This window comes from Lampris incognitus, chromosome 14 (assembly GCF_029633865.1).
Source record: "Lampris incognitus isolate fLamInc1 chromosome 14, fLamInc1.hap2, whole genome shotgun sequence".
NCBI lineage: Eukaryota > Metazoa > Chordata > Actinopteri > Lampriformes > Lampridae > Lampris > Lampris incognitus.
The window spans coordinates 45197923-45342101 of record NC_079224.1 but is presented as its reverse complement, the minus strand read 5'-3'; the positions used below and the strand labels follow the sequence as shown (position 1 = coordinate 45342101).

The 144179-nt window shown below is 46.0% G+C and overlaps 3 protein-coding genes across 4 annotated transcripts; 2 read left to right on the top strand and 1 right to left on the bottom strand.

Moving 5' to 3' along the window:
• Positions 1-34190: 34190 nt before the first annotated feature.
• On the bottom strand, positions 34191-106721 carry dnaaf11 (dynein axonemal assembly factor 11). The gene is made up of 12 exons (XM_056293931.1): positions 106712-106721; positions 106149-106316; positions 105927-106004; positions 102044-102216; positions 101322-101575; positions 99543-99722; positions 81054-81131; positions 70354-70419; positions 69731-69800; positions 63312-63407; positions 52438-52526; positions 34191-34389 (listed from the first exon to the last, which is right to left on the bottom strand). Exons 1-12 carry the CDS (start codon positions 106719-106721, stop codon positions 34191-34193), a joined length of 1461 nt encoding a protein of 486 aa, XP_056149906.1.
• Positions 106722-108501: 1780 nt separating this feature from the next.
• Positions 108502-120410, top strand: LOC130123417 (zinc finger protein with KRAB and SCAN domains 1-like). 2 transcript variants are annotated; one of them, XM_056292568.1, is made up of 4 exons: positions 108502-108927; positions 110959-111071; positions 112942-113062; positions 119031-120410. In XM_056292568.1, the coding sequence occupies exons 1-4, from the start codon at positions 108669-108671 to the stop codon at positions 119849-119851; spliced, it is 1314 nt and encodes a 437-aa protein (XP_056148543.1). In that variant the 5' UTR covers positions 108502-108668; the 3' UTR covers positions 119852-120410. The 2 variants fall into 2 exon arrangements, with proteins under 2 accessions (XP_056148543.1, XP_056148544.1); XM_056292569.1 differs by having other exon boundaries at positions 108833-108986.
• A 9731-nt stretch (positions 120411-130141) lies between these two features.
• Positions 130142-143991, top strand: LOC130123415 (zinc finger protein 236-like). Its single transcript, XM_056292567.1, has 3 exons — positions 130142-130686; positions 140582-140642; positions 142674-143991. The coding sequence occupies exons 1-3, from the start codon at positions 130312-130314 to the stop codon at positions 143621-143623; spliced, it is 1386 nt and encodes a 461-aa protein (XP_056148542.1). The 5' UTR covers positions 130142-130311; the 3' UTR covers positions 143624-143991.
• Positions 143992-144179: the final 188 nt, after the last annotated feature.

Below are 144179 nucleotides of genomic sequence, written 5' to 3'. Positions count from 1 at the left end.
GATGCCAGCAGTGAAAAGAGGAGAGGGAGAACACCCCCCCCAGCCCCGCCGCCCCCCCCGCCTGTAAACCGTCACGTAAACGAGCTCCACTAACACGCGAAGAAGAGCAACAATTAGCCTCTTCTTCGCGGGTTGGAGACAAAGACGCCACCTCCTTCCATTCTGACACCCAAACCCAGCACCTAGAACACGCGCGCGCGCACACGCGCACACAGACACACACACACAGACACACACCCCTATGAGAGGCAAGACGCCGTCACGTCGCGCTGAATAGACGGAAGCTGCAGGAAAACAGCTGCGCTCCTACCAGCAGCGTTGCTCCGCCGACACGCGCTCCGTCCACCTGCCGCTCCCCATCCGAGCAACCCCACGCGGCGAAGGGCGGACACGCGGCAGACACGACGGAGGAGAGATGATGGAGGAGGAGGAGGAGGAGGAGGAGGAGGAGAGGAAGAAGAGCGGAGGACGGAGAGAAGAGTCCTGCCGTTTGGAGCAGCCGGAGCTGAAGGTGTTGTTGCGGGAGGGAGGGAGGGAGGGTGGGGGGGCGGCGGGGGGGGGGAGTCTCTTTCTCTCTCCGCTGTTTTAACGCAGCCGCGAAGTGCACGTCACAGCGCACGCGCGTGCACGCAACGCCGCGGGAGCGCGCGGTCAAACAGACGGGTGATTGGCGGACGGCGGCTCTTAATTGACGGTTAACCACTTAAGGATGATGACTCGCGTTTCTTCCGTGTCTTAAAGATTCAGACCTTTTAGCGAACACTTCCTGAAAGACAGCCCTCCCGTCTTCTTCTCTGCTCAGTGTCGCCTCGGTAATGGATCTTAATGCCTCCATCTACCTGATGGAGTCACCTCACATGACCCCGAGCCCGCGCACACCGCCTTGTGAGGCGAGATTCCGTCCTGTGATATGTTACCCGGGGGGTCGCGGTGTTGGTGTGTTTACTCTGGGGTCGAAGAGAAGCCAATGAAATTTTTTTTTTTATCTGAGGATCTGAGACCAGTAAAAGCTATCGTGGAGCATTTGTGGTCACGTGACCTGCTGTCAAAGCCCCGCCCACAGAACGCCCCGCCCACAGAATGCCCCATTTCTCGTCCGACCCCCGCAGCTTTCCTCCAACATCTGTGGATTTCCGGTCTTTCCATGGCAGAGCTGCTGTCACCAGCTCACGCTACCAGTGGCGGCTGGCCAGTACAGGACGCCGGGGCGCCGCCCCCCCCCAACATCAAGAGATGAAAATCTACTTAAACATGTTAAATATAATTTAGTTGCATCATGCAAATAATTATAAAATAAAGGTGTTTTCAGTCTGTCAGCAGCATTACATATTGGTTCAAATGGTGTTTGGGTGATTTCTGTCTGAATACATATACTTCCTGTCTGAATACATATACTTCCTGTCTGAATACATATACTTCCTGGGCGAGGGGCGCCGGCCAAACCATACCTCATGTAAGCCCTCGAACTTGTGGCGAGCAGGTGACCTGAGGCCGCTGTCTAACTGGTTTCTTCAGATTTTCCAGGGGGCGCAGTTCTGCGCGCCCCAGACACGCCCACTTATTGGCAGCGAGTTGGTTTCGTTTTAATGGTTTTTGATCTACTGTGATTGGACAATTCTCGTGGCTGTCAATCATGTTCACACCCACCACGACGCCTCGTGTCGACTGGCAATCATCCACCGTCTACCAACCCTGATAGAACCTATAGGCTAGCCTATAGGGTGTGCTGCGCCAGGGTACATTGCGCCCCCCCCCAAATAAATGTTTAGCACCAGCCGCCACTGCTTAGCGTGTGAAGACCGGTTCAGACTTAAGGTCGTAAAAATCAAATGTTTGATATAATTGTAAGAGCATATTACACCTCCACTCGTTATAACATAACACACCAGCTGTCCGTGGTGAGTGTCCATCTTGAAAGTCAGACATCAAGACCAGGGATGTAAGGGGCCTACGCGTTGTGTTGTGTTCTCGACTACTCCAAATTTGCACGTTTTTCTTCTTTGATTTGATTTGATTTTTTTGCTTTACTAGACGGGCGGGTGGGGGGGGGTATTTCTTTAAGTTGGCCGTCTCTATTCACCCTTTGCAGACGCGTCACAATTATCACGTGACGAGGGAGACTGCGCCATGACGGACGGCAGGAATTGATAGACCGGGAAATTCAAAAGCGAACAACAAAAACAAACAAAATATTGTGACGGGTGAGTAGCTATTATAGTTTAAATTTAAGTGATGGCTACCAATAGTCAGAGTAATGTTGTGGAGTTGTCCTGTGAAGTGAGTCACCTTCTGGACGGCACAAAGAGCGATATGTGGAGAAGCTAGCGATAGCAGGGTTAGCTAGCGATAGCAGGGTTAGCTAGCGACCCGTACCTTCTTCCTACCCATGTGTTCACGGATCCAGCAAAACCGTCCAGTCTGCCCGTGTTCAATCCACACGATCTGTACCACTTTGTTACCAACGGAGTGTCCCCACACACACGTGCTGACCTAAAAGCATACAAAAGTCTGGATGCTGACCAGTTCTTTGTAGCTGGTTGGGTTACAGAATCGCGGTGCTACGCTCACAGCAGGGGGATGTACCTCATAATGGCAAAGGTAAGACATATAGCTAGCCAGCTGTGTATGTTTTTAACCTGTTTCCCCTAGGATGCCAGCAAAACTCAAATCGACTGTAACCAAAAGCAGCTCATACTTTCCTTGCCATTTCATAGTAGGCTACACAGTCTGGCCATCTAGCTAGCATTTGGGTCATTCCATAGAAAGTGTTAAGTTTGAGTCCACAACATTCAAAGGCGACAAGGAGGCATAATAAAACTGTCAGTAATGTTTTCAGTGTCTGAAGCCACTGATTCAAGTGTACTGGTTAGCATGAAGCCAAATACAATTAAATAATAAATATACAATTTGTATATTTTTAGCTGTTTTTGTTAAATTACAATCATTTTCTCATGTCCACTCTGACCATTTCTCGCATTCATGTAAGGTAACACTTAAAAATATCACATAAATCTCAGACTTTTATTGTTCTTATGAGCAAAAATACTTCCCTCTTCATATGAAATGTGTTAATTAAATTAAAAATGCATAATTTTTGGTTAAATGAGAAAATCATTGTAATTTAACAAAAACAGCTAAAAATATACAAATTGTATATTTATTATTTAATTGTATTTTGCTTCATGCTAACCAGTACACTTGAATCAGCGGCTTCAGACACTGAAAACATTACTGATAGTGTTATTATGCCTCCTTGTCCCCTTTGAATATTGTGGACTCAAACTTAACACTTTCTATGGAATGAGCCAAATGCTAGCTAGATGGCAAGACTGTGTAACCTACTATGAAATGGCGAGGAAAGTATGAGCTGCGTTTGGTTACAGTCGATTTGAGTTTTGCTGGCATCCTAGGGGAAACAGGTTGAAAACATACACAGCTGGCTAGCTAGCTATGTCTTACCTTTGCCATTATGAGGTACATCCCCCTGCTGTGAGCGTAGCACCGCGATTCTGTAACCCCACCAGCTACAAAGAACTGGTAAGCACCCAGACTTTTGTATGCTTTTAGGTCAGCACCTGTGTATGGGGACACTCCGTTGGTAACATAGTGGTACAGATCGTGTGGATTGAACTCGGGCGGACTGGACGACTTTGCTAGATCCGTGAACACATGGGTAGGAAGAAGGTACAGGTCGGTAGCTAACCCTGCTATCGCTAGCTAACCCTGCTATCGCTAGCTAACCCTGCTATCGCTAGCTTCTCCACATATCGCTCTTTGTGCCGTCCTACAAGGTGACTCACTTCACAGGACAACTCTACAACATTACTCTGACTATTGGTAGCCATCACTTAAATTTAAACTATAATAGCTACTCACCCGTCGCAATATTTTGTTTGTTTTTGTTGTTCGCTTTTGAATTTCCCGGTCTATCACTTACTGCCGTCCGTCATGGCGTTCATATTCCCCGCGATTGGGACGTGACGTCACGTGCAAAGGGTCAATATGTGCCCCTTCTAGTGTGAACAGAGAATAAAGTCCAGACCACCGCAGCGGGTCGTGGTGGGTTTTACAGAGAACTATTCACTGGATGAAGATCTGCCCACAGCCAAGTCCATAAAACCCACGTGACAAATGAGAACCTTCACACACACCTATTTTCATATATATATATGCACAAAAGTATTGGGACAGCTGGCCATTACACCTACAGGGGCTTTTATGACATCTCATTCTAAATCCATAGGCATTAATATGGAGTTGGTCCCCCCTTTGCAGCTATAACAGCTTCCACTCTTCTGGGAAGGTTTTCCAAAAGATTTTGGAGTGTGTCTGTAGGAATGTTTGCCCAGACTCGTCCATCAGACTTCCAGACAGAGAAGCGTGATTCGTCACTCCACAGAACACGTTTCCACTGCTCCAGAGTCCAGTGGCAGCGTGCTTTACACCACTCCATCCTACGCTTGGCATTGTGCTTGGTGATGTAAGGCTTGCATGCAGCTGCTCGGCCATGGAGACCCATTCCATGAAGCTCCCGGCGCACAGTTTTTGTGCTGATGTTAATGCCAGAGGAAGTTTGGAACGCTGCAGTTATTGAGTCACCAGAGCGTTGGCGACCTTTACGCACTCCGCGCCTCAGCACTCGTTGACCCCGCTGTGTGACTTTACGTGGTCTGCCACTTCCTGGCTGAATTGCTGTTGTTCCTGAACGCTTCCACTTTTCAATAATACCACTTACAGTTAACCGTGGAATATCTTGCAGGGAAAAATGTTCACCATATGACATATTGCAAAGGTGGCATCCTATGACAGTAGCACGCTTGAATCCACTGAGCTCTTCAGAACGACCCATTCTTTCACACGTTTGTAACTGCAGACTGCATGGCTAGCTGCTGGATTTGATACACCTGTGGCAATGGATTTGAATGAAACACCTGAATTCAATGATTAAGAGGTGTGTCCCAATACTTTGGTACATATAGTGTACACATACACACACACACACACACACACAGGGAGAGAGTCTAAGGGTGCTGCGAGCAGGATTTAGCAGGAGTAACGGTGAATAATGTAAAAACAGATTGATGGCAGCAGTAGGATGGCCTTTAGTATTTCTAAATAATCGTTAGCAGTGGGCGGATCTGGCTAATTATCCGGCTGAGGGACAGCAGGACAAGCCTGTAATTGAAAAAGCGATAAGTGGACTTGGTGTGCGTGCTGCTGGGATCGGGCTGTGCTGTGCCAAAGTGAGGCGGCCAAATGGGAATTGGCATCCCTGTTCCCAGTTCAGGCTTTGTGTAATGGACCTTCCCTTTCCGACCCGTAACGCCATTAAAACCTTCCCATGATGACGTCCTGAAGAAAAAAGAGGAAAAAATGTTGATCAGAGGGAGAAAAAAAAGGAGCTCGTACTTAATGGTAGCGGCCAACTCCTGTCAATGTCAGGTTTCCTGTTAAAAACTGCTTCTTTAAGTCCTCTTTTTTGCTTATTTTAAATCTGAAATCATTTTTTCCCCATTTTGCTTCTGCAGTCTGTAAAGCACTACAGGTGAAGACCAAAACACAATACGGTATTTTATAATCTGGACCATCAACTTAGTTCTCATAACAGCTAATATCTCCATCATAGTCAAAATACCCATGAACAAGACATCAAATCCAGAGCTTCCTGTTGACCTCTGACATGCGGGGGTGGCACTAAAATTCACTCATGAGCCACCGTGGTGACGGACAGGGTTGTAAACATAATGTCATAGTAATATTTTGCACCACATTCGTGTGTGTCTGGATTATAATGCTCCATGTTAACTCTGCAACAGGCCGCACTGGAGCTGTTTGACAAAACTTAGAATCCATCAAACCGTGAACGGTGTTCATACCGGAAGCCTCGGTCACGCTGAATGTGCTGTTCAAGATGTTAGTCGCCTACTTTACACACACAGTAGATAACCTTCTGACACACAGGCTACAGTTTGAAACCGCTTAGCACAGATGATGTGTGTAGAAAGTCATGAACATAGACTTCATAGGATATAGACTTCATAGAACACAGACTGAACATAGGACATAGACTAAACATAGACTGACCATAGAACATAGACTTCACAGAACACAGACTTAACATAGGACTGGACTAAACATAGAACATAGACCGAACATAGAACATAGACTTCATAGAACACAGACTGAACATAGAACATACTTAACACAACATAGACTGAACACAGACTTCATAGAACATAAAATTAACATAGAACATAGACTTAACATAGAACATAGACTGAACATAGGGCAGGCTAAACATAGAACATAGCCTGAACATAGAACATAGATGTCAGAGAACACAGACTTAACATAGGACATAGAGTAACCTTACATAACATAGATCACAGACTGAACATAGACTTCATAGAACATAGATTTCATAGAGCAGACTGAACATACAACATAGACTTCATAGGACATAGACTGAACATAGACTGAACATAGAACATAGACTTCAGAGAACGGACTGAACATAAAACATAGACTTAACATGGAACATTGGCTGAACATAGAACATAGACTTCAGAGGACATAGACTGAACATAGAACACAGACTTAACATGGAATATTGGCTGAACATAGAACATAGAATGCAGACTTCATAGAACATAGACTGAACATAGAACACAGACTTCATAGAACATAGACTGAACAAAAAACATAGACTTCAGAGAACAGACTGAACATAGAACATAGACTTAACATGGAACATTGACTGAACATAGAACATAGAATGCAGACTTCTGAGGACATAGACTGAACATAGAACATAAACTTCATGGAACATAGACTGAACATAGAACATAGACTGAACATAGAACATAAACCGAACATAAAACATAAACCGAACATAGAACATAGACTGAACATAGAACATAGACTGAACATAGAACATAAACCAACATAAAACATAAACCAAACATAGAACATAGACTGAACATAGAACATAGACTGAACATAGAACATAAACCGAACATAAAACATAAACCGAACATAGAACATAGACTTGGCCATTGTGATGTCACTCTGATCCAGTGTGTCGTCGCTTTAACTGACAGGAAAATAATTTTCTCAAAAAAACAACAAAGCCAATTCGTTATGTTGATTTTGTCAAAATTATGGCTGGCATTTGAAATCATCCATCAATACTTTTAGAATTTGGTAAACGGCATAAATATGTTAATCATGAAACCCCGGCTGACACCTGTGTTGACAAGAGGACGTGTGATACATGTACATGGAGCAATATGGCAGCAAACAACTCCTATAATTACATAGTGTAAAATAAACCACAATGGACTGTGTGTAAATGCCTCAATGCATAAGTTATGAGATTAAAATAAAAAATATGAATATATCATAGTTGGAAAAACTGGGGGTATTGAGAATGAACGAACGAACGAACGAACGAATGAATATGCCACTTTGTGGACCAACGGTAACAGTTATTTGTCCAGCGATCTTAAGCATCTCGCCACCAGTCTGTGGATGTCCATGTTGGAGGTGAAGATGTGACATGAGGCCTGGTTGTGATGGACCGACCCGGGCAGAACCCCTCAGTGCCGTTTGTGTCAATACATCTTAGCAAACTCATGGCTCATTCAGGTGGCAGGGATCAATATTTGTGTCCAGGCATGCAACAGAATAGATCACCCATGTTGTTCCTGTCACCAAGAGGAACACACTGTTCCTGGGCAGGGCTCCTTTGGCCTTCCGGTAGGAAAGTGAGATGTGTTCTTCCTGCCATCAGAACAAGTCCAACTTCATAGACAAGACATTGGTATACAACTTATGTGCAGTTCCCAAAATATGCTGGCTGTCAATGCTCTGTCACATGCATACATGTCAAAATATCAGTGAAGGAGGAGGTAACTGAGGACATCTGCTCAGATCTACATTCAACTCTGCTTTACACTGAATGTGAATTAAAACGCTTAAAGATCAGCCTCCCAGATCCTTACCCTGACCTTATCCAAACCCACAGCTAAACCTAACCATCTCTGATCCAACACCTAAACATTTCCATTTCTAACCTTGTCCTCAACGTCTTGTCCTCAACCTCTTGATTGATCAATACATTCATATGCATTAGTGTTGGGCGATCATTTCTATTTTCATATCGTCCAATCGTGGCTACTTGAGATCGCCGATAGGCGATCTGATCGCCAGGGGGGGTCACATCACACCACGCCAGTGAAGCACGCCAGCAGCAGTAGTACTTGTTTTTATTAAATAATTCATTCTGTTTAGCATTTTTTAAATTATTGATGTTAGGATTTAATTTGGATTAAAGATTTGAATAATCATCTTGAACATGGCTCAGTGTCTGACGGAGCTTTGAAATAAATCGATGAGCAGGCATACGGAGAACAGAGATGCGGGGTGTAAGAGCCATGGAAAAAAAAGACAGTAAACTAGTTTGTAATGGGGGATTTAAAATTCACTCGTGCTGATTAATGGGGCTCAGCAGGTGGCCATGCCGCTCCACCAGAAACATCTAAATGAGCAGTAGGGTGCAGATTCTAGAGATTGTATAACATTTTATAGTTCTGATAACAACTTAGTTAAAATCGCCTTAATATCAGTGTAGGAAAAACCAATCGTTGATCACCCCTTTGATCGTTGATATACGATCCGATCGCCAATCGGCACAAGCCTAGTATGCATGTGACCAAATGTTGACATGTAGTCTCATCAGGCAATACGTAGTGTATACTAGACAGTAAATATATGAGTACTATGTGTATTCCCGTCATGAACTAGCATATTCACATCTGGCCTTGCAAGACTTAATTGATGTGCATTTGTATGTATGTGACAGAATATTGGTTCTCAAATGTATTTGTGGAACTGCAAATAAGTTGTGTATGAATGTTTTGTCTGAGTATGGGTTGGTCAGGTCACATAGAGGAGATGGGCAGGAAGTCTCATCCCATACCAGGTCTGGTAGGAACACATCGGACAGTCTTTTCAAAAAAAATTCTAAACTAAATTGGAAGGTCATCTGTAATCCAGCCTGCACCTCAAAGCCTGTACCTCCACGAATTCAGTGATTTTAAGAGGTCTTTGTAAATACAGGTGAACACCGAGTTTTTCTTCAAATCTGTTCTTGCAAACAGTCAACAGTAAACTAAAAAGTCTGGACAGAACAGAGACTCTGATGCAGAGAAAGACTCAGGACAACGTAAAGTTCAAAAAGGCAATGTCTTTACTGGAAAGCCAGGAAGTCATAGATGGGTAACCAGTCCAAATCAATGCAAATCCAGGCAGGGAGTAGGCAAAAATCTGAAAACAAGTGAAGTTAAAAAAAAACATGGAGATTTACACTAGGAAGGAATGTGGGAAAGTGATGAATACATGAGGATGACCAAAGACAATCTAGAGGGGGAACAGCGAAACCAGAGGACTATACACTGATCAGCCAAAACATTAAAATTATGCCTAACATTTTATAGGTCCCCCTCGTGCCACCAAAACAGCTCTGACCTGTCGAGGCATGGACTCAAGACCTCAGGGGGTGTCCTCTGGTATCTGGCACCAAAACATGAACAGCAGATCCTTTAACTTCACTGAGTTGTGAGGTGGAGCCTCCATAGATTGAATCTGTTTTTCCAGCACATCCCACAGATGCTCCATCGGATTGAGAGCTTCGGAATTTGAAGGCCAAGGCAACACCTTGAACTCTTTGTCATGTTCCTCAAACCATTTCTGATCAATGTTTGCAGTTTAGCAGGGCATGTTATCCTGCTGAAAGAGGCCACTGCCATCAGGGAATACCGTTGCCATGAAGGGGTGTACCTGGTTTGCAATGACGTTTAGGTAGGTGGTACGTGTCAAAGTTAACATCCACATGAATGCCAGGACCTAAGGTTCCCCAGCAGAACATTGCCCAGAGCATCATACTGCCTCCACTGGCTTGCCTTCTTCCTATAGTGCATCGTGGTGCCATCTCTTCCCCAGGTAAACGACACATATGCACCCAGCTCTCCACATGATGTAAAAGAAAACGCAATTCATCAGATCAGACCACCCTTCTTCCAATGCTCCATGATCCAGTTCTGACGCTAACATGTCGATTGTAGGCACTTTCGACAGTGGACAGAGGTCATCATGGGCACTCTGACTGGTCTGCAGCCCAACAGGAAGCAAGCTGTGTGTTCTGACACCTGTCTATCATAGCCAGCATTAACTTTTTCAGCAATTTGAGCTACAGTAGCTCTTCTGTGGGATTGGACCAGATGGGGTAGCCTTCGCTCCTCACACACATGAATGAGTCTTGGGTGTCCATGACCCTGTTGCTGGGTCACCAGTTGTCCTTCCTTGGACCACTTTTGGTAGCTACTGACCACCGCACACTGAGAAAATTCCACAAGCCCTGCTGTTTTGGAGATGCTCTGACCCAGTCATCTAGCCATCACAAATTGGCCCTTGTCTAAGTTGCTGAGATCCTTACACTTGCCAATTTTTCCTGCTTCCAATACATCAACTTTAAGAACTGACTTTTCACTTGCTTCCCACTATATCCCACCCCCTTGACAGGTGTCATTGTAATGAGACAGTCAATGTTATTAACTTACCTGTCAGTGGTTTTAATGTATTGGCTGATCAGTGTATATGTGCTAGGGAGCTAATGAAGAAATGGAGAACAGGTGCACAGTTGAGTGGGGAAAACGGGAAGGAGGAGGAGACACACGATGGCAGGAACTGAAAAAAAAAAATCAGGGAACAAAAGAAGAGATCAAATGAGTGCAAGTCAGATCGAGAGGAATGAGAAGAGGAAATGGTTTGCCTCATCAGTAACCCGCTGTTCATTGATGAGCCCGGCTTTTTTACTGGATACCCCACCAGGAAGTCTCTAGCTGCCCACAGTATATGCAACTCTCTCCTTCAGTCGGCGCTGACGCTTCTCTGGAGATTATGCAGGTGCGGCCCAGCTGCATTGGCTCCTCCCTTTCCCCACAGAACACTGTAGTCCCAGCGATTGCCGCAGATAAGACTGTTGCAGTGGGGATGACTGCCTCCAGTGGATGGGTCTCCACACAGAATGGGCTCCTTCATTTCTCTTCTCGTGGAGCTGTCAGTCTTAATAGTCAGGGCGACTAGGGAATCGAAGACAGCTGGTAAGTCAAATGGCGCAAGCTGATCCTTGATATTGGCAGAAAGGCTGTGCTGGAAGGTGTCAAACAGGGAGTTTTCGTTCCATTCACTGTCAGCCACCAAGGTGTGGAAGCGAATAGCATGGTCGGCCATCCAGCTCCTTCCTTACTGGAGCGCCAACAGTCCTCGGGCTGCCTCTTGGCCTGGAGTGTTGGGATCAAAAACTCTTCTTAGAGCCCATGAAAAGTCTTATAGAAAGGCAAAAGGAGGATTGTTTCTCCCACTCGGCTACGGCCCACTCACGTGCTCTCCCTTTGTAATTTGTAATCATAAAGGCCACACGATATTGCTCAATGGGGTAGGGCAGGGGCTGAAGCTCGAAGGTCAGTGTGCACAGAGTCAGAAAAGAGCGGCAGGTGGCAGGGTCGTCGTTATACTTCTCGATCTGGGGCGCTCGTGGTTCAAGCCAAGGAGCTGGCTGGCTCACAGGTGTAGCAGGTGGCAGTTGCATGGGTGGGACGGACCCCGAGGGAGGCCCAGTGTTGCCTGGTGAGCACCTGCTGTGTCTGGGTGGTGAGGTCGTTGAGCTGGTTCATCATTCAGCTTTGGAAGGCCTTGTGCCTGCCGTTAAGCTCCTAGATCCCGCTGATCAGAGTGATCAACAGCTGCTTGTGGTCGTGAAGTCTCCTATCCTGAGACCAGAGAGCGGAGGGGAGAACGCTATTCTCTGCCGAGTCTGTCATGACCAGATTGCACTGTCACAATTCTGGGTAGAACAGAGACTCAGATGCAGAGCAAGACTCAGGGCACGAGGTCAAGTTCAAAAAGGCAATGTCTTTACGGGAAAGCCAGGCAGCCATACATCAGTCCGAATTAAAACAAACAAATCTAGGCAGGGAGTAGGCAAAAAAAAAAAAAAAACACAAACAAAACAAAGAACAAGCAAAGTCAAAATCCATAGACTTACACTAGGAAGAAATGTGGGAAACCGATGAACAGACTTCTGGCAGAGGAACAGTGAAACCAGGGACGTGTATGCCAGGGAGCTAATGAGGGAATTGGGAACAGGTACGTAGGTGGCTGGAGAAAAAAGGAAGAAGCGTGAGACACACAAGGGCAAGAACGGAAACAAGACAGGTGTCTTCATGCATGCTAAATAATCCAGGTAAGAAAATCACAGAAAGCGTGATCCTCTCACGCGCTACGTCCCCCTGGAGAAACTCCTCACTGTCAGGTGAAAAGAAGCGGCTGGTGACTCCACATGTATGGGAGGAGGCATGTGGTAGTCTGCAGCCCTCCCTGGATCAGCAGAGGGGGTGGAGCAGAGACCGGGACAGGATACAATTGGGGAAAAGGGGGGAGAAATTAAAAAAAAGTAGGATTTGCATCTGGGGCGGCTGAAACGGAACATTTTAAAGGCAAGCTCACATGATGTGTCAGGGTGCACCTTTTACAACGACACATTTGTGTGGAAAAGAGGGCCGGTCAGATGTGCAAAGTGTGGTGAGGTTATTTTCTCTTGTGTTGAACAGGATTCTTTAAAAATGTTTATATTCGAAACCAAAATAATGAAAATTGATCAGAGCGTCTTTACTTGGCTCTGTGTAATCCATCATCATGTGGTCTATTATCCGTGGTCTGTTCCTTTCTTCATTATCAAACCACTAATCCCGTCATCAGGGCCCATTAGAAGGCGTTTATCCATGTAGGGGGATACGTTAACATGTCAGTCTCATCACAGCCTTTTTACATATCACAGAAATGTTGTTCCGCTTCATTTACTCGGGGCCTGGTTTGGAAAAAATAAATGCTCATTTCTGTTTACAGTCACACACACAGACCCCGGATTCAGGCGCTCTTTGGGTGGGCTTCACTGGCTTGTTGAGGACGAATGAAATACATATTCAATGATTAAGATTAATCATGGAGGAGCAAATATCTTTCAGTTGGTGAAGCAGTCGGCCATCCTATCACCACAATCATCCGCTTATGATTCATGAACCCGTTTTGATCTCAGTTCTCCTGAACTGCAGAACGTTCCAGAGGAACCGCCTCCTTCACAAACACGCCTTTAACCGTCACGGCTAAACTTATTGCAGGTCAGACACTTTCTTCAATCTTGTGTTGCGTTTTTCCCGTTTTGCCTTTTGGTCGATTATATGAAAGTAGTGTAACGGCCATGGAAGACCAGACTCGCTAGCGCTTGGGTAGCGGGTCTGACCCTTTAGTCGACGGGTTAACGTAGTCGCCCGTGTTGCTGGAGACCCGGGTTCGCGTCCAGGCTCCAGTATGATCAGATCGTGTGTTTAGTGGTGGTTATGATGTGAATGTGACACTACAAGAGGGTCACAGAGGAGCAGCAAGGACCGGCTCCAGTCCTTGTTTAAAAATCAAATATCAAGGACTGAAGCTTTAAGTATCATGTTCCGGGCCGGTTATGAAGTCTTAGTTCTGGAATAAACTGACTTTTGTACAGAAATCTCCATTCGAAATGCAGTTTAATCCAGGACAAGTCCAGGAAACCAGCCGATGATATTTTACTAAAGTAAAACTCGGCTGGAATTTGGTTTGTTTCCAGAGCAGTGGGCTTACTCAGTCCCGACAGAGGAGAGCTTTCTGTCCATTATATGTAGATCATACACAGAGGGGGGAGAGGCATTGGTTTTTTAGCGGTGTTGCGCTTCAAAAAATGAAATTCTGGATTTACTTAAAAATGTTTCATAAAGCGGTTCCACACAACTTTAAGTAACTTCTAAGAAACCTGATTTATAAACATTCCCAAGGAAGAATAATTAATAATAATAATAATAAGAAGAAGAACTCACCTTGATATATAAATGTTTGCTGTCAAATAACGTATCAGGTCAACAGCCGGGACTGAAGGTGTTGTCAAGTCGCCTGCAGAAGAACGCGTATGGAGAAAACTGGAAAACTCCGCATGTAAAGTTGTTCTGAGATCTACGCACACTGGGTACGCCACCGGTACGTACGGCCATTAATGCCTGCTTTTATAATGAGTGCAGTTTCAACTAATGGCTCATATTAGGCATCATTCACTGGTGGCCCAGGTTCACACATTTTCTCTCAGGCTAAACAGGCCGAGGAGTGGTCAGTGTCTTAACTGACAGATATTCAGTCAACTCCCATTGTAGACCAATTACACTGTCACTTGTTATGCACGGCAGCATGGCGGCGCAGTGGTTAGAGTGGTCGCCTCACAGCAAGACGGTCTTGGGTTCGAGCCCCCGGGTAGTCCAACCTTGGGGGTCGTCCCAGGTCGTCCTCTGTGTGGAGTTTGCATGTTCTCCCCGTGTCTGCGTGGGTTTCCTCCGGGGGCTCCGGTTTCCTCCCACAGTCCAAAGACATGTAGGTTTGGTGAACCGGCCGTACTAAACTGTCCCTAAGTGTGAATGTGTGTGACGGCCTGGCGGCCTGTCCAGGGTGTCTCCCCGCCTGCCGCCCAGTGACTGCTGGGATAGGCTCCAGCATCCCCGCCACCCTGAGAGCAGCATAAGCAGTTTGGGTAACGGATGGATGGATGGATGGATGGATGGATGGATGGATGGATGGATGGATGGATGGATGGATGGATGGATGGATGGAATAAGAAGATACTCAATACAGTTACATACAGTTACCATTTTTGATTAAAGCCAACAGTTCCTTTTTTTTAGTATTACAGACGAACAGGCAGACGGGATAGAACGAGAGAGAGAGAGAGAGAGAGAGAGAGAGAGAGAGAGAGAGAGAGAGAACACACACACACACACACACACACAGTTATCACGTGACAGGCTTTTAACATTCTTCATATGAGCTTATCTGCAGTAATTACATGACAGAAGACTAGACCTCCCTGCCTTCATTATCAGTGTCACCCACAACAAGACCGGTCTGTTATGGATTATGTAAAACACGGACCTGCACACTGTGCTTAACCAAATCCATATTTTACTTTATATCTGATGTACTATTACTCTCAATACTTCACACGGTCACATGAGTACTGAGGTGGCCTGTGTGGTGAACTAGGAGTTCTGTGAGCAGTCTGAAGCAGCCGGCTCGTTGTTGTAACGTGTAGTGGAGGTGAAGGCGGTCTGTCTCTGGTCCTTGGTTTTGGACCCAGGATGAAAATCCTGTTCGGTGCCACCCGGCAGGAGACAGTGCTGCTCCACCAAGGCCACCTGATTAAAAACGTGTTGTTTTTCTGGCACAAAGGAACATTTTCAGTTGATTTGTTTCACACACCCCCCCCCTTTTCTCCCCAATTGTACCCGGCCTATTACCCCACTCCTCCGAGCCGCCCCGCTCTGCTCCACCCCCTCTGCTGATCCGGGGAGGGCTGCAGACTACCACATGCCTCCTCCCGTACATGTGGAGTCACCAGCCGCTTCTGATCACCTGACAGTGAGGAGTTTCACCAGGGGGGTGTAGCGCGTGGGAGGATCACGCTGTTCCCCCCCAGTTCCCCCTCCCCCTTAAACAGGCGCCCCGACCGACCAGAGGAGGCGCTAGTGCAGCGACCAGGACACATACCCACATCCGGCTTCCCACCCGCAGACACGGCCAATTGTTTCTGTAGGGACGAAGTACTTTGCAGCCACATGAGACCTTTACACACTAACACTGGGAGATGACCAGTACAACCAGTCTTCTACTGGTAGACACTGAGTACACAGTTTGAGTGACAGTTGGCTGAATGCCTTGCTGAAGGGCACCTTGGCTTTATAACACCATTCTGTGCTGTCATTTGTGTGAGCGAGCATTAAATGTTCTGTGCCGGTCATGAAAGATGTCCCTGCCGTCCAAACTTCACTGTCAGGTGAAAAGGAGCGGCTGGTGACGCCAGATGTACGGCATGAGGCATGTGGTCGTCTGCAGCCCTCCCCGGATCGGCAGAGGGGGTGGAGCAGCGACCGGGACGGCTCGGAAAACTTCCTAAATCCCCAAAGTTTTGAAAAGTTTCCCGTAATACACGTATCCGTCTGCTGTGTGAGGAGACACGGTTAAAAACTGTGGTCTGATGTTTGGAGTATTTCAGGACTTGCAGAATAAATCCGGGCCGTACACAGGATGACCCGTCTGCAGGGCGTTTAATCCATCACAGGTGCCTTTATGGCGCATGCACGTTTTAACGCTGGCCGTGCACGGCGTTGGCAGGACGAGACGGTGAAACCCAGTTCGAGGCCCGGTTAGCCCGTGGAGCAGGAGAGTCCTCGTCTTCCCTCCCAGCCGGTCAATAAATAATTCATGAGTTTCAATCCGAAACCAGATCTCCTCCATCTGAGAGAGTAAGACATTGTTCTCCTCTTATTAAGCGATCGCTGAGCTAAACGGGGGCCACGCCAAAGCGGCGAGATAGCTGACAACCTGAAAACCCCACAAGCTAATGTGGGGTTTGAACGGGTGAGATTCTCTGAAATACTAAAACACACACGGGTGTTTCGGGCGACATAGTTGAGGCCGCGGTTTTGAATAAATAACCTCCTGAAATCTCAACGTAACATTTGAAATATCGGAGTGCTTCCTGTGGCATTGGCGTCCGAAGCGGAGGGCAGAGAGAGATGTGGATGGCTTGGTTAGGGGTGGACTGGAGCAGGTCTATGTCAGAGTTCCACATGCTGAATAATTGACGCCTTTGCAGGCGTTGTTATATCCGCTTGACGTGGCTTCGTCTTTAGTGGCCATGGCCGATGTTTTATTCATCCGCCTCACCCGAGTTCCAGAGCACAAGTTTAGAGGACGCAAAGAGCGAAGCCACGGTCTTACAGCAGTCACAGGGGATGCGAGGGACTGGAAATCAACAGTTTAGGAAAACAGAGCAGTTGACTGTGATTTGATATGGACAAGTTGTTTTTCCAAAGAAAATCTTCATTTAGCCAAGGCTGGCTTAGTAAACGTGCATGCACTATTCTAAGGAACCACCCTGCTTCACATTCACTCACAATTACACACATTCTCGCCTGGCAGCTGACCAGTACAACCACAGTCTTCTACCGCTGGTTACTGGGAGATAACCACTACAACCACAGTCTTCTACTGCTGGTTACTGGGAGATGAGCACTACAACCAGTCTTATGCTGTTGGTTACTGGGAGATGACCAGTACAACCAGTCTTCTACTGTTGGTTACTGGGAGATGAGCACTACAACCAGTCTTCTATGATGGTTACTGGCAGCTGACCAGTACAACCACAGTCTTCTGCTGTTGGTTACTGGGAGATGAGCACTACAACCAGTCTTCTACTGTTGGTTACTGGGAGATGAGCACTACAACCAGTCTTCTACTGTTGGTTCCTGGGAGATAACCACTACAACCACAGTCTTCTACTGTTGGTTACTGGGAAATGAGCACTACAACCAGTCTTCTATGATGGTTACTGGGAGATGACCAGTACAACCACAGTCTTCTACTGTTGGTTACTGGGAGATGACCAGTACAACCACAGTCTTCTACTGTTGATTACTGGGAGATGACCAGTACAACCACAGTCTTCTACTGTTGGTCACTGGGAGATCACCAGTACAACCACAGTCTTCTACTATTGGTCACTGGGAGATCACCAGTACAACCACAGTCTTCTACTGTTGGTTACTGGCAGCTGACCAGTACAACCACAGTCTTCTACTGTTGGTTACTGGCAGCTGACCAGTACAACCACAGTCTTCTACTGTTGGTCACTGGGAGATCACCAGTACAACCACAGTCTTCTACTGTTGGTTACAGGGAGTTGACCAGTAACCACTGGGATTGAGTGTCTTCTTTCAGCCCCAGTCTCTCTTAACCCAGATTTTCTCCTTTGGTTCAGGATTCAAGTCAGTGTTAGCCCTCGCGGCCTCTCCACATATCTTCACAAAGATTTAAACCAGGTTGGTTCAGAGCCAACGGAAATATCATACATGGGTTTACACAAAAAAAAGAAAAAAATCCTGCTCTTCTTCCACCACCAAGAAAGAGATTTAGTCTCAACAAAATGGTGAGACATGAAGAAGAATTCTTCTTCTTGGTGTTTCGTTTTACGTATTTGTTCGGAGACGTATTTGTTCATCTCTGTTTCATCTCTGTACGACCCCTCAGAGCAACCATACAAACTCCACCTGGCAGTTTTCTTCTGATTAATGCTGATGCCTGAAGGCCTCGGCGTCAGACATGGTATACTGTCCAGCCTCACATCGCCTTCAAACCAAGGATGAGGATTGGCCATCAACCTCGCCGGGTTCAAGTTGTGTTGCCGTATTAATGTCGTCTGGAATAATGGAGGGCTCAGCATCACGAAGCCCAACGTACATTTGTCATCATGACTTCCATTGATTTTTGTCTTTCTTTTTTTTTAAATTAGTTGCCCTGTCTGGTGTTTCTTCCTTCTATCAGGTTTCCTCTATGTTTGGGACCTTTATTGGTTCACCGAAGTGTTTAATTTATTTCAATCTGTTTGTTTTCCTTGGTTGATCAGCACTCGATGACTTTATTTTGAGGATGTTTTAAGAAATATTTATTATCAATAATAATAATAATGATGATGATTATTATTATTACAAGTAGTAGTAGTAGTAGTAGTGGTGAATGCCTTTATCTATTTATTTATTATTATCGGATGTTGATTTGGCTTCCTTTGAGGGAACAACAAAGGTGGTTCCATACCACAGAGGGTGTAGACCACATAGAAACAATGACTCAAAGAAAACCAATTTCCCTTCTTTCCTTTACTTTGGGAAGGGAATCGAGGTTTATATTCTGATTTTGATGGGGTGACTTGGTTTTCAGCTGACTTTTGATGACTTGTCATGCCATAATCTTAGTTGAATAATTCCATGAAAACGTCAAGCTGCTGGAGTTTATGAAAGTATTTTAAAGTCTGTCGTATGTTTTCATATTTTCAGGGCTGTCACCGGTCTGGAAATGCGGACTGTTCTGACCGGGCCAGCGGGGAATAAGACCCGGGCCCACGACAGAGTCAGTGACCGCCATGTTCATTCCTCCAGACACCATCCAACTCATCTGGCCACCTCATCCAGGTAAACGTCTCTTTTGCCGAGAGCGCCTCCATACATCTTACTATGAGACACCGGCCTCTGACGCTATGTGGTCAGGTAAAAGGTGAAGACGTTCGATTTTTTCCCTTTTTTATGGGAACCGTTTTGAAATGAGTGCACCGGCCCGTGGGGGCGCCCGATGTCTTCAGGGTGTCATGAATCAAGTTGTTCATGTTGGATCGTCTCTTCGGTCACATGAATAACGACTCCTGTCCTCCGCTCCTGAAGGATTAAGGTGCTGATGAATTGACACACAGTGTTGGTGAGGGCTGGCGATTCAGCATATATGCTAAAATAATAAAATAACCGCCAATCACACAGATCAGCTCACAGCACCGTGTGAGCTCACAGAGCGGCTGTAGGCCCACAACATGACACAACATCTGGGGGACATCCATCCATCCATCCATCCATCCATCCATCCATCCATCCATTATCCAAACCGCTTATCCTGCTCTCAGGGTCGTGGGGATGCTGGAGCCTATCCCAGCAGTCATTGGGCAGCAGGCAGGGACACCCTGATGGACAGGCCGCCAGACCATCACAGGGCTGACACACACACACACACACACACACACACACACACACACACACACACACACACACACACACACACACACACACACACACACACACACACACACACACCTAGGGACAATTTAGTACGGCCGATTCACCTGACCTACACGCGTTTGGACTGTGGGAGGAAACCGGAGCACCCGGAGGAAACCCACGCAGACACGGGGAGAACATGCAAATTCCACACAGAGGACGACCCGGGATGACCCCCAAGGTTGGACTACCCCGGGGCTCGAACCCAGGACCTTCTTGCTGCGAGGCGACCATGCTAACCACTGTGCCACCGCGCCCCCCGTGAGTCAATTTCATGAAAATGAACTCAGTGACCCAATGCTAACCTCAACAGTGTTGGTGCCATGTTTGACCCATTAAGCTAAAGCTGCTTTTTACATGTGAAGCTCCCCAGTTGGGTTCTAACTTCCTTATTCACAAACTGACATTTAGTGTCATGTTTGCAGCTGCCATCTGTGTAGATCCAGGAGGTTTGCAACGGAGTCAGCCCTGTGGGTTCGCTATCGAATAGGTTAGCCATCGGTTAAGGTTAGCTATCGAATAGGTTAGCCATTGGTTAAGGTTAGCTATCAAATAGGTTAGCCATCGGTTAAGGTTAGCTATCGAATAGGTTAGCCATCGGTTAAGGTTAAGTTAAGGTAAGCGTTGGGTTAAGGTTAGGATTAGTTAAGTTCAATGAAATAGGGTTGAGGGAACATAGAAACGCCCCCGTTTGTGACACCTCCAAAGCTGATTGTTGGTGTCTCTAAAAATACTATATGCTGATGCCACTGTAGCCCATGACGTCAAAGGTTTTTTTTAATTCACATTGTAATTGACATTGATAAGAAAATTGGCCTGGCGGCCTGTCCAGGGTGTCTCCCCGCCTGCTGCCCAAAGACTGCTGGGATAGGCTCCAGCACCCTGCGAACCAACTGGGATAAGCAGCTTGGATAATGAATGGAATGGAAGAAAATTGGCAAAAATAATTTTTCTGTCGCCCGACCACTATTCTGGGTGGGGGGCGGCTTGCTTTTCTGGGTTGTTTGTTAGCTAAAAAAACATGATTCAGACAAGCTAACTTTAGCTCCGTTGAACTGTTGCAAAAGCATCTATTTTACAATGTCAATGTGAAGCGTCCATTCTGGATATTATGTAAATATCATGTAACATTAGAGCTACTCAACTAAAAATGTGCTAGACCCAATCTCAGTTACAATACTAGACCCACTTCCAGTTACAATACTAGACCCACTTCCGGTTACAATACTAGACCCACTCCCAGTTACAATACTAGACCCACTTCCAGTTACAAATTTAAGACAACGATCCCGTCTTATTCTGTTCACAACAAAGTCACTCAACAGTTGTGATTCACATCTACTGCAATATGTGTTAGTGGACATTTCATTTAAACTCATTTACAACAAGAGTCAGATTATTCCTATTATTCCAAGTGGTCTGAAATTTACATTTACAATTTGTGTATGCTATTTCATCATAAAATTCTCTTTTTGAGATGAGAAATTCACCATCGTCTTCAGGTAAGAATCACTTTTTGATTTAACTGAGACTGAAATCATTTGCAGATACAGGTTGCCAGGTCGTACAAGTCTTGCTATACTTGATGACATCAAGGATGACACTGAACCTGCGTACTGTGTTCCTGGAGCAAAGCCACCATTTATACTTTGGCACATGGATAATTGCAATCAGACACAAAACAAGGGCAAGTTGCACTCCACAGCAAAACTTTATGGGCGTGTTTGTGCTGTAATATCACTAGCACAATATCTTTTGTGAATCGGACCATGAGACGGGGCAGCGCTACACTTTACACTTACACTTTAGTTTAAACTAAGTTTAGTTTAATTTGTTTAGTTTAATTAGTTTAGTTTAGTGTAAACTTTTACACATTAGTGTGAGTTTAAAGTGGCACTAAAGTCTTATGGCGACAGGGATGGGCGCAAGTCCATGAATACTGGGATGGCATCCAGCGCTTTACCTGTGCCCCCATCCATAGGGTTAGTGGTTGTGTCAGGAAGGCCACCCGACATAAAATTTTGCCAACTCATTATGTGGATTGACAAGACCGCCATCGGTGCTGTGCCCTTACAGGGTACCGATGGAAACGATCAAATCCGCTGTGGCGCCCCCTGGGGAACAGGGAACAAGCCAAAAGAAGAAGAAGAATACCTTGAGACGGGCAGATGGTGGTTGTAAGTGATGTGCAATTCATGGTGCTATCAGCGGCCCCAATCCATTCTTTGTGAATCTGCCCGTCAACACAGTCTCAGAACAACGAGAGACATCTGCAGACAGAAACAGATAAAGGAGGAGGGGGAGTTCATCAGGAATCAGGGACATTTAGTTTAACAGATAATTAGAAAAGTTATAATAACAATTCAATTAAGTTCTCATTCAAACATCCCAAGAAACGAGTGGAAAGTATTGTTCTTGCAACTGCATTTATAGCCTTTTGTTTTTTACTCGAACGCAGCTTAACCGTGTCATGTGATGTGCTACTTCAGTACACTTTACCAACAAGTATTACTGGGACCACTACAGAAAATTGCAGATAAACATTTAATATCCAGAAATTCACATTACAGACACCACCACTGACTATCCCTCTAACAAGCTGGCCACAATCTCCAACACTGACCATACACAGTCCAGACATGCACGAGGTTTTGACCTGGTCTTGTTGAGTAGTTAGTTGTCTAGCAACATCATGGGCACCTTAATGCACGGGTTTACCGGGGCTTAATCCTGGTAAATCCGGGTCCAACTCAGGGGGCATGTTTTCCCAGGCGGGATGTTGGAGTATTTTAACAAGCTTTGTGATGCACTTTCACAGGTAAAAAAAGAGAATTGCACTGGACGTGTTTACAAGGCGGGATGTCTGAGCATGTTAACGTGCTGTGTGATGCTCTTTTCACACCTACAACACAAACAGACCCGTGTTCGTTAACAAGTCAGGATATCGCAGCATGTTAACGCGCTTGCTGATGCGCTTTTACGCATACAAATGAACCGAACCAGGATGTTTTTGGGGTTTTTTTGACGAGGCGGGATGTTGGTACATGTTACCCGCTTAGTGATGTGCTTTCCGTATAAAAAAATGAATCGAGGGCGTCCGGGTGGCGTGGCGGTCTATTCCGTTGCCTACCAACCTGGGGATCGCCGGTTTGAATCCCCGTGTTGCCTCCGGCTTGGTCGGACGTCCCTACAGACACAATTGGCCGTGCCTGCGGGTGGGAAGCCGGATGTGGGTATGTGTCCCGGTCGCTGCACTAGTGCCTCCTCTGGTCAGTCGGGGTGCCTGGTCAGGGGGGGAGGGGGAACTGGGGGGAATAGCGTGATCCTCCCACGCGCTACGTCCCCCTGGTGAAACTCCTCACTGTCAGGTGAAAAGAAGCGGCTGGTGACTCCACATGTATGGGAGGAGGCATGTGGTAGTCTGCAACCCTCCCCGGATTGGCAGAGGGGGTGGAGCAGCAATGACCAGGATGGCTCGGAAGAGTGGGGTAATTGGCCGGATACAATCGGGGAGAAAAAGAGGGGGGGGACGAAATCAACCTCCTGAAAATGGTCTCTGTGCAGACAGAAGGCACTAAAACAGTTAGAACAAATCAAATGAGAATTCTGAATCTGAAACTCCTAACATTAATATTACACAATAAAACCCGACGGACTGGAGTAAAATTACTGGGCAGGATCTTTAACTCTGAAAAGCTCCAGCAAAGTGACTTAGCAACAATGCTTAGTTGGCTTTGGTTGCATTGGGCAGCGCTCAGGTTTACATGTGTGTAATTGTAGGGATGCGAGGCAAGATCCCAATCTACTGATAAGGGCCAGTCAGTACATTAGAGGCCTTTATTACAGACCTCCTGTCAACCCTTCGTAGCTCAAACAGAAAACACCGTTTATCTTCATGCAATTTCATGAAGAATATTTATATGAAATATTGACCCTCGCTGTGTGTTGGCCGTTTCTCTCTGAGGTTTCCATCGTGAGGAGGGTGCTAAAAGCTCTTCCTCCTTACAGAGCGTCTTCCTCATCGTCGCAGTGCTGACTGCCCATCGCCTCCTTATGTCTGTCCTTGGCCCGAGCACAGGCCGCTTCACCCAGCGCAGAGATGGAGAGACTGAAAGCCGGTTACTTTGAGAGGAATGTTTAAATAATTCATCCAAGCAGAGAGACGGGGGGGGGGGGGATCCAGAGGGAGGAGAGACCATTCAGAAAACAACATGCCTCTTGCTCTAACACCCTTTCTTTTTCAGTGTTTTGCTGGTACCCTTGAAGTGTCCCTCTGTCTGTATTCAGTGACTCAACGGTGACAATCAAACATTCAATTTCCATTTGCGGCTAAAGATCCCCGGCAGGATTTAATTTTCCTCAGATAATTTCTGCCGTCTGCCTGTGGCCCGCCGAGTCCTTGGAGGATGTGACCCCACCGAGCATCAGATACGCCGTTAATTAAGCTGTGGCGGTGTCATCTCAGGATTCTCAGCTCAAACCGCCATTCAGTTGCTTTTCAGTGCACAGCACACGTAGCTAGATACCAACCCAGCAAGGCTTCATAACCACATCAGCCTCCGAGGAAATAACAGCGTCGCTCCTGTTTACCAGTCTACTGCTCGGTTCTGTGTTCTTCTGTGGAGTTTTACAGCAACACAGTGAGGTTTTGTAGGAATGTCCAGCTCATCTCAAGTTTCTATCTATTTATTCACGAACTCTTGGTTAAAATGGCTTCTGGTGGATTTCAAGTCTAAAGTAGCGAGAGTATTCATAACATCACATGTTCAAATCCAGTTCACAGGTTTTTGCACCTGTCAGCATCTCTCTCTCTCTCTCTCTCTCTCTCTCTCTCTCTCTCTCTCTCTCTCTGTCTACCTCTCCTGTCGGACCTATAAATCTCCCCTGTACCCAGATTAATAAAACACGAATCTCTTAAAAAATTATCAAATGCGGCACACTTTGGTCAAAATAGAACTAGGGATTCTATTCAAGCCGTAGCCGGCAGCCATGCCAACATGTGCCCTGGTTCTGCTGAATGACAGAAGCTAAGCAGGTGTGGGACTGGCTACTACTTTTGACTGCACCAATTGGAGTGTATCCGAAGCTGCAACCGGCAACCTGGACGAACTGACTGACACTGTGACATCTTACATCAGCTTTTGTGAAGACGTATGTGTGCCTACCAAGACCTTCTCCGTATACAACAATAACAAGCCATGGTTGACAGTCAAACTAACAAAACTTCGGCAGGCCAAGCAGGATGCCTACAGCAGTGGGGATAGAGCCCACAAACAGGTCAGTGGATGATGGAGTCAACATGGGACTGCACTACATCCTGCAACACACTGACTGCCCAGCAACATATGAAAGGATCCTGTTTGTGGACTTCAGCTCAGCATTCACCATCATTCCAGAAATCCCCTCCTCCAAACTTTCCCAGCTCACTGTATCCCCTGCCATCTGTCAGTGGATCACCAGCTTCCTGACAGGCAGGAAACAGCATGTGAGCCTGGGGGAAGTCACTTCTGGTATATAGACAATCAGCACTGGCGCTCCCCGGGAATGTGTCCTCTCCCCTCCAAGGACGCGGGACCTGAAGATTACAAATGACACTACGGTCACTGGATTCATCCAGGATGGCGACGAGTCAGCATATCGGCGGTAGGTTGAGCGGCTGGTGCTCTGGTGTAGTCAAAACAACTTGGAGTTGGAACATGCTCAAGACTGCGGGGATGACAGCGGAGTTTAGGAGACACCCCTCAGCACTGCTCATCCTCACAATATCCAACACAATAAACAACAACTGTGTCAACATGGTTGACACAATCTTTATGCACGCTCAATAATCCAGGTAAGAAAATCAAAGAAAGTTGAATCAGTTCATCTGTTGTACTGAGTTTCTGGGAACTATCATTTCCAAAGACCTGAAGTGGGAGACCAACATCAACTCCATCCTCAAGAAAGGCCCAGCAGAGGACATTCTTTCTGTGGCAACTGAGGGAATTTGTTCTGCCACAGGAGCTGTTGAGCCAGTTCCACGCCGCAGTCACTGAATCTGTCCTGTGCACATCCATCACGATCTGGTTAGCAGCAGCAACAAAACAGGATAGGAACAGACTACAGTAAATAGTAAGGACAGCAGAAAAAAATCATTGGTGCTCCCCTGTCCACCCTGCAGGACTGGTACACCTCTAACGCCTGGAAACGGCGGGCAGAATCAACACAGACCCCCCCCCCCCCCCCAGAAGACAGTCTGTTTGAACTCCTGCCCTCTGGCAAGCGCTACAGAGCGATGTGGGCACCAAAATCCCCAGACACAGGCACAGTTTTTCCCGAAGGCCATCTCTCTCATGAATACTTAACAGCATGGTGCAATAATGGACACGTATTATGTAAACTTGGGGTCAACTGTACAAAGTAACGGGGAGTGCAGAAGAGAGGTGAAGAAGAGAGAGCAGGCAGGGTGGAGTGGGTGGAGCAGAGTGTCAGGAGTGATTTGTGACAGAAGGGTACCAGCAAGAGTTAAAGAGAAGGTTTACAAGATGGTTGTGAGACCAGCTATGTTGTATGGTTTGGAGACAGTGGCACTGATGAAAAGACAGGAGGAGGAGCTGGAGGTGGCAGAGATGAAGATGATAAGATTTTCATTGGGAGTGATGAAGAAGGACAGGATTAGGAACGAGTATATTAGAGGGACAGCTCAGGTTGGACGGTTTGGAGACAAAGCAAGAGAGACAAGATTGAGACGGTTTGGACATGTGTGGAGGAGAGATGCTGGGTATATTGGGAGAAGGATGCTGAATATGGAGCTGCCAGGGAAGAGGAGAAGAGGAAGGCCAAAGAGGAGGTTTATGGATGTGGGGAGGGAGGACATGCAGGTGTGACAGAGGAAGATACAGAGGACAAGAAGGGATGGAAACGGATGATCCGCTGTGGCGCCCCCTAACGGCAGCAGCTGAAAGTAGTAGTAGATTATGTAAACATGACACTTTGTAAATAGATCCCTCTGGTCAAGATGTCTCACCTACCTATCTACAATGTGCACTACCTCTTTAAACCAGATGTGCAATACAAACGTACAATAGTAAATACACATACGTACAACTGATGTACACTGGTTATAAGTTATTGCTGTTATTGTTGTGGTTGTAACATAGGTTTATAATATAGCTACATCCATCCATCTGGATGTAGCTATGGATGGTAGGTGAATATATAGTGTGTACTTCTGGTACATAAGACAATATAGGGTAATAAAGTGGGAGTATATAGCACTGTACATGGTCTAGTGTATGGGCAATATAGTATATAAGAAATATGATGATGGATGACATTTATACAGCACTTTATCTAGACACCCAAAGTGCTTCACAGGGAAGGGGGAAACTCACCTCAACCACCACCAATGTGTAGCACCACCTGGGAGATGCACGGCAGCCATTTTGCGCCAGAATGCTCACCACACATCAGCTTGAGGTGGAGAGGGAGTTATAATGGAGCAAATTATACGGTACAAATTATATGGTATAATATACGGTATAATATATGGGTATAAGTTGTTGATTACTCAGCCATAACGAAACTCTGTATAGTAGCGACATAGCTGTTGTGCGGACATGCTTGCCTCCAATGTCCTGTTGTTGTTCCATTTATTTCTTCTGGGTTTTTTTTGTTGTGTTTGTTGTTTTGTGTTCTTTTTTTCTCTTTTTTGTGAGTGATGTCTGCAAGTGCTAGAAGCTGCTGTGTAGTGGAGTCAAATTACTCTGTGTGCACAGACACACTTGGCCAATAAAGCTGATTCGGATTCTTGGATGTTGGGAGACCTCTGGATTGCTGCTGGAAGTGGTGTTGGTGGGCCAGTAGGGGGCATTCTTCCCTTTGGTCCTAATAAACAAATCCCAATGCCCCGGTGCAGTGACGGGGGACACTGTGCTGTAGGAGATGCTGTCCTTCAGATGAGACGTTAAACCGAGCTCCTGACTCACTGTGGTCATTAAAGACACTTGATACTTATCACAAAGCGTGGGGGGTTCCCCTGGTGTTCTGGGAAAAATTCCCAGCCTGGCTCTCTCCATCTGGCCACCTCATCATCCCCCTGTGTCATTGGCTCAATGACTCCTCCCTCTCCACCTCAAGCTGATGTGTGTTGAGCGTTCTGGTGCAAAATGGCTGCCGTGCATCACCCAGGTGGTGCTGCACACTGGTGGTGGTTGAGGTGAGTTACCCCCTTCACTGTGAAGCGTTTTGGGTGTCAAGATAAAGTGCTATATGAATGTAATCAATTATTAATTATTATTACTATTAATAACTACTGATGACGAGAAAAATCCCAAAATAAAGAATAAAAAGATTACAACCCATGAAGGTGGAGGCAAGCGAGTCAGGGTATTAAGACACATTTGAAAATGAACATGAAGACTTCAGTGCAAGTTCATAGTTGTAGAAATTGTTGTAAAGATTGTTTAGTGATGATGATATGATGATGATGATGATGATGATGATGATGATCTTTTTTAAGCAGCCGGAGAAACCGTCAGATTTCTCTGGCTGCTTAAAAACATCATTACATTTCATCTTCATCAATCTTTTTTTCTGCTTAAAAAAGTCATCATCATCCCCGGCTGCTTAAAAGCTTGATGGATGTTGGCCTGAACGTCTACACAAACAACATTCCAGACTGTGTGGTTTCTGAATCAGGTGTTAGATAGATGGCAGGGGTAGAAACACGTTGAGCTGTGAGTTCAGGTTTGTCTGAATCAGGTAGAGATAATGCGTCAAAAGACTGTATTTAAAACTAGAAGGAACCGTCTGCTGTCATGACAACAGACAAAAAAAAAAAGAAAAGAAAAGAAAAATCAATGGGGCAGTGAAGGAGCGCCTGCAGATAAGGACCAGAAGCCCAGCGGAGAGATGGTGGGCAGTTTGTGTGTTGTGACAGTCTGCCTTTTCACAGCAAACACAACCTCAGATGTTTAACTACTTGTGGACCGGTTCTGATCTTAAAGATCCAGTCCAAAGAAAACCATGTTTTCCGGTCTTGTATTTTTTAACAGAAGGATTGTTAATGTAAAATTAAACAATATTAAAACTGCTGCTGAGGTGAAAATGTGACTGAGAAACTCTCCTCCTGGTTGTCAACATAAAAAGTTCAAGAAAACCAATCAGCTTCTGGTAACTAATGATATCATCTGGTAACAAATGACATCATCTGGTAATAAATGACATCATCTGACACTCTGATTTGATCGGACGGTCAATGAGTTGTCATCAGTCTGTCATTTGGTCTGTTTTTGAATAGTTGCCTAGCAATATCATGTTAGTTAGCAAGTTAGCTAGCTATGAATAAAGAGTCTTGTGAACTCAACCTGCTGAGAATTGTCTGTGTTCAGACAGGGGGCGCTAACACAGTTGTAACAAATCACATGATACTTCTGAATCTGAATAAAAGACACACCTAACGTTAATATTACTCCATAAAACCTTCAATTAAAATCACTGGACTGGATTTTTAAACCAGGAATGTGGGGTGTGATTTTTTTCTTCCTGTAGGCAGAGATATGAAGAAGAGTTGTGCGTTTCTGTTCAAAGCAGAGTACAAGAAAGAGAAGTGGGTGATTGTAATGGGTGAGAAAGAAAGAAAATGTCCATGAAGCCAAAAAGACAAAACGATACAACACTCTTTACTGAAACCATTACAGGCAGCAGTAATCTCTATTCATATTCCCTGAAATCTTGGATAAATAGTTTTGTGTTCACATAAAAAGTGGCAATGATCAAGTCTTGGAAAGACGGCCGAGCTACAGAAAACACAACCCCAGAAAAACTGGATCTTCTTCCGGCTTCAGCCAGTCCCGTTAGCAACATGCTCGGTGTGAACGTATTTATTCACTACAATTAAAGAAGAAGAAAGCCACTTTATTGTGTCATTGTAGTCTTACAGTGAGTGAGTGTGTTCTCTCCATGTGACCATCCTATTGTATAGGAGCAGTGGGCAGCTGCAGCACCCGGGGACCAGCTCCAGTTCTTCTTTCCATTGCCTTGCTCAGGGGCACAGGCAGGAGTATTAACCCTAGCTTGCATGTCTTTTTGAAATATTATTCATGATCGGGTATCCGTCTCCACAGTGCAGTCCACAGAGGTTGTTTCAGAAATGTCAGAGAAGGTTATGCTTATTGGTCCATTAAAGGATCGACTGATTAATTGTTTGATTGATTAAATTACAAATGGATGGAGTGGCAAGGTGGGGGGCTTGGAGTTTGCCAGGCAACCGTTTTGCACAACAGAAGAAACCAAACATGCGCCGCATGTTGGGGCAATGCACTACCCATAAATCAAAGCGACAGGGAGGGGCCTGTGGGGACGCCCATCTCCATGGAAACAATCTCTCATAATCACATGTGTGCAGGATAATGAGACCTTGGGGCGCATCGCGTGAGACTTGAAGCAGCTCTGGGGCAGGCTCAAGCGGGCTCAACCCGACCGGCCCCGCACTGCAGCACATCCATGTTAGAAAGGCACACGTATGAAGGGCTCAGCGCTGCCGGTGTGCACAGACCTCCATGTGCTCAGGAGGTGGCTGGAAAGAGCTGAAGGGGAAGAATAAAGGGAGGAAATAATGTGCTTCTTTCAGAGCGGCGTGGCGGGGAAGGCCGTTTGTCAGGTGGCCAGTCATTTGTTGTTGGGTGTCAAATACAAAGCCAACGTTTGAGTTTATATAACAGTCAAACATTTCACATAACTCTATGTGTGTGTGTGTGTGTGTGTGTGTGTGTATTTACCTTCACATTCTGTATGATTTAAATGGTGCATTTTGAACATCTAAGCTAACATAACCAATGTCAACTTAACTGGTCCTGCATACCCTTTCATTAGCACCAATACCGCTGTAGGCCACTCAAACCAGAACTGCACCCACGTGTCGACACTGTAAGCTGCTTTCAACATCAGCAACCATCAGAATGTCTGATGACTAATGTCACTGCTTTGATATCTGCACTGATATCCTGCTGCCAGTGTGGGAAGATGGCGGCGCAAATTCAAGTTTGCAGCGGCCACACCTAGTACCAGCGTGGGAAGATTCACGCTTGCGGCAGCCTCACCCAGTACCGTCCATGCAGCGTCTTTGTCTACGTCTAAGTTTGTCTTCGTGTGATGGCTGGGAGAGCTGGCGCCGGATCGGCTGGGAGAGCTTGGTCTGCTGCATCCTGTGGGCCCAGGGACCACGGCCCTGCCTGGAGCTGTGCCCGAAGAGGAAACACCGAGAGCGTTCTGACAGGACACGGAGGCGGGGCAGGCTAAGCTAACTGCTATCCCATGCAGACCGGCAGTTCAGATTACACTGACGGCAGTCTAGTGGCGGCCTCGCCTAGCCTCGACTGTGTGTTTAGTGTAGTCGTGTGGCGTGCGGGGAGGTGTGTCAAAGGTGTCTGGCTGGGAGAGCTGGCGTTGGATCGGCTGAGGGAGCCTGGTCTGCTGCATCCTGTGTCCCCAAGGATCACGGCCCTGACCGGAGCTGCGCCCAAAGAGGAAACACCGAGGACGGTCTGACAGGACGTGAGAAGTGGGGCAGGCTAAGCTAACTGCTAGCCCATGCAGACTGGCAGTTCCAACAGTCATCCTGGCTGGGGTTCGTTCTCCTGGACAGTGATCTTTGTTTAGTTCAGATATGTGTTTTAGTTGGGATATATGTGTTTTTGTAGTTTTTTGGTTTTTTTGTCTTTGTGTTGCCCTGATTTGGGCTAGGGGAGACGATGATGATGACAAATAAAGTGGTTCTGGTTTCTTTCTGATTTCTGAAACAGCGACATGTCACACAGAAGGAAGGAGGTTACAAGTATGTGCAGCCAGGACTGCAGACCTTGAAACACACCGTGGACCACATGTGACAACTCGCTCAGTCGTTCCACAAACTGACATTTCAGATTGACAGGGACAGATAACAGAGTAAAACCAGTTATTAAAAAGTACCAACTGTGGGGCGTCCCCTCTGGCTCACTTGGTAGAGTGGTACCACATAGGGCCGAGTCCTTACCGCAGTGGCCTTGGTTCGACTCCGGCGCAGGCCCTTTGCTGTATGTCATCCCCTCTCTCTCCCCTGCCTTTCCTGTGTCTCTCTACTGTCACTGCTAAAATAAAGCAGAAAAAGTCATCATTAAAAAAAAAACAGCCAGGTGTTTGTGGCAGAACCTTGGACGCCTCTCGTGACAAACGAAGCAGCGCGGGCCTGTTTCAAATCAGTCGCCTGTCTCGTGAGACGCCAGAAGGATTCAGAAGAAACTGACATCAGCCCCATGTCAGCACCGTGAGGAAGAACTTCTTCACAGCTGGTGTTGAGAGAGCAGGGACCGAACCTGCAGAGGATGCGGCGCAGCTCCTGCACGTGACTCATAACAACAGGTTACACACGTTGGTCAACAAAGCACTTTTATACAACTATAAAGCTGAGTTGGGATTATTGTGAGGATTGTGTGACTGTGATTGGTTGTGAGACTAATGTATCTATGTGATTTGTGATGATTTGTGAGATTGTTGGGATGTTAATAACGATATTGGGGTTCTTTTTGTACGGTGGTTTGTTGTGATTTGTCGAGTCTGGTGTCGAGGGTTTGTATCCTGTGCCGGGAAAAAATTCGTTATATTTTTCATTAAATGACAGACAGGTGCATCGTTCATTAAAACAACAACATCAGGGGGCGCCCCGGTGGCTCACCTGGTAGAGTGGTACCACACGGGGCTGAGTCCTTACCGCAGCAGCCTGGGTTCAGATCCAGTTGGGGCCCTCTGCTGCATGTCATCCCCTGTCTCTCTCTACTGTCACTGTTAAAATAAAGCAGAAAATGCCCCCCCCCCAAAAAAACACACATCTGGAGGAGCGCCATTTTGCAAGAATTTTCTACTTCACTGTTGCCTCTTGCACCCTGTTCGTGTTACACAGACCTGGACTTCTTCTCCTTCTTTCAGCGTGCTCCTGTTGCTCAGGGGTCGCCACAGCGGATTTTAGTTTCCATCGGTACCCTGTGAGGGCGCAGCACTGATGGCGGTCATGGTTAACCCAGGCCTTCACCGACCCGGTATGGTCTTGTTAATCCGCATACTGATTGGGTGATATGTTTCGTGGGATGGCCTTCCTGACACGACCACTAAGCCTATGGACGGGGGCACAGGTGAAGCGCTGGATGCCACCCCAGTATTCATGGACTTGCGCCCATGCCTGTCGCCAACAGGCCCGGGCTAAAACAGCACTCACACACTCATCTTCCCAGCAGGTTTTAATCGGGTTAATAAAAACCATAAATTCCTCATTCTTCCACGGAACACCAAGTTTGGAGAGTATAAAGACTTGAGTACGTCTAGACTTTCCGCAGTGTTTTGTCTTACACACCAAAACGGCGTGAATGTCAGAGACAGCAGCCTGCTATACCGCCATGCTGGAAGTGTGGGATGTGAGGAGACGACTGGCTGTCAGGAGTGAAAAATGGACGACGTCCAGAAGGTTCTCTCAGGACACCGCTGGTGAGCCGGCGGAGAGATAGAGGAGCTGCTGAGAGAGGCGCGGGGAAGAGCAGTGTCACGACCTCCTCGCTTTTTCTACTGACAAGTCGGAGGGAAGTAAAGACCGAGGAGACTTCATCCCAACTTCCAAGGAGCAACGGACAGCCTTCAAAATGGGGTTTGTCTCTGTGTGCTTTGGGCGGCGAGGCTGTGAGGGGAAAGAACTTTCTTTTTCTTGTACTTTGTGGAAAGGGCACTTGAGAAGAGTTTCACAAAAAAGCCAACAACACAAAAACAAAAACAAAAACCACAACATCAGGTCAGGCTCCAGAGCCACATGCCACAGACACATCAGATTAAAAAGCAAAAAAAAAAAAGATTTTTTTACAGTTCAGGACTTCCTGTACTGTTTTTTTTTTCTCAGACAACCAAAAATATGTAGACAATGTGAAGTAAGATTCCTACTATTTCCTCAGCAAACACCGTGTTTTGTACACCGCTGCTTTCAGGGGTGAAAGGTTATGAAATAGATAAACAACCATAAAAACATGAGCCACAACACAACACAATCAGCGGTAACGCATCTGTATCAACAGGGAGAGAGTCATTCCAGGAGTAGGAGGAGATAAAATGTTCCAACATATTTTCCAAAATCAAAACTTCTTTTTTTCCCAGGTCTTACTTCTACATGGCGTCCAAAGACTTCAGTTAGCGTTCAACATGGATGTCCACTAAAACATCCCACCATATAACTAAAATATTGTAGTGAATTCCAGGGGCAGCCAGGAAGTGAGCCCAGGTTCCCCGCACCACTGCGCTAACCAGTCAACTAAAGGGTCTGACCCGTTAGCCAAGGGCTAGCGAGTCTAGTCCTCCGTGGTCGTTACAATATATATTTTATTTTTTTCCGTGAAATGTTGCTCCAGTGAAGTTTTATAGCAGAGGGGGGACATCGGGGTCGTCCACAAAGCCTTCAGAGAAGCGGCTTTGTTCTGAGGTGGTCGGCGATTGGGCCCTGGCGATCCCCAACGGCGTCTGCTTGACGTTACGGTCGAGCTGTACGATGTTGGCAAGGTCGATGGCGGTGTGTTTACTGGGGTCCACCTCCAGCCTCTCGCACCCACTGCCTTTCCTGTAGAACGAAAAAAAATTATTATAATGAGACAAACTGGCCAAAAACCTCTCTCTGTCCAATATTCATTTAACAAGTCAACGGTCTAAAAACCATGTACTATGAAAGAAAAGTACTTTATGCCATGTTTTGATGTATGTGGAACTTGTGGTCTTTGTGGTATTTTTCTTATGGTTTGCTGGCCCATGAGGATATGGTACACAGGACAACAGTACCTCTAACAGTTGGGAGGTGGCAGGTATTGGGCCAGATGTCCTACTTGCCAAAAGGAATGCGAAAGGGTGTGGCGGCCTCTCGCTTCCTGGTGTAGTGATCACCATGGGTCTATCAGGACCTTAGCTTATGGCCGCTCCTACGCAAATGTGTCGTGGTACCTGCTGTTTTTACAAAGTCTGCTGCGGGGGCGACCGGGTTCCCGGCGGTATAACCGGGTGGGTCGATTGGACTCGTTAGCCTTGGTTGGCAGCCAATCTAGGAGAAGGACAACTCTGATTTCAAACCTCCACTGCCTTGTGGATATACTTGTCTACAGGAAAGGTTTCGGGAAGAAACCCTGAGGAAAAAATCTGCATCCGTCTCCAATGCCAGTCGTCTTGCTAGTCTTGCCACTGGTAGTAGGTGGTCTTGGACGAGAGTGGGGTTGATGATGCGCAACTCTTCCTCACTTTAATCATCGCGCAAGTCATCAGTCATCCATCACAGGATGAGTAGATGGTCCTCATCGCTGCGACAGATGAATAACAACATAACACTTCTAACAGTACTAACATAGCACCACAGTACATACTGGTACACATGGTACATAGACAACAGTAACTCTAACAGTACTAACATAGTACCACAGTACATACTGATGATATACACAGTACTAGGGCTGGGATGACTCATCAATGTCATCGATTACGGAAATACTGGATTTGCATAACGTGTGTCGGTGTGTTGCAGTGAAGTAAGACGGCTGGGCCCAGGCGAAGCATGGATTCCCTCAGAGAACAAGCTGCAGCTAAAAACACCTCGCCCACGATCATCTTAAGTGTGGGAGTATTTTAGAAAGAGACCCAGTAATATGGTGCTCTGTAAGTTCTGCAAACAGGAAATGGCTTATCACAGCAGTGCAACTGCTGTGCACGAACATTTTGTTTTAAAAAGGTGCTGTATAAATAAACTCATACTTAGTTGAAGTGAAGGCATCCCGTAGGACTATGTCAAGACAGCACCGGAAACTCTGTTTACTTGTTGTCCCTACCCAAGCATGATATATTCACAATCATGTATGAGTGAGAAAATCCCTTAAACTTTCGTTACAGTGTTATTACAGTGTTATTACAGTCTGTAAGTCGTTTCAATCCTTGCCCCACACTGAGCAAAAACACATTGGCCAGTGATAACTTGTTTGTGTCGGTGAGATGAGCACCGTGGAGGTGTGGGTGTTGTATCGAACTCTGTTTCCCCATCGAGAACTGTATCCCCCTACAGAAACGGGTTAGCTATCGGTTAATTCAGCCTTGGGTTAAGGGTAATCAAGTGTCCCGGTGTTGTATCGAACTCTGGGTAGGGGAGACAGGTCTCAACGGGGAAACCAAGTTTGATACAACACCGGCTGTCGGGGTTCAGAAATATAGCTCTATCTCACTATGTTTGTCCTTCCATGAAATAACCAAAGGAACATTCAAATCAGGTGAGCGAGTAAAAAAAAAAAAAAGCTGCTCGTGGGTTTTGTTTCTATAACAACACATCACACCGTTGGGGGCATCCGGGTGGTGTGGCAGTCTATTCCATTGCCTACCATCACGGGGATCACCAGTTCGAATCCCCGTGTTACCTCCGGCTTGGTCGGGCGTCCCTACAGACACAATTGACCGTGTCTGCAGGTGGGAAGCCGGATGTGGGTATGTGTCCTGGTCACTGCACTAGCACCTCCTCTGGTCAGTTGGGGCGCCTATTCGGGGGGGAGGGGCAACTGGGGGGAACAGTGTGATCCTCCCACGTGCTACGTCCCCCTGGTATGGGAGGAGGCATGTGGTAGTCTGCAGCCCTCCCCGGATCGGCAGAGGGGGTGGAGCAGCGACCAGGGCGGCTCAGAAGAGTGGGGTAATTGGTTGGGTACAATTGGGGAGAAAAGGTGGGGGGCATATCACACCATTGTATGATAGCCTAGCATCGCCCCTTTGCTTTTTATTATCCAAGTGTTTTTTTATAGTTTGCAAATCGCCACAGCAAACATCCCCCCCCCCTCCCCCGTTCTGCCTCCCATAACTCACCCCTATCAACTGAGTGGGGACATACAAAAAAAAATAAAAATATAGAAATACAAATTTAAAAAAAGTAAATAGATAAATAAATAGAGTAAAGGGTGTGTCTTAGATCAGTGTAGAGAACACAAGTTTTCTCCCCCAGTTCGTGTTTGGGGTAGAACCAACTAGCGGTTTTCCATTCATCCATCCATCACCCAAACCGCTGGGATGCTGGAGCCTATCCCAGCAGTCATTGGGTGGCAGGCGGGGAGACACCCTGGACAGGCTGCCAGGCCATCACAGGGCCCACACACACACACACACCTAGGGACAATGTAGTACGGCCGATCCACCTGACCTACATGTCTTTGGACTGTGGGAGGAAACCGCAGCCCCCGGAGGAAACCCACACAGACACGGGGAGAACATGCAAACTCCACACAGAGGACGACCCGGGATGACCCCCATGGTCGGACTACCCCGGGGCTCGAACCCAGGACCTTCTTGCTGTGAGGCGACCATGTTAAGCGCTGCGCCACTGTGTCGCCCTTCTAAAGATACTTCATCATCTAATCTTCCTTCCATCATCTCGGTTTTCATCCTGAGGATCCATCAGATCCAGAATCAAACAAGCCATACAAAGATGAAATTAAACCTTTATCAAAGCAGTGTCCTATAACTGCTGCCCCTAATGAGGAAATGACAGGTATATCTAATGAATAATTTTGAGATAAGGATATCAAGTTCCTAATTTGAAGATATCTGAAAAAGTGGCTCTTTGGAATGTCATATTTAGTTGATATTTCTGCAAAGGACCTAAGTACTTTATCATCACAGTACACATCTTGACGTTCCTTAACCCTTTGTCAGCCCATAACCGAAGTCCTGAGTCACATTTCCCTGGTTTACAGTTAACATTACCCAAATAGGACTGGAGTGTGACCAGGGGGTGTTTATATTCAAATCTTTACAAGTGTCAAACCAAACGTTAATCATTTTCAATACAACAGGGTTGTCTGTATTTTTTTCTCAGGTATTTGTGACCTGCTGAATACAAGTACAAGTGCAACAGTAAGCTTGGCGTAACGGGACCAGATTCCAACTCCATCCAAGCAGGGGGGTTTTCAGATGAAAAATAAAACATGACGGGCCGCAGTTGAGCCGCCCAGTAATACCACCGGATGTCTGGGCATTTAAGGCCTCCTCGGTCATATGGTCGATATAATAAAGATAGTCATAGTCTGGGGCGTTTATTTTGCCAAATAAAGTTGGTAAACAATTTCTTAATTCTATTAAAGAAAGATGAGGGAGGGGGCGGGGGATATTCTGGGACAAATAAGACATTTAGGGAGTATGGTAGGGAGTATGGTAGGGAGTATTGTGGTGGACACTAGGGGCTATGCCTCTCACCCAGCAGGGCTGTGGGCTGGGGGCGTGGTTTACGTTCCCGGGCTCTCTGCTGCAGGGTGGTTCCTGTTTCCGTTTGGTTTTGGAGCTGAGGAATAAAGTTCAAACTCGCCTTCGTCTCCTGTGTTTTCCCTCATCCTGCCACAGCATGTTCCTTTTTAGAATATTTATCCTGCCAACCACTGAGATAGGTAAAGATGGCCAACGTTCTACTGGTCAGGTGGTAGCTTCCAGAACTGGTCACCTCGGGGACCATTTTGATAGCCGGACATGTGAGATTATCCGTTGGGCTGAAAATAGAAGCATAAACGTGGCTACTTTTCCTCTCTAAGTCATTAAGTAACATTATAAATGATTTTCAATGATTAACTTTGTATCCAGATATTTTTCCAAATCTTTTAATTAGCTCTAGGAGTGGAGGGATAAAACTGTTTAGATTTCTTTGGAGCAAGATTACATCATCAGCAAAGAGTGCTACTCTATGTTCTGAACGACCTTCTCCAATTCCATAGATGTCACTACGCATCCTCACCACTATAGCAAATGGCAAGAATAAATAGCAACGGGGATAAAACATAATGTGTCTTGGGCTCCTCTGGGAGTCGTTCATACAATCATGAATTTCCAGTAAAAGCATTTCATGTAAAATCTCGAAACTGTTGTGTGAATTCAGTCCAACTGGTTTCAGGTGCTTTCTTCATACAGGAGACGCGGCGTCTAAACAAGTGGACTGATCTGTTCCGTCGGCGGATTATCCCTGGACAATCCTAGAAACAAACTGCACTGAACTGAGGGATGTAAAAAAAAAGTAGGTTTTGTGTCATCATCTCTGATTTAATGGTTTCAGAAATTTTTTGCAGCCCAGAGTGGCGTCCATCTTTCACCGTGACCCCTTCCCACTTTGAGAAGAACCTCCATAAATTCATCTTGAGAGGTGTGCGTGTGTGTATGTGTGTGTATGTGTGTGTGTGTGTGTGTGTGTGTGTGTGTGTGTGGTGGGTTGTTTTATTACACAGGTCTTTCTGAGCTTCATCATCAGCTCAGGCTAATCCTGCTCCTCTAAACCACAATGTTCCCATTGAACTCATCCCCCTCATCAGTTCATCAGCTCATATCGACTGAAGTGAGATGGCAAAATGGTTTTCACAGCAAACGACTGTGGAGAAGATCTCGCGGGGATCGGTTGGTGCAGGAAGTGTTCGTGTGAAACGTGGAGGAATCACGTTTATGGTTGATGATAATTAACGTTAAGAGGACTCCAAGGTGACATAAATCTGATGAGATAGAAGTGGGAGTCAGGCACCGTCACTTCCCCGTCTTAGTCAACTTTTCAACCTCTCACTCTCTCTGTCGTCTGTCATTTTAACTTGTCATCTATCTGATTAATATTTTTACTGTTTTATTGATTTTGCTTCATGCCCACCTTTGCCAGACTCTTCAACTGTTCATTTGTTTTGGTTTTCTTTTACTGTATTTTTACTTTACCTCCTTGAGCTCTGGGAAGAAACTATAGTAATACAGTACTTTTTTAAATATCATTAGTCATATAATTATTTCTGTGAAACAATAGAGTAATCATCAATTTCTTGATCACCAGCAATATAAGTAACCATCAGTAAGAGAAGCACGTGTCCAAGACCAGCACTCAGAAAACAGCTGTGGCGGCATGATGGCGCAGTGGTTAGCGCTGTCGCCTCACATCCAAAAGGTCCTGGGTTCGAACCCCAGGGTTGTTCAACCTTGGGGGTCATCCCAGGTCGCCCTCTGTGTGGAGTTTGCATGTTCTCCCCATGTGTGTGGTGGGTTTTCACCGGGCGCTCCGGTTTCCCCCACCATCAAACAAGACATGCATGTTAGGGTTAATCTCCTGTTTGTGCCCCTGAGCAGGGCATGGCAAGACGAACTGGAGATGCTGCAGCTGCCCGCTGCTCCTAGCTACACAGCTAGGGTGGCTTAAATGCAGAGCATGAATTTCCCCACAGAGATTAATAAAATATATCAAAATCCAAAAAAAAAAAATCAAACCAACTAGAAGAGTTCCCTCAGTAGAGTCCAGACCCCCACCAGGCATATCTCCTCGTCTTCTCCTCTCTTTTCCGGTGCTCTGACTTAACCAGCTAAGGAGTTAGCATCCCCGCATGGTGTAAAACAGGTTTTTCAAAGGTTTTGAATCTCCACAACCACGAGAGGTTCTTCATCATAGTCATAAATGTGCACAAACATGATTATGCTGACTGGCCCAGTAGTATGGAGATTAGCAGCAGACAGATCAGTGGTCACTCGGGGGCGAGTATGACTGTCCTCCCTCTGGGTCCCTCTGGGTTCTCAGGTGGGCGTAGAGGCCGGATCCTGGAGCCACATAATGGGAGGAAGCCTGCCCGTGACAGCTTTTTACGTGGAGAGGCTGATGCACCTAAGGCCACCACACGGTCCTTGGCAGGGGGTGGCCAGAGTCAAATGGCATGGAGAACCAAGACAATTGGGGACCACCCTCTGTTGCAGTCTTCATCTGCCTTCACTGCCGTTGTGAACTGGAGACATCTTCCACCAGTTCTACCACTGAGGTCTTTGTTGGATCATGCTTCATCTGGAACCCCCCCCCTTTACCTACCCACCTTGGGGGATCCTACCAGAAGGTAGGGCCCCCCAAGGTGGATAGATACAGTGGACAGCATAGCTTTTGGGATCATTTGTACATACAAGCTTCTCCACCATGGCAAGGTGGCAATCCAGGAGAAAACACACAAACACACACACACGACCAGGCATATAATCCCCTTCAGGCTCCAGGTAATTAAAATCAGAATCTCTATTTGCTTGATTTTCACAATTCATTCACCTGTTATAGGTGAAGGATTTTGTCCTTGTGGTGTGGTGATATGAAACACGAAGGATTTAACACATCATATATAGATAGATTTGGTTAAAAGTCATTATACATAAGTGGTACACCATATTAATTATAATACCAATACGTTTTATTACCTTAACTGATCATCTCGGTTAAGTGGACAAGGGAAGTAAATAATGTGGGGAATATTCTCTATACGGTGTGCAAAGTAAGAAATAAAGAATCTAAAACAGTTCATGAATAGGTTGAATTTAGTGACAGCGTGACTTCCTGTTCCTCTGAGAGGACACGTGACAGGAACGTCCAAGTGAGGAGGTAAGAACCACGCAGATGAAAGCTCTTAATCACCTATTAACCTAATGACACGAATACAAAGACTCCGATTTATTTTTGGACGTTTAAAGACGGATCTTCAGCGATGTTCTAAATATAGCGGTGCATGAATGAGCCAACGCCACGGGACAAACCAACGCCTCCAGTACCGCCAGTCATCAGCTTATAGCGGTAGTCTGATGAAAGTGGTCACATGGTTTGAAATATCGGGATTTCTCTCTCATATATAGCTAAGGAGTGCATGACACACGAAACAGGCTTGTACTGCTGAGTTAAAAAAAAAAATTCCAACATCTATCTTTATACACATATATATACACACACACACACACACACACACACACACACATATATACATAACTTTGGTAAAAGAAACTCAATGGTTTATATGTGTGTGCGTGTGTGTGTATGTATATGTATATACACATATACACATATACACATATGTGTGTGTGTGTGTGTGTGTATATGTATATACATATACGTATATACACATATATATACACACACATATATATATATGTGTGTGTGTGTGTGTGTGTGTGTGTGTGTGTGTGTGTGTGTATATGTGTATAATATCCAGTTAGTCAAGTAAATTCTCTATGAGACAGGACAAGCCTGTTTCATGCTATAAGCAATCATCGCTGATGATTGCTTATAGCATGAAATGGTGAGGGCATCATTTCACGCTATAAGATTCATGCCATGATTTGGCATTGAATGTTTGATTCAATGCCAAATCATTGGCATTGAATCAAGGGAACCTGCAGTAAACAGAAAACAACCTCACGGGAGCGCCTGTTCAGTATGTACTTAATGTATTACAGCTCCCTCTCTGGCGGACCGTCTCGTGGAGCTGTGGAAATAAGCTGGACTAAGTGGACTCCCAACCAGTAGGACAGCCGAGTCAAAAGCAGAGGGACAGCACAGTCTGACAGGACAGATGGACACACTGACCACAGAAGACACAACCTCACGTGTGGTGTACAGCAACACTGGTGTACCCCACACAAGGCAACGTACACGGTACATCACTCTACAGGTACACGAGGCCCGCCACCGTCTCACACCTTCACAAGGCGGTTAGGAGAAACATCACATTCATGATAAAATCCTCACAACTGACGCCCGGGTAGTGTAGCGGTCTGTTCCGTTGCCTACCAACACGGGGATCGCCTGTTCGAATCCCCGTGTTACCTCCGGCTTGGTCGGGCGTCCCTACAGACACAATTGGCCGTGTCTGCGGGTGGGAAGGCGGATGTGGGTATGTGTCCCGGTCGCTGCACTAGCGCCTCCTCTGGTCAGTCAGGGCGCCTGTTCAGGGGGGAGGGGGGACTGGGGGGAATAGCGTGATCCTCCCACGCGCTACGTCCCCCTGGTGAAACTCCTCACTGTCAGGTGAAAGAAGCGGCTGGTGACTCCACATGTATGGGAGGAGGCCTGTGGTAGTCTGCAGCCCTCCCCGGATCGGCAGAGGGGGTGGAGCAGAGACCGGGACGGCTCGGAAGAGTGGGGTAATTGGCTGGATACAATTGGGGAGAACCACCCCCCACCCCCACCCCCAAAAAAAATCCTGATAATTCCAGCAATCATTTCTCCGTCTTGTTGAAGATTTGAATAGTGAGATTTCGCAGCTTCAGCTTGGTGTGTGTGTGTGTGTGTGTGTGTGTGTGTGTGTGTGTGTGTGTGAATTGAAGGATGAATAGACTGCGGAGGGACGTAAACTTCTGAACAAAGGTGCTGAAAGATTCATATATTCTAACAACAACAGGTCTATAAGCTACTTTTTATCTGTTGAGAGTTACATGACCACTGAGAAGGTCTATATGATGTATAACTTATCCATCTAATATTAATATACCAATTATATATATGATGTAGTATAACTTATCTAATATTAATATACCAATTATACATATGTTGTACAACTTATCTAATATTAATATACCAATTATACATATATTGTACAACTTATCTAATATTAATATACCAAATATATATATATGTTGTACAACTTATCTAATATGAATATACCAATTATATATATGTTGTATAACTTATCTAATATTAATATACCAATTATATATATGTTGTACAACTTATCTAATATTAATATACCAATTAAATATGTTGTATAACTTACCTAATATGAATATACCAATTATATATGTTGTATAACTTATCTAATATTAATATACCAACTATATATATGTTGTATAACTTATCTAATATTAATATACCAACTATATATATGTTGTATAACTTATCTAATATTAATATACCAATTATATATATGTTGTACAGCTTATCTAATATTAATATACCAATTATATATATGTTGTACAACTTATCTAATATTAATATACCAACTATATATATGTTGTATAACTTATCTAATATTAATATACCAATTATATATATGTTGTACAACTTATCTAATATTAATATACCAATTATATATATGTTGTACAACTTATCTAATATTAATATACCAATTATACTGTGACAGTCTTACTCTGCATAGATCAACCATTGTGTATGTGTGTGTGTGTGTGTGTGTGTGTGTGTGTGTATGTGTGTGTGTGTGTGTGTGTAGTTTTTGTAAGACTACAGTATTGTTGCACCAAAAGCTCTTGGTTTACCGGTGGGGAATACAAATATCCCTGTCTCAGTATTTCAGTCCAGACCCAACACCCATTTATTCAGCACAGTCTGCAGCCCACCTCAACTCGCAGCCGCTGTCTGTCATTCACTGAACTCTCCTGTGCACAGGCCTGGAGCTGACCCCCCCCCCATACACACACACACACACACACACACACACACACACACACACAAACACACACACACACACACACACACACACACACACACTGCTCTGTTTCTTAGTTTGTGCAGTATTTGCTCAGTCTCTCAGCTTTCTTTCAAACCCGTTTAAGGGTCTATAATATAATATGAGCTACTATATAAACAGTCCAGATGCCCGGCTAGTGCCCCCTTATTCCTCTCTCCTCTTTTCTGTCTCTTTTCTTTGACATCTCCTCCTCCACTGTTTCCATCCATCCATTACCCAAGCCACTTATCCTGCTCTCAGGGTCACGGGGATGCTGGAGCCTATTCCAGCAGTTATTGGGCGGCAGGCGGGGAGACATCCTGGACAGGCCGCCAGGCCATCACAGGGCCGACAGACACACACACACACACACACACACACACACACACACACACACACACACACACACACACACACACACACACACTTGCTGGTTGTCCATCGTGTCCAATGATGACCATCTTCTCCTATTTGTGAGTCGTTTGGTGGCTGAATAGTCCGATCCCGGATGCACAGTTGCGGTTGCAGACCGGGCGTGTAAAAGTGGTGCTGGGGGGGGTGGGGCAGGGGTAGCTTGGCGAGCATGCCGCTTTGCATGCTTTGCTACACGGTGTTGTGTGTGCTGGTTTTCCATATACTTCACTCCCTGATAGAGCGCCACATGGTGCAGCAGGAGGCAAGTTCCTCCAAAGCAGAGGGGTTGATCTGGCATCTTTTCAGTGTGGTCTTCATCTGGTCTTTGAACCGCTTCTTCTGCCAACCAGGAGTGTGTTGACCAAGGCGTAGTTGGCCATAGAGGACTTTGGTTTAGGGTAGACTCCACGCTGCAGCTGCCTGCCCGCTCCAACACCTCTGTGTGTGGCACTCTGTCCTCCCAAGTCATGCCGAGGATCCTCTGGAGACACCTCACATGGAAGGCCTCCAGGCTTCTGAGATGGTGGCTGTAGATGGTCCATACCTCACATCCATAGAGTAGTGTGGTGATGCACACTGCTGTGTAAACAAGCACTTTGGTGTGGAGACTGAGGTTGCTGTTCTGGAAAACCTTTCTCCTTAGACGACAACAAGATGTTGAGGCTTGTTTGAGGCGGTGCTGGATCTCATCATCCATTGTGCAGGTGTCAGATAGCATGCTTCCCAGATATTTGGGCCAACACATTCTGACCTAGGGACAATTTAGTGTAGCCGATTCACCTGACCTACATGTCTTTGGACTGTGGGAGGAACCCGGAGCACCCCGAGGAAACCCACGCAGACACAGGGGGAACACACAAACTCCACACAGAGGACGACCCGGGACGACCCCCAAGGCTGGACTACCTCAGGGCTCAAATCCAGAACCTTCTTGCTGTGAGGCGACCACGCTAACCACTGCGCCACCGCGCCACCCTCCTCAACTGTTTTTTGAACATTAAATCAAGGAATACGTTGAGAGCTGTAACAGAGTGCGTGGTACATACTAAAGTACTGAAATCAGCAGTAAACTCCAGAGAAAACATTACACTGATAGGAGTGAATGTCTCTCATACTGCATGACACTGAACACGACCACAAACAGGACATCGCTCTGTTCATTCAAACAAAGCAAAAGCAGCGTTAGACTGAAACTAGTTTGTGACATCATCAGGAAGTTGGCTTGAGCGGTGGCTACCAAGCTAACGCTGGTGCAACAGCACGTCCTCCAGTAAATGGATGCTAGAGCAGAGTGTTAGGCATCAATGTATTCATGTAGTTGGCAAAACCAGGGTGAACCTATGTAACTTAACATGAGTCCCTCACTTCCCAGCTCACTTTGAGAGAGAGGGACTTTCTAATAGCCATGCCTTAATCAGGAACAGGAACACTTTGTCATTTCCCCCAGCATCTGCAGAGGACAGCTGGGACTTGGGTTTGTGACGTTGCTTAGGGAGGAAACTATGTCTGAAAGTAAACTCACCAAAGATAATGAGTCTTCATGTAGACAAACAAGACCTCACGGACCTCCTCCTCCCAGGCCTCCATGGTGATGGTGGTCGCCACCTGGACACTGCTTGGCATCCCCGTCATCACATTTTCTGTTTATATATCTTATAAATCCATATAAATTTTGTTATCCTGTTTTAATGTTATATCCTTCTCTCACTAAGATGTGTGACTTATTTTTTTATTTTTAATTTTTTACATGATGATGGTGGTCGCGTGGCTCGGGTCCTGGGCTGTTCTGGCGGCATCTGGACACTGCTTGGCATCCTCCTCATCATATTCTTCATATATTTTATAAGTCCATTATAATTCTGTTATCCTCTTTGTCCTCTTTCAATGTTGTATTGTGTAAATTGTGTAAACACCACATCTATTGCACGTTATCCGTCTTGGGAGAGAGAGCCCTCTCTGTTCCTCTCCCTGAGGTTTCTTCCTGTTTTTTCCTCCTGTTAAAGGGGTTTTAGGGAGTTGTTCCTTATCTGACGCGAGGGTCTAAGGACAGGATGTTGTGTTGCTGTAAAGCCCCCTGGGGCAAATTTTTAATTTGTGATATTGGGTTATACAAATAAAATTGCCTTGACCTGACCTGTGACCAGAACGAGTCTCGCTAACAACATCACCAAGATCTGCTCAGCTTCAGGACCACTGGTGGATCCATACAGGACCAGATTTGGAGTGGATCTGAGGTTGTGTGCAGGCTTCTGATGCACAGCCTGATCCTAATCTCATTAAAGAAGATCTCATTACACCGGTCAACACAAAGATACACAGCAGACTACTTCTAATTCTTGGTTGATGTGTTTAAAACCCTTTCTGTGGACTCCTCCGCTCGAGGAGGGAAGATACTATATGACCATCACTTTATTCCACACAGAGGACTTTACTTTTTAGGGGTATTCCTGATCACAGCAGGATGTGTAGTTGTCTCTTGTGCTGTTTTTCACTCTAATCTTCTCTCTATTTAGTAATTAGTGTTTAGATCAGTTCTATAAATTCACTGTTTTTACTCTTTCGGTGCACTCGTTTTTTATATTTTTAATGCTGTTATATTTGTTGTTTTTGTTTTTTCTCCACCCCCCCCCCCCCCGACCTTTTTCTTCCCAATTGTACCCAGCCAATTACCCCACTCTTCCGAGCTGTCCCGGTTGCTGATCCACCCCCTCTGCTGATCCGGGGAGGGCTGCAGACTACCACATGCCTCCCCCGATACATGTGGAGTCGCCAGCCACTTCTTTTCACCTGACAGTGAGGAGTTTCACCAGGGGGACGTACCATGTGGGAGGATCACCGTATTCCCGCCAGTTCCCCTTCCCCCCTGAGCAGGTGCCCTCCTTGACCAGAGGAGGTGTAGTGTAGCGACCATGACACATACCCACATCCGGGTTCCCACTCGCAGACACGGACAACTGTGTCTGCGGGGACACAAGCCGGAGGTAACACGGGGATTCGAACTGGCGGTCCCCGTGTTGGTAGGCAACGGAACAGACCGCCACGGCCCCCCGGACGCCCATATTTGTTCTGTTTTAACTGATGTTTCATGTATGTAGTAGAGCATTTTGTAACCGCTGTTTTGAAAAGTGCAACAAAAATAAAATATTTCATCTTATAATTTTCACCTTATCCTCACTTTCATCTTGTGCTCAGTTTAATCCAAATGTTGACATCATTTAAAGCAAAACTGAAAGTCAAATGAAAAAGCAACTGCAAATCACCCGTGTTACCTCTCAGCAAATAGTACTTTTGTGTAGCTAAGAGGAAGCAACAGAGAAACTACTTCCTGTCGGTGATTCATTCAAACAAAACAGCCACTGTGTGTGTATGTGTGTGTGTGTGTGTGTGTGTGTGTGTGTGTGTGTGTGTGTGTGTGTGTGTGTGTGTGTGTGTATGATGGTCGGGGGGGGGGCGCAAGATTAACAATACCTTAGATCGTGGTCTTAGTTTAGTCCTGTTCTCAGTAACGGCCAGGTAAACCTATAGTCAGCACTTCCCTATGCGAGATGGATGGAGCCATTAGCCCAAGGCTCCTCTAATAACACACTTCTTGGTTATGAAGTCCAAGATGGCTGCCTGTAATAGGTCACTCCAGGCAAAGGCCTCCGCAGGCATCATAGCTCAGAGTTAATAAGATCTCAAAATTGTCAAGAGATGAACAGAGCTGCTACCATTGCCCGTCATTACCAGAATGAGGAAATATTCTAAGCGGAGAAGGAAGGAGACGGACACCTGCTGATGGGGAACTACTGATAAAGCCATTTGAGAGTTTGCGACAGGACTGATGCCTTGTAGGAAACCGCGTCACACACACAGCATTGTACCATCGGTGTGCACGGAGACTAGCGGGATCTTCCAATGCGCTACGTCCCCCTGGTGAAACTCCTGTCAGGCGACTCCACATGTATCAGTCTCCTCTGATGTGCACATGTCTGCAGCCCTCCCCGGATCAGGGGAAGGGGTGGAGCAGCGACCAGGACGGATCAGAAGAGGGGAGTAATTGGCTGGGTGCATTGGGGAGAAAAAGGGCGGAAAATCCACAAAACAAAAAAAGAAACCATTAAGTGCACAGGTAAAACGCTGTCGGCTACACTCACATATATAATACGTCATATACAATACTTCATATATAATACTTTAAGTGATGCTTTAGGTGAGCTATGCGGACGACCCATCAAGACTGTTTCCATTTGTATGTGCAAACTTGCTGGACAAGCAGGAATCCGGAACAATTTGTCATTTCATCTATGTACTTGTGTACACTAAAGAAACGAAATTCTGTTTCCCCCAGCCCACAGCAGTGCGACACAAAAAACACTAATCCCAAATTTCCCAAAAACACCACCAAAAACATACAAAAAGAGAAAGAGAAAAAAAAACCACAAACAGTTAACAACACTGTCCACTCAGTGCAACACAGTCCAAAAATTTCACTGTCCACAGAACAAACGCCAGCCAGGATGACTGCCGGAACTGCTGGTCTGCGTGGGCTAGCAGTTAGCTTAGCCCGCCCTGCCTCCCCGTCCTGTCAGACCACCCTCGGTGTTTCTTCCTCGGGCGAAGCTCCGGTGGGGCCATGGTCCCTGGGACCACCAGATGCAGCAGACCAAGCTCTCCCCAGCCGATCCAACGCCAGCTCTTCCAGTCAGACACCTTCGACACACCTCCCCGCACTCCACACAACGACACCACAACACAGTCAACGCTAGGTGAGGCTGCCGCCAGACCACTCTCTGTGTTATCAGAACTGCCAGTCTGCGTGGGCTAGCAGTTAGCTTAGCCTGCCCCGCTTCCGCATCCTGTCAGACCGCCCTCGGTGTTACCTCTTCGGGCGCAGCTCCAAGCAGGCCCGTGATCCCTGGGCCCACAGGACGCAGCAGACCAAACTCTCCTAGCCATCAAATGAAGACAAAACAGACGCAGACATGGACAAAGGCACTGCATGGACGGTACTAGGTGAGGCTGCTGCAAACGTAAATTCACGCCGCCGTCTTCCCACAACACAGTCCAAAAATTCCACTGCCCAGCAAACGAATGCGAGCCAGGATGACTTTCGGAACTACCGGTCTGCAGGGGCTAGCGGTTAGCTTAGCCTGCCCCGCTTCCACGCCCTGGGTGTTTCCTCTTCAGGCGCAGCTCCAGTCAGGGTTGTGGTCCCTGGGCCCACCGGACGCAGCAGACCAAGCTCTCTCAGCCGATCCAACTCTCCCAGCCAGACACCTTCGACACACCTCCACCATCTTCCCACACTGGAAGTGGTGTTAGAAGCAGAAGTGATTCTAACTGTTTCTGTTTAAACCAGGACAGACACATCGGTGGTCTGTCAGACAGACTGGCCTGATCTCATCCTGCTGTGGGGTCCTTGAGAACGCATCCTGTATCCCTCCCCTGTTGATCAGTACAGTAGCATCAGATAAGTGCTGAAAAAGCCAAACGGAAACCAACTGAATTCAACACAACACAGAGGATTTGCCTCGTGGTAGAACCTACAACACCTTGACCTTTGAACTTTTGATGAAGCTAAGTTTATCCACCTTGTGTACCTTGACCACAGTTTGGATAATGTTCAATTACATTTCATAATACAATTCACCCCCACCAACCACTCTGCCGTTTCTAATCACAGCCCTCGCCCCCACCTCCATTTCCATCTCTGCCGTGAGCCGCATACAGAATCTGCAGGTGAGCCTAGGGTTCAAAGGTCACCCTTAATCATGCCATGATGGGGCGATAAGTCAGGGCCTGGCAGAGCTGCTCCCCCCATTACCTTGCCCCGGCATGGGAGTCACTTTGCATTTATCAACTGTTTAATTTGGAGGTAGAGAACTGCAGTAGTGCGGCCAGTTGAAGGACAGAGCAGGAGACCAACGAGCTCACCTTGAGACATGGAGACGAAGTGTAATGGACCATTCAGAAGGCATAGCCTCTATTCTGTTCAGCGCTAACCCTTAGTGAACAACAAGCGATAGGACGGCTTTAATAAACACACCAGCGAAAATGGAGCTCGTAAATAATGTTCATCCTAACAAATCATTTAATCTGCTGATGAGTCTTTTTATTCTCTCTAAAGACAACATATATTCTGTCACTGGGGGAAATCATTCAGCTTGTTTCCAATGCAAATTAAAATTTCTGGATCACATTACAGAGCAGTCGGATGGTAAGGTGTTTAAAAACAAAGACGTGTTTCAGACAGGGTCCAAAATTAACTTTTTGACTGCCAAGGTGGTTGGTAAATGAGAAAATTTACTGGCCAGACAGTTTTTCCAGAAAAAAGAAGAAGCTTTTTTTACTATTGCAGTTTACTATTATTACTATTTAGTGTATTATCTTGGTCTCATATGTGACTCTCAATCAATATTATAGTAGTGTGCAGTAGTAATAGTAGTAACACTAACTTGTATGCAGAAATATTAATTCAACTGTTTCAACACTTGAATTAATAAATTCAGCGGTATTAACCTTTAAATGCAAGAAGGCTCATGTATGTATTAAGGAGTTTGTGACTATAAAAATGATGGCGGAACAACAATACATTCAGAGTCATAGTTCATATGAATATGTTTTTTGTTCTGTAGTAGCATCTTCAGTCTTCTGCCAACAGTTTGTGCTCAAAGCGATTTTCCGCCTTGTCTCCCGCTAACGGGGTGGAGCAGCGATTTTATAAATATGGGGATTCTAGGAGTGAGACATGAGTACTGCAACCCCCTCCCCCACCTTAGACCCCTTTTCCAGTCTCCACAGGTCAAATCAAAATGAATGCCAAGCATTTCCACATGTTCTTCACCACCATATGCAAATAATATTGAGTTCAAAACGTACATTGTCGCACCCTTCCCTTCTTCTTTTTTTTTTGGATTTTAGCCCTTTTTTCTCCCCAATTGTACTTAGCCAACTACCCCACTCTTCTGAGCCGTCCCAGTCACTGCTCCACCCCCTCTGCCGATCCAGCGAGGGCTGCAGACTACCACATGCCTCCTCCGATACATGTGGAGTCACCTGACAGTTAGGACTTTCATCAAGGGGGCCGTGGCGTTTGGGAGGATCACACTATTCCCCCCAGTTCCCCCTCCCCCCGAACAGGCGCCCTGACCGACCAGAGGAGGCGGTAGTGCAGTATCCAGGACACATACCCACATCCGGCTTCCCATCCGCTGACATGGCCAATTGTGTCTGTAGGGGCGCCCAACCAAGCCGGAGGTAACATGGGGATTCGAACCGGCGATCCCCATGTTGGTAGGCAATGAACAGACTGCCATGCCACCTGGAAGCCTGCACCCTGCCCTTCTCCCCAAGATACTAGCTATATTCACCAGCATTCACATACCATAGTGTTAAACAGTATTAGCTTTCAGTTTTCGTTCAAAGCAAAGACCAAGTAAGCCCATGTCACCATAACGCCACTTCTTTAAAAAGAAATGAAAACGTAAATTAATTCAGAAAAATACTGCTGACTGATATACTAAAAACCTGCTAATCATAGGGCTAGGACTTGAGATTTCTTTTTATTGTAGGTTTTATTTTTCTTTCTTTTTATGTCTGTTACTCTGTATGTAAATTACTTTGCTTAAAGTACGGGCCCCCGTCCATAAGCTCTGCTGGGCTTCCGTGGGGTGTCCCTTTTCACACCATTTTGTGTATTATATATGTATAACTTGTATTTTTTCATATTTGTGTGAAGTTGATTGATTGATTGATTGATTGCTTGACTTACATGACTTCTTGACTTGATTGAGATGCCTGATATATGATATGATAATATAGGATACTATATGATAATATATGAATATGTGTCTATAATCTAGAAAGCTGTACTCTGTAAACGTGGTGTGGATGAGGTACAGTGAATTGTGGATAATGTGTTTCTGTTTTACCTCACCTGTCTATACACTTAAAGCTGCTCATGTCAGGTTTGTGGTTGTGGTGAATATTTTTACCTTTTATTTCCTTCGGGTGAGTCTTTGCCTTGACGTGCTTTGGGTGGCCGTGGGACGACGGTCTTTTCCACTCTGATTTCACCTTCAGCCTGAACACACATGGGGAGAAAGAAAACGTGTTCACATGCATTACCTGCAAACGGTTTCTTGCTGAGTTCTCAGCCTGGGTTTTTGGTGTAGGATACATCAGCTTTCATATGGAAGATTAATAGCATCAGGGTGAAGTCTGACTCCTCCATAACACCAGATGTCTCTCTTTTATTGAGTGCATAAAGTGCTCCTTCATTAGATTTCTTATTGCCAAAGTTCTGCTGAACCCGTGCACTTAATATACATAACCAGCCAGCACCCCGGGGTCACGTCAGAGCAGCAGCATCACTTCCATGTTGCTAACTGTGTTTCTTTCTTCATAATGTGACTTTAAATCAGGGCTAATGGCACTCCATACAGTACACACTTCCACTGATGAGTACTTCACCCCCATCTGCTCAGTGGTCGGCAGCACTTCAAGAAAGTCAACTAGCGCACTGCTGAAGGGCACAAGGGCAGACAAGTTGGTTGTGTCACGTTTGCACATGGGTGTTCATCGATTACAAAGGGATCTGAATCGGACACCTTCACGCCACAATCTCACTTATTCAATTCAATTCAGTTTATTGTCATAAAAAACAATGTGCAGGCACAAGTTAAAAATGAAATGAGCACTGTGGCTTTGCCAAACAGTGCAAGACAGACACAGACGAATATGGCAAACACAGTATAAGATATACACACATGAAGACCAAAAGCCAAAATAAGTTAAAAAAAAAGAACATGAGTATACACATATTTATAGACATTCAGTGGGTAGCCAGGTTCAGGTGAGCAACAGCTTGGGGAAGGAAGCTGTCTTTGAGCCTGATAGTGCGGGCTCTGAGGCTCCTGTAGCGCCTCCCAGAGAGCAGGGGGGAGAACAGTCCATGGTTGGGTTGGGTGGGATCTCTGCTGATGCTGAGACCCCTTCGAAGGCAGCGTTTGTGATAAATGTCTTTTATGGCTGGGAGCTGGGCACCGGTGATGTGCTGGGCCTCCTTGACGACCCGCTGCAGAGCTTTCTGGTCTACTGAGGTGCAGTTGCCGTACCACACTGAGATGCAGCTGGTCAGGATGCTCTCTATGGTGCAGTGGTAGAAGTTGGTGAGAATTTTGGGGGCTAGACGGGCGCTCCTCAGCCTCCTAAGGAAATGCAGGCATTGTTGGGCCTTTTTCACAAGGGCCTGGGTGTTTGATGTCCAGAAGAGGTCCTCGCTGATGCGGACTCCAAGGAATTTAAACCTGGAGACATGCTCCACTTCCACCCCATTGTCATGTATGGGGGAGTGGCTTCAGCTTCTAGACCTCCTTATCAGCTCATCTCTGAGGGTTGCTGTAAATTTTATTTAAATTCAGAACTTTAACCTACATCATATGTGGGATGTTCCTTGTCATCTCACTTACATCTTAGCCATTTAACCGGCACTGAGGGGCTCACAGTGGATCAGCATGTTATGGGTTTAATGCTCAGCAAGAGGGCAGTTTGACAAGACATAAGATGCTATTATTTAGCACATGACCTGTTATCACCATTGAACCTACAAAAGTACATAAAAAAGGCTCCACTTGACCTCCACACTGGCCGTCCCACCTACTGCAGTTAACGTCTTGAGGGACAACAAATCAACCTGTAGTTTAATTTAATGCCGATGTTGGGAGTCTAGCAATCGGTGACGCATGTGCTCGTAATTACTCTGTAAAAAGACATTAAGCAGCAACTTTTTTACGTCTCTGAAACTGAGAATTAAAGATGATGTTCCTGGGGCTGATGGTGCATTTGATGTGTGAGTCTGAGATTTAAAGGTCAATTCTTCTTCAACGTGTCTCCTTACTCATCCCAGCCATCTGTTTATCTAATAACAATGCAGACCAGGCTCCACCGGCTTGATGCTGCAGGCGTCATAAACCAGCGAGCGTGGTGAAAAATTGATGAAAATTAAAAAAGCTTTACACTGATTCACATCTCATATAATCACAGAGTAAATTTTATACTAACCACTTTGTTTTCACAAGGGCAGAAAATGCAGAGGAAAAATGCTGGCTTGATAGCCTGGAAGGCAAACCCATTCCCACAGACTCAAAACCTCTGGCAGCTGCTTTAGATGGTGTAGTAAATGATACTGGTTTAGATGGTTTAGTAAATGATACTGGTTTAGATGGTATAGTAAATGATATTGGTTTAGATGGTGTAGTAAATGATACTGGTTTAGATGGTGAACTAAAAGATACTGGTTTAGGTGGTGTAGTAAATGATACTGGTTTAGACGGTGTAGTATATGACACTGGTTTGGTTCCAAAGTCACGGGGGTGCAGAAGAGAGGTGAAGAAGAGAGTGCAGGCAGGTTGGAGTGGGTGGAGAAGAGTGTCAGGAGTGATTTGCGACAGAAGGGTACCAGCAAGAGTTAAAGGGAAGGTTTACACGATGGTTGTGAGACCAGCTATGTTATATGGTTTGGAGATAGTCGTACTGATGAAAAGACAGGAGGTGGAGCTGGAGGTGGCAGAGTTGAAGATGCTAAGATTTTCATTGGGAGTGATGAAGAAGAACAGGTTTAGGAAAGAGTATATTAGAGGGACCGCTCAGGTTGGACGGTTTGGAGACGAAGCAATAGAGACAAGATTGAGATGGCTTGGACATGTGTGGAGGAGAGATGCTGGGTATATTGGGAGAAGGATGCTGAATATGCAGCTGCCAGGGAAGAGGAGAAGAGGAAAGCCAAACAGGAGGTTTATGGATGTGGTGAGGGAGGACATGCAGGTGGCTGGTGTGACAGAGGAAGATGCAGAGGACAAGAAGAGATGGAAACGGATAATCTGCTGTGGCAACCCCTAATGAGAGCAGCTGAGAGTAGGAGTAGTAATAGTACATTACATTACAGTCATTTAGCCGACGCTTTTATCCAAAGCGACTTACAATAAGTGCATTTAACGTAGGAAATCAGGAGAACTACTAGTCATCAGAGGTCATAAGTGCATCTAAACAAGCATCTAAGAGCAAAACCAGTGCTAAAGTAAAAGTGCAAGAAAGAGATTTTTTTTCTTTAAATGAGTGAATACAATAAGTGCTAAGAACAAGTAACAGGGTAGTAGTTCTTAAAGAGGTGAGTTTTCAACCTGCGCCGAAAGATGGGCAGCGACTCCACTGTCCTGACATCAGTGGGAAGTTCATTCCACCACTGTGGGACCAGAACAGAAAAGAGCTGTGACCGGGTCAATCGGCAGCAGGGGCCTCTGAGCGACGGGGCAACCAGGCGTCCCGAGGCAGCAGAGCGAAGTGGTCGGGCGGGGGTGTAGGGCTTGACCATGGCCTGGAGATTGGAAGGAGTTGTTCCTTTCACTGCCCTGTAGGCTAGCACCAGAGTCTCAAACTGGATGCGAGCAGCTACTGGGAGCCAGTGTAGGGACATGAGAAGGGAAGGAACATCAGGTCTGTCTTGTCCAGATTGAGCTTCAGGTGGTGTGTCGCCATCCACTCCGAGATGTCAGTCAAGCACGCAGCAATGCATGTCTCTACTTGTGTGTCAGAGGGAGGAAAGGACAAGATCAGCTGGGTGTCATTGGCATAACAATGGTAAGAGAAGTCATGCAAGCGAATAACCCAGGGATGTCGTGTACAGGGAGAAAAGGGGAGGACCCAGAACCGAACCCTTTGGAACGCCTGTAGTCAGTCTGCGAGACTCCGACACAGATTCCCTCCATGTCTCCTGGTAGGTGCAACCCGTCAGGTAGGTTGCAAACATTGAGAGTGCAGAGCCTGTGACACCCAGCCTCTCGAGGGTAGAGAGGAGGATCTGGTGGTTCACTGTGTCAAACGCAGCTGACAGATCCAGGAGTATCAGAGGAGAGAGAGTTTGCTCTCGCAGAGTGCAGCGATTCTGTCACTGCAAAGAGGGCCGTCTCTGTCGAGTGACCCACCCTGAACCCAGACTGGTTGGGGTCCAGGAGGTTGTTCTGGTGGAGGTACAAATAAAGTTGGTTAAAGACAGCACGTTCGAAAGTTTTGGATAGAAAGGGTAGAAGGTAAACCGGTCTGTAGTTTTTGACATCAGAGGGGTTAAGAGATGGTTTCTTGAGAAGCGGGGTGACTCTAGCAGTCTAGAAGGCAGATGGAAAGCATCCTGCCTGGAGGGAGGTGTTGATGAGGTGGGTTAGATAGGGAAGGAGTTCAGGTGCTATAGACTGAACAAGAGGGGAGGGGACTGGGTCAAGGGAGCATGTGGTGGGGCGACTGGATGTGATGAGGTTTAGAACCTCGTCGGGGGAGAGGTGAGCGAGGTGGGATAGGGTGGGACGTGGAGAGGTGAGGGAGGGTGCAGAGGGTGGGATAGTGCAAACAGCACTAATTGGGTGATGAGAAAAGGAGGATCTGATGTCGTTTACCTTCTTGTCAAAGAAGTTAGCGAAGTCATCAGGGAGAAGGGAGGAAGTAGGAGGAGGAGGTGGGGGTTGAAGAAGTGTAGAGAAGGTTTCAAAGAGTTTCTTAGGATTAGAGGCAGAGGATGGGATTTTAGAGTGATAGAAGGAAGCCTTAACAGCAGAAAGGGAGGAGGAGAAAGTGAAAAGAAGAGATTGGAAGTTGAGAAGGTCCTCTGGGAGTTTGCCTTTTCTCCATTTGTGCTCTGCCGCTTTCAGGCTACGTCTATCAGTACGTACTGAGTCGGTCAGCCAAGGGGCAGGTGGAGTTGGGCGTGCAGGCCTGGAGGTGAGGGGACAGAGATTGTCCAGAGAAGAGGAGAGGGTAGAGAGAAGAAGATCAGTAGCAGTGTCAGGGGGTAGGAGAGAGAAAGATTCAGGTATAGGGAGGATAGAGGTAACAGAGGAAGAAAGATCAGTGGTGGAGACAGAGCGGAGGTGTCTACAGGTGGAAACCATGTGGGTAGGGGAAGGGGATGAGGGGGTTGAAGAGAGGGAGAGAGAGTAGGACATGAAATAGTGGTCAGAGAGCTGGAGGGGAGTAACAGAGAGATTGGAAATAGGACAGTGTCTAGCAAAGATAAAGTCCAGCTGGTTGCCGGCCTTGTGGGTAGGAGAGGGTGAGAGGTGAAGGTCAAAGGAGGAGAGGAAAGAGAGAAGAGGATCTAGCTTGTTAGTGTGGATGTTGAAGTCACCGAGAAGGATAAGTGCAGAGTCATCAACAGGGAAGTGTGTCAAGCTCCTCCAGAAACTCACCAAGGGGCCCTGGTGGGTGGTGCACAACCACGATGGTGAATTTGTCTGGATAAGAGACAGTAACAGCATGAAATTCAAAAGAGGGCGGATAAAATTGTGGAATGGAAACAAGAGAGTATTTCCATTTCAGAGAGATTAGCAGACCAGTACCACCACCTCGCCTCCCAGCTCTGGGAGTGTGAGAAAAAGAGTACACATCAGACAGAGCTGCAGGTGTGGTAGTGTTTTCTGGCATGATCTAGGTCTCAGTTAGAGCAAGAAAGTTGAGGGAGAGCAAGGATGCGTAGCCTGAGATAAACTCAGCTTTCGGGAACTGCAGACTGGTAATTCCAGAGCCCTCCCAGCACCAGTTGCTCAACGTGAGTGGAGAGAGTGGCATAGATGAGATTGGTAGGGTCACAGCGCCTAGGAGTGACCCAACGTCTATGCCAGCCCCGGGAAGAGGAAAGGACAGGAATGCGAAGGAAACACAGTCTACACAAAATACAGATGACTGACCGGATCTAAAAAGAGAAGTCCATGCTTGACGAAGTCTTAGCTTGAAAAAGTCGTGCTTGCCTTTGTTCACTCTAGCCTTCGTTCAACCTAGGCTTGTTTGCCTGACGCTTGGAAGCTGATACTTCCAAGTAGCAGCAGTGATTTAAAGAACACTGATTGCTAATTGTCTGCCAGGAGTGCAGGCCACACCCTGGCCACTTAACACCCAATTGGCCAAAGAGGTACACTAGTAGCAGTAGTATATTCTATTTATTTATTTTTATTACTTTATTGATCCCCGTGGGGAAATTCTTCCTCTGCATTTAACCCATCCTAGCTGTGTAGCTAGGAGCAGTGGGCAGCTGCCGTGCAGCGCCCGGGGACCAATTCCAGTTTGTTTTGCCTCAGTCAGGGGCACAGACAGGAGTATTAACCCTAATATGCATGTTTTTTTTATGGTGGGGGAAACCGGAGCACCTGGAGAAAACCCACCGCAGACACGGGGAGAACATGCACACTCCACACAGAGGACGACTTGGGATGACCCCCAAGGTTGGACAACCCTGGGGTTCGAACCCACAACTTTCTTGCTGTGAGGCGACAGCGCTAACCACTGTGCCACCGTGCCGTATATGATACTGGTTTAGAAAATCTCATCAATGATACTAGTTTAGGTAATTTAAATTATATTGGTTTGGATGGGAATCGGCCATGCTAAATTTTCCCTAGGTGTGAATGAGTGTGTGTGTGTGTGTGTGTGTGTGGGCCCTGTGATGGCCTGGTGGCCTGTCCAGGATGTCTCCCTGCCTGCTGCCCAGTGACTGCTGGGATAGGCTCCAGCATCCCACGACCCTGAGAGCAGGATAAGCGGTTTGGATAATGGATGGATGGATCGATAATGGATGGATGGATGAAGTGGAAATACCAAAATATGTTTTCTTTCTCTTGAACTCCTTCACTTGGGGCAGCAATTCATCCCCAACCCAGAGGGAGCAATCCACCATTTTCCAGTAGAGAACCATGGCCTCAGATTTGGAGGTGCTGACTCTCATCCTGGCCATTTCACACTCACTTACAAACCGCCCCAGTGCGCGCCAGAGGTCGCATTCTGATGAATCCAACAAAACCACATCATCTGCAAAGAGCAGAGATGCAATTCTGAGGTTCCCAAAATGGACACACTCCCCGCCTTGGCTGCGCCTTGAGATCCTGTCCATGAATATCACAAACAGAATCGGAGACAAGGGACAACCTTGGTGGAGTCCGATACCCACCGAAAACGTGTTTGACTTTGTGCCAAGAATGCGGACACAGCTCTCACTTTGGTTATACAAGGACCAGATGGCTTGTAGCCACTGCCCCGGTACCCCATACTCCCGCAGTACCCCCCCACAGAGTGCCCCGGGGTACATGGGAGTCAAACTCCCATGCCCCCCTCAGCACTTCCACAAGGGTAAAGAGTTGGTCCGTTGTTCCATGGCCAGGACGGGGGAAAGGCTCTGACTGTTGTGTGTACGAGTCGCTGGGGGAAAGGCTCTGACTGTTGTGTGTGCTTATGCACCAAATAGCAGTTCGGAGTATCCGGCCTTCTTGGAGTCTCTGGGTGGTGTCCTCGATAGGGCTCCGCCTCAGGACTCTATAGTTCTGCTGGGGGACTTCAACACTCACGTGGGCAACGATGGAGAAACCTGGAGGGGCGTGATTGGGAGGAACGGCCTCCCCGATCTGAACCCGAGCGGTGCCTTGTTATTGGACTTCAGTGCGAGTCATGGATTGGCAATAACACACACCATGTTCGAACATAAGGTAGTTCATAAGTGTACTTGGTACCAGAGCACCTTAGGCCGAAGATCGATGATAGATTTTGTGGTCGTATCATCAGATCTGCGGCCGTATGCTTTGGACACTCGGGCGAAGAGAGGAGCAGAGCTGTCAACTGATCACCACCTGGTGGTGTGTTGGATCAGATAGTGGGGAAGGCTGCCAGACAGACCTGGCAAACCCAAACGTGTAATGAGGGTGAACTGGGAACGTCTGGCAGAGGCCCCTGTCCATGAGGTCTTCAACTCCCACCTCCAGAAGAAGTTCTTGTGTATCCCAAGGGAGGCTGGGGACATGGAGTCTGAGTGGGCCATGTTCAAAGCCTCTATTGTAGATGCGGCAGGCAAGAGCTGTGGTCAAAAGGTCATTGGTGCCTATCGAGGCAGCAACCTGAGAACCCGCTGGTGGACACCGGTGGTGAGGGAAGCCATCAGGCTGAAGAAGGAGGCCTTTTGGACTTGGTTGGCCCAGGGGTCTCCTGAAGCAGCAGACAGGTACCAGGAGGCCAGAAGGGCTGCCGCTTCTGCGGTCGTGAAAGCAAACACTCAGGTGTGGGAGGAGTTTGACGAGGCTATGGAGGAGGACTTTAGGTTGGCCTCAAGGAAGTTCTGGCAAACCATCCGGCGACTCAGGAAGGGGAAGCAGGGCTTGACTCAGGCTGTGATCAGCCAGGGAGGGGAACTGTTGACCCGGACTGGGGATGTTGTCGAGCGGTGGAAAGAACACTTTGAGGAGCTCTTGAACCCGACTAACATGTCCTCAGTGGAGGAGGTAGAGTCTGAAGACTCAGGGGAAGCCCCACCCATATCCCTGGCAGAGGTCTCTGAGGTAGTTAAAAAGCTCCTCAGTGACAAGGTGGTGGGTGTGGATGAGATTTGCCCTGAGATGCTGAAGGCTCTGGACACTGTTGGGCTGTCTTGGTTGACACGCCTCTTCAGTGCCGCGTGGAGGTTGGGGATAGTACCTGTGGAGTGGCAGACTGGGGTGGTGGTTCCCATATTCAAAAAAGGGGACCGGAGGGTGTGCTCCAATTATCGGGGCATCACATTGCTCAGCCTCCCTGGGAAAGTCTACTCTAGGGTGCTTGAAAGGAGGCTCCAACCGATTGTCGAACCTCAGATCCAGGAGGAACAATGCAGATTCCGTCCTGGCCGTGGAACAACGGACCAAAATATGTATTAAAAAAAAAAACATCCTGGAGGAGGATTTACACTCACTTCAGTCGGACAATTTGACACTGACTGACACTCTGAAGTAAAGACTAACGGAAAAGTAATTTTCCAATTTCCCCAACTGCTGTGACTTTCTGCAAGTCCACTTCCATCTTGAATGTTTTTGAAGACCAAGTCCTCCACTCGGGGAGATTAATGCCAGCCAATAGAAAGGTGACTTATTTTCACTTTAAAATGTTTGGACTTTTCAGACATTTTCTTACAAGTTGCGAGATGTGTTCGTCGGTGTTGTCTTGTCATTTCTGACCGTCCCTGACCTTTGACCTCACGGACAAGACATGTAGGCTTGAGTGTGTTTCAGGGCGAGATGTGATGAAGCTCATTTTTAATTAAACTTTAACAGAATAGAGACTCAAGCTCTGACATTCATTTGCGGAACAAATCCAGCTGATGATGTCAGTGTGTTTGGCAGCAGAAAGACATGCTCGCTCCTCACAGAAACCCCTACTCCTGCAGTCAACCATCCATTAAATACACATAATAAAGATATTATTACATCATATCATAGATGCCTCATTTGGATCGAAAACTTTCATACAGTAAGTGGCTTTTTGATTGCTTAGTTTGTGAATAGGCAAACCTCGGCATTCTAGGTACATAAATGATATTGAGTCTTGATGCATGCTCAGTTATCCAGGTACGAAAATCACAGAAGGTTGAAACGTTTATTGACAGATACATTTCATCACTCATCTAAGTGACCTCTTCAGTCTCAACTGACTGCAGGTATCCCCACCCTTACAAACAGTACAGTGCCTAACAACTGAAACCAACGACCAGTTTCATATGCAAAGACGGGTGTGATCATTGATCGTGTGTATTATTCACAGAGGATTAGGGATCGTTGCAATCACAGCATCGTAAGATGGCGACAGATGTATAACGACCAAAACCAACGACCAGTTTCATGACCAAATCTGCTGTATCCTGTGGGCCAAAGGACCACAGCCCCTGACCGGACCTGCACCTGAGAAGGAAACACCGCTGGTCTGACAGGAAGCGGGGAAGGCTAAGCTAACTGCTAGCCCATGCAGACCGGCAGTTCCGATAACACCGAGGGCAGTCTGGCGACGGCCTCGCCTGGCATTGACTATGTTTTTAGTGTCGTGTGGAGTGCGGGGAGGTGTGTCGAAGGTGTCTGGCTGGGAGAGGTGGCATTGGATCAGCTGAGGAAGCTTGGTCTGCTGTTTCCTGTGGGCCCAAGGACCACGGCCCTGACCGGAGCTGCACCTGAGGAGGAAACACCGAGGGTGGTCTGACAGGATGCAGAAGCGGGGAAAGCTAAGCTAACTGCTAGCCCAGGCAGACCGGCAGTTCTGACAGTCATCCTGCCTGGCTTTCATTCTCCAGGACAGTGATTTTTTTTTAAAGTTTAGATATATGTTAGTTTGGATATGTGTGTTCTTGTAGTGCTTGTGGTTTTTGGATGTGTTTTTGTCTTTGTGTTGCACTACTGTGGGCTGGGGGAAATAATGTTTCGTTTCATTTAATGTGCTCAAGTGGATGACATGTAATGACAAATAACGTGTTTCTGATTCTGATTTCTGAAATATGGGTGTGCCCGTTAATTAGAGTTTCGATGGCCATGTGTACTATTCACAGAGGGCTGGGGAACAGTTGCAATCACAGCATCGTAAGATGGTGACAGACGTACATCAACCTTACAATGCTGTGATTGCAACAATCCCTAATCCTCTGTGAACAGTACACATGATCAATGGTGACAGCCATATTTGCATATGAAGCTGGTCGGTGGTTTGGGTGGTTATGCCACTGTGTTGTGTATAAGGGTGGGGATACCTGCAGTCAGTTGAGATTGAAGAGGTCGCTTAGTTGAGTGATGAAACGTATCTGTCATAAACATCGTATCCAGATGAACTGATTCAACCTTCTTTGATAAATGTTAAAGTTTTAGAGTCAGAATGATATTTATTTGCTCAGAACGTTTTCAGATATCATGAATTTGAATTAATAAATTCCTCACTTTGATGCTCAACGTTCAGGAAAAGGAGTTTAGACATGTTAAAAAGTTAGTTGTTTTTTGTTTATAATACATCTGGATGATACTTTACCCACTACATGGATGTGTGAAGTGTGACGTACCTTGGGCATAGTGAGGAGCAAGTGGCCGGTGGTCTGGGATCGCTTGGCTGTGGAGCTGTCAGGCTTCACTTCAGCAGGCAGAACAAGCTGGAATATCTGCAGGGTGAATTATTCACAACTGTAATTAGCAAGATTAATGCCCTTATACCCCCTGCTGACACTGTCCCTGTGAGTCATATGGCATTTTAATCATTACGTGGCCTTTTTATAGGAGCACGTTCCACAGAGGAGTTGGGACAGTGACTAAAATAGCTCATGGTGAGAGAAGGGGCCATCAGTCAAAGAGACTAAACTCTCTGAACAACCGAGACATTCATTTTGGTGATGTGGTGATAAAATGATCTTTTTCTCTTTTCTTTAAATTCTTCAACATATTTCTTGTGGCATGGGAGTCTGAGGGAGTTGCCCTCACCACAGGTGTAGAACACAGAGAGGGTATCTCCATCATGAGCGGGCTCCTATAACTCCACAGCCCTTCAGCTGTCAAACAGGAACATGTTTGACATGGACTGTAAAGTGGACTTGATATACACACATCGTCCACGCCTCCTCCAATCAGTCCCCCGCTCTCCTGAATGAGTTCATATCAAGAAGGAATTTTAAAGGCCTTCGCTAATGATGTACTGCTGCATAAATCAAGACACACACACACACACACACACACACACACACACACACACACACACACACACTCCAGCAAAACTTGAGCGGCTGAAGAATTCCGAAACTTCCGTAGACCCATTTTTCAAATTTGTTTGCTGAAGTGTGAAAAGAGGAACATGAACAAAAAAAATAAATAAAAAACCAACAAAAGAACCCCACAGAATGACACTTGCGGGATTCATGGCTGGCCACACAGCTGTTTAATCAGGCTTAAAGGTCACTCTGGCCTGTTGGTGGGAGATTAAAAGCCCCATCACTTTTCCCTCTGTGGCACAGGACATCTGGAGACAAACACTGGACTCACGATGACCCACAGAAAACAGGCTCTGTTTTATGATAAACCAGATAGATCTGACCACCAGCCAAATGCTGCTGAACTTTCTGCTGTGACCTCCCTTGCCTGACCTCTACCATCTGTCTGCTGCCTGTTTGGTAACGACTGATTCTACATTCATACATGTGGTAGCATTACAGCGGGAAGGGGGGTGGGGAGCTGGAGCTCCCCCTGGTGGTGGGTGCAGCCCCCCAGTAGTGGCAGGTGACTGCTTCACTTTTCCTAATGTACAAATGCAAAACTAAATAAAATAAAACATACATTGTAAACAGGGGGTGGGGCTGTGTGGAATATACATGTTTAATAATAAAGTCAGTAAACACTCCATTCCAAATCTGCTACACACGCACCTTACAAACAAAACAATGACGTCATACTGTAGCACCCGGGGGAGGCGGTCGTGCTGACTGTCTGCGGTTCTGCGCTGGGGGAGCGCAATGGCTGAAGGGACTGTCAATGTGAGATTTAAAATTGTGTTTTAATGATGTGGTGTTCATGTTGTGGTTATTCTTGTGTTGTTGTTATGTAGCAGTGGTTTGTTGTAGTAGTACTTTGACTGTAGGACCGTGAATGGGACTAATGTCGCCACTTGGGACATGGGGGGGGGGGCTCGTTCCATTCTGGCCGGTGTGAATAAAAGAGCACTGCCGGGGTCGTCTGGTGTATGGGACACGGGAGTTGCGATTAAAAAGAGATCTCTGCCTCTTGACTCACTCGCCACAATACTTTTCATTTTAGTTGGCAGTCTCCCTACTTGAAACTTCTTCCCGAGGGGACATCCAGGTAGTGTGGCAGTCTATTCCGTTGCCTACCAACATGGGGATCAGTGGTTCGAATCCCCGTGTTACCTCCAACTTGGTTGGGCGTCCCTACGGACATGATTGGCCGTGTCTGCAGGTGGGAAGCCGGATGTGGGTATGTGTCATGGTCGCTGCACTAGCGCCTCCTCTGGTCGGTTGGGGCACCTGTTCAGGGGGGAGGGGGAACTGGGGGGAACAGGGTGATCCCCCCACGCGCTACGTCCCCCTGGTGAAACTCCTCAATGTCAGGTGAAAAGAAGCGGCTGGCGACTCCGCTTGTATCAGAGGAGGCATGTGGTAGCCTGCAGCCCTCCCCGGATTGGCAGAGGGGGTGGAGCAGTGACCGGGATGGCTTGGAGGAGTGGGGTAAATGCCTCGATACAACTGGGGGGGAAAAGGGGGGAAATGCCACAAAAAAAAGAAAAAGAAAAAACATTCTTCCCACGTGTCTGTGTGGCAGGCTGGTTAAAGTGGGGATAAGTGATCCAGGGTGGAAGTTAGCAAGAGCTAGCTATATTCTAAAAACATCCTCCAAAAGAATCCAACCCCTCACTTCTGCCTCAGAGCCTTGTGAACGCACAAAGTGATTGACAGCAAGTATGGACCAATGGAAACGCTGGCTGGCAAAAGACTCTTCTGATTGGCTGATGAGGAGCAGGTACAGAAAGCATTTTCTGTCTCTGCTTACAGCATCTAGGGAGGCCACAGAGACAGGATTATATTTCTCAGTGTATCTACTTACTTGTTAGCTTTTGGGATGTAGAAATAGTTTGGCCAAATATTATTAAAAAAAGTTCTAAATTAAAATCGCTGATATCTGCCTTAAATAGATAAGGTCTGGAGCATGTTGGCAGAAAGTTTGATGTCTTGCCCTAGAACACCTAAAAACTCTTCCATCATGGAGAAAGTCCAGCCTGACTACTGATGTTATCAATTCTCCTCATCAGTATTGTTTGCAAAGCTCATTTGAAGGCCTGATGATTAAACATTTTTGACAGCCCTGTCAGTAAACCGCTCAAAATCTGACATCTCTCCTTCATCTTGCTCATTGCCTCATCTTCCTCATCAGAATATCTAAACTAAAAAAAGAAAAAAGATCACTGTCCAGGACAACGAACACCAGCCAGGATGACTGTCGGAACTGCTGGTCTGCATGGGCTAGCAGTTAGCTTAGCCTGCCCCACTTCCGCATCTTGTCAGAACACCCTCGGTGTTTCCTCTTAGGGTGCAGCTCCGGTCAGGGCCGTGGTCCTTGGACCCACAGGACGCAGCAGACCAGGCTCCCTCAGCCAATCCAATGCCAGCTCTCCCAGCCAGACACCTTTGACGCACCTCCCCGCACTCCACACGACAACACTAAAAACACAGTCAAAGCTAGACGAGGCCACTGCCAGACCACCCTATCAGAACTGTTTGTCTGCATGAGCTAGCTAGCAGTTAGCTTAGCCTGCCCCGCTTCCGCATCCTGTCAGACCGCCCTCAGTGTTACCTCTTCAGGCAAACCTGCAGGCAGGGCCGTAGTCCCCGGGCCTACAGGACGCAGCAGATCAAGCTCTCCCAGCCAATCCAGCACTAGCTCTCCCAGTCATGAAACAAAGACACACTTAGACGCAGACGTGGACAAAGACACTGCATGGATGTTACTCGGTGAGGCCAGCACAATCATGAATTTGTGCTGCCATCTCCCCACACCAGTACTGGGTAAGGCCGCCGCAAACATGAATTTGCACCGCCATCTTCCCACACCAGAAGATGTGCACCGACATCATCAACGCCTTGGTGGCTAAAACACATTCTCTGAAATTTAAAAGCAGCCAGCCATCGTGTGAATCCCTCCAGAGGCATTCATATCACCGTGGTAACATTGAGAGAGGAGAGGGATGTGGCACCCGTTTGTTCCACCACTTCAAAACCCAACAGAGATGGCGGGGGAGAGAAGGGCGGCTGAGGAAAAAAGCTACCTCACATCTCATGTTTTGCTGCCTGTTGAATTATTCAGTGTTACTTTCTGGATGTTTGGTGCTGATCAGACACAAAACTATTATTTTGAACAAGAGTTCTTTTTTTGTGTAAAATGTTGGTACAAATGCATTAACCAAATCCCTTCATTTAATCAGAGAACAACAGGTTGAAGAAGAGTACACCTGTTAGTGCTGGGTTACATTTTGAGATGTGTTCATTAGTAATAAAAACCAAAGTCCATGAGAGACCTTGAGCTCGTTTTGCTGTTTCAAACGCTAAAAGACCCAAGGATTAGACAAGGGTGGATGGTTAAACAGCTGTGTTGTATCTCACAACTTAACTGTGTTAAAACAATGGTTCTGCCTTGGCTCGCTGTAATGGTGGCAGTGGGCCGCGTGCCTGCTGTCCGTCTGGCAGATAGCCCACTGCTGGCTGCTGCAGTCTGTGGGAGAAGCTGTTGGACTTGTCAGTGCCATCAACACCTCCAGCTAAAGTGAGCATCCCTGCCTTACACACAGCATCTCTACAAGCCTTAAAGGAGCAGTGCGTGATTTCTACCAAAATGCTGACCACTGTCCTTTAACACTGCAGATAACTACAAACAAAATGATAATAAAAATAAAAAGCTATGCAGCTCGGCCCTCCTTTAAGATGAAATCCATGGCTTTCCTCCCTAAATAAGTTTCGCCTTGTGTATGATGGAGTCGGGCTCCATAACACTACCAGTCATCGTCATCATGGTTGGAGACACTCTCCAGTCTCTGTATACCGCTGTTGAGATGTTTTGACCAGGTAGGAAAAACACAACCAATATGACTGTACAACAGTGTTCCCATATAGTGTGATGCAGTTTGTAATACATTAGATTGTCTGTGTTAGCTTTGGTCCCAGGATCCATTTTTACAAGGGTGGAACTGTTTACTGCGGAGCTGACGGCACACCAGCCACAATGGCTGCTACACCTGGTTTGTAGTCCTGCTACACCTGGTTTGTTGTTCCAGAACATCAGAGTGACAACACTGTTCTACTGGAAGACTGACACAACACAAGCATCATCATCACCTTTCAAATGGATAGAATAACCACTTATCAATGGAGAAAATGTAAACTTTAAGCAGACAAGACAGACAACTCAAATAGAAAGGTAGTGGCTATGCAGCATGCTTGCTGACATGTGTCATTTTCAAATACTTGCAGTTTGTACTGTGAGGACAAGCCACGTCTTTGCAGGAAAGCATCAAATAACAATAAAACCGCTCAGCTGGCCCGGCTCCTGCATTTTGTTTTATTTTTTTGATTTTTCACCCCAATTGTACTTGGCCAATTACCCCAACTCTTCCGAGCCGTCCTGATCGTCGCTGCTCCACCCCTCTGCCGATCCGGGGGGGGCTGCAGACTACCACATGCCTCCTCCAATACATATGGAGTCACCAGCCACTTCTTTTCACCTGACAGTGAGGAGTTTCTCCAGGGGAATGTCGCACATGGGAGGATCACACTATTCCCCCCCGAACAGGTGCCCCAACTGACCAGAGGAGGCGCTAGCGCAGCGATCAGGACACATACCCCCATCCAGCTTCCCACCCGCAGACATGACCAATTGTGTCTGTAGGGATCCCCGATCAAGCCGGAGGTAACACGGGGATTCGAACCACCGATCCCCATGTTGGTAGGCAACGGAAGCCTGCCACGCTACCCGGACGCCTCTGCGTTTGGTTTTTGAATGTGGTTTTAGAAATCTGCAGAGTGGGATCTGTGAGTTATTTACTTTATTTCAACCAGTAGTGTTAGCAGGCTCTGCTGATATTTACTAGAAGAATTACGCTTCAGAAACGCCAAAATATTATGACTCACTCTGGCCTGTGGTGGAAATGAATCAGCACATAATGTGGCTTCTACATAATTCTAAATAATGGGAACATGAAGAAAGCATAAATTACAACAACAACATAACATTGTGATGATAAACATCCTGGTGGAAAGACGTGTTGAGAATGGTGAAAGCCAAGCCCATCGAGGAAAACTGCTGATAATGATGTTTTACTTAGAGAATGATGTTTTACTTGGAGAATGATGTTTTACTAAGAGAATGATGTTTTACTTAGAGAATGATGTTTTACTTGGAGAATGATGTTTTACTAAGAGAATGACGTTTTACTTAGAGAATGACGTTTTACTTAGAGAATGATGTTTTACTTGGAGAATGATGTTTTACTAAGAGAATGATGTTTTACTTAGAGAATGGCGTTTTACTCAGAGAATGACGTTTTACTCAGAGAATTATGTTTTACTTAGAGAATGATGTTTTACTTAGAGAATGACGTTTTACTTAGAGAATGTTTTACTTAGAGAATGACGTTTTACTTAGAGAATGACGTTTTACGTAGAGAATGACGTTTTACTTAGAGAATGAAGTTTTACTTAGAGAATGACTTTTTACTTAGAGAACGATGTTTTACTTAGAGAATGATGTTTTACTTAGAGAACGATGTTTTACTTAGAGAATAACATTTTACTTAGAGAATGATGTTTTACTTAGAGAATGATGTTTTACTTAGAGAATGATTTTTTACTTAGAGAATGTTTTACTGAGAGAACGATGTTTTACTCAGCGCTGAAGATTTCCACAACCCTGATGTGACAGAAGCCTTGAAACTCACGTGTCCTTTGACGTTTACTCTGGCATACGTCGGCTGTATGTCCACATCCAGCAGGGAGGTGTCCATGTGTCTGGGACAGAGTCATGGAAAGTAAGGTTGATAGATGAAGTATCTGCAGTCAACCAACAAAACATGGATGTCTTGTGGTGTTTTTCAATCACACTAACTGTGTCCACAATCATTCCCTCGTTCACTTTTCTTCTTATATTGTTTTTTAAAAATCTTTTTATTGCATTTTTGCACAGGTTTATAAGACACACAGAACAAAATGTAAATGTGCCTGTGAGTTTTATCCCATGAAAACCGAACCCACAAACCAATAACCCACCCCCATCCCACCCAACTGCACCCTAAATTGGAGAAGCAAAACAAGCGGACGCAAAACAAGAGAACAAATAAATAAATATTATCATTATATTATTATTATAATTATTACCTTTTTTTTTTTGCTGTTTTGCTAAAATATCGTTTCCCCTCTGAATCAATATGATATGCATCTTTCCCAATATGTCAGTTGTCCTGACTGAATGGAGGCTGTTTAATAGCTCCAGTCCAAGGGGAGGTTGAAGGTGATGGGGGTACGTCGTCTCCTCCCAGTAGAGAGCAGCAGAGTTTGGTCCTACCTGTACACCGCCAGGTCTAAAACGATGGTGTTGGCGTCATCGTCTTCAGTTAGAGAGAACTTCAGCCTACAGAGACACAGACACAAAAACAAAGGCTGAGAGTGGAGGATTCTTGTCCTCTGATAATCTAGATTCACATCCAAACCAAACATTTTCACTCCTTTACAAACCATATTCAGACATTCAGTTTGTCTATGGGTTAGCCTGAAACAAGCACATCGACATAAGGACATAAGCCTTCAGGATTATGTAATAATTACATCGCTGTACATTTGCTGAACTTCAACCACTTCTCCTCGCAGTATTGTGATCCAGCGTTTTCTATGTCCTTTTCTGTCAGCGTGGTACTTGCAGGTAATTTCAGTTTTAGCTCCCCAATTGATCTTCTTTATCCCCCGCAACCGCTTCTGGTGCAGCCAAATGTGGGTTGAACAGACAAATAAAACAAATACTACCTTCCTCATGTCAGAGCTGTAATTCAATGTGTTTTAAAGGGAATTTGGCTAAACGTCTGTGTTTTCATTTCCATTTCTTCTTTTTTTTTACTAGAAACAGCAGACCTACTGCTCTTGCAGTGCTGCAAGATGAATGCGGAGTGTATGATGAGATCTGCAGCCTCACGTGTGTTCAGTCATTTCATCAGCAAAAAGCTTTGCGTCATCATGGCTAACAGCACTTAACAACTGCAGCAACACGACCTGACCGTTTAACCTTTAGAAGCTGCTTGGCAAAGAGTGTCGATTATGGAACTATCACCAAGCTGGTTTTCACTGTTATCACCCGCTCTCCCTGCCTCGATATAACCACACCCGCCAATTTCACTGCTGATGGGGAAAGTGCTACATCATATAAACAGTGCATATCATAACCCGGGAGCGACTGCAGTTTAAATTACAAATGAAATCACCTGCTTCCTCGGCCCTTGACCTGTATGACCTTGCTCTGGATATAAACCCGCAGCTAATGGAGGGAGATGAGGGTTGGCCCCCAGCTATCAGGTTACATCCCGCCCCACGCACCACAGCAATCTGATGGATGACCGACAATCAGGCGATCCATCCGAGGATCAAATGTGAAGGCTGCAAACGCCGATTGAGCAATCACATGCCAGATGGTAACGTCTCCTCTGCCATGCTGACCCGATATCTTATTGATGCGGCAGAACGAGGGAGGTAGAAAAAGAAAAGAAAAAATTCACATTATGATGTACTGTGAAGGGAAACAGCGAAGAAACGAAGATGGCACCACACTATGACAACTTGCTATGAGTTGTTCTCGCCTTGTTGTTTGTTTTCGTGTTATATGTCGCTTTGTTGCACAAAATGCGTCTTGCACCATGATCACCAGACTTTACTGGACATACGATTAGACATTCTCAACAGCTGGAAGCTGCAGGACTCACCAAAAGAGATTCTGTACAACAAACAGGTACCATCATCGAGTAATGCCCACAGACATTACTGCCGGAGGCAAGATAAACGAGGTGGCACCCTGGTGAGGCTATGACGGCGTCCTGCCTGGCCCGATTCCCAGCATACTGCTTTTCTAACGTCCAGTCCCTCCGCAACAATCTGGACGAACGGGCGTCCCCATGTTACCCCCAACTTGGTTGGGCCTCCCTACAGATACAACTGACCATGTCTGCGGGTAGGAAGCCAGATGTGGGTATGTGTCCTGGTCGCTGTACTAGCGCCTCCTCTGGTCGGCCGGGGTGCCTGTTCAGGGAGGAGGGGGAACTGGGGGGAACAGCGTGATCCTCCCACGTGCTACGTCACCCTGGCGTAACTCCTCACTTCTTCTTCTTCTCTTGAAAAGAAGCGGCTGGTGATTCCACATGTATTGGAAGAGACATGTGGTAGTCTGCAGCCCTCCCCGGATCAGCAGAGGGGTTGGAGCAGAGACTGGGATGTCTCGGAAGAGTGAGGTAATTGAATGAGTACAATTTGGGAGAGAAAGGGGGATAAAAACCACACAAAAAAAAACAACAATCTGGACGAACTTCATTGCCGAATCAGCTCTCAAAGGAACATGACTCAGCCAGACATTTCTGCATTCTCGGCTGAGATGTACTGACTTAATTTCCTGGGATTTGCATGAGCTGCTGAGAGATAGCAAACATGGTCATGGTCAAAAGAGTGTGGCACTGCATTTAAGATGGCAAAAGCAGTGTTGGCCGATGAGAGGGTATTGATACACTTGGACTTGTCCTTGCATCTCCAACTGCATGCCACGTGTCTCCATACGGAGTGGGGGCCATTGTGTCACATATAACGCCGACTGGAACAGAAAAACCCATAGCTTTTGCTTGACCAAGCGGTGTAAAGACAGACAGTTCTCTGTTGGAGACCCAGTCCTAGCATGCAACTACACCTCCAAAGAGAAGTGGACCCCTGCCACGGTCCTCCAGAAGACTGAGCTCATTTCCTACCATGTTCACACCAGAGACAATCAAACATGATGTAGGCACATGGACCAGTTTTTGCCTGGAGAGATTGCAATGACCATCTCCACATCAAATGCAGCGGACTACACGTTCACCAGCGAGCTGACCCCACACCTGAGCACGTCAGCACCAGCATCAACTATGCTATCACCACCTGCAACGGAGTCAGCACCTCCAGATTCTCCTGTGGTTGAGTTGGAACCCGAGCCTGCTGCTGAACTGAGTCACAACCCCCCAAGAGACAGAAAACTTCCTGAGCGTTATAAGTAGCCTAGTGCTAACCCTGGAAACAAGGGATGGAATACTTCCCGTTGGGTTAAGCGGAATGTTGAGGCAGTCTACACTCTCCCCCTACTTTATGTTTAGTGTTGATTATGCTAATATGGAAATTATCATTTAAGGGGGCAGGAAATATGATATGTATTGAAGTATAATATCGTTATTTTGGGCTATGTGAGTTTCCATTGATGCTGTAAAGCTAAGCCTCAAGTGTCACCGAGAGTGCCAAGTGACACCATTCTTGTAACACGCAAAACTTTCAGCGAGCTCCTCTGTCGTTATCAAACGTATTTCTCTGCCTTTCCTTCCGTTCATCTGTGAGTAGTTGATGTGTAAAGTGGGTAGTGACATAACATTAACCACATGATGCCATGATAACAACCTCCCTCTACATGTCAATAAGACAAAAGAAATCATTTTGACTTTAGAAAGATCAGAGAAAATCACATTCCTGTTTCCATCAATGGATCGTCTGTTGACATTGTGGACGGTTTTAGACTTCTCAGTTTACACATCACAGACACCTTCACATCGTCTCTCAACACCAACTGCATCCTCAAGAGGGAACAGCAGAGATTGCCTTTTCTGAGGCATTTCAAGAGTTGTAACAGTATCATCGAGACTGTCTGTACAGGCTGGATCACAGTGTGGTTTGGCAACCTGACTGATCAGGACTGCAGACTGCTTCGAAGGACGAAAGACAGCAGCAAAATGCTGGTGTACATAATCTATGTACATGAGTAAGACTGTGTATTTCTTTACAAGGTGCTGATATTGAACAAGTAAAGGAGGCCAGATTGCTGGGGGCTACAATAGATGAAGCACTCTCTTGGCCTACTCACATTAATAATATTGTAACACAAATGAGCAGAAGTATTTCAATCATTAGAAGGAGTGGCTACTTTCTAACTAACACAACTACTAAGCAAGTCATACAATCCTTGGTCTTGTCACATCTGGACTACTGCCCAGCAATCTGGTCAAATGCACCTAAACAAGAACTAAATAACAGTTCCTGCAGATTTCTCCTCTATAACATCAGGAGGATTCGCCCATTCCTCACCGATGAGATGGCACAGGTGCTCATCCAGGCTCTGGTCATCTCCCGGCTGGACTACGGCAACTCCCTCCTTGCTGGTGCCCCAGCGTCGGCCATCAGACCTCTGGAGCTTGTTCAGAAAGCTGCAGCTCGTCTGGTGTTCAACCGCCCTAAGTTCTCCCACACAACTCCCCTTCTCATGTCCCTACACTGGCTCCCAGTAGCTGCTTGCATCCAGTTTAAGACTCTGGTGCTAGCCTACAGGGCAGTGAAAGGAACAGCTCCTTCCTATCTCCAGGCCATGGTCAAACCCTACACCCCCGCTCGACCACTTCGCTCTGCTGCCTCGGGACGCCTGGTTGCCCCGTCGCTCAGAGGCCCCTGCTGCCGATCGACCCGGTCACGTCTCTTTTCTGTCCTGGCCCCACAGTGGTGGAATGAACTCCCCACTGATGTCAGGACAGTAGAGTCGCTGCCCATCTTTTGGCGCAGGTTGAAAACTCACCTCTTTAAGAACTACTACCCTGTTACTTGTTCTTAGCACTTACTGTATTCACTCATTTAAAGAAAAAAAATCTCTTTCTTGCACTTTCACTTTAGCACCGGTTTTGCTCTTAGATGCTTGTTTAGATGCACTTATGACCGCTGATGACTAGTAGTTCTCCTGATTTCCTACGTTAAATGCAATTATTGTAAGTCGCTTTGGATAAAAGCGTCGGCTAAATGACTGTAATGTAATGTAATGTAAAATCCAGCTTACCCAAAATAGAGCTGTGAGACTCACTCTGCATGGCTCAGTTAGAAACAGTGTTGAAAGAATGCGTAAAGACTTGTCTTGGATGAGTCAATGAGAGACTAGCTTGTAGCCTGATTCTGCTTACGAAAAACATTTCTACACTACGCAAACCTGCTTGCCTCTCCTCTCAGCTGTTGCTCACTAGTGATGGTCACGACTATGGCACTAGACATGCCGGGAGGGGTCATTCCCCCTGCCTAAACCCAGAAGTGATGCCTTAAAAAAAGACTGTAACGTACAGGACAGTTACTTACTGGAACGGATTTCCGCAACATCTGGTTTCAGTTACCAGCAGAGTTGATTCAAGAAGAAACTGAGAGAATATGTAATGCAGAAAGAGATTGTTTTACATTAGGTTTATTTTTTATGCGTGTTCGCTATATTCTTTTATGAGTTAGGTTTGCTTTATTTTTATTATTTTAATTATTTTTTTTCTTCATTCACAGGAATTACTTTTGTTTTTGTCTAAATTGGATATAATGGGTATATAGGATTTTGTGCAGTAATCAAAGCTATTTGACAAGTGTAGTTTTGTGTGACGTTTCTGGTTATTGCTGTTATATTGATATATGTATATCATGTTTTGCTTATTGAATTTTAGATTAACTGTTGTACTGTTAGACCCCAGGAAGAACAGTTGCTGCTGAGGCAATGATTCATGGGGATCTGAAATGAAGAAGAAAAATAATATGTAGGTCTGTAGTGGGGGTTTTTTCTGTTGGGATGGTGTGTCCTTGTGGCCTTTGCATTAAGGCAGAGAAAGCCGGAGCACAAGAACTTCATTGTGTTCAAATACACACGACAATGAAGTTGAACTTGAGCGACAAGTTGTGACCTTTCAAGGAAAAAAAAAAACGACAACAATAAAAAACCCACTATATGAGGCACCTGTGATTGGTTGTGTGCGCTTACAGCTTGGCAGTAGAAAGCAGCATTATAACCATTTATTATATAGCATGCTGCTCTGTTTGCTAGAGTGACCAAACCAGAACTGCTTGTTTCCTTCACAGTCAATAAGTTGATATTATTGTTAGGGCACAGTTTCAATGTTCTCTACTTCAAAATCTCTTTTTCCAGTACTTGAACTTACAATGGCTACAGTACGATATCAGTATGGTGTTGTTCTCATACTGGACTATGTCTACTACTATGTCTACTGCTATGTCTCTGGTACAGTAACAGAACCCTCTGGTGTTCTGTGAGAATAATTGAGGATCAAGAGTGGGTGTGGTTTTGTTTGTGGGAGAGAACAGTCTGCAGAAAGTGGGCCGGTATTGAATATGTGTGGATATCAAACCACCTTGACATACTGAACCCAACTGTGCACAGATATTGAACGCTAAAGAGTGAATACTGGAGAGGGCTAATCCATGAGAGGAGACAGAGCTTTCCATAAACTATCCTCACCTCTGACCTCAGTGTGGAACAGACTACCAACGAAGTCAATCTTCATCACTGTCTATGAATAAACAGGCCTACCCTTTCCATACACCATATCCTGTGATTAGGTGTTCCACAGCACAGTATGAGGACCAAATATACAGAGGTATACTCAAATACATCTATACGTGTGTGAGTTTGTGTATGTGGATGGAGATCTGTCAATGTGTTTAAGGGTGTGTGTTTGCAAACACATTGTACGTCACCTCCTGTCTTTACAAATGTCTCGCTCTCTACAATCAACTACACTATAATAAAACTGCCAGCTGCAAAAGTGTCAAAATGTCACGCGAAAATCTTTATGTAATACATGTTATACTGCATGGCTGCCATACTGTCACCGGGTGTTGATACACTCCAACCCTCCTGTCAGCCAAATGACCAGATGCTGTGGGGTTGGTTCATCCAGGATGTGAATGTTGAGGGGTTTATTATGCTGGTGCTTCTGTGTCGTCTACTTATGTGAATCTGTACTGTTATTAAGTGTAGTCTGTCAATGCTGCAGGCTAGAATATCTTATTCAAGGGCTGTCTGTTGTTCTAGTGAGCTGTGTTTTAACGTCTAACTGCTGTGTTTTGTATATCAGCCATGGAAAAGAATTTTGTGCCTGAGATCAAATATCAAATCTATCTGTCTGTCTGTCTGTGGTGTTTTAGTGCTGGTCCCAAGCCCAGATAAATGGGGAGGGTTGCATCAGGAAGGGCATCCACCATAAAATCTTTGCCAAATCAAATATGTGGCTCATAAATCAGATTTTCATACTGGTTCTGGGTTACCAACGACCGCCACCAGTACTGTTGGCCAGCAGAGTGCCAATGGTAACTATACTACTGTTGGGCGAAGGAGAAAGAGAGGGGAAAGGCATGTCCAGTGGCAGTAGGAGAGGAGGAAAGGTAGGATTGTGGAGGTGAGAGTCAGCACTTGAATGTTGGCAATATGACTGGTAAAGGGAGAGAGCTGGCTGATACAATGGAGAGAAATGAAGGTCGATCTACTGTGTGTGCAAGAGACCAGGTGGAAAGGGGAGTAAGACCAGGAGCATTGGAGGTGGGTTCAAACTCTTCAATCATGGTGTGGATCCAAGGGGAATGGGGTAGGGGTAATCCTGAAGGAAGAGTATGCCAAGGGTGTGCTGGAAGTGAAGAGAGTGTCAGTCAGAGTGATGAGTATCAAGCTGGAAATCAAAGGTATGATGATGAATGTTGTCAGCACATATGCCCCACAAGTTGGGTGCGAGATGGAAGAGAAAGAGGAATTCTGGAGTGAGTTGGATGAAGTGGTGGAGAGGGTGCCCAAGGAGGAGAGAGTTGTGATCAGAGTGGACATCAATGGGCATGTTGAGGAAGGGAATGGCGGTGATGAGGAGGTGATGGGTAGGTATGGTGTCAAGGAGAGGATTGTGGAAGAACAGATGGTGGTGGATTTTGTGAAAATAATGGAAATGACTGTTGTGAATATGTATTTGAAGAAGAGGGAGGAACACAGGTTGACGTATAAGAGTGGAGGAAGGTGCACACAGGAAGACTATATCTTATGCAGGAGGCACAATCTGAAAGGGACTGGAGACTGCAAGGTTGTGACAGGGGAGAAAGTAGCTAGGCAGTATCAGATGGTGGTCTGTACGATGACTTTGGAGACCAAGAAGAGAAAGAGAGAGAAGGTAGAGCCAAGAATCAAACGGTGGAAGTTGAAGAAGGAAGACTGTTGTGAGGAGTTCAGAGAAGAGTTAATACAGGCACTGGGTGGTAGTGAAGAGTTGCTGGATGGCTGGGCAGGCACTGCAGAAATAGTGAGGGGGACAGCTAGGAAGGTACTTGGTGTGTCATCAAGACAGAGGAGGAAAGACAAGGAGACTTGGTGGTAGAATGAGGAAATACACGAAAGTACAAGGAGGAAGACATTGGTGAAGAAGAAGTGAGATAGTCAGAGAGATGAAGAAAGTAGACAGGAGTACAAGGAGATGTGGCGTCAGGCGAAGAGAGGTGGTGAAAGCAAATGAAAAGGCGTATTGTGAGTTTTATGAGAGGTTAGATACTAAGGAAGGAGAAAAGAGCTCATACCAATTGGCTAGACAGAGGGCCCAATCTGGGAAGGATGTGCAGCAGGTTAGGGCGATCAAGGATAGAGATGGAAATGTGCTGACAAACGAGGAGAGTGTGCTGAGAAGGTGGAAGGAGTACTTTGAGGGGCTGATGAATGAAGAAAAGAGAGAAGGTTGGATGAGGGGATAGTGAATAAGGAAGTGCAGTGGATTAGCATGGAGGGAGAGAGGGTGGCTATGAAAAGGATGAAGAGTGGAAAGGTGGTTGGTCCAGATGACATACCTGTGGAGGCATGGAGGTGTTTAGGAGAGATGGCAGTAGAATTTTTAACTATACTTAGCACAAAAAGTAAGGAATTTGTGTTTGGTAGATTATTTCTTTATTATAACAATGCTTTTTGGCAATAAATCTTATGCCATTGGAAAGCCTGTTTATTTCCCTTTTAAATGGGGCCACATTTGTAAGGAACATGCATTTCTGGGATGAGCAGCAGAGCTGAGTATGTGAGTTGCGCCCATGAAAAATTTGCCAGATCTTCTCTGCCAATGCCAAACAGCTTATTTTGCTGTTGCTATTGACTCTTGTTTTGAGCTTCTGGTACCCCAGGTGCTGACCATCAGGTGCCTGATATAAGATTTATTGCGAAGAAGCATTGTTAAAACAAAAAAATAATCTACCAAACACAAATTTCCTTACTTTTTGTGCTAAGTTTAGATTGTTTAACACAATCTTGGCAAGTGAGAGGATGTTTGAGGAGTACAAAAGTGTTCTGGTACCGATTTTCAAGAACAAGGGCGATGTGCAGAACTGTAGCAACTACAGAGGCGTAAAGTTGATCAGCCACAGCATGACGATATGGGAAAGAGTAATAGAAGCTAGGTTAAGAGGAGGGGTGATGATTAGCGAGCAGCAGTATGGTTTCATGCCATGAAAGAGTACCACAGATGTGAAGTTTGCTTTGAGAGTGTTGATGGAGAAGTATAGAGAAGGTCAGAAGGAGTTACATTGTGTCTTTGTGGATTTAGAGAAAGCATATGACAGGGTGCCGAGAGAGGAGGTGTGGTATTGTATGAGGAAGTCGGGAGTTGCAAATAAGTATGTAGGAGTGGTGCAGGATATGTATGAAAGCAGTGTGACAGTGATGAGGTTTGTGGTTGGAATGACAGATGGGTTCAACGTGGAGGTGGGATTACACCAAGGATCAGCTCTGAGCCCTTTCTTGTTTTCAGTGGTGATGGACAGGTTGACAGATGAGATCAGGCAGGAGTCTCTGTGGACTATGATGTTCACGGATGACATTGTGATCTGTTGTGAGAGTAGGATGCAGGTTGAGGAGAGCCTGGAGAGGTGGAGGTATGCACTGTAGAGAAGAGGAATGAAAGTCAGTAGGAGCAAGATGGAATACCTATGCGTGAGAGAAAGGGAGGACAACAGAATGGTGAGGATGCAAGGAGTAGAGGTGACAAAGGTGGATGAGTTTAAATACAAGGGGCCAATTAACCAAAGTAACGGGGAATGCGGAGGACAAGTGAAGAAGAGAGTGCAGGCAGGGTGGAGTGGGTGGAGAAGAGTGTCAGGAGTGATTTGTGACAGAAGGGTACCAGCAAGAGTTAAAGGGAAGGTTTACAAGATGGTTGTGAGACCAGCTATGTTATATGGTTTGGAGACAGTGGCACTGATGAAAAGACAGGAGGAGGAGCTGGAGGTGGCAGAGTTGAAGATGCTAAGATTTTCATTGCGAGTGATGAAGGACAGGATTAGGAATTAATACATTAGAGAAACAGCTCAGGTTGGACGGTTTGGAGACAAAGCAATAGAGACAAGATTGAGATGGCTTGGACATGTGTGGAGGAGAGATGCTGGGTATATTGGGAGAAGGATGCTGAATATGGAGCTGCCAGGGAAGAGGAGAAGAGGAAGGCCAAAGAGGAAGTTTATGGATGTGGTGAGGGAGGACATACAGGTGGCTGGTGTGACAGAGGAAGATGCAGAGGACAGGAAGAGATGGAGACGGATGATCCGCTGTGGCGCCCCCTAACGGAAGCAGCCAAAAGTAGAAGATTCTTGCAGGTGATGGAGGACAGCGGGCACATATGTGAGCATGCTCAGTTGGTTTCAGGGTAAAATGAGAAGGCTTTAGTTGTGCGCCTGTGGCACAGTGACATATTAAGCATGGGCGGTGCTAAATGTTTGATTGACAATATAACCCCAAACCTTCACCCAAATCTTAACCCTTGTAAATCTGACTGGCACAGCCCTCCGCCAAATGATAATACCAAAACATACATGTTGAGCGGGCCTGGTCAAATATGTCAGTCAAACGTTTAGCACCGTCTAGTTTCAACACGTTGCGGTCACATGTCCAAAAGGTAGGTATAGTTTGGTAAAACAAGTTAGCTAGTATAGCTAGCTAAATTCTCCCTAGATGTGAATGTGTGTGTGTGCGTGTGTGTCTGGCGGCCTGTCCAGGGTGTCTCCCCGCCAGCTGTGCAATGACTGCTGGGATAGGCTCCAGCATCCCCTCGACCCTGAGAGCAAGATATGCGGTTTGGATAATGGATGGATGGAGTTAGCTAGGATATGTATATGGGTGTTCAGTACACATTCAGGTTGTTAGTGATAGAGTGAACTAGTGTCTGTGTGAGCATGCTCAGTACGTACTTGGGTTCGTTGACATTCATGACTCGTCCCTCAGGAGTGATCAGGGTCCTTGGAGGCTTAGGTGGCTTCTCTCTCTCCCTGCAAAATAAAAAAGAATGAATAGGATACAGTGTGTGTGTGTGTGTGTCTTAAGGTGTCTGTAGGTGTGTGTACTATATGTGGAGTGTGTATTTCTGGATATAGGGGTGTGTGTGTGTCTGTAGATGTGTGTTTGTCTGTTTGTTTTTAAGTGTCTGTATGCGGAGTGCGTCTGTATGTCTGTATGTGTGCGTATTTGGAATGTGTGTATGTGTCTCTATGACTCGGTGTGTGTCCATGTCAAATGTGTGTCTCTACATCTGTAGGTGTGTGTAGCAGGGTTGACTGATGGCATTAGCAGGGTTATGGTGACTTTGGGGTGAAGGTAAGAGCTACCATTCTGCTGCTACTAAGAGCATCCATAAAGGTGTGCACACACACACACACACACACACACACACACACACACACACTCCACCCATTAAGCCCCGTCAGTAGCAGATGAATGGTGTTGCCGGCAGAGAAGCTCTAACAGAGTTTTTATCTGTCTTCGGAGGGTTGACCATGAGGACCTGCATGCTGGCATACCAGCCGTGTTGGAGGGGAGTGTGAGGGCAGGCTACACAGGGAGCGAGGATTGCGACCAACCACCCTCCATCATCTACTCCATCAAATCACTGAGCTTTACTTCACATCTTTATTCGAACCTTTTCCCGTAGAACTCGGGTAAAAGTCCTAATCAGAATCCAGTACCTTAGGATGCTGGAGGCTTGAGAGAGAATCTCAGAAATGGTTCTGGTGCTGATCAAACAGTAAATACTTCGAGAGAAGAACATGCCGGTAGTGATCAGATGAATCCACAATTAATGTAGGTGCAAGGAATCTTGAGAAATACACAAAATAAAGGACAGAAAGACTCCGCACAGTGTAAAAGACAGAGGGGATTATTATACTACTACTAAAACTCAAAAGTAATTTATTCCATAGTGCTCAACTAAAAGGTGCAGATGAGAGAAACTTATGAGCAATAAGTAATAGTAATAATGATAACTGCGGCGGCACGATGGTGCAGTGGATAGCACAGTCGCCTCACAACAAGAAGGTCCTGGGTTCGAACCCCAGGGTAGTGCAACCTTGGGGATCGTCCCGGGTCGTCCTGTGTGTGGAGTTTGCATGTTCTCCCTGTGTCTGTGTAGGTTTCCTCCAGGTGCTCTGGTTTCCTCCCACAGTCCAAACACATGTAGGTCAGGTGAATCGGCCGTACTAAATTCTCCCTAGGTGGGAATATGTGTGTGTGTGTCGGCCCTGTGGTGGCCTGGCAGCCTGTCCAGGGTGTCTCCTCGCCTGCCGCCCAATGACTGCTGGGATAGGTTCCAGCATCCCCGCGATCCTGAGAGCAGGATAAGCAGTTTGGATAATGGATGGATGGATGAATATTAAGCAATATAGCTGAAATGTTTGCTCATGAGTCACTCTCACTTCCACTTTTTAGTTGTGCACTATGGAATAAACTACTTTTGATTTTTGCACTATAACATCGTCCCAGCCTGCTTTGCAGACTGCAGTCTTGTTTTTCATATGGATCATATAGTAAAATGAGGCACTAGTTTTGTCTAAGTGAGAAAATCAGCTGATAGAAACTACTTTCCTTAATATAGAACACTGGCCACTGACCTGTATTTTTCACCAGCCTGTCACGAGTTTAGAAGATTAAAGTACAGTATATAGGATGTCTCGGTCCCATGTCTGCAAGTTCAGTCCAGTCAGTCGTTTTACCAGGTCTCCTAGGTTAGTTCAGATAGTCGTTTTACCAGGTCTCCTAGGTTAGTTCAGATAGTCATTTTACCAGGTCTCCTTGGTTAGTCCAGTCAGTCGTTTTACCAGGTCTCCTTGGTTAGTCCAGATAGTCGTTTTACCAGGTCTCCTAGGTTAGTTCAGATAGTCGTTTACCAGGTCTCCTAGGTTAGTCCAGTCAGTCGTTTTACCAGGTCTCCTAGGTTAGTTCAGATAGTCGTTTTACCAGGTCTCCTAGGTTAGTCCAGTCAGCCATTTTACCAGGTCTCCTAGGTTAGTTCAGATAGTCGTTTTACCAGGTCTCCTAGGTTAGTTCAGATAGTCGTTTTACCAGGTCTCCTAGGTTAGTTCAGATAGTCGTTTTACCAGGTCTCCTAGGTTAGTCCAGTCAGTCGTTTTACCAGGTCTCCTAGGTTAGTTCAGATAGTCGTTTTACCAGGTCTCCTAGGTTAGTCCAGTAAGCCGTTTTACCAGGTCTCCTAGGTTAGTTCAGATAGTCGTTTTACCAGGTCTCCTAGGTTAGTTCAGATAGTCGTTTTACCAGGTCTCCTAGGTTAGTTCAGATAGTCGTTTTACCAGGTCTCCTAGGTTAGTCCAGTCAGTCGTTTTACCAGGTCTCCTAGGTTAGTTCAGTCAGTCGTTTTACAAGGTCTCCTAGGTTAGTTCAGATAGTCGTTTTACCAGGTCTCCTAGGTTAGTTCAGATAGTCGTTTTACCAGTCCTCCTAGGTTAGTCCAGTCAGTCGTTTTACCCGGTCTCCTAGTTTAGTTCAGGTAGTCGTTTTACCAGGTCTCCTAGGTTAGTCCAGTCAGTCATTTTACCAGGTCTCCTAGGTTAGTTCAGTCAGTCGTTTTACAAGGTCTCCTAGGTTAGTTCAGATAGTCGTTTTACCAGGTCTCCTAAGTTAGTTCAGATAGTCGTTTTACCAGGTCTCCTAGGTTAGTCCAGTCAGTCATTTTACCAGGTCTCCTAAGTTAGTTCAGTCAGTCGTTTTACCAGGTCTCCTAGGTTAGTCCAGTCAGTCGTTTTACCAGGTCTCCTAAGTTAGTTCAGTCAGTCCTTTTACCAGGTCTCCTAGGTTAGTCCAGCCAGTCGTTTTACCGGGTCTCCTAAGTTAGTCCAGATAGTCGTTTTACCAGGTCTCCTAGGTTAGTCCAGTCAGTCATTTTACCAGGTCTCCTAGGTTAGTTCAGTCAGTCGCTTTACAAGGTCTCCTAGGTTAGTTCAGATAGTCGTTTTAGCAGGTCTCCTAAGTTAGTTCAGATATTCATTTTACCAGGTCTCCAAGTTCAGTCCAGTCAGTCGTTTTACCAGGTCTCCTAAGTTAGTTCAGATAGTCGTTTTACCAGGTCTCCTAGGTTAGTCCAGTCAGTCGTTTTACTAGGTCTCCTAGGTTAGTCCAGTGAGTCGTTTTACCAGGTCTCCTAGGTTAGTTCAGATAGTCGTTTTACCAGGTCTCCTAGGTTAGCTCAGTCAGTCATTTTACCAGGTCTCCTAGGTTAGTCCAGTCAGTCATTTTACCAGGTCTCCTAGGTTAGTTCAGTCAGTCGTTTTACAAGGTCTCCTAGGTTAGTTCAGATAGTCGTTTTACCAGGTCTCCTAAGTTAGTTCAGATAGTCGTTTTACCAGGTCTCCTAGGTTAGTCCAGTCAGTCATTTTACCAGGTCTCCTAAGTTAGTTCAGTCAGTCGTTTTACCAGGTCTCCTAGGTTAGTCCAGTCAGTCGTTTTACCAGGTCTCCTAAGTTAGTTCAGTCAGTCGTTTTACCAGGTCTCCTAGGTTAGTCCAGCCAGTCGTTTTACCGGGTCTCCTAAGTTAGTCCAGATAGTCGTTTTACCAGGTCTCCTAGGTTAGTCCAGTCAGTCATTTTACCAGGTCTCCTAGGTTAGTTCAGTCAGTCGCTTTACAAGGTCTCCTAGGTTAGTTCAGATAGTCGTTTTAGCAGGTCTCCTAAGTTAGTTCAGATATTCATTTTACCAGGTCTCCAAGTTCAGTCCAGTCAGTCGTTTTACCAGGTCTCCTAAGTTAGTTCAGATAGTCGTTTTACCAGGTCTCCTAGGTTAGTCCAGTCAGTCGTTTTACTAGGTCTCCTAGGTTAGTCCAGTGAGTCGTTTTACCAGGTCTCCTAGGTTAGTTCAGATAGTCGTTTTACCAGGTCTCCTAGGTTAGCTCAGTCAGTCATTTTACCAGGTCTCCTAGGTTAGTCCAGTGAGTCGTTTTACCAGGTCTCCTAGGTTAGTCCAGTGAGTCGTTTTACCAGGTCTCCTAGGTTAGTCCAGTCAGTCGTTTTACCAGGTCTCCTAGGCTGGTTCAATCAGTCGTTTTACTGGGTCTCCTAGGTTAGTTCAGTTAGTCGTTTTCTCAGTCATCGTCTCCCAGCGCCTCAGTTATGTTCGGCAGTCATTGTCTCCCACAGTTTCAGTCAGTCAGCCCACTACCTTAATCGCTGTCTGTTGTCCTTCCTGTATTATTTTGACGTTCACACCTGTCTTGTCGTGTCAATTCCTGCCCCTGGTTTTGCCCTCAGTAGCTGTTCCCCCATTCCCTCATCTACTCCCCAGTGTATTTAGTCTGTTTGTTCTCCTCGCTCAGTGTCAGGTCGCCCTGTGTGTGTAACCTGTGTAAAATGATCCAGCCAGGTTCCTCCAGTGTGTTGTTTCATAGTGTTTTGACCTAAGCTTTGGTTTCCCTGACCTCGCCTTTGTCTGCTCCCTGGCGGAGTTTGTTTACCCCATCTGACTGTCCTGTGTACCGAACCTCTTTGGCAAGTAGAAGATTGTTTTGTTTTGATCATTAAACTGAGTGTGCTCTCACCTCTCTGTCTGAGTCAGGAACTGGGGTTCTCACCTGTCAGTTTCCCCTGGGAAACCTAAGTCTCAGTAATGGATGAAATGGTGCCAATGTGGTAGAGAGTCGACTAGTCGAGCAGAAACAGCTGAGCAACCACCTGACAGAATGTGTTTGAGTGTGTGTGTGTGGGGGGGGGGGTGGCATGGAGTCACAAAGAGAGAAATCATGTTCTCTTTGGATTGTTCCCGCCTTTTTCACCCCAATTGTACACGGCCAATTACCCCACTCTTCCGAGCCATTCCGGTCACTGCTCCACCCCCTCTGCGGATCCGGGGAGGGGGTGCCTCCACCAATACATGTGGAGTCACCAGCCGCTTCTTTTCACCTGACAGTGAGGAGTTTCACCAGAGGGACGTAGCGTGTGGGAGGATCGCACTATTCCCCCCAGCCCCCCCCCCCCCCCCGAACAGGAGCCCCGACCGACCAAAAGAGGTGCTAGCAACCAGGACATACCCACATCCGGCTTCCCACCTGCATAAAAGTTCGAAAGATAACTCTACAGGAGGCCATAGAACTCAACCCCTCTCCCCAGTTAAAATAACATCTCTGTCTCAACCTCTTTCTCTCCCCATTTTTTCCTCCCTCTCTCACCCTCTTTCTCATCAGCATATGCTGTTGACTTTTCAAGGTCAAAATATGAAACTCTATGCTGTAAAGCACCTTGCACATCAGAGAAATACCCAGGGCCCTATTTAAACGATTTATGGTGCATGTGCTTTAAGGCCGTGTCCAGATCCACTCTTGCTATTGAAACTGTCCATAATCTGGATGCAAAGTAAGGCGCAAAGGGGTTACTAGTCTCTTAATTAACCATAGGTGTTTTGGGCGTAACATGAATTAAACCAATCAGTGTCATCTCTCATTCCCTTTAAAAGCCAGGTGCGCAGGGGCATCCGGGTAGCACAAGGGTCTATTCTGTTGCTTACCAACACGGGACTGCCGATTCAAATCCCCGTGTCACCTCCGGTTTGGTCAGGCGACCCTACTGACACAATTGGCTGTGTCTGCGGGTTGGAAGCCGGATGTGGGTATGTGTCCTGGTCGCTGCACTAGTGCTTCCCCTGGTCGGTCGGGGCGCCTGTTTGGGGGGGAGGGGGAACTGGGGGGAATAGTGTGATCCTCCCACATGCTATGTCCCCCTGGTGAAACTCCTCACTGTCAAGGGAAAAGAAGCAGCTGGCAACTCCACATGTATCGGAGGAGGAATGTGGTAGTCTGCAGCCCTCCCCGGATCAGCAGAGGGGGTGGATCATCGACTGGGATGGCTCGGAAGAGTGGGGTAATTGGCCAAGTACAATTGGGGAGAAAAGCCAGGTGCACTTGCACCTTGGCAAAATGCTGTTTAAATGGGGGATTCTGCAAGTTGGAGAAATGAACGGTTTTCTGCTGAGGTATCGGATCTGCTCGAGTGCAAAGTGAAAGCGTGCAAATGGACCATCTACTGGAGCAGCAGGAACCCACCACAGCTCCCTGCTCAACTTACACATGGTCTTGTATTGACGTTGCAGGAAAATCGATCCGTTTTTGATAGGCTCTTTCGTTTGATGGGTTTTGACATCCTCAACCTGACGGATCCATTGAAGATACCTACGTGTATTGCCATGATTGGTTAATAACTAGCCAATAATTTTTTGCATGTTTGTGCACTGCTGTGTGTCCCTGTGTGTGTAACAAACAGTGGGTACGCGCATTGTGCACCCACCTATGCAGGCGCATGTTAATATCGGAGTAATGCGCCCTTTAAATAGCAGGAAACTACTGCGCCACACTCGGTTCAACTCTGATGGTGTGCAGCAGGCTCGGATACCTCTGAGAGGGCTTGTTAGTTAAATAGACACTGCCGACTAACTGTTAAAAACAGCAAATCGGTCATTTGTCACTCCACAGATGCAGCCTGTGTGTGCATGTTAGGGTCCGACTCCCCTCTGCATGCACTGGATTTGAGCTGAGCCTGTGCAAAATGTTTGACAACAGTAGCTGATGTGCAGCAGTGAAGCCAATCAGCAGCTTCATGGTCAACTCATGCAGCTTTAAGAAAAAAAAGCTCACTTTGCTTCTAGCAAATCTGTTAAAAGAAGAAATGAAGCAAACCTGTCTCACAGTAACATGATGGTGAATGTAAGGAAGATCAAATTTGTCATTTCACTATGGTTTTCTGCTTCAACACTATGCCAGAGTGCATGTAGGGATACGTCTGCATTTAGAGAAACATTTTTTGCCTCATAGCTGCGGCGCAGTGGTTAGCGCAGTCGCCTCACAGAGAGAAGGTCCTGGGTTCGAGCCCTGGGGTAGTCCAACCTTGGGGGTGGTCCCGGGTCGTCCTCTGTGGGGAGTTTACATGTTCTCCCTGTGTCTGCGTGGGTTTCCTCCAGGTGCTCCGGTTTCCTCCCACAGTCCAAAGACTGGTCAGGTGGATCAGCCGTACTAAATTGTCCCTAGGTGTGAATGTGTGTGTGTGTGTGTGTGTATGTCGGCCCTGTGATGGACTGGCGGCCTGTCCAGGGCGTCTCCCCGCCTACCGCTCACTGGCTGCTGGGATAGGCTCCAGCATCCCCGCGACCCTGATAAGGATAAGTGGTTTGGATAATGGATGGATGGATACTGCGCCACTGACTTCAGACCAGGTTTTCGTTGGTCAACGACACCATCGCTTTCTGCTGCCTCAGGAGAGCAATGCGCCTGACCACACTTCATTTTAAGACCAACACGCCCATGGGCGCTCAGATAGGCACATGTACATTTGCTATTTAAACAAGTTGGGTGCTGGGTGGGAGAATGACAACTGCGTCGGTCTGAAACTAGCAAAGCCACGTGCGTTGTGCTTTGCGCCGGATGTAAAATGGGGCCCCTAATGTTTGGACCGTGGAAGGTCTGAGTCAGCATGACATCAGAGGTGTGACAGTTCCCCTGGCAGCCTACGTGGAGTCCAGAGCTGAAGAGAATTGGTTCAGACAGTTCTTGGTTAGCCCTGCCCTCATCCTCTGCCACACTCACTCACACACACACACACACACACACACACACACACACACACACACACACACACACACACACACACACACACACACACACACACACACACACACACACACACACACACACACACTCCTTATTTTACAGTATTGTCCTCACAACTCAAATCTCTCTCCCTCCCTCTCTCTCTAATGCACACACTTTATGGTATCATCCTCACGACTCTCTCTCTCTCTCTCTCTCTCTCTCTCTCTCTCTCTCTCTCTCTCTCTCTCTCTCTCTCTCTCTCTCTCTCTCTCTCTCTCTCGCAATGCTTGCATCTCAAGTCTGCCTAAGCAGAGATGACTCAGTTTTCAGCCACTTTGTTTGGTGTGCGTGTCAGCCTGCCAGCATACCAGTGGGTGATAGGGCTTAGGGGTCCCCGAGGCCTAGTTAAAAACTACAGACTCTTCTGGAAACATTAGAAATCAGTTTAAAAGATGCTATGGGTCATATTGTCCCCTCTCAAAAGCATAACATGAACATGTGATATCATAATGATTAATATCATAATGTGACTATGTGACTAGTAAATACCATAATATGACTATTAAATATTATACTAGGACTAGTAAATATAAGTAGGTGTTGCTGAGTGGTATTGAAGGATTAAAAATAAACAACTCACACAGATTTCTACGTTCAAAAACACAGGTATCGGTCCAGCTAAATGGTTTTAATGCCGTTTGATGCCCCCACAAACTCAAATCACAGTAAACTGAGAATAACTGAAGGAGTTTGAAAACGGCAGGTGTCAGTAAAGGTGGTGTGTATTCTTTTCTATTTGAATAAGGTTGTCTTGTCTGTTTTGAGCTGTTGTAATTCACACTGCTGAACATAGAGGGCGGCACTGAGGTAGCAATTCCGTAAACCCCTTTAAAGTTGGTGTAGGCAACTTTCTTTAACACGACTACTGCCACTACTTTCGTTTGCTCCCGTTGGGGGTCGCCACAGTGGATCATCCATCTCCATCTCTTCCTGTCCTCTGCATCTTCCTCTATCACACCAGTCACCTGCATGTCCTCCCTCACCACATCCATAAACCTCCTCTTTGGCCCTCCTCTTTTCCTCTTCCCTGGCAGCTCCATATTCAGCATCCTTCTCCCAATATACCCAGCATCTCTCCTCCACACATGTCCAAACCGTCTCAATCTTGTCTCTATTGCTTTGTCTCCAAACCGTCCAACCTGAGCGTTCCCTCTAATATACTCGTTCCTAATCCTGCCCTTCTTCATCACTCCCAACGAAAAACTTAGCATGTTCACCTCTGCCACCTCCAGCTCCACCTCCTGTCTTTTCATCAGTGCCACCGTCTCCAAGCCATATAACATAGCTGGTCTCACTACCATCTTGTAAACCTTCCCTTTAACTCTTGCTGGTATCCTTCTTTCACAAATCACTCCTGGCACTCTTCTCCACCCACTCCACCCTGCCTGCAGTCACTTCTCCACCTCTCTTCTGCACCCCCGATTACTTTGGACAGTTGACCCCCAAGTATTTAAACTTTTACGCCTTCGTTACCTCTACTTGCATCCTCACCACTGAAAGGTGATGCACTCACTGCTGCACCTCACTGTCCACTGAAAGGCAACATCTTTAACACAGTTTTGTTATATTTGGTGAAATTACCATTATACACCAACAGGTATGCCTCGAGTAAATGTACTGTGAAGGAATTCGGTCCCTCCCGCTGGTCTTGGGGCTGAATTATTGCTAAAATGCTACTACTACTACTAGTTCGCTAAAATCCATTCGGTCCAAATCAAAACAACCTATCACCACTAAGGAGCATCCCTAACTCAGTATCAATCATGTGGTGTGCACACACAGGGCAGCCTGGTATGATCTTTATAAATACTCAATACCCATACCTATACGGTGCTTCACAACAACAAGGTCAGAGTCGCTTAAGAAAAAAAAATTATATGCAGAGATTAACAATGACAATATGAATTCTATGACTGGCAAACTCATGCATATGCATGAAGCTGGTTTGGAGGGAGGGGTTATGGGAGGGAGGGAGGAAGCGGAGCGGAGCGAACCAAAGGAGGGGACTGGACTTTTTTGGGGGCGGGTGTCAAAATTGCTCACCTGTCCAAGGTTGCCTACAGCAGCTTTAATGGGTGAGTATGTTCCATGTGCAGTCCATCTCTCTTACTTTGGTGCTGACACATATTGACATCCGAGTTTCAGTGTAAAAACTGAAACACACAACACGGCAGGATTTACATGCAAAGATGACAGCAACTTCACAAAGATGAAACTCAAGACTAAGGACTATACCACTCTTCTACTGAGGAGTTGTATCACATTTATCATGTCCACACGCATCTATTAACAAATCCGCAGACCGTGGGTTGACTCTGCGGACCTGCCGCTGGTCTGGATGTTTTTTCTTTTTTTTCCCCAGAGAGAGGGCATGAACCATGGCTGTATCTCTTGGCTGACCTTTTCTCAGGATCCCGCAGTAGGAAATTCATCTTTCCTGACAGTCCGGTGCCGGTGTGACACTGCGTATCAACTCAGCGCATCCTGACAGCCGCAGCCGCATGCAGGAAGACGGTGAGCTCGGCCTTGTTTTCCACCTGGACAGTATGCAAGCCCGGTCTGTTTTTCTGTGACATGGATTAGGACGCCAGCTCTGTCGCAAGTGGGCTTCTTAGTCGTCACTCCGGGATCCTTTAGATGAGGCCGACTCACTTCGGGATGGGGTGTGTGTGTGTGGCGGGGCGGCACACAGACCTCCTCTAGTTGTTCAGGGTTAGGAATGATTACTGTGCTCTCAAGAGGAGGTTACTGGCTCCTGCAGCCATTTCAGTTCTTCACTCCAGTGCTGATGTTTGGATCTGTGGGCGCAGCATGGCGCTGACATGACCGACATCAGACGCTCGTCCTCTGTGCCCGCGAGCGTGCATTTACTCATGGTTGTGCACGTTACAGGTGGTGATTTTCTGGTACTTTTATTCCGGACTTTTGTTTTGTGCCAGTTGTACAGTATTTTAGGGCTGCAACTAACAATTATTTTCATAATCGATTAATCTATCCTATTTTTCGATTCATCATTTAGTCAGTTAAAAGTCAAAAATACGGATGAATGCCCATCTTAAGCTGAGACTCTAAAGTGATGTCCTAAAACTGTTTACTTAATCTGACCAACAGCCAAAAAACCCCTCCAATATTCAGAGGAAGGCGAGCATATCTTAACATTAATGAAACTTCAACCAACAAATGTTTGGTATTTTTACGAGATGAAGGATTAATCGATTAATCAACTAATTAACTAATAGGGCGTCCGGGTAGTGTAGTGATCTATTCCGTTGCCTACCAACACGGGGCTCGCCGGTTCAAATCCCCGTGTTACCTCTGGCTTGGTCAGGCGTCTTTGCAGACACAACTGGCTGTGTCTGCGGGGGGGAAGCCGGATGTGGCTATGTGTCCTGGTCACTGCACTAGCGCCTCCTCTGGTCGGTCGGGGCACCTGTTCAAGGGGGAGGGGGAACTGGGGGGAATAGCATGATTCTCCCATGTGCTACGTCCCCCAGGCGAAACTCCTCACTGTCAGGTGCAAAGAAGCAGCTGGCGACTCCACATGTATGGGAGGAGGCATCTGGTAGTCTGCAGCCCTCCCCGGATCGGCAGAGGGGGAGGAGCAGCAACCGGGACGGCTCGGAAAAGTGGGGTAATTGGCCGGATACAATTGGGGCGAAAAAGGATGAAAAAAAAAAAATACTAATCAACTAATAAGAAAACGTTGTGAGCTCTGTTCAAGCTTTGAGTACCACACACCACCTTTGCCTCAACAGCTTACTGGAAAATAAAAAAACAAAAACGTATTCCCAAATAAAACCTCCAGGGGATTTAGATCACAGATGCAGATAAGGGTCTGCATGGCAGGGGACCAAGATCCATCCAACAATCATCACCAAGGCTTCAAAAGCTCTTCCTGTATCCAAGGCGATGGTGGGACTATCGGTGCTTTCGTCTCAAACAACCCCCCCCATCCCACCAACAGTTCACTGGCTCATGCCTGGTTAGCAGACAATCTAGCATCACAACCGAGGCAGTGAATGCTAAAAAAAAATGAATAAAAAAAATACATGCAACGTTTTGCATGTGGGTGGAAGATTAACTAACACACGGTGACACAGCAGCACTGTCATAGCAGGATTACTCAGGTGATCCTGAAGTTATGGCTCTGAACGCTATGACAACTGAAAAAAAGTGACTCACGGCAAGGGAGGAGACCTGCTGGGAGTGCCGGAGCCGTGTACAACCAAGCACAACTCGACTGGAAAAAGAAACGGGAGAATAGGAAAGGAGAACAGGGTGTCCTGGTGATTAGAGAGAAAGGCCAATATGCAAAGGTCACAGGTTCAATCACATGTTCCCCCTCTGATGAAGTGCCATTGAGCACAACAGAATGTTTGACTACACTGGGACGGTCGCTGATAGCTGACGCAAGTGAAGGGGGATAAATCCAACCACCCTGCTGAGCTGAACAACTATTGGCCTGTGGCCTTGACATCAGTCATTTTCAAGTGCCTGGAGAGACTGATGCTACCCCACCTTTTCTCACAGGTTCCTCCCTCGACCCGGTGCAGTTTGCTTATAGGCAAAACCGCTTGGTGGAGGATGCGGTAATGACGGTGATGCTGCACCACCTACAGCCATCTGGAGAGTCCACAAGCGTATATCAGGATTGTTTGTAGACTTTTCCCCTGCATTTAATTGTATGCAACCCCACATCCTCTGTGCCAAGCTACAAGAGCTCCAGGTGGATACCTACATGATCCTCGGGATAATGGACTTCCTCCTTGAAAGACAGCCGTTTGTCAGAGTAAACAATTCAACCTCCCCTATCATGCTCACATCCCTTGGGGTCCCCCAGCGGGACAGTTATGTCCCCAGCCTTGTTCTCAATATACACCAACAACCTGAGGGGGACGGACACTACTACGACACTCCTCTGGTCGACACTTCCAACAGCCCCACCAGCTTCAAAGAGGAGGCAGAGAGGCTGCACCGGTGGTGTGAGGAGCACTTGCACCATCTAAACGGGAGGAAGACAAAGGAGCTCCTCATAGACTTCTGGAAGAAGGTCGACCCTCTCCCACAGCTGACACTCAACGGAGAGGCTGTGGTGAGGGTAAACAGCTTCAAGTACCTGGGGACCACCCTCGACAGCAGGTTGACCTTCAATGACAACACAATGAGTATTGTCAAGAGGTGCCAACAAAGGACCTACCTACTACGGAGACTGAGGTGTCTGGATGTAGCCCCTCCCATCTTCCGCAGCTTTTACATCTGCCACATTGCGAGTCTCCTTACCTTCTCTTTCCTGGCCTGGTATGGGGGGCTTTCTGAGGCCAACAAGAGCAAGCTGCGGAGGGTGACCACCCTCGGGTCTAAGCTCTGCGCACAACGGCACTTCGGCTTCCAACTGTTGTTTGACCAGGGCAATGAGGCAAGTTGGAAAGATTGCCAGGGACACAACAGAATTTCAACACCTGCTGCCATATTCTACCTTGTGGCAGGAGATATAACGTTCCCTACTTCAAGAATAGAGGGAGAGACAGCTTCATCCCTTCTGACATATGACTACTAAACAAGCACAGACCTGAACCCACTGCCGTGCCTTTTCCCTTGCCCCAGAAAACCTGGACCTATTGCTCTAAACCTCCACCTTTGTCCTCCACCCCACCCTGCCCAGGACTGTCATATTCTTATCCTTGCTCTGTTTTTAGCCCTAATTTCTAGCTGATGCCTGATGTTTTATGTTCATTTATCTAAGTTGTCTGGGTGTTGCTGTACACTGTCCGACCTAAACAAAATAATGTCCTTTGTGGATAAATAAAGACATCTTATCTTATATAGGAAAGGGGTGCACAATATATTGGTCAGCTTATTGGTATCAGCCAATGATTGCTTAAAATGTGTTATCAGTGACCAGACTGATATCAAAATTATGCCCAGTATGTCACACTGATATAATGACACATTAAATTAACTGCATTTTATATAGTGCTTTTCTAGCTGCAACAGCCCCCCCTCCCCAAAGCGCTTTACAGTTAATTAATGCCTCACACACATACAGTCATGGCAGTGTCGACCATGCAAGTTAACAACCAGCTCACTGGGAGCAGTTAGGGGTTAGGTGTCCTGCAGAGGGACACCTCGGCATTTTTGCCAGGAGTCGAGGATCGAACCAGTAAACCTCGAGTTTACCAGACGATCTGCTCTACCTCCTGAGCCACTGCCACCCCATTAATTATGTGCCAACGGCAATGACAGGTGTTGATGAAAAGACAAGGTGGCCCCCACAGCCTACAAAAAGAAATGTCAGCTCTTTTGACATTTATAAAACAAATACACAGAGCAAAAATTTAAACAAAACAATGTTGTTTTTGCCCCCGTTTTTCATGAGTTGAAGTAAATGATCCCAGATTTTTTTCTATGCACTCTACAACGTCAATTCTCAGAATTTGCACACAAATTTGTATACATTTCATTTTATTGCATCATATTTCATCTGTTGCCAACATAAAATCCCCTCAAAGAACTTGCTGATATTGTACATGTTGGTATGGCTGCCAATATGTACCCTGGCTCTGCTGAATGATGGAAGCTAAGCAGGTATGGGCTCAGCTAATACTTGGATGGGAGACCTCTTGGGAAAACCTGGACAAACTTACTGACACTGTGACATCTTACATCAGCTTTTGTGAGGATATGTGTGTGCCCACCAAAACCTTCTGTACCTTTAACAACAATAAGCCCCGGTTCACAGCTAAACTCAGGCAGCTTCGACAGGCCAAAGAGGAAGCCTACAGGCATGGAGATAGGATCTGGTATAACAAAGCCAGAAACACACTCACAAAAGAGATCAGAGTGGCAAAAAGGTGCTACTCGGAAAAGTTGAAAAACAGGTTTTCTGCCAACGACCCATCATCAGTCTAGAGAGGTTCAAAAGATATTACCAACTACAGGAGACCATCCCCCCACACTGCAGGGAACCATCAACTACCTGTTGACCTAAATGGGTTTTACTGCAAGTTTGATAAGCAAACTTTCACACCCCTCACCCTCTCCAGCACAATACACAACCAACTGCACTCCCTGCCAGCCCCACTCCCCTCTCTACCAAACCCCCACCCGCACTCATCTGTGTTGGGGACGTGATTCTAATTCTGATTCTGAAAACTTGAGTTTCTGCTGGAAGTGGTGTTGGTGGGCCAGTAGGAGGCAGTCTTCCCTCTGATCCTAATAAAAACAACAAATATCAAATCCCAATGCCCCAGTGCAGTGACGGGGACACTGTGCTGTAGGAGATGTCATCCTTCGGATGAGACGTTAAACCGAGGTCCTGACTCACCGTGGTCATTAAAGATCCCATGGCACTTATCGCAAAGAGTGGGGGGTCTGCCAGTGTCTTGGCAAAATTCCCAACCTGGCTCTCTATATCTGGCCACCTAATCACCCCCCTGTTTAATTGGCTCAATGATTCCTCCCTTTCCACCTCATGCTGATGTGTGGCGAGCATTCTGGTGCAAAATGGCTGCCATGCATCATCCAAGTGGGAGCTACACACTGGTGGTGGTTGAGTTTCTCCCCTTCAATGTGAAGAATTTTTGGTGTCTAGATAAAGCACTATATAAATATAATCCATTATTATTATTATTATTATTATCATCATCCATCTATCTGACGGGTGTGAACTCCACATTCTGATTAAACAGCATGATCATCACAGATGTTGAGCAGTTTTTGCTGCACAACATCCTGCCAGAGATGCCACAAATGTTGAAAGATTGTGCAGTTGGAATTCCGATTGCAGACATGTCCACTAGAGCTTCTGCATGAATACTGAATGGCCATTGCTCTACCATAAACCTCCTCTGGAGTCATTTCAAAGGTTTTGACAGTATGGTCAACTGGCCTCATAACTGTAGACCACATGTGACCACACTAGCCCAGGACCGCTACATCCAGATTCTGCACCTGCTGGGTCATCTGAGACCAGCAGCACAGACAGCTGATGAAACAGTTGGTTTGCCCAACCAAAGAATTTCTGCTCCAACTGTCCGAAATTGTCTCAGGGATGTTCTTCTGCATGCTTGACATCCTTACCAGGGTCTACCGCAGAATGCTGTATGCCACCTTAACCATTCCAAGTGGGCAAGCATTCATTGGCGATGGCCACTGCCACACTGGAGAAGGGTCCTCTTCAGCAATGAATGCCAGTTTCAGCTGTATCGGGCAAATGGAAGCCAATGTGTATGGTGCGGTGAGGGTGAGCGGTATGCTGATGCCAGTGCTGTTGAAAGAGTGGCAAATGGAGGTGGTGGGGTTTTGGTTATGGGCAGGCATATCTTAGAGACAAAGAATGCAGGTGCGATTTGTCACCAGCAATTTGAATGCACAGAGATACCGGGATGAGATTCTGAGGCCCATTGTTCCATTGATCCACCACAATGAACTCATGTTTCCTCATGACAATGCACAGCCACATGTTGCAAGGATCTATGATTGATTTGAAGATACATCCTAGGATGTTTCCTGAGGCCCTCGGGTGTTTTGGGTCTTTCAACATCATACACCCTCTCTCAGGTGACCCAGCCAGGGTTGATCAGGCCCTGGCTTGTGTCCCAGCAGCACTGGCCCACAGATCACTTCTTCTGATCCAAAGCCATCTGGAAGCCCTCTCTGCAGCCTCCAATGGAAGACTGGATGGCTTTCCTTTTAGCAGCCCCAGTGATGACAAGTAGTGTAGAACTCGCACAGTGATAATAATCCAGGACAGGTAGGAATAAAGCAGTGTTTTATGCACGTCTGCATCACAGATACAGTAGAATAATAGATAAACTACACTGCTGGAAAATAAGACACCATCGAAATGAAACATGTTCGTTATCAAATATCAGCAAAAGTTTCAATATCGTGCATTCTTTATCAGAGAAATATGTGGACTGTAGCTATTGTGAAATAACGAAGATATCAACAGGATGTAAAGCTCCCAGCAGACCCCAGCTGAATACTGGTTAAGGATTTGACAGCGGATAGCAACGCATTTCCCACGTGGCGCTGAGGAAACTATCACCTGATTGGACACCTCGACAGGCAGAGCCCCGTCTCCAAATCCACAGTAAACCAGAGATTTGACCCCTCTAAATTAAAGTCTACTCTACCTGCGTCTTTAACAGTTAACCAGGTGGCATCAGGACATTCTATTCGATTCTATTGTAAAAACCAAATAGGCAGTAAAGACTGTGTCTGGTTAGTTTTAGGAAGTGCCAGCCATGAGCAGACAAAGATTTAGCTTCCCGACCTTGTGGCAATCTAATTCTTGGTTAAGTTGTAACTGGGTGATAAATGTTTGTCTGCAACTGTAAATCACAGATCACATGGTTATCTCACCAACCCAAAGGCCTCACACACACAGAGAGCGAGAGAGAGAGAGAGAGAGAGCGAGAGAGAGAGACAGAGACAGAGACAGAGAGAGAAGTGGTGATGGTACACACACAGCCAATTAACACCCTGGCAAGTGGGTCAACTATAGGGTGAGTGCTAATTAACAGCATGGCAGGGAAATTAATTAGGATTGGTTTAGCCCTGAACCTGGGAGTGCGAGACAGAGACAAGAGATTTGTCCCACCTCTCGCTAGTGACTGACAGAGACAGGAACCAGTCAATATGAATCAGACTGGGTCAGTGTTCCTATGGACATGTTGCAGGAACCTGTGCGTTTTACATGGTCTGCTGAGAAGGTCACTGGTTAGCGAATGTTGAGCGAAACAAGCTAGTAACAAAAAAATCACTACTTTAAATCCCAGGACAGACTGCTTCTTCCTGCCACTACAACTAAAGCTAAAGTGCCCTTTAGCAAGGCATTCATTCAACCGTTAACCTAGCTCTTTAGTTAGAGGGACTCACTGGCCAACAGCACAAAGCACTGATTCTACTCGGTGGCTCCCACTGACCAACGGTTGAAGACTGTGTTTCTGCTGGACAGCTTCCAGTTATTAACATGTAGGCAGTAGGTCTTAGGTTCAACTTTCCCTTCAGTGGTCCTTCTCAGGTGTCAGTGAGCAACACACTAAACCAGGTACCTGCCCAGTCCCGGCAGTCCCTGCTGAGTGCCTCAGATGAGTGTCATAGTAACATTAATAAATTAGCAAAACCAAGCTTGAAGGGCTTCATTGGTTCAAATGATGTTTGGTGTTGTAATGACACCCAGTGGTTAAACAGGTAAACTGTATTATTGCACAGCTCTCTCTCTCTCGCTCTCTCTCGCTCTGTGTGTGTGTGTGTGTGTGTGTGTGTGTGTGTGTGTGTGTGGCGACTGTTGTGTTTTTCACTATGTATATGAGTATTTGTGTTAATATTGTTATCTTGATGTGAATGAAGAATTGAACCATTAAAGGCTTGGTTAAAGGTCTCTCTCTCTCTCTCTCTCTCTCTCTCTCTCTCTTTCCCCCCACTCCTGCAGATTAGGAATAAATAACATCTGCAGACTGTCCGGATTAGAAACCTCTGCTGGTGTTTGTGCCGCCCATTATGAAGACAGGTTAAGATGAGTAAAACTACTGTAGGCACATAGCTGCATAACTGATTAAACAAAGAGTGTCACCTTCACACAGACACACACACACACACACACATACACACACACACACACACACACACACTACTAGATGGGTGTTATGTAAATGTAAATATACGGATCTCTCATCTTCGTACTTAAAAGGGTATGGGATAAGAAGTAGAGTTAGTATAAATATTGATAATGGTATAAGGGTACAGGAGAAGTACCACCTACTTCTCCTTTGCATTCCTCTTCTTTTCCAGGTGGTGGTGTGCCTCCAGGCGGGACTCTGGGGTGAAGGCACAGGGTCTCTCCCAGAACTCCTTCTCCTCCTGCTCCTCTGCTGACATCAGGCCTGGCTCTTTCTCCTGCTCCTTGTCTGACCACTTCTCCTGGTTGACCTCTCCTTCCAGACTGAAGGTTGGTTCAAAATACACAAAAAGTAACATTAATTACAAACAGGCAGTTCAGAATGTTGGCTGTTTCAGTCACTTGCTGTATGCTGAACTTTTGTAGATACCAATGTATCGCGCAGATTTGACTCGATTCATTTCAGGTCAGACTGATCTTTCTACTGGACTTGTTCATCACCCAGCAAGAGTATGATCAGGAGCACATACATCTGAGAGCAGATGAGCGCTCATCTCCATGAGAAATGACAGAGTCATGTCAGGAATCTGGAACATTTCTGTCATTTCACTTCATGCACCTGCGTACATGAAATGAAACAAAGTGCTGTTTCCCCCAGCCCACAGCAGTACAACACAAAGACAAAAACACATCAAAAACTACAAGAACACACATACCCAGACTAACACATCAAAACTAAAAGAAAAACAAACAAACAAAACAAAAAACACTGTCCAAGGGAACAACGCCAACCAGGGTGACTGTCGGAACCACATGGGCTAGCAGTTAGCTTAGCCCGCCCCACTTCCCCGTCCTGTTAGCCCGCCCTCGTCGCTTCCTCCTCGGGCACAGCTGCTGGCAGGGGCCGTGGTCCCCGGGCCCACCGGACGAAGCAGACTAAGCGCTCCTAGCCGATCCAGCGCCAGCTCTTCCAGCCATCAAACGAAGGCAAAACCTAGACGCAGATGTGGACAAAGGTACTGCATGGACGGCACTGGGCGAGCCGCCGCCAGCGTGAATTCACGCCGCCATCCTCTGACACCGGCACCGGGTGAGGCCATGTGACATGACCAAAAACAGTGATCGGTTTCATATGCAAATTGCCGTGACCATTAACTACAGTTACAATCGTTGGTTTGGGTGGTTATGCCACCATATTGTTTATAAGGGTGGGGATATCTGCAGTCAGCTGAGACTGAAGAGGTCACTTAGATGAGTGATGAAACGTTTCTCTCAGTAAACGTTGTGTCTAGATGAACTGATTCACCTTTCTGGGATTTCCTTACCCGGATTATTGAGCATACATAAAACCCCTTTTTTTTTTCATTGTCGCGCTAAGTCTAGCCAGGGGTGGGTAATCTTCTCCGGAAAGGGCCAGTCTGGGTGAAGGTTTTTGTTCCAACCAAGCAGTTACACACCTGATCACACTAATCAACCAGTAGAGTCTTCGCTGAGGAACTTGATTAGGAGACACAGATCTGTAACTGCTTGGTTGGAACAAAAACCTTCACCCACACTGGCCCTTTCTGGATAAGATTGCCCACCCCTGGTCAAGCCTGCAGTTCATGTTTAATTTTGTGTTGGTGAGATGTTGAACACAAATCCATAAATGTATTGTTTTAAAGTATATTTTTTAACGCATTACATTATCACCCACATACCTGTGACCATTGAAATACTTGAAATGCTAATTTGCGACCAAATAAGGGTTGATAAGTATGGATGACCACTGTTAAAGAGCAACCACTGGTAAAGAGGTTAAAGGGTCACAAATGATCTACCTGTGAGTGTATAGATCATGGAAGACAGAAGTAGGAGGAAGAGAAATGAAGGTGGAGGCTGTGGAGAGATGAGGAGAGGGAGGTTAACTGTATTTCCACCTACACTGTGTTGTTAATGTCTGTGTAGCAGTGATCATCAGAGCCAGCCTTCCTCTCTCTCTGAGAGCCGAAGCTTTCTCTTTTTTCTCCTCCTCCTGTATCTTCTTGTCTCACTCCTTTCCTTAGGGCCTCCTCTCTTTCTTTGGCCCTCCTCCTCATGTAGTCAGCCTCCTGCTGCAGGATACGACTCCTCACCGCCACCAGGCCCTGGCCAGCTCGGATCCGCTCCGACCGGCTGATGTCGGTTCCATCCAGCCACTGTGAGGAAAAACAATTGCCTTGGCCTTCAAACATCTTATCCATATGAGTTTTTAAAGGTGATTCTACCTGAATCCTCCATGGAGCAAAGATGTTAATAACAACGGCAAATCAAAGCAACCAAAACAAACAAATTGTATAAACAAGTAGCAGATATGACCTTCAGTAGCTATCACCCCTGCTGATATTAACTAGTTAGACTATATAATGCTTCAGCAAGGTCAAAATACTACATAGACTATGGCTAAATAGCTTAAAATCCCTATTTCTCCCTGAAGCACTAAGATATAAAACACACAAAGACATAACATTTCAGAAAACTTATATAAAAAGCAAAATAAGTCAGAAATAAAATAAAAAGTAACCAAAAGAAAAGTAAGATGACCACGACCAGGTGCACAGCGACCTCTGGTGGTAAAAAGCTTAGCAGCCGAAAATACAAAACCTAAACCTACACATTTACAGTACCTTGAGTTGGGGTAAAGAGGCAATAACGTAATGTCTGTAGCCTTCAAACTCAGCGCAGGGATTCCCCACCAGGAAGAGTTCTGTCAGGTGGAGGTTCTGCTTCAATGACTCCACGCTGCTCAGCCGGCCCACAAAGTTCACTGTCAGATCCAGTTTCTGCAGGCTCTCACAGCCTGCATGAAAGCACATGCAACAATTTAAGCTACATACATCAGCTGTTTGGAAAATGTATGTTTGTTATAATAACTTTACCTATATAGCACTTTTCTAAAACAATGTTACAAAGGGCTTCACAAACAAATAAAACAAGACAAGGCAAAAATAAGAATAAAACCAAATAAAAGTAAACGGTTAAGATAATGTATGGATGGATAAATAAATAAAAACAAATATCAAACATTTGTAAAAACTTCAATAAAAAGAAAAGTTTTAAGACGAGATTTAAAAGAGGCTAGAGACTTGGTTATTCTTAGTTCGACAGGAAGAGAGTTCACCAAGATTAGTAACAAAAGGGCTGATGGAATTTGGGGGACCGAACAGAATAATCTCAGACTTATTATCATTAGATTTGAGAACATTTTCGGACATCCAGGATTTAACATCAGAGAGGCAAGTTGTGAGATTTGATAGGGCGCTAGCATCTGTGGGTTTTAGTGGCATGTATAACTGAGTGTTGTCAGCATAAAAATAGTAAAGCACATCGTGATTTCGAATGACCTGGCCAAGGGGCAGCATGTATATAGAAAAGAGTAGGGGGGCCAAGAACTGAGCCTTCAGGGACACCACAACTCAATTGAGCCATTGAGGGAGCAGAGTTACCCAGAACAACAGAAAAAGTTCTGTTGCTGAGGTAAGAGAGTAATGAGCGAGGACCTGAGCCCTTGATGCCAACCCAAGTCTCTAAGCGATGTAAGAGGATGTTGTGATCAACTGTGTCAAAGGCAGTACTTAAGTCTAAAAGAAATAAAATGGAGCAGTCACCTCTGTCTGCAGTCAGCAGTAGGTCATTAGTGATCTTAACTAGAGCTGTCTCAGTACTATGAAGTGCACTAAAACCAGCCTGGAAACTATTAAAAACACTATTAGTGTTCATAAAAGAAATCAATTGAGATGAAATTACTCTCTCGGGAACCTTAGAAAGTAAAGACAATTTGGAGATTGGTCTGCAGTTACTGAAGGACAGGGGATCTAAATTAGGTTTCTTCAGTAATGAGTGAACAATGACATGCTTAAAACTGTCTTAAAAAGAACCAGAGGACAGAGAATTCTTAAGAATTTACAGAATAATGGGACTAAGAGTTGAAAATACCTCCTTGAGCAGCTTAATTGGAATCATGTCTAAGATGCAGGAGGAGTTCATATTGGAGACTGTACTCTCTAACACTGAAATTGTAATTGATTGAAACTGGGTAAAAGAGGCAGAATTAACATTGGGAATGGAACGAATGCAAGGGCCAGGGTGGATTTGGGACTTGATATTCTCCACCTTATTTACAAAATCATTGAGAATTTTTTCCGACAACTCAACATCAGGTTAAAAAAAAAAGAAGTGGAGGGACCATTAACAACAATCAATTACCCTAAAGAGAACTTTAGGATTGTGGTTATTTCTTGATATTAGTTCAGAGAAGTACACTAATCTCACATCCTTAACTGTCTTCTGGTAAATTAACATTTGGTTTTTAAGGGTGTTATTTGCTAATTCGGACTTGTTGACCTTCAATTGTCTTTCTGATTTTGTAGTCTTCTAAGGACACAAGTGGGATCGGGCACTGATCACTGAATGAGTATAACAGTGCATCTGGATTGAGGGGGGATAAAGAGGGATTAAAGGATGATGAATTAAAAGCATCACAGAATTTAACTGTGACGACTGCCAGCATTGAGAATGCGAGAGCGTGTTTTAGGTAGGATAGTGACTAGGACTAGAGAGCTGTAGTGAGACTTTGAAAATGACACCTTATGATCAGATACAGGCATATCCACCACAGTGAGACTTTCGTGAGAGAAACCAGATGAGAGTACAAGGTCTAAGTTGTGGCCTTTGGAATGTGTGGTCCTTTTAACAGATTGAATGACGTTAATAGAGTCTATTCATTCATTCATTCATTATCCAAACCCTTAACCTGCTCTCAGGGTCGCGGGGATGCCGGAGCCTATCCCAGCAATCATTGGGCAGCAGGTGGGAAGACACCCTGGACAGGCTGCCAGGCCATCACGGGGCCCACACACACACACACACACACACACATTCACACCTAGGGACAATTTAGTACGGCTGATTCACTGGACCGTGTCTTTGGACTGTGGGAGGAAACCGGAGCACCCAGAAGAAATCCACACAGACATGGGGAGATCATGCAAACTCCACACAGAGGACAACCCGGGACAACCCCCAATGCTGGATTACACAGGGGCTCGAACCCAGGACCTTCTTGCTGTGAGGCGACCACGCTAACCACCGTCATCATAATCAGAGACAACAACTTGTAAAAAGGAAATTACTTATTGAGATATTCCACAAACAGACAGACAGATGGACAGACGTGGAATGTAACAAAGTTTGCTGCTGTAGTCTGGCTGTCAGGGAATCTTTTTTTTCTGATTGAGAAAATAATAAGATCCAAAAATGTGAGGTGAGGGAATGGGAAGGACAATACACATGAATATTAAAATCACCAAGAATAAGCACTCTGTCATATTTTGGCATGACAATAATGCAATAAATACGCAAGAAAACGGACTGCATTAGGGGGCCTACAAATTAAGATGCCGAGTAAAGGGGGTGGGCCAGTGATTAAAGACCATAAAACCTCGAAGGAGATAAAATTACCAAAAGTAACAGGATGGCACTTAAGACCTAACTTATAAAAAACAGCTAGGTCACCCCCTCTACCAGAGGGCCTGGGAATATGAAAATACGCAAAATCAGGGGGGCTAGTCTCAATCAGGGGGACAGTGTCCCCTGGGGACAGCCATGTCTCAGTAATCATAAAAAAAGTCCAGATTATTAGAAACAATAACATCATTAATGATAAAGGACTTATTACACAGAGATCTCACATTCAGGAGGCCAAAATTGTGTGGTGTCAAAGCAGAAGTGAAACCAACAGGAGTTCAACAGATAGGATGAAAATTGCAGATATTTGCTTCAGATATTTAGTTGTTGTTGTTTATACAATTATATATGTCGTGTGGATGAGCGGCATGGTGTCTAATAACAGTCTGTATGGGGAAAACTCCTGGCAAGAGGGTCAATGACAGATGAGGCCAGCGGAGGGAGCCAGGTGGCCTCAACCAGAACCAGTGCTCAGACCAAAATAAAATCATCAAAATTAAACACAGCCTCAAAGAGAAGTAGTCTTCCTACTCCCAGTTTACCAAATATCATCACCACAGCTGTGACATGTTAGAAATAACCCAGACCATGACCCAACACATTACACCTAACAGTTGTAGATACAGGACCCTCAGGTGCAAAAAGGGCTGACTCAGCAGATCACCTTGTTCCGCTGCTTTAGTGCTCTTCAGCAAACTGCCTCTGTGATGTAAACTTAGTGCTAATGTACATATTGAGTCTCTCCTATGTTGCTGTTCATGTGAATGCTGTAGGTTCACCATCCAGGTGTATGTGTGTCTGTGTGCATTAATGTGGCTTTTGTTCTCAAGTTTGAGATCTGTGTTTAAGCAAGCTGTTTTAAAATGTCTACCTGCTGTCTGTCTGCCTTTCATTCAGAACGACAGCTGACGAGAAACTAAAACGTACCCCAAACCACCACTGGTGCAGAAAAAAAAGAGAAGAGGAAATGCTGTATTTTAGGCATTTACATGACAACGTCGCATTTATAGTGGGAGGTGATTATCCTCCTTCCATCATACTGACCTTCAAGATTTTCAATCACTTCAATGTTGTTCAAGGCGAGATTCAAATACTCTAGTTTCTTCAAGCGGCCAACATTTTCTGTGGTTGAGACGGACGGAAATAAAGAGGAAAATATTTTCTTTTAGAATTCTGTGCAAATAAACAGAAGTTCGCATGGCAGCGAGTTGCCAAGACGTTCATCACATATGTGTGCAAATGTTGAAGGATCCATGGAGAACTTGCCTATCTTGGGAATGAGATTGTTTTGAAGGTAAAGGATTTTTAGGTCCCTGCACCACCTTTCAATGTGTTCTATCTTCTCAATATTTTGCTGATGTAATGACACCTCCTCCAAGGAGAAGATTTCACAGTTGTTGTGCTCGGCCCGCCGTCGGACCATGTCCTCTGTGACTGATACACAAAAGGCACACACACACACACACACACACACACACACACACACACACACACACACACACACACACACACACACAGCAATATTTACAATGGCCTCCCGGCAAAAATTATAGTCTCTTTAAAAATTTCGCCTCTCAGCAGTTATCCTTTATTGGACTGCTTATGTTGTTGTATTATTAGACATATTAGACTCGTTTAAACAAGCAGCAAAGTAGCTTTCCGAAGAAACGATCGTAATGTTAGCTAACTAATTCGTCCACAAGTCAACGCGTGGCAGCTGCCACTGCTACTAGTTTAGCTGCTTAATAAAGCAATGTGAAATTTCCAACAACGTCTTATTTTTAAAATGTAACTTTTCTTTTTATTCAAAAAATCCGACTCAAACTTACTGAAAACCATCTCTGCCGTCGTTGCCAGCTGTTGCCATAGAAACCAAACCGAGTCCGGCCTGAGGGAGACGGTTGACCGTTCGCGAAGCAGTGATTGACTCGGCGAGCCACCAATCGGCGCTTAGCAAGCCTCTACTTCCTCCAACTTCCGCCATATACAACCAACCCAGTAAAGAAGAAGACGCCAACCGCCAATAAACACAAAGAAGAAGCAGAAGAAGCAGAAGAAGAAGAAACTTTAAACGCAAAAAAAAGAAAAAGGGGGAAACGTCAACATACATCCTTACGTCTTCTCAGCTTTCAGGTTAGCGAACCAGAACCTTTAGCACATTTATTTTACCATTGTATACACGCGAGTACTTTTGGGGCCCGAATGGTGAATTATATATTGTGTAAAATTAATGATATTATCAAAATGGACTGTAAAAAATGCCATTATGTATTTTAAACATGGAAAACAAGAAGTTGCATTTATTGAGAATTTTGTTAATTTTGTATGGCAAATTTCAGACACACAAATTCCGCTTTACAAACGTTTCCCCCAATTTTATTGGTTTCTTATGCGAATTTGAAGAGTATATTAAAACTCATACTTCCATTGACACTTAAAAAAAGTAACAAAACCATTAAGCTGCACAGGGATACGTTTAAAGAGGAATAATGTCACTTGTTTTTTGTATGAGTGGTTTTCTAATTTTTATTTTGCGATTATTATTCATTCGAGGTCCTAAGTTCTTACTGTACCATTTTGTGGAGTACATGCGGTTTTCGGTCGGCTCAGTGTTTATCTTAAAGGGGTGGCGCTGGCTATAAGGAGGCTTTGGAGGAATTTTTTCCCTTTCATTGACTAACTGACAACAAGTTGTGCACGTCACATTCTTACAACGTGCATGACTACAGTGCCAACAAACACGCCAGGGGGGGGGGGCAGGCCAAATAAAAAATAGAAATAATAAAAAGGAAAACATTTAAGACACAACAGCTACGATCACAATTCAGTTACATACATATTTTACAGCGAACACGTGCCATTACAGTATTTTTGGGGCCTTTTTACTGGCACTAGAATACTTTTATGTACCGTTCAAAACCTTTTAAAAACGGGGGTCTTCTATTTGTAAACTTGCACTTATGCGTGTAGAATTTAGCCAGAATAACCAACAGACTTATGATATATGCGCTTTCCTCAAATGTATGGTCATAGGCAAAGAATCCGAAACTAATATGCTCATAAAACAATGCTAAAATCCACGTATAAGGTGTCACTGATACATTTTGAAACATCTTTCCATAGAGTCCTAGAATATCGACAATGCCAGAAAAATCGGGGCACCGTGTCTGGATGAGCTGAGCAAAAAGGACAGTTTACATTTATACCAGCCTTACATCTCTTGGGTGTAATATTTGCTAGCGATTTTTGATTTGCTAATGTCCCTTACGGCTTTCCGTAGCGCAGCAACAAAGTCACGTGGTGTACGTAACAACGTCAGTCTGAATCCGGCCGGTGAATAAACAGCCAGCACGAGAGAAGTCGTCCTTGCTTTATTAACGTTATAAGTTAACATAGCCAGAGGGCACACATCATTACATGGTGTCCAGAGGGCACAGATCGTTACATTGTATCCAGAGGGCACACATTGTTACACTGGGGGAAATGCTTTGCCGGGTCAAATCTGTGCGGGGCTTTGTAGAAACGTCGCAAACGGGAAGGGTGTGTCTTTTGTTTTGAAAGTTCCGACGCGGAAGTTGCCTCGGCGACGACGAGGAGGAGGAGGAGGCGGAGGCTGGGCCAAAACAAAACAGCAGCGTCCAACGTCAGCGCCGCGCTCCGATTAATCAGCTATACGTCGGCTTCGTTCGGCCGCTTGATAAATAAATCGCTTATCCGCCGCGGACGCTTGTCCGATCGTCCCATGTCTGTCTAATTCACCGCTGTTCCCTTGACGCTCAGTGGACGATGACGAATTACAAGGCGTTTCACTCTCAGCTGACCTCCATCATGGAGGCGCTGACCAGGGCGGCCGTGGCGGAGATCTGCGAGCTGGTGGATGACAGCTACGCCGTCCTGCAGCTGGAGATCTCGCGGAGCCACAAGGAGAACGAGGCCCTGAGGAGAAAGCTGGAGCTAATCGAGACCATCATCGCCCGGGGACACCGGGGGAGCGTGCCGGATCACAGCGGGCTGGAGGCCGGGGCACCGGTGGACCTGACCGGCGGTGAGTTTTGACGGGAGCTCTGCGCATCAAGTCAGTCGGTCGGTGCCTGATGCAGTCGTGTAAGTGCAACGCTTTGCGCTTCGCATGGAGTAAAAGTGCACAGATAATGAAAAGATGGTAACGAAAGAATAAAAAAACGTTACTTAGGTAGAATGGAGAAAAGACAAAATGATCTAACATGATTGAAAATAAAATTGAATTTTGAGGGGGGGGCCTGGGGTCCTGGCATCTAAATCAATCACCCAGTCAGTCAAAGTAGCTCAAGTAAGAGATATTGATATTTGTTGGTATGGGTAATTGTTATTAGTGATGCTTAATGGCTCTTTTGCACACCCGTACTTAATATTTTTGTACATCTGGTCACCACGCAAACAGATTTTAATGTATATTTTTCCGTGTCTTACCAGGATATATGTTTTGTGCTCTTGCTCTGCTATGGTCCATTGTCCTGCTGCGGTGCAAAACAATTTACCCAAGGCTTGATTACGGACCGGGCATGCCGGGCGAGTGCCCTGGGGTCCTGGACCACGAGGGGCCCCGAAAGGTCAGGGGTATTGTGTTCGCGTATAGTAGGGATCCCCAATCATACCCTACAAGGGACGTTTGTTCCAACTCTGCGTCGCGATGCAGGACCCAAACTAGTCTCTATTGATGCGGAGGCCCCAAGCTACAGTCTCTACTGATGCAGGGCCCCAAGCTACAAAGTCTCTATTGATGCGGGGCCCCAAGCTACAAAGTCTCTATTGATGCAGGGGCCCCGAGCTACAAAGTCTCTATTGACATGGGGCCCCAAGCTACAAAGTCGCTATTGATGCGGGGGGCCCCAAGCTACAAAGTCTCTATTGACATGGGGCCCCAAGCTACAAAGTCGCTATTGATGCGGGGGCCCCAAGCTACAGTCTCTACTGATACAGGGCCCAAGCTTCATTGTTTCATTGTGTATAGTTAAAACAAATGTACTAGCTAGAATGCCCATACTGAAAAATAATTAAACAGATAGTTTTACTAAAATGTGCCCATATTTCACTAAATTATTTGCTCTGAAATTCCTGTTGGTAAGCCGTTATAAGTGGGAAGAAGGCGTCGCAGTATGTTTGCGATACCGTGAGCCGCTATTCTCATCTCTGCTTATTTTGTGATTCAAAATTGTGTTGAACTTTGTAGTCGCCATCCGAATCCCGTGCGGATTGGCATAGTGTCGACTACCATGTTGGGTATTTGCATTAGTTTTACATTTAACAATGTTTAGTATTGTTTGCGTAGCCTATCTGACGGAGGGGGGGGGGCGCAATGGACGTGCGTGCCCCGGTGCCCCCTGGTGGGTTAATCTGGCCATGAATTTACCCCCACAGAGCAATAAACTTTCTTCAGCCATGTTATATGGTTTGGAGACAGTGGTACTGATGAAAAGACAGGAGGTGGAGCTGGAGGTGGCAGAGGTGAAGATGATAAGATTTGCATTGGGAGTGATGAAGGAGGACAGGATTAGGAAGGAGTATATTAGAGGGACAGCTCAGGTTGGACAGTTTGGAGACAAAGCAAGAGAGGCCAGATTGAGATGGTTTGGACATGTGTGGAGGAGAGATGCTGGGTATACTGGGAGAAGGATGCTGAATATGGAGCTGCCAGGGAAGAGGAGGAGAAGAAGGCCAAAGAGGAGGTTTATGGATGTGGTGAGGGAGGACATGCAGGTGGCTGGTGTGACAGAGGGAGATGCAGAGGACAGGAAGAGATGGAAACGGATGATCCGCTGTGGCGCCCCCTAACGGGAGCAGCCAAAAGTAGCAATAGTGGCAGTAGTAGTAGAGCAATAAAGTTTCTGTCTGTTTGTCTGACTGACTAAAATAAAGCAGACAGACAAAAGGAAAACATCTTGCCAAGCAGATGTTCTCAGTAGTTTAGATGTTTCGCTCATATGGTTTAATGATCCTGTCACCTTTGGGACTCAAACCCAGTCCCACGGGGGATCCGATCGTGACCGGAAGTGCATTTTAATGTGTAATAATGTCAATTGTATTTTTTCTGCCCCAGATCGTATCTCGTCTACTGGAATGAGTCTCAAGCAGCTAAAGGTTGGTCTTAGAAATACTGGAAAGTTACCAACCATCGAGATGGCAGCAGAGGCAAGTCCAGTTACAAAAGAGGTAAACGCAGCATTGCTCTAAACATGCATCAGAAATCACGCTTCAACAATTAAACTCTATTTTGTCTTCATGCGTGCTCAATAATCCGGGTAAGGAAATCACAGAAAGTTGAATCAGTCCATCTGGACACAACATTTATTGAGAGAAGTGTTTCATCACTCATCTAATGCCCCCTTTCCACTACATGGTACCGGCTCGGCTCGGCTCGACTCGCAGTGTCAATTTCCATCACTGTAACAGTACCCCTCAGTGTAGCTGGTCCACATTGATTTTGGTACCCGCTCCAGGGTTGTTGTTTTTTTTTTGGAACCTCGACAAAGGTGGCACCAGAAGAGGAGTAACAGTTACCAAAATGCCGGTACTTTCCAGTAGTCTTCTTCTTCTTCTTCTTCTTCTTCTTCTTCTTCTTCTTCTTCTTCTTTCGGCATCATCAGCTATGATGTTGGCCACCGAAAAACATGCTCAACAACTGTCCGCCTCCACGGTTCCTTTGCGGTGTTAAGCATATTTTGGGTTTTTGGTAATACAATAGACAGTGGTTTACCATTGCCTTGTGCCCGCAGTACAGGAGACCAGATACTAGAGTTCCCAGCATGCCTCCTGTTGTCCTGAAGCTACTGTTGGCCAGACGATTCGGCTCGTCCACCAGCTACAGGTGCTACACTGCTGCTGCCCAGTGTAGAGCAGGTCTATTTAAAGGCGACCTTCAAACGCCTTGTCACAGCGCCGTTATGGGGCCTTTGCAGCTTTTTATAGGTCCACCAGTGCCACCCAATGGCCCACTGCGCCCTGGTAGCAACCACCGCCGTTGGTCCGCGACTGCTTATTCGTCAGGTAGGCTGCTTATTTTGCAGTTGTCCCCTGTATTTGAGGTAGCGTTCCACTATCTGCCACCTGTGGACGCGCCCCATAGCAGTCCAGCTCTGCCAGAAGACCTCTTTCCAGTAGTGGAAAATGAAAGTCGAGTCGAGTTGAGCTGCTACCATGCAGTGGAAAAGGGGCATAAGTGACCTCTGCAGTCTCACCTGACTGCAGGTGTCCCCACCCTAATAAACAACACAGTGACTGCAGGTGTCCCCACCCTTATAAAAAACACAGTGACTGCAGGTACCCCCACCCTTATAAACAACACAGTGACTGCAGGTACCCCCACCCTTATAACAACACGGTGACTGCAGGTACCCCCACCCTTATAAACAACACAGTGGCCTAACGACTGAAAACAACGATGGGTTTCAAGACGTTTCAATAAACGTTGTGTCCAGATGAACGGCTTCAGTTTTCTGTGGTATTAAACTATATTAGAACTTTTTGAATACGCCGGTTTCTATTCGACAAGATCCCTGTGTGATAGTCTGGCGGCCTGTCCAGGGTGTCTCCCCGCCTGCCGCCCAGTGACTGCTGGGATAGGCTCCAGCATCCCCGCGACCCCGAGAGCAGGATAAGCAGTTCGGTTAATGGATAGACGGGTGGATGTATTTGATAATGTCCTTCTCACGACCCTCATTTCCCCTGTGGACGCAGTTTCGTCATGCCCTACTTGTCAGTTGTGTACCTGCCCATTCAGTTGCTTCTCAAAGCTCTGCTGTGATTGTTTTAAAGTTGTGAATGAATAAATCAAACCACTAAAAACATGCGGGATTTGTTGTACTTTTGTGGCAGTGTTCCCTCTGAAGTTCACCTTCCTTGTGATTTTGTTCTGTTAAAATGCACCAAAGGCCGTGAGCAGGATGGTCTGAAAAGCCCGCGTGTGTGTGGGATGGTTTTCCTACCAGCGGGATTTTCAAGTATTTCTGTACCTGCGTTGTCTTTGGTTGTGTTTATATTGAAGGCCCTAACACGCTGGCGTGTCCTGTGTTTTCTGCTTCAGGTGCACTTGCAGTTAAGTGAGGAGGTGACTGAGTCCAGCGTAGTTCTGATTAAAGAGGAGACACCAGGAGAACAACTGAATGGTACCGGCCCGAATGATGAGCTGCTATTGAACGAGGATGGTAAGAGACGAGTTCTTACGTCGCCGTATCGGAGCTTCTTCCATCTCTGCGTTGTTCCGAATGTCTCTGAAATGTAAATGGATGTGAACCGCAGACGCAACAAGACTTAAAGGTCCGAGGCAGAGGAATAAAGAAACAAAGCAACCTGCCAAACGTTTGTTTCATGGCTTGTGTGAAGTAGTTCTGTAGTTTCTTAATGATGTCCCATGAAGACATCATTAAGTAGTTTCTTAATGATGTCTTCATGGGACATCATTAAGAAACTACTTAATGATGACTTCATGAGACATGATTAAGAAACTACTTAATGATGTCTTCATGAGACATCATTAAGAAACTGCTTAATGATGTCTTCATGGGACATGATTAAGTAACTGCTTAACGATGTCTTCATGAGACATGATTAAGAAACTACTTAACGATGTCTTCATGGGACATCATTAAGAAACTGCTTAACGATGTCTTCATGGGACATCATTAAGTAACTGCTTAACGATGTCTTCATGAGACATCATTAAGAAACTGCTTAACGATGTCTTCATGGGACATCATTAAGTAACTGCTTAACGATGTCTTCATGAGACATGATTAAGAAACTACTTAACGATGTCTTCATGGGACATCATTAAGAAACTGCTTAACGATGTCTTCATGGGACATGATTAAGTAACTGCTTAACGATGTCTTCATGGGACATGATTAAGTAACTGCTTAACGATGTCTTCATGGGACATCATTAAGAAACTGCTTAATGACGTCTTCATGAGACATGATTAAGAAACTACTTAATGATGTCTTCATGGGACATGATTAAGTAACTGCTTAATGACGTCTTCATGAGACATGATTAAGAAACTACTTAATGATGACTTCATGGGACATGATTAAGAAACTGCTTAATGATGTCTTCATGGGACATGATTAAGTAACTGCTTAATGATGTCTTCATGAGACATCATTAAGAAACTACTTAATGATGTCTTCATGGGACATGATTAAGTAACTGCTTAATGATGTCTTCATGAGACATCATTAAGAAACTACTTAATGATGTCTTCATGAGACATCATTAAGAAACTACTTAATGATGTCTTCATGGGACATGATTAAGAAACTGCTTAATGATGTCTTCATGAGACATCATTAAGAAACTGCTTAATGATGTCTTCATGGGACATGATTAAGTAACTGCTTAATGATGTCTTCATGGGACATGATTAAGAAACTGCTTAATGATGTCTTCATGAGACATGATTAAGAAACTACTTAATGATGACTTCATGGGACATGATTAAGAAAGTACAGAACCACTTCTTGCATCTTCTCTGATAGCGGCATATTTTATGAACTCAACGAGAGGGGACTTCACTGCACCTCACATGTGGGTTCACGCATGCGACCAACAACTGAAGCGTTATTTTTTTTGTCCCCACCTGCATTCTGCAAAACCACCCTAATGCCTCCCATTCTGCCTCTTACTGGCTCTGACCCTGACAGTCTCAGCCTAACCACTCTGGAAACGGTGTGCGCCGCTTTGCTACGGTTTCTGGGTTGGACGACATGTTTCCTTGAAATGATGTGAAACGGGCTTCGAGGTACGTTTTCTCTCGTTCAATGGGTGTGTCAGAGGTGTTACCCAATCAGCAGCGACCTGTGTAGAAGCCCTGCCGTATTGAAAAGGCGGTGCACAAAATGGATCCAACTGAAGTCCTTTACGCACGTGTCCGCTGCAGCGTGGTGTAGACTGAAGATGTTAGAAGTCGTGTCTGTCATAAGTGTTCTACAGGATTAAACACGTATTTAAACCAGTTTCATCAGGCTCTGAAAATTATTCAAAAAGAACACAAAGAATGGCCTTCTCAGCCGCCATAGTTGCAGCGCTTGCGTAACACAACGGGCTGTTCAACGCACCACTTTTCCCGTTTAAATAAATGTTTTGCTATGTTTTCAAGGGGCTGAATGCGCCCCTTTCTCACTCCTCTTGCCTAACCAATCCAACCAGCGAAGGCAACCAGTAACAGCCAATCAGAGGCAGAGTAGGGCGGGTCTTCGTGGAATGCGGGTGAGACTGCGCCCTGTACTCCTCCTCAAGTGAGATCACAGCCTTAAAACAGCAGGATAGCAGCTGGATAGCTCAGTAGCTCAGGGATCGGGCGTTCAAACCCCGGTTGGGACGAGTTTCCTGTAAGAGTCCGTGGCTTGGACTCCCAATGCTAAACAAGCCACCTCCCAGATGTGTATCGCTTTGGTTAAAAGTGTCTGCTAAGTGAAATAGTAAATTGTAAAAGATACTGATAATTGAATGAAGAGAACTACTGGTTATTTTTTTTCGTCAAGAAGAACGCACCTTTATTCCTGTTCACAATCATTATCTCCGCTAGGTGGTAGCCTGGAGGGGTTATGCATTTGGTCAAGTGTGTGTGTCCACGTGCTTGTGTGTTTATCAGTTCACAGCTAATCTCTCACACCACCCGACCGATCAGCCTAATATTTTTTGTGTGCAGTTATGACTGTATGATCAAGAACCCCTCATGGTTGCGGCGATTCGAAACCTTTAAAAAACGTTTGTTCTTGCTACCGCCGCTCCCTCTCTTCATTCACTCTCTAGCTCGCTCAACCAACCCTGCTCTCTGTCGCTGCGAGTCGTGTGGTTCGTGAACAATTGGTTCGTTGTGAACTCATCTTCTCTATGACTCGGGAGTAACGGGTCGTCTGACTCGGGAGTAACGAGTCGTCTCAGTGACTGATTCGTTCACTTTTTCTCTGGACCACCGCTGCGAGCTGCCACTCATTTCCTCCATCTGAATGGTGACAGCTACAGGCTGATTTGTTCACCAACGGGTCTTACGGGTCTGAGACTTTTGTTCACATGACCGCTGCATATTCTCAGTGTAGAAAGAAGTACGGGTCTTCGGGTCTGAGTCTCGTTCACTTGTCACATGACTGCTGCGTCTTCTCAGTGTCGGATCGACTGATTGGACACCTGACACCTGCCAGCTGAGAAAGAGTTAAGCAGGAGTCCTTGGAGAAATTCGGGTTCCTTGGGGTCCTGGGTGCGATAGACTGCATGAACATACAACTACGAGCCCTGTCAGAGAACTCTGATCTATGTGAACCACAAGGGAACCCGTTCCATCAACACCCAAGAATTTGTGCTGCAACATGTGAGGTTGCACATGTCTTCATAAGCTATCCTGGATCAAGCCAGGACTCCTCTACCCTGGCCAACTCTGTCATTCCTGCAGTTTTTCAGGGGGATACTCCCCCCCCCCCCCCGGAAGGGTGGCTGTTAGGGCACAATGGCTATCCATTAAAGACATGACTGATTACACAATATATCATGCCAACAACTGCACAATATTTCGTTCAATTGAAAACACAAAAGCACGTGCTGTAATACAAAGGACTTTTGGATTTCTTTTTTTTTTGAGGGGGAGGGGTTCCCCAAATTGCATCCGGCCAATTAACCCACTCTTCTGAGCCGTCCCTGTCACTGCTCCACTCCCTCTGCCGATCCGGGCAGGGCTGCAGACTACCTCCTCTGATACATGTGGAGTCACCAGCTGCTTCTTTTCACCTGACAGTGAAGAGTTTGACCACGGGGACGTAGCACGTGGGAGGATCACGCTGTTCCCCCCAGTTTCCCCTCCTCCCCAAACAAGTGCCCCGACCACTTCTGGCTTCCCTCCCACAGACACGACCAATTGTGTCTGTAGGGACACCCGACTAAGCCGGAGGTAACACGGGGATTCGAACCAGAGATCTCTGTGTTGGTAGGCCACGGAATAGACCACCACGCCACCTGGATGCCCAGACATTTGGATTTCTGAAATGTGTTTCAGATGTTTTGGATAGGTCAGGTGGAACATTAGAATGCAGCCCTCAGAAGGTCGGCGCTGTCTTTGTGGCATGTTATGTGTTGTATAACATTGCCATGCGTCATGGATATTCATCCATCCATCATCCAAACCGCTTGTCCTGCCCTCAGGGTCGCGGGGATGCTGGAGCCTATCCCAGCAGCCATTGGGTGGCAGGCGAGGAGACACCCTGGACAGGACGCCAGGCCATCACAGGGCCGACGCACACATTTTCACCTAGGGACAGTTTAGTACGGCCGAGTCACCTGACCTACATGTCTTTGGACTGTGGGAGGAAACCGGAGCCCCCGGAAGAAACCCACGCAGACACGGGGAGAACATGCAAACTCCACACAGAGGACGACCTGGGACGACCCCCAAGGCTGGACTACCCTGGGGCTTGAACCCAGGACCCTCTTGCTGTGAGGCGACCGCGCTAACCACTGCGCCACCGTGCCGCCCACGTCATGGATGTCTGAGACACAAATGAGGACACATTACAGGAAGTGAGAAGGCGTGAAACTGAACTGCAAGTGCCGATGCCAGTGAACCCGAATACGCCAGGAGTAGCACGGGCGTTGAGGGATCAGCTGGCGGAAGAGCTGCGTCGTCTGTAGCCTGGTAAGCAAGCCGACAGGCTTTGTGCAGGGATTATTGCATTTAATTTAGACATTTTAATTGACGTCGTATTTTACTCATGTTTTTTAAATACGACCCCTCGGAGTCAGTGGAGGATGACTTTGTACCGCTCCGTGCGATTAAAACAAGTTTAGAGTAATCTTTTTAAAAATGGTCATTGCTAACATTTTTGGAGATTACAGTGATCACCCCCTCTTCTGTACACACACACACACACACACACACACACACACACAGTTACACACAAACACACACCCGTACAACATTTGCAGTCTCACTACCCCATTATGTCTTCATCATTACATGGCTGCTCATCATTTATCGTACCTGATCAGTATTGGTTAAATGATCAGTATTGGTTAAATGATCAGTGTTGATTAGTATTAGTTTGATAATTAGCGTTGTTTTAATAAATGGTTTTCATTGAAATAAGCTTTTGTCCTGTCTCTTTTGTGACTGTACTCACTGATGCCATCCTCTGCCAACTAAAGTACTGCAGTTGGTGCAACATTGATTATTCCATCAGCTTGAATGGTTCAGTTGTAACTACTGAGCACCAAAATCAATGACTGATCAATTTATCAGACTGACTTGATAACCCTGTTGCAGCCACAGCCCCTAAATGAAAAAGTAAGATGCACCACTGCAACCAATGTAAAAAATTAGTCTGGGGCGTCCGGGTAGCATGGCGGTCTATTCCGTTGCCTACCAACACGGGGATCGCCGGTTCGAATCCCTGTGTTACCTCCAGATTGGTCGGGTGTCCCTACAGACAAGTGGCCGTGTCTGCAGGTGAGAAGCCGGATGTGGGTATGTGTCCCGGTCGCTGCACTAGCGCCTCCTCTGGTCAGTCGAGGCGCCTGTTCGGGGGGGGGGGAGGCAGCAACCGGGACGGCAATTGGACGGGTACAATTAGGGAGAAAAAGGGGGGGAATCTCCCCAAAAAGCTAGTCTGGAGCCCTGGATGTTTGTGAGAGGAAAAGAAGTAATCTCGTAATCTCGTCACGTGTCACGTTTGTGAGAAAACTGCAACGAGGGCCGCACAATTAATTATAAATGTTAACATAATTAATGATCTCCATTAATTCACAACTCTTGGGTGCACCCCATGCCCTCACGTGACCGACTGCAAGAACTCCAGTACGAGGTGGGCCCGGAAGAGAGGACACCATCATGCAGCATTTTTGGGAGAAGAAGGGATCGGCCAGTATTATTGTTACCAGTGTGCAATAAAGTAAATGTTTCCTGACATGGAGGCTAATAATTGTGGTTAATAATCCAAATCACAATAATTAGCAAAATAATCAGATTATAGTTTTTACCATAAATGTGACATTGAGTTTGTGTGTAGGTTCATTTACAGTTTTAAACCACTCAGACTTGTCTGTAGCTACATGTGTAACTTTTCTCATCTTCTGCCTCGTCATGTTTGTGATCTCCTTATCGTTCATGTCTTTCTCTCCCGCTTGGAGGCACGGAGGTGCAGCCGTCGCAGGCCGACGACGGTGAGGAGGGGCCGTCTGGACTGCTCGCTACCACGGCGGCCGGCATGAGACAGTGGGAGCAGAACGGCGGTGACGCTGCAGAGCAGAACGAATCCCAGGATGAGCACAGCGAGCCACGGTCCCCGAACCCGGTGGAGGGCGCTGACAACAACTCATCCGAGGCCATGTTTGACACAACCTCGGAACTAGAATCCGACGCGCCCTCTGGTGGCTCGACACGGAAGCCCTTCCTCCTCGGGCCGGGGGGAAGTCCTAACGCCCTCCCAGGGACCTTTGACCTTAAACGGGGGGTGTCCATGATCAGCTCCCTCCCCTACGACATGGAGCTGGAGATGTGCTCGTCGTGGAACAACCAGGGCCTGCCGAGCATGGTGTCCATGCCGCACCACACCTACCTCAAACCGGACCATCGGGTGGCGCCGCACCTCGACAAGGCGTCAGAGTTGAGCGCCACAGGCTTTCCTCTGAGCCTAGGCCTCCAAGGCACGTCCAAGATGGATCCGCTGGAGCTGAACCGGTACTGCAGGGACCGCCGCTTCATCTGCAGCTACTGCGGGAAGTGCTTCACGTCGTCGCGGAGCCTGGAGACGCACGTGCGCGTGCACACGGGTGAGCGGCCGTACAGCTGCGCCCAGTGCGGGAAGCGCTTCACGCAGTCGGGCCACCTGAAGACGCACCAAAGCGTCCACACCGGCGAGCGGCCGTTCGCCTGCGAGCACTGCGGGAAACGCTTCGCCGGGAAGCAGAACCTGAGGATCCACCAACAGAAACACCACCCGGCCATCTGAAAACGGGACGCGACCCGGGGAAGGAGCCGGGCCTCACGCTCCCTCTGAGGCCAGACTGGAACTGTATGAACTCTGTGGTATTTTAAGACCGTTTGGATAAAAGCAGCCGCCAGATGGCTCCGAGGTACTACATACTAGGACTGACTGGAGCCTAAGCTTTATTTAAGTAGGATTTTTATTTTTTTATCTCAAGGCCTTTTAGTGGACGTTTTGGAAGAACGGGTGCTTTTAAAAAGAAGAAGTGAAATAGTTGTGACTGTATTTTTATTTTTTTTGTTGGGCATTAGATCTTTTTTGACCATCTTAGCTGCCTTGGTGGGGACCCCGAGTTCGTTTTCCTCTCAGACGAGGAAACTGGGACGCCGACCTCGTTCTGAACAATAATCTTACCTCAACAAGGACGTGGGCCGTTTTTGGGTCCGCTTCAATACTTTGGGCCAGAGCGATGTCGAACTGGTGACCCGGAGTCCTGTAGCAAACCAGACACCTAATGAGAAGCATGTGAATGTCTGTCAGTTGGTGTGTAGGCCAGCAGCATCTAGCATTAAAAGTGTGCAATCCTGGATGCCTGGTTTAATTCTTTCTTTTTTTACATAATTTTTCATTCAGGACACTCAGCGGGGGCCTCAGGCATCAATCGTTGCTATGGGCAAATTTGTTCTTACACACCCATGGAATTTTTCTAGCCCTCAAGTTTGTCTGACAGTCAGCAGCAAAGCATGATGGTTATTTGTAATTCCTTCCTCCTAACATCTATTGTCTACCTCTTGCAACGAGCAATCACCCAGGCCTGCAGGGACACCGGTGTTAGCCAGCTGTCTAAATACAGGGGTCACCCCAGGTTCTACACTGGTCTCCGAGACAAACTTCAGGGCTAAATAAATCCCATGGGTGTGTATGCACACATTTGCGCATAGTAACGACTCATACATGAGGTCCCAGGTCTGGTTTTGCATGGAAGATGAACAGGATAGTGTTCATTCCCTAAGGTTCATGAATTGCTGCGAAACTTCCTGGAAATCATGAAAAACGCCATTATACAGATATGACGGCACATTTAGCAAAACTGAATCGTCTTGATTTCACTCGCTGCTACGATTTCAGTCGTTACGATCAACGTACCGGCCAGCACATCACACACACAGCATAATGCTCTTAAATCCAAACAGGAATACCTCCGGCTTGGTTGGGCGTCCCTACACACACTATCGGCCGTTTCTGCAGATGGGAAGTCGGATGTGTCCTGGTCGCTGCACTAGCGCCTCCTCTGGTCGGTGGGGGCGCCTGTTGGGGGGGGGGGACTGGGGGGAACAGTGTGATCCTCCCACGCACTACGTCCCCCTGGTGAAACACCTCACTGTCAGGTGAAAAGAAGCAGCTGGCGACTCCACATGTATCAGAGGAGGCATGTGGGGTAGGCAGAGGGGGTGGAGCGAAGGGGATGGCTCGGAAGAGTGGGGTAATTGGCCAAGTACAATTTGGAGAAAAGGGGGGCAAAAATCCAAAACATAAAAATAAAATCCAAACAGGAAATTGGAGTTTGGTAAGAGTTTGGTAAGTTTAGCTGAAAGACCAGTTTAGCTGTGGGTTAACTCAACATCTTAACTCGTAACATCCATCCAGCCATTACCCAAACCGCTTATCCTGCTCTCAGGGTCGCGGGGATGCTGGAGACTATCCCAGCAGCCACTGGGCGGCAGGCGGGGGGACACCCTGGACAGGCCGCCAGGCCACCACACAGGGCCCACACACACACATTCACACCTAGGGACAGTTTAGTACAGCCGATTCACCTGACCTACATGTCTTTGGACTGTGGGAGGAAACCAAAGCACCCAGAGGAAACCCACGCTGACGATCCCCCAAGGTTGGACTACCCCAGGGCTCGAACCCAGGACTTTGTTGCTGTGAGGCGACCGCGCTAACCACTGCGCCGCTATCTGGTAACACAATTCAGAATAATGCTGTTTGTTCATGGTGAAATGACCCAGGAAATGGAGAGCAGAAAGTTGTTGCTGTGACCATTTATAGACGGCAACCAACAGCCTAAACAGGAAGCACAAGACAAATGTACAACAGAAACAACACAGAACAAAGGGGCCAAATATACATGGATGGGTAAGACATTTAGGCCTGGTGACTTGGTGCCTCCATAAGATCATTACACAGCAGTAAATGATGATAAATGATCATCAGTGATGTGGACATGATGACCAAGCAGGTCGACACGTCCGTTGTTCATTTCACTGAAACAGTGGAATAAGTTCAGAAAACTGTCTCACTTTACTGTAACGCAAGACCGGGGAATGACAACATTTAAGTTGTATCACCATTTTACCGCAACACATCTCGCATCACCCTATTAATAAATATATTAATATTTTAATAATATAAAGTATTAACACACTGACCAGCTGTACACACAACGCAGAACACAGGTGAAGTAAAGAATTCTTTGGAAATGTGAAAATGTTGAGACCAGTTTATTTTTGGCATCACTGGTTTATCACCAGGAAGTCACCCGGTCCTCTGATTCCGCCTTTTCACACTGTCTGCTAACCTACTTCCCCCTGCGAGGTTATTTACACTGTCGGCTCAGATGACTGAGACCCAGATGAGCCGCAGGTTGTTGGTAGAATGTGTTACATGTCAAATAGCTTCATGTAGCGAAAGAGGACGCGCAATTACAATCGCCGTCCCGCAAAGTAAACCTCGCAGGTCAGATTCCCTGCAAAGCGACGCTGGGTTTTGCCTCGTCGAAGCTGTCGCTGAACCCAAACCCCCTGACCCAGTGTAGACCAGAGTCAAGATTTCCTTTATCGTCATTTTCATTATGTACATAAAAAAAAAAGCCGTTTCTCCCAGCCCACAGCGGTGCCTCGGAGAAGATAAAAATACACATCCAAAAATTCCCTAAAAACAATACTGCTAAAAACATGAACAAAACCAAAAAAGCACAAACAGCTAACCACACAGTCCATTAAAGTGCCATTTCAGTTTAAATGTTGACAGCTGGTGTCTGTCGAGGAGTGACCAGCACTGATGGGGGGGGTTAGAGGGTAGGTGGATGGGCATGACCATGGGGGTGGGGGGGGTTAATGAGCCTGACTGCTTGTGGGTAGAAGCTATTCAGCATTCTGCTGGGTGTAGCACAGATGCTGCTGTAGCTCTTCCCAGACGGCAGGAGGGACAACAGGTTGTGAGAAGGGGGGTGGGGGTCCTTAATGACGCTGGAGGCTCCGCGAACACAGCGTTGATGTTAAATCTCCAACAGGAAGGGGAGAGGGGCACCAATGATCTTGCTAGCTGTCTTCACTATCCTGCCCAGCTGGCGTTGTCCTGTCGCTTTGCAGTTACCGAACCAGGAAGTGAGACCGCAAGTTAGAATGCTCTCAATGGTGCCCCTGTAGAAGGTGGTGAGGACTGGAATGGGGAGACTTGCCCTTTTAAGTCTCCGGAGGGGATGGAGCTGCTGTTGGGCCTTTGTAACGATGGCCAAGGTGTTAATGGTTGAGGTCAGGTCATCCGCCAGGTGCACTCCCAGGAACTTGATGGTACTGACCCTCTCTACAGTGGCGCCATCAATGGTCAGTGGCGTATGATGGTGCCTGCTGGCCCTCCTGAAGTCCACTGGTCTGCTCTCAAATTTACATCTTGTCCGTGGAAGAGTGTGTGTGTGTGTGTTTGGCCTGACTGGCTGGTTTTGTCTTACCATCACAATCTGTCAGCAGTCTGGATTCAAACCCTCCGGCACAGACTTCAAGGAGTCAGTTTAAACCATAACGTCTGAGAATAGAGCCGCTGTATAGCAGAAGTAAATTTAGAGTCTGGATCCATGGCTCTTATCTTTTACAGAAGTCTTATTTTAGACTGAAGAGAAGGGAGCATGAGCTGGCTAAATTTACAGCGAGAGCCACAAATCCAAACACTGCATGAGAAGGAGAGAAAAGAGGCCAGACTGACTTGTTGGAAAGCAAAAAAGAAATTAAATGCAAAAACTGCAGCCAGGGAGAGTTGCTTTTAACCTGAATAAGAGCTGATCAGCCAGTAGACTGGATGAACATTATCAGAGGAAGAGTCGTAGTTTCATTTTGAGAAGTGGACTTGACAGACACATGAACCACATCCTGAACGGTCATTTATATTTCTGCAGAAACACCTGGGGAAGTAAAGCTGGTAGAGCAAGGCACTATCTAATATTTTCAGTGTTACAAGTTTCATTCCCCATGTAAATCAATGGAAATACTGCAGGTATTCCATTTCAAAATGTGCAAATGGTAAATTTGGGGTTAAAAATGTCCACTGGGTTGCAGGTTTTGTGTTTACCCAAATATCTGTTGGCTTTTTGTTAAAACCCTTCTGAAGAGTCTTTCTCTCTCTCTTTCTCTCTCTCATTCTACAATAGAAACACACACAAACACTGTTTAGAAATTGCACCAAGGCTGGATTACAGACCGGGCATGCCGGGCGACTGTCCCGGTGCCGCGGACCACGAGGGACCCCAAAAGGTCAGGGGTATTGTGTTCCCATATAGTAGGGATCCCCAATCATATCCTACAAGGGACGTTTGTTCCGACCCTGCGTCGCGATGCAGGGCCCAAGCTAGTCTCTATTGGTGCAGGGCCCCAAGCTACAGTCTCTACTGATGCAGGGCCCCAAGCTACAAAGTCTCTATTGGTGCGGGGCCCCAAACTACCGTCTCTACTGATGCAGGGCCCCAAGCTACAAACAATACTGAACAATGTTTAGTATTGTTTGCGTAGCCTATCTGATGGGGCAGGGGGGACCCAATGGATGTGCGCACCCTGGGGCCCCCTGGTGGGTTAATCCGGCCATGAATTGCACAATAGATGCGCTCCCAGCTGGCTGCGCCTCATTCAATGACTCCACTGTATTCTAAGAATTCACACAGTAGACTTCTATGGGGTTGGGGGAAGGCCGAGTCAGTAACTTGTCTAGTTTCTGTTTATACAATGCACAATAGAAGTCCACAAAAACCATTCAGTGGGCCATACATGCATACATACATACATACATACATACATACATACATACGTGTGTGCAACAGAAGCCGACAAAATCCGTTCAGCGTATTTACAGCAGTGAGAACTGTGCTTCAATCGAGCCGCATGTCCTCATTGCTGGACTGAATCAATGCAAATCTACAAAATCAACAAATGTTGCGTTTCGGGACGTGGAATGTCACCTCTCTGGCGGGGAAGGAGCCTGAGCTGGTGCGGGAGGTGGCATGCTACCAACTAGATATAGTTGGGCTCACCTCCACACATAGTATGGGCTCTGGTACCAAATTCCTGGAGAACAGCTGGACGCATCCAAAATCAATTGACCTATATATGGTTCCCTATATTTTTGTGTGGTTTAGGCAACTCTGATGGGTTTCGCCAAAGGCCTTTGTGAATCTTGGATAGTGGAAAAATTCATTGTTTATCTCAAGTCAAAACAGGGGTTTTCAGACGACATGGGTGGGGTTTTCCACATACAACAAATTAAATCAGATTACGGTGGCGCAGTGGTTAGCACGGTTGCCTCACAGCAAGAAGGTCCTGGGTTCGAACACCAGGGTAGGCCAACCATGAGGGTCATCCCAGGTCGTCCTCTGTGTGGAGTTTGCGTGGGTTTCCTACAGGTGCTCCAGTTTCCTCCCAAAGTCCAAAGACATGTAGGTCAGATGAATCGGCAGTACTAAATTGTCCCTAGGTGTGAATGTGTGTGTGTGTCGGCCCTGTGATGGCCTGGCGGCCTGTCCAGGGTGTCTCCCCGCCTGCCACCCAATGACTGCTGGGATAGGCTCCAGCATCCCCGCGACTATGATTGGGATAAGCAGCTTGGATAACGGATGGATCTTTGAGACTTTTGGGATGCTCCTTTTAAAGAACTCACCGGACCTAATGGCAATGTTCTCAAGCAGACTGACACACGAATAATATGGATTTCTGCAACAAAGCATCTGTGCACTTGGATGACAACAGTGGTCTGGTGGCAGTGGAGGTCCGGGTGAGTCGCAGGATTGCCACAGTAAACCCGTGCTCGAAGTGGGCCGGTACTCACTGGTGCACTGTACCAGTTCTTCTGCATATTACTCTTTGGTGTACCGTGACTTTTTCTTGGGCACTGGCACTTCTCACAAGCTGCTGGTACTCTTTTCTGCCATCTCCATATCAGGTTCTCTGGACGATTTATAACAGCCCTAAATAAACTGCATTACCCAGGGGAAACTGGGGTCATTACGTGACGTCACCTGTTCCAGTTCTTGCGTGCTTGCGTTTCTCTGTCAGTAAGTAACGTTACTTTGACCTTACAAAAAAAAAAAGAAGCTTGAAGGACAACTGGACACAGAGCATGGAGATGGGCAGGTGCTTAGTTTGTGTGACACACTAAAAGTAGAGAGAAGAGAAAGTACTATATGATTTCGCCAGAAACACAGGAAACTAAAGGCATCCCGGCCTGATGACTTCTTGCATCACACTAAAGCTAGCGTACATAGTCAAATATTTTTTATTTTAATTGAAACGGTTGTCCCCTTGATTAAATAAATGTATGTTCTGAGCATCAGCAACATCTCCTAGTATATTTTATTCACTATAGAAATTCCGAATGTAATAATCTACTACTACTACTACTACTACTTTTGGCTGCTCCCGTTAGGGGTCGGCACAGCAGATCATCCATTTCCATCTCTTCCTGTCCTCTGCATCTTCCACTGTCACACCTGCATGTCCTCTCACCACATCCATAAACCTCCTCTTTGGCCTTCCTCTTTTCCTCTTCCCTGGCAGCTTCATATTCCGCATCCTTCTCCCAATATACACAGCACCTCTCCTCAAAACATCAGTCAATCAATCAATCAATCAAGCAAGCTGCATTTTATATAGTACTTTTCTAGCTGCAACAGCCACTCAAAGCGCTTTACATTTCTGGTCAAGATTCAGATGGTTTGGACACATGTGAGGACAATATCTGGTACATGTTCGATGACATTTTAAGACCGATTCCTGCTCCTGTTAGAGTGACAGCACGGCATGTAGAAATACGGAAAGACATCTGGTCAAAACTTGTTGGGTAGGCAGACAGGATTGTTAAGTGATCATTAGGGCTAGGGTTTGCACTCTATACATTGGAGAAAAATAGAAATATGAGAAAGTTCTGAAAATCTCATATCCATCAAGATTTTTTTTTCCAGTTCTAGAATCTGTGACTGGGGGGGGGGTATTCAGAGTTTTTGGGTGGTTAAACTATTGTCAGATTGTTGTATCATCGTTCAGCTACCATTCGCCGCCAAGATTGTTGAGTGGTGTAGCAGGCCAGATTAACCCCCCCACCACCAAACTATTCCTGGGTATAGTCTGGCATAGCCTAAAATATACCCCATGGTATAAAATAGCCCAGGCTGGTTTATATACCTGCACCCACACCGGGCCTTTCTGGATCATGTTGCCCATCCATGAGAGAGAGAGAGAGAGAGAGAGAGAGAGAGAGAGAGAGAGAGAGAGAGAGAGAGAGAGAGAACATCAGGACTGAAAAGCTCAAACACAGTTCTCTTGAGCTGCAGAAGGCCCTGCTTAAACTGTTCAACCTGGTTCTACAAGCTGGCTGCTGTCCTGACACCTGGAATAGGGGGCGTATACCTCTAATATACAAGAATGGAGATAAATTTGACCCCAATAACTACCGAGGCATCTGTGTGAGCAGTAACCTGGAGAAGGTCCTCTGCTTTATTATTAACGCCTGAATACAGGCCTTCCTTACCAAACACAGTGTCTTGAGCAAGAGTGAGATTGGCTTTCTACCAAATCACTGCAGATCACATCTACACCCTACACACCCTAATTAATCAACATGTTCACCAAAAAATAAAGGAAAAATATCTGCATGCTTCATTGATTTTAAGAAAGCATTTGATTCTATCTGGCATGACGGCTTATATTATAAAATCATCCAAAGTGGCGTAGGGGGTAAGGTGTTTGACATAACCAAATCTATATATTTGGAAAATAAGTGCAGAGTAAAACTTGGTGACAAAAGAACAGAATACTTCACTCAAGGGCGTGGGGTGAGACAGGGCTGCAGTTTGAGTCCAACCGTGTTCAATATCTACATCAATGAGTTAGCGGTGTTAACAGGAACAATCTGCAGCTCCTGGCCCCACCCTAAAAAACACAGAAGTTAAATTCTTGCTCTATGCAGATGACCTGGTGCTGCTGTCACCCACAGAACAGGGTCTGCAGCAGCATCTGGATGTGCGACAGAAATACTTTCAGAACTGGGCTCTGACAGTAAACTTAAAAAAGACAAAAAGTATGATCTTCCAGAAGAAGCCCAGGTGTCAGGAAAATAGACACCTATTTACTCTAGGTAACACTGCCCTAGAGCACAGGTTAAATTATGATTACCTGGGACTGAGGGTCAGTGCCTTGGGAAGCTTTGGTCTAGCAGTGAATACACTTAAAGAGAAAGCCCAAAGAGCTTTCTATGCAATAAAAAGAACATTCTATAAAACAGACATCCCGATTAAAATGTGGTCCAAAATCTTTGACAGTGACCTCCTGCCCATTGCAGTATATGGAAGTGAAGTATGGGGTCCACTCAGTCAGCAAGACTACACAAGATGGGACAAACATCCAATAGAAGCCCTGCATGCAGAGTTCTGTTGAAACTTGCTAAATGTACAAAGGAAAACACCAACAAATGCATGCAGCACAGAATTAGGCCGTTTCCCATTGAAATTGAATACCCCAAAACGATCACTTAAATTCTGGATGCACCTTAAACCAAGTCCCCACGACTCATTGCAATTTAAAGCATTCCAGATCCAAGAGGTAAGAAAGAGTCCCCTAACTCAGCTGGTTGTGAAACTAACTGACCCCGTAACCACTAATATAGATGAGTTTCAGACTAGCACTGCTAACCAACCACAGATTAGAGTAAACAAAATAATCAAGCAATGCAAAAACTCATATTTGGAACATTGGGATATAGAAACAAAATTACAACACGAATTAGAATGTTACTGGGCCCTAAATAGAGAATACAGACTGGCTGACTGTCTGTCCACTGTCAGAGACAGTCAGCAGAGACACATCCTGACCAAGTACAGGCTCACTGACCACAGTCTAGCCATTGAAAGGGGCAGACACAAAAAATATTGGCTACCAAAAGAGCAAAGACTATGTGATCACTGTACGGCAGGTGAGGTCGAGACAGAGATGCACTTCCTGCTAAATTGTGAAAAATTCCAGAACATAAGAGAAAAATACCAGGAGAAAGTTGAAAACCAGATTTCAAATTTTCTCCCCCTGGATGAGAAAGAACAATGGCCACTTATTTTAGGAGAGGGCCAAAGTGCACACCTTGCAGCACAATATGTGTCAGAATGCCACAGCCTTGGGTCAGTGAGTGACCAAAACACTGTCAGTTACTGTCAGTTGCTGTTCAAGTGCTGTTCTATGTTTCTGCCAGATCTGGGTATTCCTCTTTTTTATTGTTTTATTTAGTGCTGTTGACCTGATTTGCTTTGGTAACATTATAATTAATGCAGTCACGCCAATAAAGCATCACTGAATTGAAAAAAATTGAAAAGAAATTGAGAGAGAGAAAGAGCGAGTCTGTCTGTATGCATATTTGTTAACATTTGTTATTTGTACAATGCTTTGGCAGTACTTTATTTTGTTATGGTCATGCTGATAACGCAATTTGAAAATTTTTTTGAGAGAGAGAGAGAGAGTTAGAGAGAGAGAGAGAGAGAGAGAGAGAGAGAGAGAGAGAGAGAGAGAGAGAGAGAGAGAGAGAGAGAGAGAGACATTTTCAATGTTTTCCAAATAATGTTTAGCTTTTTCTCAATGTTTAAACGCTGGCTTTGGCAATATGTACATCATTACGCCACGCCAATAAAGCCATTTGAATTTGAGAGAGAGAGCGAGAGAGAGAGAGAGAGAGAGAGAGAGAGAGAGAGAGAGAGAGAGAGAGAGAGAGAGAGAGACATTTTCAATGTTTTCCAAATAATGTTTAGCTTTTTCTCAATGTTTAAACGCTGGCTTTGGCAATATGTACATCATTACGCCACGCCAATAAAGCCATTTGAATTTGAGAGAGCGAGAGAGCGAGAGAGCGAGAGAGAGAGAGAGAGAGAGAGAGAGAGAGAGAGAGAGAGAGAGAGAGAGAGAGATTTTCATCTCGGCAGACAATTCAAGTAGAACCCCGGGCGGACTTTTATTTTGAAATCAGCGGTGTAACTCCGGAAGTGCGAATTAACAGAGGAGGGAGGGAAAAAAAAACTCCTCCGCTCCTTTCTTCCTTTGTAGCGGAGAGACGTGCGGCTTTGATGACCGCGGAGATCTGAGGGCAGCGGCGTCCATCTCGCGGGCGGGTCTCCGACGCTGCGGTGGCCGTGAGCGGCGCTTCGTTTCGGGCAGGCTGAGACCAGGACGTCGGGGCCGTTCCAGATGGCCGGGGTTGCCGCACACCTCATGAATTCGAGGGTGCTGCACGAGCAGCTGTCCATCATCATGGGGGCGTTGACCAAGGCGGCGGTGGTGGAGATCTGCGAGGTGGTGGACGAAGGGTACGCGGTGCTGCACGCGGAAATAACGAGGAGCCGCCAGGAGAACGAGGACCTGAAGAAGAAGCTGCACCTCATCGAGTCCATCGTGGTCCGCGGCGGCGGCGGCGGCAAGGCGGCCGAGAGCGGGACGGCCGCGGTCTCCGGCGCGGAGGCGGAGGGCGCGCATCGCGGGCCGGACGCGCCGCCGGACACGCGTCAAGCCTCAGACGCGGGGGGGGCAGGCGCGGATCACGGGGCGCGCGGAACCGGACGAGAGGTAAATGAAAGCGCCGCGTTACCTCACCGAAGATGACCAAGCGGTAACGGCGGTGATAACAACGTTGTTGTGTTGTTGTGTTTGTTTGTTTGTTTTCGGTGAACGCTGCTGATCTGAATTCCAGCAACATAAGATAAGCTTTATTGTCATTGCGCGCGCGCACAACGAAATCTCGTTTGGAGACTCTCAGACCAGCAACACCAGACAAGGAAAATTATTTTTTTTTTAAAAACAAACAAGAACAAACAACATTTAGTATAAATAAACGAGGTAGAGAAATTAAGGGAGGTAGCAAAAAATGATAATGAGACGATAAAAGATAGCAGCGGCTTTTACAGCTCACGTTATACCAGTTAGTCCTCAGCAGCTATAGGCAGGTGCGCATGCGTGCGCGCGCGCGCGTGTTAGGGCTGTGTATCGGGGAGAATCTGGCGATACGATACATATCGCGATATATTGCGGTACTGTAAGAAAGGCGATACGTCGCGATTTCATAGGCCTCTGCTCTTTGTGCTGATGCCACTTCCTGTCTCAGTTTACATGTTTGTGTTGGGGTGGAAGAGTCAAATGGCTGAAGATGGATTACAACACTGCTATCTGGCGGTCGTGACGTTACACACAACACAAAATGTTTGTCACGAACCTTTACACGTAAACAATAACAAATCGATATAGTGGTTTTGAGAATCGATACAGTGCCACAAAAGATAATATCGCGATACTCGAGGGTATCGATATTTTTTACACCCCTAGTGTGTGTGTGTGTGGGGGGGGGGGTGGCGGGTGGAGGCCAGCGCCGTGTATAGAGAGTCTGGCCAACTGGCTACACGGGCGCCATATTGCCTACCAATGGGTTGGCAGCCCCATGTTCGCGCTATTCAAAATCGTGCTCATTTCATGATCTCTCAAGCTGCACTTTCAAAGAAATAAGGGAAAACAGAGATGGGGTGCCGGGTGAGGTTCTCAGGCACGGTGGTGTAGCGTCCAGAGTCCATCTGTCTTGTCTGTCCGTCCGTTCGTCCCCCGGTCCGTCCATTAGCTTTTTGTTTCAGCAAGATAATTCAAACAAATCTTGATGCAGTTCAGTGAAACTTGGAACATGGGTCCATGTTGCCAAGATCTTGGACGAGTTCAATATTGGGCAACATCCATTAAGATTCAGTAGGTTAACTGGCCAATCAACGTTCCAGCTATGAATTTGGTTTCAGTGAGACAACTCAAACACATATTCGTGGATTTTAACAAAATTTGGAACATGAGTTCCTTTTGCCATTATCTTGGACAAGTCCGATAATGGGCAAAACTAGGTCATCATAAGCAGGTCAACTGGCACAAAGCTTTAGATTTGGTTTCCACGATATAATGCCAACAAATTGTGATGGATTTCAATGAAACATGGAACATGAATTCATCATGTCAATATCTCGAACGAGTTCGATAATGGGTAAAAGTAAGTCAACATAAGTAGGTCACCCAGCACCTGATTGGTTGCATTTCTTAGCTAACATTACAAAACTTGATGGATTTCCATTAAATTTAGTGTAGACAATCATATGAACCTTGTTTATGATATGTTCTAAAATGTAAGATATTCAAGCAGTCTAAGTAGGTCAGGTGGCACCTGGTTGGTTGAGCTTCTTAGCCCCACAACTTTGGCAAATACTGATGGATTTCCATGGAATTTGGTATAGGGACTTGTATATGAACCTTGTTTTGGACATGCTCCAATATTTTTGATATTCAGAGACAACTGACCGAAAGTTGCCTCACTTTTGACTACTGTTAAATAAGAATTTAACATGACTATTGTGTCTGACACCTTATTAATTGGTTTTATGGCAAAATTAGGCTTAAAGCTTACCCTGTTTTGTGGGTGTAATGTACCATGAATGGATCACTCTGTACATTTCTATTACTAGACTTTGACCCCAACTTGGAGGAAACAAGAATTTATTAGATTAAAAATGTAGACAACATATTGAAGCTATTGAGAAAGTTAAGGCCACACCACTGTGTAAATAATTTTGAGAGGCACTTTATGTATTTTACATCATTCAGTACCAGTACTTAGGGTTCCAGAACTTATGGATTTTCCATCATTTCAATCCCAGTTTCAGAGAACCAGACAATTTTTCCATCCTTGTGTACCAGTAGTCAGAGTAGGTGGTTTAACACCAGATCAGGGGCAGAGGCTATGGTAATAACGTGTTTCACTTATTCAGTCCATGATGAAGGTGATGAGATCAGGAAGAAACCCACCAGTGGTCATCACACAGTCGTAGACACTGAGCAGGGGCCCCTTTACATGTAGATGTACATGTAGATTTCAACCCAAAGAATTTACTCCAGAGATTTCAACCCAAAGAATTTACTCCAGAGACTAGTTTTTATCCACTACACTACCGGTGTGGTGGGTAAACTGGTGGTCAGTACCAGTATTACATATTTTGCAACGTTCAGTAGGCTACTAGTGAATGATGATGAGCAATAATATCAGGGACACATGAGAAATATTAGGCCTACCTGTTTCGAGGTTTAGCCAGTGCAGCATCGGCTCTGTATCAGGGCTCGTCTAGTTTATCTCAACACTACCCACACACTGCCTCGGCTCTGGCTCAGGTCTGTCACACAGTCCATCCCATATGACAATCTGACACTGTTTACACTTGCCTGATTTCTGTCAACGGTTACACATGGCTTTGATGTGCTATACAACTGATTTCCACCCATCAACACCTTACAGACTCTCGGATTGCTCTTGGGAAGTTAGTTTATCGAAAAATCGTAAACACTGAACTTACCGAGCACAAGTAGGAATAAGCTGAGGAGGACCAGCCCAGCCTGCGAATCTTCACAGTCCAGACTGCCCTCCTTTGTGCATCCTGTGGAAATTGATGCATCATACGGCCTTGTCCTGGCCGAGCGGAACAGCCCCAAGCCGCACAACACACCATTTCTCCTTCAACTGCTACAAATCGGCGAGAAATGGGCCGAAAATGCAGGAAAGATCATTGAAATGTCATGATGACAGATCCAGATGTTGGTAGGCAACATGGCACCCGTTAAGCACGTGACAGGCTCTCAGCCAATCACAGCGCATGTTGCAAAGATCAAAGGATGGCCAGACTCTCTCTATACACGGCGCTGATGGAGGCTACAGCTCTGGGGAAGAAGCCGTTCCTCGGGCTGTTAGTCCGGGTTTTGATGGTGCGGTATCTTTTCCCCGATGGCAAGGGAACAAACACACAGTAACCTGGGTGTGTTGTGTCTTTGCTGATGTTGCTGGCTTTTCCCCTGTAGGCGGCCAGCATACACTGCATCCAGCTCAAGGAGCACAGCTCCCACAATCCTCTGTGCTGTCTTTACCACCCGGGCCAAGTCCTTCCTATTCCAATACAGCCAGGTATAACCTTTCCACAAAACTGTCAGGATGTGAAAATAATGGGGAGGGACTTTGAGTTGAATGGGATCAAATATTTCATTCATTCATTCCAAAAGGTTTTTGGAAAAATGTCAGTGAGTACTAAACAGCACAACAAGGTCCAACACACCAATCAATAAAACATGCAAAGTAAAACATACACAACCATGACAAGACCAGACAGTAGTCTCTCATCTCTGGCTGGAGACACCGATGAACAGCTAACAGCAAGGATTAGACAACATGGGGGAAGAAAAAGGAATTAAAGATGTTCAGATATTCCGAACACAAATCACAGGATATGGAAAAGGATATCGAACCAGAAAATAATTTCTTCAACAACATCAATTGTCTACACCATCCTCTCAGCTCCCCCAACAATCCCTTGTTAACTGCCTCCACCAGATAAAAATCTGGATGTCATCAAATCTACTCAAGCTAAATACCAATAAGACTGAGCTCATGGTTGTGACTTCCAAGGCGCTGCTGCAGAAGGTTGGAGATCTTCTCGATGTGGATGGCTGCTCCATCTGCCCATCCCCAGAAGTCTGCAACTTTGTTGTTATTATGGACTCCACCCTTTCATTCCAGTCAAACATCAAATCCGTCACCAAATCTGCTTTCTTTCACCTCAAAAACATCTCCAGACTCCAGCCATTACTCTCAGACTCCGTGGCAGAGACCCTCATCATGCTTTCATCACCTCCCGCCTGGATTATTGCAATGGATTCCTGTCTGGGGTACTGAGCAAATCCTTAAGAAAGGCTTCAGTATGTGCAGAACTCAGCTGCCAGGGTGCTCACCCGCACCGAGCCCTGGCAACACATCACTCCCACCCGTGTCCACCTTCACTGGCTCCCGGTCAAATCCCACATTTCTTATAAAATCCTCCTCCTCACCTATAAATCCCTCCATGCCCTTACCTCCCAGTACCTATCAGACCTCCTCAACCCCTACCATCCCGGAATCTGCGGTCCACAGACACGGGCCTGCTTTCCATCCCCATTTCCATGGGGATAGAGCCTTTAGTATAGCAGCCCCCACCCTTTGGAACTCTATTCCAGCAGATCCGCAACGCTGCTTCTTTGTACAATTTTAAGACTACTGAAAACCTACCTTTTTACTAAGACCAATTTCTGTCATCTTTCAGATGAGACAAAGAGAACAAATCTCTCTGACCAAGGCACTCCGTGTAATTAAAATGTCTTTATTGGAACTTGGACATATCCAAAAAGGACCTAAAAATGCCCACGCGTAGCGGCTCGGGCCTTCTTCAGGGCATAGTGAGACAAAACAGGGGTGAATGGTTTATATTACTTAACTACAGAGAGGACTGAGCACGCCACTAACTCCAAACACATGTCTGTCATCTTTGTTTTAATCTTTTTTTTTTCCTTATCTAGTGTAAAGTGTCCTTGGGTTCCTTGAAAGGTGCTATACAAAACTATGTTGTTGTTGTTGTTGTCTATACTACAGTGATGATCAGTTTAACACGATAGTCAACTCGGATCATAAAATTTCAATTATCCACATAAACAGCAAAAGCCTATATGCCAACTTCCAAAACATCAGACTATCTAAGTCACTTCAAGAATCCATTCAACATAATAGCTGTATCTGAAACATGGATTAGCCCTGACAGAGGTGTTGACTTTGAGTTAGCCGGATATGAACTGTCTTATAAGAAAGAACGGGAGGAACAAAATGAAGGGAGGGTGCTTTGTATGTGAGCAACGGACTCAATTACAAGGTGGTAGAAGTTATGTCAACAGCTGTCGATGATGTGCTGGAATGTATCACAATTGAAATCTGGAAAAAAGAAGAATGTAATCGTAAATTGTGTATATACAGATTACTGGGATCAAATATTGAAATATTTAAGGACTGGATAAAAGAAACGTATTCAAAATCAACACAAAAGGATGTGTTATAAGAATATTGTCAAAACAATATCACAGCACCGCCATATTCCTTCACACCCTGGTTGCATCCCGTATTGACTACTGCTGTTCTATCCTCTTTTGTGTTCCCCTCAAGTGTCTTCATAAACTTCAATTGGCCCAGAATTCAGCTGCCCGTATCATTACCAGAACTCCTTCCATAGATCATATCACTCCTGTTCTTCAGCAACTCCATTGGCTCCCCTTTAAATACCGTATTGACTTCAAGATCCTTTTAGGCCCTTAATAACCTAGCTCCTTCATATCTTTCTGAACTCCTTCATATCCTGCTGCACTCTCAGATCCTTTTCTCCTCTCCAACTCACTACACCTCGGCCCGCTTGACTACCATGGAGTCTAGAGCCTTCAGTCATTCTGTCCCCCGCCTATGGAACTCTCTCCCACAAGACATTCACAACATTGACTCTCTTTTAACCTTCACATCCCATCTCAAAATGTACCTTTCAAACTGGCATATTCAGTCTGATCCACGCTTCACTGAGTTTTGTGCAGATGATGATTTTATACTTATCTGTTGTGTTGACTTTTTATTGTCTACCCTGCTTTGTTTTGACTTTATGTGGTCTGATACAGTGCTGCTTGTTTTTTTACTGTGTTCTGTAAGGTGTCCTTGAGTGCTCTGAAAGGCGCCCACAAGTAAAATACATTATTATTATAATTATTATGTTCATATGTGGGGATTTCAGTATGGACCTGTTAAATCCAAATAAGCACATTAAGACAGAAGAGTTCATTAACACAATATATAGTTTGGTTTTATATCCTAAAATCACTAGACCTAGCAGAATCACACCACACTGTGCCACCTTAATAGACAATATAGTCACAACATTATAAAAGGCCACACAGAGAGTGGGCTTGTATTAAATGACATCAGTGACCATCTACCAGTTTTTACTGTCTATGACTGTGATTTTAGGAACAACAAAGTTCCCACCAACATTTAATATGTAAGAGTAAGAACAGAGGAATCCATGAATGCTTTCAAAAATGAATTACTAACACATAACTGGAATATAGTGTACTGTGGAGGATGACAGAAAGGAGACAAGACCAGTTGTCCTTTTGACCACACAGCTGTGGAGTCATTTCCTCCAGCAAACTTCAAGTGAACAGCTGACAATGACAACAATCATCAAAAGCTCAACCTCGCGTCTACCCATAATCCCCCCTGCTAACCCCTGAACCCACTGTCTTAAAGGGACAGTCTCTGGTCCACTTCGGGAATATCTAACCTGGCTAAAGTAGGTCACTACAATACAAAGAAAAAGACGCTGACAAAGCTTACGATTCATTCCCAAACATATTTCAACCCTTATATGACGAAAATTGCCCAATAAAACAATTCAACAGTAAACGGAAATATAAAGATAGTCCATGGATCACAAAGGGACTACGTAACACTTGTCATAAAAAATAAGCTCTATAAAGAATTCATAAAGCACAGAACAACTGAAGCAGAAATAAAATACAAAAAAAGAAAGAAAAACAAGCTAAGTAACATTATGAGGATATGCAAGAAGGAATACTATGATAAAGAATTAGAGACCAATACAAAACAACACCAAAGGTATAGGGAATGTGTTGAACAGTACTATTAGAAACGGATCTAGAACCCCAAGCTGCCCTCAATACTTTACATCCATCCATCCATTATCCGAACCGCTTATCCTGCTCTCAGGGTCGTGGATCTAGAACCCCAAGCTGCCCTCAATACTTTACATCCATCCATCCATTATCCGAACCGCTTATCCTGCTCTCAGGGTCGTGGGGATGCTGGAGCCGATCCCAGTCATTGGGCGACAGGCGGGGAGACACCCTGGACAGGCCACCGGGCCATCACACAGGGCCGACACACACATTCATACCTAGGGACAGTTTAGTACGGCCGATTCACCTGACCTACATGTCTTTGGACTGTGCGAGGAAACCGGAGCCCCCGGAGGAAACCCACACAGACACGGGGAAAAACATGCAAAATTTACACAGAGGATGACCCAGGACGACCCCCAAGGTTGGACTACCCCGGGACTCGAACCCAGGACCTTTTTGCTGTGAGGCGACCGCACTAACCACTGCGCCACCGTGCTGACGTGGTCAATGGCTTCAACAGATCCTTTGTAAATGTGGGCCCAAAACTGGCAGGAAAAATCAATGACACCCAAACAATCACTGAGGGCAATGATAGTGAACATGGGGACAGAAATCCAAGTTCCATTTTTCTTAGAGCAGTAGAAGAGAAGGAAATCGTGGACATTTTAAACAAATGTAAGAACAAAAAAATCTGCCGACTGGAATGATACTGACATGACAATAGTTAAGAAAGTAATCAAAGGTATTGCTAAACCATTCACGTGCATCTATAACATGTCCTTTCAATCTGAAGTTCCAAGCAAAATGAAAATAGCAAAAGTTATACCCCTATATAAAACCGGAGATAGACAACAATTTACTACCTACTACTTTACTAAGGACTAATGGATCTGCTGAGTCCCTCACCATTTTTAAGGAGAAACTAAAGACCCAGGTCCTTCTTGAACATCTCCACACCTGATGGTAATAAAAAATAAATAAAATTGCTTCTATGCACCAGATTCTATGCAATGTCATAGGCCGTTGCGTACACCCAACAACACCGCCATGCTCCCTCACACCCTGGTTACATCCCGTATTGACTACTGCAATACTATCCTCTTTGTTCTTCCCCTCAAGTGTCTTCATAAACTTCAACTGGTCCAGAATTCAGCTGCCCGTATCATTACCAGAACTCCTTCCATAGATCACATCACTCCTGATCTTCAGCAACTCCGCTGGCTCCCTGTTAAATACCACATCGACTTCAAGGTCCTGCTCCTCACCTTTAAGGCCCTTAATAACCTAGCTCCTTCATATCCTGCTGCACTCTCAGATCCTCTTCTGCTCTCCAACTCACTACACCATCAGCCCGCTTTACCACCATGGGGTCTAGAGCTTTCAGTCATTCTGCCCCCTGCCTATGGACCTCCCTCCCACAAGACATTCACAACACGGACTCTCTTTCAACCTTCAGATCCCATCTGAAAACACACCTTTTCAAACTGGCATATTCAGTCTGATCCACGCTTCACCGAGTTTTGTGCAGATGATGATTTTATACTTATCTGTTGTGTTGACTTTTTATTGTCGACCCTGCTTTGTTTTGACTTTATGCTGTCTGGTACAGTGCTGCTTGTGTTTTACTGTGTTCTGTAAGGTGTCCTTGAGTGCTCTGAAAGGCGCCCACAAGTAAAATACATTATTATTATTATACGCATTGCCTTTGTGCACGGTCTGTTGACACCTCTGTGCTATCGGACTCGAACCTAGTTTTTTTTTTTTCTTATTTGCATTGTTGTCTCCTGACCACATCCTTACTTGTGTTGTATTAACCCTCAGATGTACGTCGCTTTGGATAAAAGTGTCTGCTGAGTGAAATTGTAAGAGTAGGGGAGAAGGGGTAGGGGAAAATAAGTGTATACTTCCTCCTACTCCTTTTCCAACATGCAACACAATAATCTGATGCATGCGAAGATTTGTTCGCTGAGTTTTATGTGCGGATTTGTTGATCACTTCAGATTATTGGCGACGGGTTATCTGTATGTTATATCCTGCTTATTTACATGTTCCAAATAAATCATTCATTCAGTCAAAGTTGGGAGTACTGTACAATACAATATAAGATTATTATCTTTGATTACAAATGAGTTAATAACATTGTGTGTTAAGTTAGAAATGTAACACTCTGCCGCTGTAGCAGAGATTGCTTGATAAAATAACGACACCAGAGCCGGAGACAGAGTTGAGGGCTGCAACCCCCCCCCCCCATCATCGAAGGACCTTTCACAAAATTTGTTTTCAGTCTTTTAAATGGCTTTTAACTCTGTTGTCTCGGGGGAGAGCGCCCTCCTCTGTTCCTCTCCCTGAGGATTCTTCCTATTTTTTCTCCCTGTTAAAGGGTTTTTAGGGAGCTGTTCCTTATCCGATGGGAGGGTCTAAGGACAGGATGTTGTGTGGCTGTAAAGCCCACTGAGGCAAATTTGTTATTTGTGATATTGGGCTATATAAATAAAATTGACTTGACCCGACTTAATGGGTTGTTGTGCATTGTGTTAATTTTATTAATTATATTGTTAGTCCTATTTTACTAAGTGTTTGCATTGCATTAACTTTCATCGCATTTTATTTATTCATTGTGTTTTGAATAATAACTTTATTTGTATACCACTTTTCAAAAGTTGCAAAGTGCTTCACAGAGCAAGATAAAATACTATACTGTCAAGAACAGAAAAAAATCAACAAAAACAAACCGATATAGTTTAGTAAACGAGATTTCGTCTAACGAAAATTCTGATTATACATAGCAAAGAAAAGTAAAAAAGTAAGTTAGTAATACATTTGTTCGTAATGTGTTATTAATGGATTTGTTTCATAGATTTATTTGATCATAATGGAGATATGACATCAATATATTCTTTGTTCATATACTTCTTTTCAGATTCCAGATGTGGTGTTAATAAAGGATGAGGACTCCGACAGTAACGGCACTTTTGAAGAAGGTTGGTATCAGATTCATACTGGCCCCAAAATGCACAAAGTAAATGGAAAAAAAACATTCTGAATGGAGATGTAGGTTGGTGGCTAGCAGCGAGCATCTGTACTGGCATGCTGGATTAGCCAAAGACCTAACGATCTGAGGCAATCTGTGTAACTGTCAAAAGGAAGAACATACTCCATCCATCCAAACCGCTTATCCTGCTCTCAGGGTCACCGGATGCTGGAGCCTATCCCAGCAATCATTGGGCGGCAGGTGGGGAGACACCCTGGACAGGCCGCCAGGCCATCACACAGGGACCACACACACACACACACACCTAGAGATAACTTAGTATGGCCGATTCACCTGACCTCCATGTCTTTGGACTGTGGGAGGAAACCAGAGCCCCTGGAGGAAGCCCACACAGACACGGGGAGAACATGTAAACTCCACACAGGACGACCCCCAAGGTTGGACTACCCCGGGGCTCGAACCCAGAACCTTCCTGCTGTGAGGTGACTGTGCTAACCACTGCGCCACCGTGCCGCCAGAGGAACAAACTGTTTTACTTTTCTTTCTTTTTTTAACTTTTAACTTTTTACTACTGTATTGATCCCCGTGGGGAAATTCTTCCTCTGCATTTAACCCATCCTAGCTGTGTAGCTAGGAGCAGTGGGCAGCTGCCGTGCAGCACTCGGGGACCAACTCCAGTTCATCTTGCCTTGCTCAGGGGCACAGGCAGGAGTTTTAACCCTAACATGCATGTCTTTTTGATGGTGGGAGGAAACCGGAGCACCCGGAGGAAACTCACCGCAGACACGGGGTGAACATGCAAACTCCACACAGAAAGGACCTGGGAGGACCCCCAAGGTTGGACAACCCCGGGGTTCGAACCCAGGACCTTCTTGCTGTGAGGCAACCGCAGTAACCACTGCGCCACTGTACCGCCCTAGTGCTAATAAAGCCCCAGATATAGGTAACCTGTGGTTAAAGACAAGACTACAAAGTACTATGGGTTAAAGCATAGGCATTTTAAGCACTTGGATCTTTTACTTTGATAATTATCAAAGTATTTATGCACTAATTGTAATTAGTGCATAAATAAAATCTTTGAAAAAATGCGCTGAAGGGCATTTTCTTTCTAACTCGGTTCTGTATGTATGTTTGAATATGGAGGCCGTTCTTCAGCTGCACAAAATAAGTACTTGCAAAATCCTCTTTTTTTGCTGAATGGGGGCAGATTGTTATTCTTATTGTTGCCCTCCTGTATGTTGTTTTGCATTTTATCTGCTGTTCACTGCTCTTCAATTGTAGCACATTGAGAAGTCAACGCTATCACTGATAACGTGTTATGATAGCGCTTTACATTAAGTGCATGTAATAAGTGTTAGTTAATAGGTAATAAGGCCCTTAATAGTCAAAACTTATATTTTGTGGACTATCAAAATTCTTTTAATACACCCCCCCCCCATTTTCTCCCCAATTGTACTTGGCCAATTACCCCACTCTTCCGAGTCGTCCCGGTCACTGCTCCACCCCCACTGCCGATTCCCCAGTTCCCCCTCCCCCCTGAACAGGCGCCCCGACAGACCAGAGGAGGCGCTAGTGCAGCGAGCAGGACACATACCCGCAGACACGGCCAATTGTGTCTGTAGGGACGCCCGACCAAGCCGGAGGTAACGCGGGGATTCAAACCGCAAACCCCGTGTTGGTAGACAACGGAATAAACCGCTACTCTACCCGGACGCCCCAGTTCTTTTAATTATTTTTAATCATGAGGGTCCTTAGATGGTTTGTGTAGATTTTTATGCAAACTGGAATTCCAACCTAAGACAAGTATAGAAAATTTAAGTTTTGCTTATTTTGCAAGCGCCTCCTAGTGGCCGAAAATGTGTTTATGTTGCTAATAACACATAAAAATGTTAATATGCATTTTATAAAGTCTTATAAGGGCCTTATTACCTATTGACTAACACTTATTACGTGCACTTAATGTAAAGCATTAACCATATTATTATTATTAATTTATTATTGTCACTTCCTCTTCTCTCAGATAGCAAAACATCTTCGGATGGAGGAGCAGGCGTGGTGTTGGCCACCTCAGCCCAGATAAGAAAGAAGAAGAGACATTGGTCAGGGAGCGAGGAGGTGGTCTGCGTGGTGGAGACGTCCTCCGAGCAACGCCCACTGCACAGCCCATCACTGAAACTCAACTTGGGGAACCAGAAGAAGCTGGTGTCCCAGTACACACTGGACTCTCCTCACAGCGAGCCCGGCTGCTCTGGCCAGCTGCTGGGGGAGGAGAGGGAGGCAGGGGGGTCGGTTCACTCCTACTCCTCAAAGATGGATCTGGATGTCCAGGACTTCTCACTGGTCTCTCCAGCGTCAAACACAAACAGACACGTGGCTTATTTCGGAGGTCACGGAGGAACCGACACCCTGATTGAGGCTCCATCTCCAACAAACAAAGGCGAGTTGGACCTCAATTTGACATGGACCAAACCGACAAAAAGCCAAATGGCTTTTGCCCACTTCCACCAGAGCAAAAGTATGGACAGCGACGCCTTTGGGCTCAAGCTGGTAAACATTGTGGGCTCGACGAAGCCCACTGACTGCCAGCTGTCGGAGGGCAGCAACTCAACGTTGGAGTTCGATGAGGCAGATGTGATGAACTTTGGCCTTTACAGGGACCCGTCCGGCCGGCCATCGCACTGCATCGGCCAGCCGGGCGTCAATACCAAGGGGAAGCGTTTTGTCTGCGCTGTCTGCAGCAAGACTTACGCCACGCTGCAGAATCTTGAAGTTCACACGCGCATCCACACGGGGGAGCGTCCATTCAGCTGCCCCCAGTGTGGGAAGAAATTCACCCAGTCGGCTCACCTCAAGTCACACCTCAGCGTTCACTCCGGGGAGCGGCCGTACTCCTGCTCACTCTGCTCCAAAAGTTTCATCGTCAAATACAGCCTCAAGTTACACATGAAGAAGTGTCACGCCGCCATTTGAACGGTCTGTTGAAAACAAATGGTTTCACTCTGCAAACACTGTTTATTCTGTTTTTTTTTTCTCATATAAACAAATTCTTTTGTTACTCATAATCCACCAACCACTGGTTCGTAAGATCAAGGTGATTTCATGTTTGGAAGGTACAGGTTTTAAAGAAACGGCAAACTTTTGCGAAATGTTTCAAGTTTTACTCTGTGATCCTTTTGTAAGCATAAGTGTTTTTTGTAAAATAGTGGATACCTTATTTTGAAACTGAAAACTTTATTATACTATTATAGTAGGTTATCAATGACAGTACACCCTCTTCTGTTTAGAAGTGACTTATACACTGAAAATATAACCTGAAAGAGTAATGAATATGTAATAAAGACAAGTCAAATGTCATGTGCATCTTCTGTTCCTTCATCAGGTGTTGGGTACAGTCAGGCACAGCAGTTCGGTACCTTAACCTGAGAGATATTCAAGAATTTGTTCCAAAATAAATGTAGGATGCTAATAAATGTAAACACCTTTGCAATGGGCGGCAAATTCAGTCAGGAATCTCTTGCTGACTGCT

What these genes read in the sequence shown, in the direction of transcription:
- LOC130123417 (XM_056292568.1), top strand. Translation starts at nt 108,669, where the DNA reads ATGACGAATTACAAGGCGTTTCACTCTCAGCTGACCTCCATCATGGAG. An exon ending in ACCGGTGGACCTGACCGGCG is followed by an intron (nt 108,928 to 110,958) that starts GTGAGTTTTGAC and finishes TTTCTGCCCCAG; the next exon opens with ATCGTATCTCGTCTACTGGA. An exon ending in GCTGCTATTGAACGAGGATG is followed by an intron (nt 113,063 to 119,030) that starts GTAAGAGACGAG and finishes TCCCGCTTGGAG; the next exon opens with GCACGGAGGTGCAGCCGTCG.
- dnaaf11 (XM_056293931.1), bottom strand. An exon ending in AGTGATTGAAAATCTTGAAG is followed by an intron (nt 102,217 to 105,926) that starts GTCAGTATGATG and finishes GCTTTCATGCAG; the next exon opens with GCTGTGAGAGCCTGCAGAAA. An exon ending in ACAGACATTAACAACACAGT is followed by an intron (nt 99,723 to 101,321) that starts GTAGGTGGAAAT and finishes ACCAACCTTCAG; the next exon opens with TCTGGAAGGAGAGGTCAACC.
- LOC130123415 (XM_056292567.1), top strand. Translation starts at nt 130,312, where the DNA reads ATGGCCGGGGTTGCCGCACACCTCATGAATTCGAGGGTGCTGCACGAG. An exon ending in CGCGCGGAACCGGACGAGAG is followed by an intron (nt 130,687 to 140,581) that starts GTAAATGAAAGC and finishes ACTTCTTTTCAG; the next exon opens with ATTCCAGATGTGGTGTTAAT. An exon ending in TAACGGCACTTTTGAAGAAG is followed by an intron (nt 140,643 to 142,673) that starts GTTGGTATCAGA and finishes CTCTTCTCTCAG; the next exon opens with ATAGCAAAACATCTTCGGAT.